The 144,179-nt window shown below is 36.8% G+C and overlaps 2 protein-coding genes and 1 long non-coding RNA gene across 17 annotated transcripts; 1 reads left to right on the forward strand and 2 right to left on the reverse strand.

The window, feature by feature from the left end:
- Positions 1 to 26,078: 26,078 nt before the first annotated feature.
- On the reverse strand, positions 26,079 to 52,987 carry CEP44 (centrosomal protein 44). Of its 15 annotated transcripts, none has more exons than XM_045462673.1 (13): positions 52,421 to 52,987; positions 51,106 to 51,214; positions 50,163 to 50,194; positions 45,174 to 45,312; positions 41,952 to 42,099; positions 40,657 to 40,803; positions 39,707 to 39,829; positions 37,227 to 37,397; positions 35,979 to 36,185; positions 35,156 to 35,231; positions 29,793 to 29,917; positions 29,502 to 29,539; positions 26,079 to 28,741 (listed from the first exon to the last, which is right to left on the reverse strand). In XM_045462673.1, exons 4-13 carry the CDS (start codon positions 45,260 to 45,262, stop codon positions 28,699 to 28,701), a joined length of 1,167 nt encoding a protein of 388 aa, XP_045318629.1. In that variant the 5' UTR covers positions 45,263 to 45,312; positions 50,163 to 50,194; positions 51,106 to 51,214; positions 52,421 to 52,987; the 3' UTR covers positions 26,079 to 28,698. The 15 variants fall into 15 exon arrangements, 13 of the variants coding, with proteins under 13 accessions (XP_045318629.1, XP_045318622.1, XP_045318675.1 ...); XM_045462666.1 differs by having other exon boundaries at positions 50,894 to 51,214; XM_045462719.1 differs by lacking the exon at positions 52,421 to 52,987 and adding an exon at positions 52,186 to 52,401 and having other exon boundaries at positions 50,894 to 51,214.
- A 148-nt stretch (positions 52,988 to 53,135) lies between these two features.
- FBXO8 (F-box protein 8) lies at positions 53,136 to 104,616 on the forward strand. The gene is made up of 6 exons (XM_045462775.1): positions 53,136 to 53,245; positions 72,837 to 73,173; positions 76,246 to 76,372; positions 95,019 to 95,137; positions 96,292 to 96,488; positions 97,633 to 104,616. The coding sequence occupies exons 2-6, from the start codon at positions 72,845 to 72,847 to the stop codon at positions 97,818 to 97,820; spliced, it is 960 nt and encodes a 319-aa protein (XP_045318731.1). The 5' UTR covers positions 53,136 to 53,245; positions 72,837 to 72,844; the 3' UTR covers positions 97,821 to 104,616.
- A 14,413-nt stretch (positions 104,617 to 119,029) lies between these two features.
- Positions 119,030 to 126,423, reverse strand: LOC123590027. Its single transcript, XR_006708559.1, has 4 exons — positions 126,200 to 126,423; positions 125,780 to 126,010; positions 119,501 to 119,662; positions 119,030 to 119,220 (listed from the first exon to the last, which is right to left on the reverse strand). It is a non-coding gene; the product is annotated as an uncharacterized LOC123590027 (long non-coding RNA).
- Between the last annotated feature and the right edge of the window lie 17,756 nt (positions 126,424 to 144,179).

Here is a 144,179-nt window from a genome sequence, read left to right on the forward strand (position 1 = left end):
AATGGAGAACTTTATTGGAAAGACATGCAAATCATTGGATTTGGTTTAAGGTGCAAGCTGTCACTAGGGTGTAGCAGTCTGGTAACAGGAAAATAAACTAAGTACTATTAAGTATTCTAATTGAGAGAGAAATGAGAGCTCTCTGGCCGGTAGAAGCTGGAAGGAAGAGGAATGGCTAAGAAATATTTCTTAGGTAGAAGCAACAGGATTTGGCATCTTGGATTTGGGAGTTGAGAAAAAAGGAAATGAGGAATGTCTAAGTCAGTCCCAGCTCAGGAGAATAGGGCCATAATAGGGACATCAACTGAAGCGTCCAGTGGAAAACCCAGGAGCAGGTCTCAAGGAGGGGCAGTGTGACTTTTATTTCTACAAATATTGCTTTATACATACTTTTTTTTTTTAATTTTTTTTTTAATTTTTTTTTTCAACGTTTATTTATTTTTGGGACAGAGAGAGACAGAGCATGAACGGGGGAGGGGCAGAGAGAGAGGGAGACACAGAATCGGAAACAGGCTCCAGGCTCTGAGCCATCAGCCCAGAGCCCGACGCGGGGCTCGAACTCACGGACCGCGAGATCGTGACCTGGCTGAAGTCGGACGCTTAACCGACTGCGCCACCCAGGCGCCCCAGCTTTATACATACTTTTAAAAACATCCCCCTACAGTGCTAGACTAAAATACAAATCCTTTTTAGTGCAGTGAAAACACGATATTATAAAAGATGGTTATATGTCACTTTTTGTCCAACCCGTAGAATGCGCAACACCAAAAGTGAATTCTAAGTGTACTATTCCAGTGAGTGACGTTGATCATGGGGAAGGCTGTGTATGGGTGGGGGCAGGGTGTGTGTGGGAAAACCCTGTACTTCCCTGTCAGTTTTGTCTTAAACTTAAAACTGCCTTTTAAAAAAATCTTAGGGGCACCTGAGTGGCTCAGTCAGTAAGCATCAAGCTCTTGATGTTGGCTCAGGTCAAGATCTCATGGTTCATGGGATCGAGCCCCACATCGGGCTCTGCACTGACAGCCTGCTTGAAATTCTCTCTTTCTCTCTGCTCCTCCCCCCACTCTCAAAATAAATGTATAAGGATTATTTTTAAGTCTTAAAAAAATCAAAAAGTTTTTACATATGGGAGTGACGTACCGTGACAAATGCTACTCAGAGGTTAAATAGGACACAGAACAAAAAGACTTTGGATTTGGCCTGCCAGAGGCCACTGTCTTCCCATAAAAAGTAGTTTTCCTCAATGAAGAGAAAATAAGCCAACTGTCCATCCCTTGGGGAGTGTATAGGAGCGGGCACATCAAGTGTGACTGCACTCCTGCACTCTTAAGAAATATGACAACGGGGGCGCCTGGGTGGCGCAGTCGGTTAAGCGTCCGACTTCAGCCAAGTCACGATCTCGCGGTCCGTGAGTTCGAGCCCCGCGTCGGGCTCTGGGCTGATGGCTCAGAGCCTGGAGCCTGTTTCCGATTCTGTGTCTCCCTCTCTCTCTGCCCCTCCCCCGTTCATGCTCTGTCTCTCTCTGTCCCAAAAATAAATAAACGTTGAAAAAAAAAAAAAAAATTAAAAAAAAAAAAAAAAAAAAAGAAATATGACAACAAAGAAACGGGAGGATAGAGAAACTTGATGGAATGATCGGATCAGGAGAAATTGTGGGTAGTTGTTTGAGGGTAAGAAAGGGATTTTCGCACATTTGGAGGCAGATGCCAGTGGAAAGAAAAGATCCAAAATTCTTGAAATTAGATATAACTGATCAAGCAAGGCCCCTAAGTAGGCAGGAAGTATTAAGAGATGTCAGCCAAAGAATGTTCTTTTTTCTACTTTCTTCCATGTTGGTAACAGCTAAATAATTATCGTTAATGACACATTCTGAGTAAGTGTTGGATGTGAATCTTGGTCTACAAGTTAAGTTGCACCTGATCTCTTCATTGTTTATAAATCAATTTAATTTCAGTTTCCCGGCCTTATTCCATTGGGCTGCTGTGAAACTTAGTCCCTCGAGAATTTGTCCCTGTGCAACCCAGAGTTACGCTCTGGTTCTGGGGTCACATGAAATGATATCAGGGCTTCTGGTCATCTGCAACCATCCTTGCTCTTACCAGAGTTATCCTTTGACCTTGGCTGTGTGGCTCCTTCAGCTTTGCTAGATCTTAGCCATTCTTACACCTCCTCAGAAACTTACAGTAAGCCTGCTTCAGCTCCCGCCACTCCCCACCACCTGCCAGAAGGCTCTACAGTGCCCACCCCTTTGGGGAGTCTTGCCAGCTTTCCAAGTGCTGGCACGAAGAAGGCTATAGACCCTTCTGCTCTCAGAACCCACAAGCCCCCTCCTATTCTCCCTCAGCTTTGGGGACCCTCTGTGTATTCTGGAGGAACATTCACTCCTGCATATTTTTTCAAGGCACTCTATCTCTGTCTTCAAATGACATCCCACCCTTCTCCTGCAAAACCTAATTCCTCTGAAAGTTTGAGGCTTTGAAGACATAAATGACAGAATGATTTGCAAACCAGTTTTGCTTTCTGTCCTGCCCCTAAACTGCATGAAAGGTTGGGATGAGGGGTGGGAGACAGAAAGAAAGCAGAAAGTATGGAGAGGGGGAATACTCTCTCTCTCTCTCTCTCTCTCTCTCTCTCACACACACACACACACACACACACACACACACACACACATCATGGGCCAACATGTATACCACATTTACATTTATTGGCTCATTTAATCCTTATACAACCACACAAGAAAGACAATATTATCTCCATTTTGGAAGTGAGAAAATTGAGGCTTAGGGAGATTATTTGTCCAGCTTTTAAAAAGTAGTGCATGGTAGAGATAAGAATCCAGCTAAATAAAATGTCATCCCCAGATCCATCCAACGAATAACTCCGCTAAACTTCTGTCTTTATTTTCTAAAGATAAAATAATGTGGACTTTTATACACATCTACTGAAACAGCAAGGGCCTCAGAAAGGTTTGCCTTTTATTTATAGTTATGTAGATTTTAAAGGCATGGATTAATGGGGGCACCCGGGTGGCTCAGTCAGTTGAGCATCCGGCTTCGGCTCAGGTCATGATCTCATGGTTGGTGAGTTTGAGCCCTGTGTTGGGTTCTGTGCTGACAGCTCAGAGCCTGCAGCCTGCTTTGGATTCTGTGTCTCCCTCTCTCTCTGCCCTTCTCCACTCTCTCTCTCTTTCTCTTTCTCTCTCTCTCAAAAATAAACTTTTAAAAAATTAAAGGTACGGATTAACTGCATTTCCCAGCGAAATACACAAAAATGAACTTTACCATGAATATAATATCAAGTATTTGTTTGAAAATTATGGTTTGGGGGCATCTGGGTGGCTCAGTTGGTTGAGTATCTGACTTTTAGGCTCAGGTCATGATCTCACAATTCGTGAGTTCGAGCCCCACGAGGGACTCAACTGCTATAAGTGCAAAGCTGGCTTCAGATCCTCTATTCCTCTCTCTCTGCCCCTCCCCCAGGTTGCACACTCCCAAGAATTAAAAAAAAAAAAAAATTACTGTCATTAGGCTTTTTGAGGTTAGGCTTAATACTTATATCTCCCCCCAAATGCCTAACACATTTCCTGCAAAGAGTAAATAATATGTAGTAATTTATATTCCCACCTATAACTGTTTCTTGGCCGTTACTCACTAAGGCTCATACAGAGCTCAGGGAGCTACAGGTTGACATGGAGAAGACAGACAAAATGTCCTGGGAAAGCAGGGTTCTTAATTACTTACTGCAAGGAAATGATGTGTTTGTCTTGAGACACTGTACTTTTTTATTTTAGGGGCACTCCCAAGAGTGTTACTGATTCATAGTGTGGTAGGGTAGGCAATCTCGTACCTATCCCCGCAAAAGGCAGGGATAGAGTGGGAAAACAGAAAAATCGTGATGACCCCTTCAAAAAGGAATTTGTATCCCTGTATGTATATGTATATGTATATGTATATGTATATGTATATGTATATGTATATGTATATACATATACATATATATTTTTATTTCATACCCTTTTACTCAGTAATTCTACTTTTGAAAATTTAACCCTGATGATCTTTTGAGGTATCAGCTTGGCAAAGCTCCAGTTCCCAGTTAGCATCTCTTCTAATCTAGGTGTTGCTGTAAAGGGATTTTGTTTAGATGTGATTATAGTCCCTAATCAATTGAATGTAAGTGAAAAAGATTATCCTAGATAATTTGATTGGGCCTTATTCGGTCAAAAGGTCTGAAAACAGCTGAGGCTTCCCAGATGAAGAAATTTTGCTTGCGGACTGGCAGTTTCAGTCCATTCCAGAGAGTTCCAGTCTGCCTTTCCTGATAGCCGGCCAGCTACAGATTCCACACTTGCCTGGAGCCTTCCACAATCACGTGAGCCAGTTTCTTACAGAAAGTCTCTTAACGTGATATCTCCTCCTGGTACTGTTTCTCTGGTTGGACCCTGACTGATACTCTAAAAAGAAATAATCTGAAATTTGTGAAAGTTTCATGTAGTAAGATGTTCACTGGGCCATTTTTATAATAGCAAATTTAAATGTGCAATATGATGAGATTATCTACAGTAATTATGGTACAGTCAGTGGATGGGTTTTAAGTTATATACATGAAATTTTGGTAACATTGTGGTAGGGTACCCTCCCTAAGGAGAGAAAAAAAAGAGAGAGAAACTTCAAGTTAACCTGGCTATGCACTTAGATGACAACATCCCTCATGACCTTGTAAACTGAGACTAAATCAGACTACATGTTTGTGCGTGTTACCATATATGGGACAAATAGAAAATGTATTAAAAAACTATGCCACGTGGTGTTCAGTGCCGTTTTTTGGGTACGAACCCAACTGAGCGGTGCCGGCATGAATAAAGTTGCTTCCTGGAAAATAAAAAGCCTCGGTGTCACGACCCTCTGTGCAAGAATACTGTTGCAACATTGTAGGAAAAACATTAAAGTTTGAATGCAGGATATAAAGTGAATATAGAGGACGGTCACACTTATGTAAAAATGCATCCAAAAAGAGCCTAATAGAAGGCTTGTATTAGAAGTTGTCTCTGGGAGGTGGAATTATTTATTATATTTTAAACTGGAAAGAAAAGTAAATGTTAATTGTTAAAAAAAAAAAAAAAGCTAGCAGTTTGTATTAATGCTGCATCTTCCTTCAGAATTAAGGACACTTCCAAATATTCATAATTTTAAAACTACTGCTTTTAAATTCCCTGGTGGTCTTTCTAAGAAATCTTGCGCCTTAATCAATTAAAACAATGAATCAGGCTGTGCATGGCTGGCTCATTCCATGGAGCGTGCAACTCCCGATGTTGGGGTTGTGAGTTTGAGCCCTGCGTCAGGTGTGGAGATTATTTAAAAATAAAATATTTAGGGGCACCTGGGTGGCTCAGCTGGTTGAGCATCTGAGAGCTCAGGTAATGATCCCAGGGTTGTGGGATCAAGCCCTGCATTGGGCTCCATGCTGAGCATGGAGCCCACTTAAGATTCTCTCTCTCCCTCTGCTCCTCTCCCCGACTCGTGCTCTCTAAAAATAAAAATAAAAATAATTAATTTAATTTAAAAATCTTAAAAAAAAAGAACAATCAGAAAAGTAAGTACACAAAAAGCACAGGTAAGATAGTTATGATTCTGCTTAGTAAAAAGTTGTCTGGAATTAGATTTTGAGCTGGACATATTTCTATTGAAACGAACCATAATTTTAGCAGTTGTTATAAGGGGCATATGTTTTCACACTCACATTTGTTTCTATTCAGTAATAATATTACTGATGTGTCTCACAGCCCCATCTGTGTGTGCTCCAACAGCTCTCTGCATATATATCTGAATCTATCTTCCTCTCTTAAGCCGTCTTTGAAAATCAACAGTTTTTGTCAGAAAAGGAGTCGGGAAAAGGGAAAAAGATATAGGTGGGATCAGAGCTATAGACCCATGAGATTATTAAAGTAGTTAAACCCACCTGATATGTGTGTGTAGAACAAGGTATAAAATGAATTTTCTGTGTTCTAGGATTTGTCCAATGAGGATAACAACTCAGTGACATACCTTAGTCCTAGCTGCCACATTTAGTTGTTTACCTTCTAACTCATTATCACTTCTTAAACATATTTCATACATACATTTAAACAGACATTAAATGTAAAGGAGAGACCTATAAAACAAAAACCATTGTTTTGTTATTTTATGTGTGTTTTGTGTTGTATAAGTACCCATCTTTTCTTATATATCAGAAATACATTTATTGCAAACATATTTATTGGGCAAGTATGTGCTTATAAGAAGAAGAATATCTATATTTCAATAGGTCAAATTTAAATGTAAATTTTTACATTGGGGTGACTTGGTGGCTCAGTCAGTTAAGCAGCTGACGTTGGCTCAGGTCGTGATCTCATGAGTTCTCTGGGGTTTGTGAGTTCGAACCTCGGATTAGGCTCTGCACTGACAGTGTGGAGCCTGCTTGGGATTTTCTCTCTTTCTCTCTCCCTCTCTTCCCCAACCCCACATGTGATCTCTCTCTCAAACTATATAAACTTTAAGCCGTCAAATACACATATACATTAAAGGCATGAGGATGTGGATTCCAAATACAGGATCGGTGGGTGCCCTTTTTTGGCTTGCCTTGTGTCTCTAGACCATGGAGTGCCTCCAGATTTCCAGATTTGATGGGAGTCAAACTTTGGAAGCTTCTGAGATCATACAGCAGGGTTGAGGCTAGTGAGGTCCTCAAATGCATCTGCGTGTCTCCCTCCCCCAGCACCGCTGGAGGCACCAGCTCCTTTGAAAAAATATCCTGGGGAGATGTGCTCTTTCGCCAGCAACCCTGAACTCTATGAGATCATAATCATACAGAAATTTTGGAAGAAGTCAATAAACTTTGGCAATGTGCTGTGGGCATATGAGCTTGTTGGAGAAAACATGTAGTGATCGTGAAGAGGTGATGACAATTTGGGGTCCTCTTCTGAGGCATCTGTTTTCATTTATATTCAGTTGTTCATCTGCTAGGCATTCAGGAAGGTTTATTAGTAGCTTAGGCATATTTAAGCAGTTGAATAGTTGAATCTACATAGAAAACTAATAGTTTTTGGTCAGAGATGATTAAGACAGAATACATTGTATATATAATATATATACACACTATATATATACACACTACAGTAATAGTTCTTTTTTAGTTGTAGACTTAGCACTTTTATTTGCACTAGAATACATTATGAATGAAGTTGTGGTTCTAAGGCAAGTAGCCATTCAGTTGTTTGATTCACAGCCTAGAGTCCATTTGCTCTAAAGTTGTGTAGTCCTGTGCCACAGAAAAAATGTAGGCCTTTATCCTGGAACATCAGGTAAACTCATTCACATGTAAGGCATTATTTTTATGTTAAGTCCAGTAAGCTTATTTTATTAAATAGAATTCCAAATTTGTTTGGAAAAAAACACTTGGACCGTGGCACACTATACCTTTCGACCTCTATGACTACACTTTGACTCTTTTAATGGCTTCTCATTCGTTCATCCACTCTTTTTTTTTGTTTGTTTTTTTTGTTTTTTACTTTTGAGAGAGAGAGACGGAGTGTGAGCAGGGGAGGGGCAGAGAGAGAGGGAGACACAGAATCGAAGCAGGGTCCAGGCTCTGAACTGTCGGCACAGAGCCTGACGCGGGGCTTGAACCCACAGACTGTGAGATCATGACCTGAGCCAAAGTCGGACACTTAACCGACTGAGCCGCCCAGACTCCCCTCAGTCATCCATTCTTAAGCAGAACCCCAAATGCCCAAGACATAAAAGAAAATCATTGGTAAATTAGACTTCATTAAAATGGAAAACATTTGCTCTTTAAAAAATGCTATTAAGAAAATGGAAAGGCAAGCCAAAAGCTTGGAGAAAATATTCACAACACAGATGTCAGATGAAAGACATGTATCTAGAATATATACAGGCAAGTAACTTAAAAAAAAAAATGTCAGACTGTTTGCCAAGGTGGTTATATAACACCTGCCAGCAGTGTATGAGTCTAGTTACTTATTAACTGTGTGATCTTTGGCAAGTAATGACAACTCTGACTCAGAAACAATGGTAGAATACAAAAATAATCACAACGAATCTCTTTCCAAGAAGTAGAGTCAGTCTCCCTTTGAACACTCCCCCCTGCCCACACCGCTACCATATTTGAAACCTGGTAGGACTTGTGACTTGCGTTGACCAACAGAACACATGAGAAATGAGGCTGTGCTAGTTCCAAGCCTGGGCCTCAAGAGATCTTACAGCTTCTACTCCGGAGCTTTGGGAACCCTGAGACTACCCCATGAACAAGCCCCAGCTTGTAGGCTGGGGAATGAGAAGCACTATAGAGAGGCTCTGTCTGCTGTCTCAGCTAAGACCCTTATAGACCAGCTCTGACTCACCAATTGATCTCAAGGACCAGCTAGCAAAGCCCCGCCCAAATTGCTATCCACAGAACCAGGAGTTAAATTAAATTCTGGACTGATGTTTTATTTATTTATGTTTTCATTTACTCATTTTTGAGAGTGAGCGAGACAGAGCGTGAGCGGGGGACGGGCAGAGAGAGAGGGGGACACAGAACCTGAAGCAGCCTCCATGCTCTGAGCTGACAGCACAGAGCCTGTCACAGGGCTTGAACTCACCCACTGTGAAATCATGACCTGAGCTGAAATTGGACGATTAACCGACTGAGCCACCCAGGCTCCCCCTGGGTTGATGTTTTAAACCATTAGCTTTGGAGATAGATGCTTAATCACAATGGGTAACTGATATGGACTTCTCATCATTAAGGTGGGACAACACAAATATCTCCCTGTTTGGATTATTGCGATTTAAATGAGATTCAGTCTATCAGAGTAAGTACTGGAGTATGTTAGCAATGATTAGTGTTATTGTAATTTTAGATAAAGATGGTTTTGTGGGGAGCAGGCTTGTTCAAAAGGCTGCCACTGCACAGCAGCCTATTGTATTATCTGATAGCCTATAAAAGCTCCCATTTTGAAAAAATACATTATGAGCTAACTGGCTGAGAATGACTCTTCCTGACAAGAAGGGTGGAGATGCTTCTCTTCCAGATTATGGCTGTTACGTGTAAATACATGGTTGGCGCAGAGAGGAAGACACTTTATGGTTCTTCTTCCTACTGACCTACCAGCTCATAATCTTCTATCAAATCAAGCTTTTTGTCTTGTGTGGCATCAAGTTGAATCAAAGAGATGTCAGGGAACGATGTGGGAAAGGACAACTTGGAATTAATATGGTTAAAAGACAAGAGTTTCCAAGAGGAATACACGGAACAAGCTTGAGCAGAATATCTTGATTGTTGTTTCTATGTTAACTGGGACTTTTAGCTGCATTCCATCAAGTTACTGCAAACAATGATGCTCATCAGAATATAATATTTAGAATTTTATTCCAATGCATCTTTTCATGTCCCCCAGCCCAAAACTATAAAAGATATTTCTTAAATACATATTCTGAAAACTCTGAATGCAGATCAAATGTTTAGTCTTAGCATTTTTAGTTTTCCTTTTTTTTTTTTTTGCATAATTTTTAAATTTTTACCAAGTTTTTCTCAGCAGTGAGTGCATTAACTGTTATACTAACAAGTGTTAATGTAGTTCCTGTCTTTTCCCGAAAGGACTATAAAACTGCAAGGCTTTTAGGATTTAAGGCATAGATATAAATATTCAACCCAGGTGTTTTTAAATCACCTTCCACAATCTCAAACGATGCTATACTTGAATAGCTCTGGCAGAATGTCTTAGAGTGTCTTCTGTTTGTATCTAGTTATGTTATATCCAGAAGAAATGCATACAATAAAGCAAAGCCTGCTGACATATTTATTTTTAGGATAGTTCTGTCATATGAACTTTATAAGCATATTTGAAAATCCAGCTGTGGAAAGGTATGCATACTAGATAAATGGCAGTTGGGCGTTTGCCAGACCACAAAGTTAAACTGTACGAAGCAAAGAAAATTCTAAACCAGTGTTAGAGCAATTCATTCTTTTAAGTTAAAATCTTCAATTAACCACCTAATTTCTGTCAATATCAATATAGCAATCTTTTTTATGCCTATTGAAAGTAAGAAAATATATTACAATGCTTTTCTGAAACACTCCTAAGAGTGATGTCTTTTTTGGCTTTAAAAGTCTTGTCTTATCTAAAGTGTTTCTATAAATATAAATGGCTTTTGTGCCCAGGGTAATCAATTTTCCATTTTCAGTAAATTCCAAAGAACTCAACCCTCCACAAGAAGTGTTGGCTCAACATCCTAGTGGATTGTTTCTATTAGCAAATGCATTATTTAGAGAGGAATGTCTCCATGTGTTCTAGACTTCAATTCTGGGAAGGCAATAGGTCCAATCCTAAGCATTGTTTCCCTCCAATTAGAAACAAAATTGCATTTATTCCCCCCAAATTAGATTCCTTGAGGCAGAATTTACGGATATGTTTAACTTGAATAATTTTCTCTTTAGAATCAGGCACACTATGATTCTAGTCCTGTGTGTGGAACAAACATCTGAACCCGAACAGTAAGTAGTGGTGATTAATGCATACCCTGCCTGGGATCTTTGGTTATTCAAATATGAGGCATATAAAATCTCTGTCACTTTGACACCCAGACCATTTGCGGAGATGTTTTCCGTCTTAAATACGGTCCTAAAAATAAAAGTGAAATTTTTTTTTGATGGGAATGATGTGGAAAAAAATGTATGTTGGCAATTTGAGGAGTCAATAAATGCAATGAGCGGTGCTAAGGCCTACAAGATCCGGCCTGCGGAACTGTGTTTGTAAGATGAGGTGATGCAATTACTGCAGTGAATCGAAAGTGTTGCCCATGTTGCAGGTTCAAAGATTAGCAAATGCTGTCACCATTATTTCCATTGCCACAGGTTTTCCTGCTCCACTGAAATGAATGGCATGTTTTCGGGTGGAATGTATAATCAACACAAGAGTAGCGATGTGTCCTCGATAGGAAGGCCTTATTTTCTCATTTCCTCCGCTTATGTGGAATATTCTGACCTTAGTGGGGCAACCAAACCTGCAAAGAACTGACTTTCCCTGCCCAGCTCTTTTGTCTGCTGCTTCCATTGTTAAGCTATGTTTGAATTCCTACCTTGCTTACCCAATGTTTTTGCCCCTTTTGCTATTCTGGAGATAGAGGTATATATATGAAACGCTTACGTGTAGATCTAATAAACAGTTAATAACACAGTGAGAGGAAACTAAGGATGGGTACTTTGGTACTTCTGTAATGTTCGAATTTTTCTCTAGTATCTTGTACTGACTTTGTAGATTTTTTTCCCTTAAAGTTGATACAAATATTGAAGTTAATGAAGCACGTCTTCCTATTTTAAGAAATGCATTTTTCTAGCCTCCATAGTTCCCATTTACGATGATAGTAAAGAAACATTAAAGCTATTGACCCATATTAAGAGAATGGATGAAGGGTTATCAGCAGAGGTTTCAACAAATGGCTGGCAAATGGAAATCAGGTGAGAGTGCTGCCTGGGCAGGAGGAAGGAAAAAGCCCTAGGCTGGAGTGTACCCACTCAGAAAACTGGAGCTGAGAAGGGAGCCAGCTTTTCAGGCAGAATTCTGGAGAACCTCTAGACTTAGTAAATGAGCTCCAAAAAACTTCAGAGGATGGCAAGGAAAGAAAGACACGGGATCTGAGAGATAAGGATTAAATGCCGGAGGAAGGCCAAGGAAAACTCTAATCAATGGAATGGAGTAAGTCTAGAGAGCAGCCAGCACAGGTTGGAATGAGAGGGGAGAGTACGCCATGTGGGGAGATTCTAGGAAGAAAATGCAAAATGATACATTAATATAGGATATCAACATATGAGTAGGGTAGGTAGATAGTAATTAGCGTGCTCTTGTCCCTCTTCCATAATAAGTAGGCATAAGATAATGTCTAAAGTAGACCAAACGAACAAAAAACATAACTATATTTAGAAATACATAGGCACCAGCAGAAACAGTTAAAATGTTCAGAGATTTTTCCTCTGGGAAAAAGGTGAGGAGCCATGGGGATAAGAAACCTCCGTAAATTATCTTATTTTAATAAAAGAATTAGTATTAAATGTAATGATAATATGATTTATGTACTAATTAGTAGATTTATAAATGAAAATATTTAATTGTGAGTTTACACTTGAACAAAAATTCCTATAGACAAGTATAACTTGTATAGACATAAAGTTGGAAATAGATACCAACCACCCTAATCACCGTTACTCTCAAAATACTTCCTAAAGAAAGAATAATACATATAATCAAAGATTTCCATGTAGAGGTGTTATATCATGGCATAAATTTTTTTAGGAACTTTATAAATCAGCAAAACACACAGTAGAGACAATTATTTAAAGGATTGTGGTGTTGTGCCTGGCATGTTGAAGAAGGTCAAGTATTTGTTGAACTTTTAAAAGACAAAATTTTGTAGCTATTAAAATACAGACGGTGCATTTGGAAACATATTCTATGATGTGGGAAAAGCCAGGGAGTTTCATGAAAAAATAAAAATTATGTCTAAATTATATAACATTTTTTAATAACGCATACAATCCACATAAATACACACATAGAAAAAAGTAAAAAGGAAAAGGTACACGAAAACCTTAACAAAGGTTATTTCTTTGTTATGAATTTAGTACAAATTTGCTTTGTACTTTTAAAATCTGTCCAAATGAAAATGTTATTTTTAACATCTTGAAAAATGAACATGTGGTCTATATTCAGAATAAAAACAAAAGATTGTATATTCTTATATAGTCATTTTATAGGAAGCATGAAAGTTAAGCTATAATAAGTATTATCTAAAAAATTCAAGTTTACATATTCTTTCTGACCTAAGGGTAGAGGAAGTTATTTGTAACTCATCCAAACTCATCTTTAAAAATTTAACAGGATAGTCCAGTAGTCTATTTTTACCATAAATCTATCTTAGGCAAGAATGTTGATAACCTGAAGGTTAACATATATTCATTAGCATTTTTTTTTACAAAGTCAGAACAACATAATCCAAACAGTCTTATCCTTTTTTCAAACCTAAAAAAAAAGAAAGAAAAAAAAAAAACACATGAAATACCTTTTGAACTTTTTCCCTTCAGTTTCTCGTAGCATAACATTTTTAGTTCTCATGAGTAAAGTACATTCTTTAAGCTATAAAGTGTGAGAATGTTATCCTGGAAGCAAAATGTTATTGTTAAACCACCGGATATATTTTAGCATTGACCATTTCATAACTTTGAAGATATACCAAAACAATTAAAAAACATGTGTCCTTCAACTTTAGCTTTCACAACTTAAAAATCAACTAAAACTATACTATGAGGCTAAGAACTTCTGAAAATTCTTATGTTTTCTTATGATTCTTATGATTAACTCTTGTAATTTTTGTGTGTTTTAGCAAAGTGCTTTCCTGTGTATGTTCCCATTCATCCTAATTCACCTTCCTAATGAAATGGGAAAGTATATAATTGCCATTACTTTTTACATTCCAATTTTAGATGGTAATGGTTTGTCATAAATTTTTCTATGTGACTTCAGATTTTAAAAAACCACTTTAATTTATATCGTGAAAGGATATTTCGGTCCAGGAAAATCCAGAGCAATTGATACTGTCTGTGTAAAATTCAAGTAGCTTGAGTTGTATAATATACAGTATAAAATCTTTTACGTGTGTCAAGTGTTATGGTTAAAAATCATAGTTATTGAATAGTTCTTCTTTGCCATGAGAAAAGAATTAAAGAAATAAGTTTGATTTTTCCTAAAAATTACACACGATTTTCTGGATATAACATTGTACTCACACGGCCTCTAATAATCACGACAGTATAATGGTTCACGCAAATTTAAAGTCCACAGATCTGGCTTTCGAAGAAGCTTCCTTCAGCAATTCACATACTGTTTTTAGCATTGTGCCCTTTAAGATACTGTCTTCTTTGGGTTCACATGGCAGCTTATCCTCAGGCGTAAATAAGTATCAGCTCCAGACTCGAATCCTCACACTATGTTGTACAGAGTAAGAGAGAGAGCCTCTGCTGGTAGCTAATATAGAAAATGAAAGGGACGCCTGGGTGGCTGAGTCGGTTAAGTGGCTGACTTCAGCTCAGGTCGTGATCTCACGGTTGGTGGGTTTGAGCCCCGCACCGGGCTCTGTGCTGACAGCTCAGAGCCTGGAGGCTGCTTCGATTCTGTGACTCCCCCTCTCTCTGCCCCTCCTCCACTCACACTCTGTCTTTCTCGGTCTCTCAAAAATAAATAATAAAAATGTAAAAAAAAAAAAAAATTAAAAAAAAAAAGAAAAAGAAAGAGGTTTCTCTTTCTCAAAAAGAACAAACTCTTTGCCCACAGTTGGGTTACCTGTTCATCTGTCAGTTAGTGTCTGAGAATAAGTAAAATGGGTTAAAATGTTAAGTGGGCCCACACCTGGATTCATGTCACTTAAAATTACATGCCTCAGAAAGGGAAGGCATTGTTGCCCATTAGGAAATTTGGGTGAAGTCTCCAAAGGAAGAGAAGTGTGAGAGTGCACGGCAGGTAAGTGTCTACTCTATCCATCACAACTGTATAGATTATTTTGTATTAATAATTGTTATACTTCCTCACTTTTCAGACAAAACAACCAAAATAAAAACCAATTCTATCGTCCTTAACTCCATGACCAAAGTGAACAATGTAACATGTTTTTGACTTGAAAATAGGTCCTGGATTGACGAATTCACAAAGCCTGCTTTTTCGGATCATTGGAAGAACAGAGAAGGCAGGGAGTCCCATGACATATCAGAAACCGCTTTAGGTAGTACTAAGAAAAAGAATTGTATTGGAGTCCCTTAGGATAACTTTATGAAACTTCTGCCAGAAAATTAAGATTTATGCAGAAACTGAATCATTGTTTGCAGTAGACATTGCACTAAATTCATATCAGTCGCATATAAACAAACCCAAACAAATCAACATATGTAATTTTCTAGAATTAGAGGTGGGAGATTATTTATCCTATTGGACCCATTTAAAGACATGGCTCTTCAGTGATTTTTCACAAGAGTACTGTCAACATTCTTTGTCATCCATCTGAGACAGAAACATCGTTTTCCTTATCCAGCCACTCATCAATTCTTTGATTCTATTTCTTCAGTATTTCTCTTTCCCGTCTCCCCTTTGTCTCCAATACTAATTCTTAACCATAAGGCCCTCTCTCTCCTGGACAGTGTGACAGGTCCCTAACAAGTCCTTGTGCTTCTACCTTTGTCATCTTCTAATTCCCTTTCTAAAACTCACTCCCCGCCCCCCACCTTGGGGAATCTTGGTAAAATGAAATTCTAGGCCCCATGACTTGCCATTGTTTCACAAGGTCAAAGCTCCTTAGGATGATACAGTAAATTCTACCTCTCCAGTTTCATTTCTCACTAATGGCTGCTACCATTTTTTTTTTGACAATTTCATGCAATACTACCATGAATACTATGGATATTCTTATATAGACTTTAAGTACCTGTGAGAATTTATTTAAGGTGTATGCCACAGTGTGGTGTTGCTAATTCTCAAGATAACGCACATCTTTACCTCTATGAGATTTTGCCAAAGTATTTGCAAAGCAGTTGTACTGATTTATATTCCTACCAAAAGTGATTAAGACTTCCTGTTGACTATAATCTTATCAAAACTTAATATTGGTTTTTTTCAATTTTATGAACCTAAAGGGTAACTCAGAGTATATCTTCATGTGTGTACTGCTCATTCAGGATTCCTTTTCTCAGTAATTCCTATTGTTTTCTGCACCCTTTTCTATTGGATCTATTCATGTATTTATAGATGTTCTTTGTATAGGCTGAATACTAACCTGTTTGTTATTTCTACTGAAACTTCATCTTTGCTTTATCATCTCACATTTTCATTTGATGGACGAAATATTTTTAAGAGATTCTCGAATTTTTAGTGATGAAATCGCATAGGAATAAATCACACAAAAAATTAAAAATGGAGAATAAAGTATCAGCTGAGATTATGGGGGATAAGTGGTTAGAGGCCCTGGGGTTCCTCTGGGAACTTTCCTGTTTTCTACCAAATCCCTGAAGTAACTTCTGGAATCTCCAAAAAGTACATGGGCCCGGTTTGAGAACGAGGGCCCTGAAGCAAATTTCTCTGTACAGAGAAAGAAACCGAGGCTCAGAGAGCATGAACTAAGTGCCCCAGGAACCCTAATAGTGGCCTTTCAACCAATGCCATCAGGAAGGAAAAGGTGGGGAAAGGAAGGAAGTAGGCTGGAGCAGCAAGGGCATTCAGGTGGTGACCTTGATCTTAGAGGCTTTGTCCTCCACAGGTGTGCAAACTGAGGGCTTCAGGCAGTATTACCTCATCCCTGACCTTGTACCCTTGGCGTCCAGACTGCCAGCTCACTTCTCAGTCTCACTGGCTTCACTGTGGATATAATATCAACAAAGGAATTTGAGCCCTGGAACCATTTTCTAAATGACTCTGTTGGGGAAAACCATGGCTGGCAGAGCAGAAAGGATAGATAAGGACGGTGTAGAAAACGTGGGTGTGGAATGATCCAGCCATTCTCCATGACTGGCAGTTTGAAACCTTTTGCCAGGTGAGGCTGAAAGGTTCCATGTGAAAAAGGACACCATTTCCAGCTCATATAAAGCAACTGAACAGCTTTCGGGAGTTGGAGGTCAGGCTTGACAGCACATGCTCCTTGTTGACCGTGTTTTGTCCCTATGAACATCTAAATCACCTGAGAGACACAAGGAGTGTCGGTTTTAGAGCTGTTAAACCTCTGTAACATTGACATTTTCTCAGGTTCAGGGAGTCGTCTCTCAGTCTACGCACCGCGTCTTTGTGGCCAGGTGTCCAGTGGGTTGGCAGGGTGGATTGTCACTGGCAATCCTGCATTGGCAGGGTGGCTCATTGTCATGAGCCGCACCATGGGGGCACACAGTGGCCTTCGCACCGGTGCCTGATTCTCAAAGAGCGTTCAGGATTGGAATTCCCACATGGCTACAATTTAGCTGTTTTCCTCTCCTTGGTGAGATTTCTGGGCCTCCGCACATCTAAGGTTTCCTTTGCTCATCAAATCAATTACCTTTCATGCTTAAGCCAGTGTATGTCAAGCTACCCGTGCAATAGATACGGGATGCTGAAAATAGCTTCAAGTACCTTCCAGTCTGACATATTTGCAGGGCTAACTGCCGTGTGAGCAACCAGTCCTCCAGGAAGACACCGTCTTTCCTAATTCAAGTATTTAGCATTAATGTCAAATTTGTTTTTTGTCTTTTACGGTTTGTGCATTTGTGTTTTAATCCCTATTTCCCTACCCCAATGTCATAAAGCTGTTGTATATCGGCGCTTCTCCCTAGGCATATTTTTTTAAATGTAGATTTAGCTCAAAGGTGATGTTGATACTGCTGTTTACAGACCTTTCTCTTCTATTTTCATATTTGTCTTTGATCTACTTGAACATGTTTGTGAACGGTGTAAAAACAGGCTGTAAATGCATTTTCCCTTAGATCAGTAGCCGTGTATCCCTACAACTATTTACTCTATAATCCATCCTTTCCCCACCGATGAGTAACACAATATTTGTCATATATCTTATTCTATATAGACAGTCTGTCTGGGGGCTCTCTGCTCTAATAGCCAACTGCCCTACGATTGTTTAAGAATTCTAATTGCTGTTATAATTACTACAGTTTTATAATATTTTCAAATGTCTTACAGGACAAATTGATACCCCATTTTTCCTCAAAATTGTCTTAGTTATCTTTGAGGGCTTTTCTGTCTTAATTTTTACGATCTTAAATTCTGGAGGGAAAAACTGGAGGTTTTGGTTGGAATTGGGATGAAATTGTAAACTGGGGGAGAATGGACAATCTTTATGGAATATTCCTAGCATGATGATGGTAGGTCGCTCCAGTAATTTAGGTTTTCTTTGTTTTTATTTTACATCAGCTTTATAATTTTCTACATGAAGTTCATACACATCTTTATTACATTTGTTACTATGTACTATATTATCCACTCCTTTTCTATGTTTATGTATATATATGTATATATCCATATTTAACAAAAATCTCCATGAAAAAAAATAAATAAAAAAGAAAATCTCCATGGCTCTACAGAAATAAAATTAAGTTTTGCATATAGATGTAATACCCCCAATCCACCAAATGCTATTATTTATAAAAATTTGTCTAATTTTGGGGCGCCTGGGTGGCACGGTCGGTTAAGCGTCCGACTTCAGCCAGGTCACGATCTCGCGGTCCGTGAGTTCGAGCCCCGCGTCGGGCTCTGGGCTGATGGCTCAGAGCCTGGAGCCTGCTTCCGATTCTGTGTCTCCCTCTCTCTCTGCCCCTGCCCCGTTCATGCTCTGTCTCTCTCTGTCCCAAAAAATAAAATAAACGTTGAAAAAAAAAAATTTGTCTAATTTTGTTTTTTTCTACATAGCCCTTCTCATTGCTGAAAATTAGTGGTAAAGAGAAATCTTAAGTAAAAAGTAGAGTAAAAAGGCAGATTTTGTAAAGAACCAAAGATAAAAATGACAGACTTCTCATCAGAAATAATGCAAACCAAACAGTAGAGAGGCATCTTCAAATTGCTGAAAAAACAAACCTATTTACCTAAAACTATATACCTGGAAAAAAACATCTTTTGAAAATGAAAGTGAAAGAAAGTCTTTTTCAGAATCGATCAGTAGCAAACTAGTGAGAAAAGTTAAAGAAACTCATTCAGACAGAAGGAAAATGATATGAGGAGAAAATGTGGCTCTACATAAAAAGCAACCAGAAATGGTAAAAATGTGGACATCTATGACTTTTAAAAATTATTTAAACCTCTTTAAAAAAGAAGGAATTGTCAGAGCCTGGGTGGCTCGGTCCCGTTAAGTGTCCGACTTCGGCTCAGGTCATGATCTTACAACTCATGAGTAGGAGCCCCGCATTGGGCTCTGTGCTGACAGCTCAGAGCCTGGAGCCTGCTTCAGATTCTGTGTCTCGCTCTCTCTCTCTCTGCCCCTTCCCCGCTCACGCTCTGTCTCTCTCTCCTTCAAAAACAAACATTAAAAAAAAAAAAAAAAAAAAAAAAAAAAAAAAAAAGAATGGTCAAAGCAAAATTATTGGCAATGTTTTGTGGAGTTTATGCCACATTTAGAAGTAAAACATAACAAAACCTTGAGAAGGAATGGAAGGATGTTATAATCTTGTTATGACCTACTTGAACTAGTGCATACTTATTAGAAGGTAGCCTGCAACAAGTCAGAGATTTATACTGCCAACCTAAGAGCAATCACACACACACAAAGTATATTTATAAGCCAATGAAAGAGACAAAATGGAAACATAAAAGATTCAATTAGTGCAAAATAATGCTGTAAAAAAGCCAGAACAACAAAAAAGGAACTAAGAACAAATGGGAAACAGAAAACGAATAAAGTGGTAGATTTTAAGCCCAGCCATATCCATCATCCAATTAAATGTAACTGACCCAAACACTCCAGGGATTTTCAGATTGGACAAAAAAAGACCAAACTGTATATTACCTTCAGGGAGCCCACTTTAAATACACCCATAGATACACTAAAAGATGGGAAATAATTACTGTACAACACTTTGTAAAAAAAAAAAAAAGGTGGAGTGGTTATACTGATATCAAAGTAGATTTCAGGAGGATATTCCTAGATAAACAGGGCCAATTTATAATGATAAAGGAGTGAATTTGTCATGAGGAAACAGTGTTTATACATCTAACAACTGACTCCAAATACATGCTAGAACTAAAAAAAAATTTTTTTGTAGCCTCCAACAATTTATAGTTGGAGAGTTCAACCACCCTTCTCTCAATAACTAAAACACATCAATTGGATGTTATTAATGTTCAAAACTTCCGCATTGTGAAGGTAACATCCCTGACATTATGGGGATGGCCCAACAGATGACCCCTAATACAGGGCAGGTGAGATCAACAGCAGTTTTAAGTTACATGTACTCACAGCCTATGGGAGGGGAACACTGCGTGCCATGCAGGGCCACATGGCAGTAACATTTGGAATCAGTGAACAATTAGGGGCTGTGGGAAGTAAGCTTTGTAGCATTATGAGGGGGGTGTGCCTCCCGGTTGCTGCATAAGGATGCGATTAATTCTGTGTCTTCTGTGAATAATTCTGTGTCTGGCACGAAACTGAAACCTGCTGCTCAGGGATAAGCAAGAATTGTGCCTGGTCTCCTGGGGAAGGAGGGCTGTTTGGCTAGGGAATCTATGCGTGGCCGCAGGAGGGGTTGGGTGTGGTTAGGCCATGTGAGGCCCTCCCCATTTTACCAGATGCCACGACAGCACCTAATTTCGGCCTTTCAAGTCTTTCATGGCACACACCCACCAAAAGGTTGACAAAACCAAGTGTTGGTGAGGATGCTGAGAAATGGAACTCCTAAATCACTGGTGCGAAAAGTAACACGGTACAGCTGTTCTGGAAAGCAGTGAAGCAGTTGCTCATCAAGTTAAACATAACTTTCTCGTGACTCAGCTATCGCGCCTAGGTATTTACCCAAGAGAAAATGAAAATGAAAAGAGAAAAGCAAAGACTTGTATTGAAATGTCTGAGCAACTTTGTTCATAATGCCCCCAAACTGGAAATAACCATCAACAGATGACACAATACAGAAATCGTGGTATTTCCACATAATAAAATAATCCACTCAGCAATATGAAGGGAATGGACTACTAATACACACAATATGGATGGATCTCAAAAGCCAAATAGTATAGGATTACATTTACATGAAATTCTAGAAATGGCAGAATTAAAATAACAAAATGCAGATTAGTGGTTGCTAGGGACCAAGGATAGAGGGAGAGGATTAACTAACTACAAAGAGTCATGTTCTGTATCTTGATTAGAGTGATGGCTACAAGAATATACACATTTGTCAAAGCTTAAAATTGGTGAATTTTGTTGTATTTAAATTATTCCATAATAAGACTGATGAAAAAAACATGAGGGAAAAAAACCCTCCAGGCCTTAGGTTTCTACTATCAGCAAATTACCTCAGGGCAGCTGCTATTTTTGGCAAGTTCAAGACTACACTTCTGCTTCCTCTTGTCCCGTTGGAATTTCTTCTAATTTCTTGTGATATTTCTTGTTATTTTCTGTTGACTCTGATTTATTGATTTTTTTAAATATCTTGTCTGCCATATTGCTACAAGCAGAAATCTCATTTTCTTTCAAAATCCACTGGTTTTTATGAGATCTATGTACTTTTTTTGTGCAAAATTTCCTCACTTTTTTAACAGGAGAAACTCCTATTAAGGCTAAAAAATATCAATGCTTAACATGGAGAATGATCTTAAAAGTTCACAGCTTGGAAATTAATGCTACGTGCTATTTCCCATTTTTAAATGCATTATCTATCAGATACAAAAATGTAATATATGTAAATAAAGAGCCGATTTAAATTTTTTTTTTCAACGTTTATTTATTTTTGGGACAGAGAGAGACAGAGCATGAACGGGGGAGGGGCAGAGAGAGAGGGAGACACAGAATCGGAAACAGGTTCCAGGCTCCTAGCCGTCAGCCCAGAGCCCGATGCGGGGCTCCAACTCACGACCGCGAGATCGTGACCTGGCTGAAGTCGGACGCTTAACCGACTGCGCCACCCAGGCGCCCCAATAAAGAGCCGATTTAAAATTGAAATGAAGATGTTGAGCAATCAGTAAAAGTTGACTGCAAAATTTGTATTATCACGTAACACGGGGGCTAGAGGAGATCTGTGTGTTGATCTATCAAACCACAAAATAAACTGAGAGTGTCCTATGTGCCAGGCATTGAGCTAAGTGTGGGAGGGTACATCAGTAAACAAGACTCAGGATGTCTTCTCACATGTAGCTTCCAGTATGGCAGGGAGGACAGACTTTATGCAACAACCGTCAACAATGGTTTTTATAATGTACAAGTTGAAATGAAAAAATCCAGGTGCTTTAATATGTAATGGCAAGCCCAAGCTATGTTAGGCAGCAAGGGAAAGTTAACTGGAGGAAGTCAGGTTTGATCTGAAACCATGGGGTAAGTAGAAGTTGGCTAGATGTGGTACAGAGGGTAAGAAACAATGACTGGGGAATAAGCAGCATTTCAGGTGAATGGAACAGTATAAGGTCATCGTTCAAAACTGAAAAACTGAAGAGGGAAAATGGAACATAACACAGTAATTCAAAACATGTTGCAAAATTGAGAAAAAGATAAATGGACTACTGCGATGCTTTTATTAAAGTCTTCACCTGTGGCGGGTAGTTTAGTTTTCTAGTTTGAATGTCAACAGACTAACCATCAGCACTCGAAAACACAAATCAGATTCTAGACTAGTAAATTCAGGCTTACTGAAATGATGAGGCTGAGGGCGAACATTCTGATTGGGTCAAGTTTATGAATGCCTAATGGTTTCTGCCTTCCTCTCCTTTTGGTCTACTCAGACCTAATCCATCTATTGATACCGTTTCCTAAACATATTTTTTGAAATATAAGATGCATTTTTTCCTCTCTCATTTTAAAACTTCTCAAATTGGGTTGTATGTAACATTTTTTTTTTTAAGTTTGTAAGACCATTTATCCCTGAACTATAATTTAAATGTAAAATATGGATTCCCAAAATCATTTTCCAGGTTTTCCAAAAGGTGACTTTAGGACATAATACTGAAAAGTTAATATGTATGCAGAAGAGGACTGCTTTTTACACTTTGGGCAATATAATTAAGATAAAAAACCAGGAAATTTCTCAGCATACACACAGATATTTCAAGGATAGAAGATATTGTTATGAACTGCGCATGCTTAGTGAAGAATCATTTCTGATGAGACACCAAACATTAATTTGTACAGTTTACACCTAATTTTGGAAAAAGAATGTTTTAACTCCTAGTTATACATAATTCAACTGAATAAAGTAAAAAAAAAAAAAAACTAAATGCATTCAAAACCCTAAACTATCCATTCAAAAGGGAAGAGAGTCCAAGATACAGAACATGGGTTGTAAAAAGTTATATTTAAAGCAATTCAAAAGAATCTGTATTTAAAAGTTTAGACTCAAATGTTTATGATAATAAACCATTATTGGAGTCTAAGCTCTAAGCAAGAGGTATGTAAAGGTAAACTAGTGCTTCTCAAATTTAAGGCACCTAAGAATTACTTTGGGTTCTTGTGCCATATAAATCTGATTCAGCAGATCAGGTAAGTGGCTTCAGATTTTGTATTTTTAGTAAGATTCCAGTCCAGGACCAGCTAGGTAATGTATCAAACCAAACATTAATGTATTAATGTATCTCCCACCATGCAGATACTAAATTGAAGATTACCTTTAAGTAAGATCAATTTAAATCAAATTTAAGATAGTCTTAAATTAGAAGAAATACATTTTCTTTCAATCCCATTGTTTCCCTCCATCTCCAGTCATCATAAACCGAGTCACCCTTATTATGTCTTTCGTAGATGACTGTCATGGCCTCCTAAATGGTTTCTCTGCCTCTAGCCTTGGCACCTTACTCATTCTCCATAATAGAGCACTAAAATGCTCGGAGTCCCATCTGGTTAGATATTCTGCTACTTACCTTTTCACTAAATACAAACTGCCCCTGGGGCCTGTATGAAGAGACCTCTAACCACCATTCCCTCCTCCGACACCTCATGACACACGCTCATTAAGCTAGTTTTGGTGAATTTCCTTCAAATGACCTTCCTCTCAAGACCTTTGTTTATGCCAGCCCTTTTGCTTAAATCATCCCTGGCTACCCCTCATTCATCCCTTAGGACTTAGATCGACAGCATTTTAGAAGCTTTCTCTCCACCCCACATTAGTCAGATACATCATGCTTCTCTTTAGGTACTTACTCTTAGGTACTTACTAGATACTGTCATTACTTATTTTAACTGTCTTTTCCTGCTCAGGCTTTTAGTGTATTGAGAACAGGAACCGTGTTCATCTTGTTCTCTGCTTATGGTCAGCGCCTGGCACACTGACCTACACCCAGTAAACAACTGAATCAGCTTTCATTCTAAATAACTCATTAACATAGAAACAAACTATGATGACCCTTTTCTAGAACACATGCTGATTAGATCCTCCATCGATACGTGTCTTCCACTGTGTGGATATAGCAGGACTGACCAGACTGCAACTTTCAACTTGATAAAATCTTACTTACCTGGAAACCTTGATTATAACTTATAATTTCATTATAATTTGATATTCACTCAGCCAACAAATAATTACTACGTACCACTTAGCTTGTAATAAATAAGCAAACAAATGATCAAATGCTAGGTACTAGGGGGAAATAAACATTGGAAGAAAGACGGAAAACCAAAAGACAGAACGGAGACTAAAGTCATATAAGCAACTAATAACTACAAAATCGGTGTACAAATCAAAATTATAAACATGGCACTAAAGCAACAAAGAGGAGCATGTACTTTGGCTTCTGCAGTTGATAAAAGGCTTTTTAAGGAAGGTACAGTGTCTTAGAAGAGAAGCAGAAATTTGCCAAATGGAAGGAAAGCCATTTTCAGCCAAAGAAACTGTGCAAAAGCACGCGTGAAGAGAGTACTGTGTATATAGACTACAGAATTGGAGGAGAGGACTCTGGAAATGTAGATGAGACCTCAAAGAAAAAGATCTTCGCTGTCCAGGGTAAGAAGGGCTTTGCTCAGTAGGAGGAAGAGAAACTTAAAACATTTTAAGCAGCAGCATAGCATAATCGAAGAACAATTCAGAAAAGCAGTGTGGCTACACTGAGGGAGGAAGGCTGTAAGCGGGGGTCCGTGAAGAGCACCAGCACCAACCAGAAGAGGGAATGCAGTGGCAATGGGAAAAGAGGTACAAGGATTAAGAGGATACAGGACTCCGAGTGGGCGGTTAGGAGTAGTAATCTCCGGCTGAGCGAGATTCTGTTTTGTTTCTTGAGAGCAGCTGTCACTAAAACACACCGAAAACAAGCCACCCGTATTAAAATTTAGAGATGGTAATGTGTGTTTCTTCACCAGAGTGGGGGATGAGGAAAATGGAAAGTGAGCCAGTAGTAATGGGTCTAAAAAATGATCAAATCCTGGCACCGCTCTAATTCAAATGAATTGTTTTCCATTTATAACAATCAGTAACCAGCCCATAGTTTATTTTATCCATTTTTCATAAACATCCTAACAGGCATACATTCTTAGAGAAACTCAGAAGTTTCAGAAACGGCAAAATAGAAAAAGAAGTAGAAATACCATCTAGTAAGGACCCAGAAAGAAAGCACCTCGTTGGGGTAAATTTTACCGATACAGCACGTGAGAAGCTGTACGAGTAGGTGAGGCATGTACGGTCCAATCCATAGGGACAGTCAAAAGAGGTTTCCAAAAAACAGGTATAAAATAACTCTAGTGCATATGTACAAGTGTCTTTCAGGATTTCAACACCAAAGTAACTGAAGAGCTCAACCCAATTTATACGTTCGGGGATACTTACTAAGTTCTCTGTTCTTAACTTTAAAATGTTGAACACTTTGCATTTAAAATCTTCTTTAAAAACTCAAATTAAACTTTTCTCTTAGTGATTTAGGGCTTGAGAGAGAAAAGTAAGACGTGCTATATACATAGTCCCTATTCCTACAAGTATTAGGTATAAATAACAATCATTATCAAACTAACATGAATTGTAGCCACCACCTCCCCAAACAAATTTGTCTCCATGTTGCTCCTGCTGTCAGTTCTGGTTTTCCTGCTTCCTTCACTTGGAACAGTATAAGAAACCTGCCATTTTCACTAGAAACATTAAAAGCCAAGGGACACAACAATTAAACTTTTAATTTTGTAGTTTAACTTTAAAGTTTCACACTACTCCACCTCTTCACCTTCTAAACAACCTGCAGCTGAAAGAAAGGACAGAAGAATCTGGGGACTGTTAAAAAGTAAAAATTAAATCTATCATGTTGTCATTTGAGCTCCGAAAGTATGAGAGTTTGTAAAATTGACAAGGTTCTTTAATTTTTAATGCTTCCCCAAGTGCCTGTCAATTGTATAAAGCCATGAGTAATGAATGGCGTAAAACACAGTTCCAAGTTTTATTTTTTAGTGAGTATATTTATTCCATGTTAAAACATCACACTAAAAATGCTACAATAAAACAAACAAAAAATATAGAACTTTTTCTAACTTATTAATCCTTATCTTTGCCTAGGATTTTTCACACAGCTGATGTTACTTTTCTTTAATCTACTCTGACTAGTACTTTCCCTTACTCATTCTTTATAGTGTTCCTATATAATCTTCATCCAGACCTATTCTCTAGTATAGACAGGGCAGCACAAGCTGCAGATGCCTCTGCTGGTAGTAAAATAAATACTTCTCATCTGGGTTATGGGAGAATTAAGGGGATGGAGTTAGTGAAAATTCCAATTAAGGGTTTAATAACATAGCTCCAAATAATCTCTCCAGGATTCTCCTTTGTCACTTTCTCAAGACCCTCAAATTAATCAAAAGGGGTTTAAGGTTACAAGCTACTAACCAAATTGTTTGAGAGAAAACTTTAATAAGAGTAAAATAATAATTTGGCTATCACTTCAATAACTTCAAAGTCAAATTAGCTTTGTTTTCCACAAAAACTATGTTGTCAGGGTAGTATAAGTGTAAATGTATAGTGTTATTACGAGTTGACTTTTTTAGTTTTTGTTTCACGTTGTTAGACAAAAATATTTTTAAGATTGAATTCCAAATTTCTACTTGATAATATAAAACAACTTTTACTACATTTTCAATAGTTCCTTATACTTATAGTATATTTGCATATACTATATGCAAATTAGGATTAAAGAAGTTTCAAATCATCTAATTGTTATGCACAGTTGACTCTTGAACAACAAGGGTGTTGGGGAGGTCTACCCTCTACACAATCAAAAATCTGCATATAACTTTGGATTCCTCAAAAACTTATCTACTAATAGCCTGCTGTAGACCAGAATTCTTACCAATAACTTAATGCTATGCAACACATTTTTTTTTTATGTTATAGGTATCACACACTGTATTGCAATAAGAAAAGAAAATGTCATTAAGAAAATCATAAGGAAAAGAATATACATTTACTGTACTGTGCTGTAAAAAATCCATGTTAAAATGGATCTGGGCAGTTCCAGGCAGTTCACACCTATGTTGTATAAGTTCACACCTATGTACTGTATATGTATACTATATAAAACAAAAGGACAGGAAGGGAAAAAAGAGACAAAGAGAAAAGGGGACATTTTTTTCTTCTGTTTTAAACAAGAAAACTTGAAAAAGGTTTTTTTTTTTTTTTTTTAATTGGAATTGAGTTTCTCAAAAGAGGAAATATAAAGTACGTTTTATGGGAAATCACTTGTTTTAATAAAAGGTAAAATACTGATATATGAACCACAAGGTGGTGCTATAGTTCCATGTTGGTACTGATATTTTAGAATATAAAAGCAGTATTTTTCCTTTTATGACTGTAATATCTTGAGTTTTATAAACCTTTTATAATTGAAAAAATATAGCTAATTGGATTCATCAATTCTAGAGATATCTACTTAATACTAATTTTTAAAGTTGTAGGCTAACTTTAAAAATTCTTAAAGCCTAATAACTATGTACTAGAATACTAAAAATACTTAAAAGTTATTTCCACACAGAATTTTAACGAAACGTTAATATTTCACGTGACAACTATCAAATTGAACATATAGACTATAAACAGATGAACAAATAAAATCTAATTAGATCATCTAAACAATAATAAAAAAGAAAAAATACTCCTTTTTTCCTTCAAAATAATGTAGTCAATTTTCTTATAGATTACCCAGGGCTATTATTACACTTTTTAATTTATAGAGATAAAAAAAGATAATTTCTCTAGTAATTTCAAGTGAATTTCATTTTTTTCTCTTGGTGTAACTTCATCTAAGACCTTTTCTCTCTCTAGAAAAATATATAACTTCCCATCACCTAAAAAACCCAAAAAGACCTTACTGTGTACCTTGTAATACTGGATGGCCACCATCTGTGTCTGTGCTGCTGGTCTTAAAATGTGTTATGGAATAGAGCACTAAAATACTCAACACATTTCTCATGGTGAACTTTCTGACCTATTTCCAAATACAAAAGGAGAATCATACCCTTACTTTCTCAGTGTTAACTGAAATGTACTGCTGCTTTTTGATTAACATTAAAATTATATTTTTATTTAATTTGCAATGAGCATTTTTGATTTTTCATTACAACATATTAGTTGGTACAGATGGCAAGATGGTATGCACGAGAGCCTCCTGGGTACAATATGCAAGTCCCAGCTGGAGTGTTTCCAACAGGATGTAAACCATGGTCCACAAGCCTCTACTTTAAAAAACATATTACTTAGCACACTGCCAACAAATGTCAACACAAAAATACAGTGCTATAATGACTTCACTCTGTAAAAGACACATACTGGCACATAAGTTTTCCTTAAAAAAGTAAAATACAGTAAAGCAGTGTAATCGTAGCATAAAAATATTTAAGTATTTACTCAATATCGAAAAAAACTCATATACCAAATGGAATTCAAAAATTCTTCATAAAAATATTGCAGTATGTTAAAATTTATAGAAAATCCTTAAAATATACAACATGTACAGTAGCCAAAGTCCTAGAGAAGTTCACGCAGAAAATTCTATAATTAGTGATTTGGACATTTCAGTAACTCTGCAGTTTCTTCAAACCTGAAATATAACAAATAAATAATATGTTAAGTAAAAAAAAAAAGTCATAATGAGGCATAGGATTTAAGTGGCTGAAAATTATGCTTTTGAGCCCAAAATAAATTTCCTACTTTTCTTATTTACAGGTATAAAAAATAAATTAAGTATATACCATGGCCAGAGGGGAGAAATACCACTAAAGTCAATTATGAGTCTTTAATTCTTAGAGCATGAGTTATTTTAGTACTTATGAAATTTCAAAGCAATACAGTCCCCTGAAGTAGGATGCTGCATAATCATCTTACACAAGTTCATTTCATATTTCCTTTCAACTGCTTTTACTACTTCATATTCGTACAAGACACAAGTATCATTTTTAGTATTATTTTACCAATAACTGAAAGACTAGCAATACTTTAACAATACTTAAAATGTCTCCAAACCATCCACCTACATATATTTAATATTTTGATAAATCAGTTATCAAAGGTAGATAATACTTTTGATTAACTTCAACCAGAAATATCTCTGCACTGTTTAATCCTACAATTAATTCCATTAACAATGTTTTACATCACTTGTTGGAAACCAAAATAGTGACTCATCTCACAAACACATAACTGTAGGGGGATTTATTATCCACTGGAGTCCTGAAGGAAATTCCACACCTGATTGAGAGACCTTTAAGGTTTGAAACACATATGCACTTTCTATATATACTGTAATCCAATACAACTCCCTACAGAGAAATGAATTTCTGTTCCCCCTTTCTGTTACTTACATTTTTTTCATCCTTTCCATTTTCTGGATTGTTGTTTCCTTTAATTTAAAAAGCAACAAATTTAGGCGATTTCTCAAAGTAAACCATCATCAAAGATGGACCGTGAACATATAAAACAGTCTAAAACATTGCATTAAGTACTGTTTACTTATCATAAAGAATTTTTACGAGAGATTAAGATTTACAGTTTCACTATTTTTCTTGCCAATGCATCTACAACCAAATCTAGTGCTTGCTTATTCTCCTGCCCTTAGAAAGGAAATCATCTAGGCAGTTGCCAGTTTCTCTTACCTCTGAATTCTCTTTCAGACCACAGTAACAAACCATTGGGGTTCTGGGAATTGAATCTGATGACACTGTACTATAACCAGAGGATAGAGGAACACTCGTTTGCCTCTCCTCTTTGCCTTTTCTATCTGTGGAGAAATTAATATTTAGGTTATCTTCACAGTGCAGTCACATCTAAAAATTTTATTTGTAAATGGAAGAAAAACAGACATTTTAATATAAAATGGCTACTGGTATTGACCCAGGTAAATTGTTATTTTATTCTTTTAAGATTATACCTAGAGATCTAGATGTTAAAAACTGGCCAGTAAAAATTATAAAAGGTACTACTATCTTTATCCTGATAGTCCTGATAGCAAGTAGGCAAGCTCATAATTTATTTTTAAGTATCAGCTACTGACTCATGAATATTCTTTTCTGAAGATGGTTGTAACTATTACTAATGCTGAGTATACTTTTGAAAAATCAATAAAGATTCCCTCCTAAGTTAACCTGTATGGAAAAAACACTGCCTAAAATTCAGGGTTTAAAGATTTTTTTTTTTTTCTAAAGAAGTGAACAACTTTCCACCTCGTACACTGATACCATTCATGCGACAAAATTATGGTAAATCTTTCCTATGACTAAATCAAATATAGAACATCACTTATAAGACATGCTACTATTAAATCAATCCCATTAGCTCTATGTTTTAGTCAAGATACATATGACCGCAAAATCAAGGCCAGAAAAAAAAATAATAAGCACCCATTTAAACTGGTTTATATAAAGAGTTTTATTGTAAGCCTCCACAGACAACCTCAATTAGGGAAAAGGTATTACCACCTGAAGACTGAAACAACTGGAAAGACTTTTACTTTCATTTCACACAGAGCCAGTCTCTTTTGTCTACTTCTCTTACCTATTTACTCCATACATCTGCTTACTTATCAGCATGAACTTGGAAGAAAAAGGCCAGCCTAGCCCAGGCTCAACATCTTGACTGACTTAGTATCCTAATTCTAAATTCCCAAGGGAGAGAAAATGCTCTGGCTCAACACCTTTTGAATTGGCATTCCCTGGATTAGGTGTTTACTCTTGATTCAGTTGGTCAAGCTCAGGGATCAAGATCACATAGTACAATTTTGAAGATTATCTATACCCAGCTCTTTTAACAGGGGCTTTTGGCAATAGGTAATTTCAAGGAATAACCTGAAACTAGGCAGGAACTATATCTACCATTCCTTAATCTTGGATTATTTTCCATAGATAGAGATGAGTGTCCTTGGAAAGAGCTGAACATTTTTTAAGCTGTTCAAAAATAATGAGGTTTTAAGTCCTAGGACAGGAAATAAGAAGTGGGAAGACAGAATGGAAACTGAATGGAAGGTGAAGGAACAGCTTTCTGCTCTGTTCTCTGGGGCCTAGACTTGGAAGTATCTATCTAGCCTTCAAGGGTATATACTTCACAATGGGAAAAAGCTGGTATTAGGCAGGCTATGGAGGCTATTGGGAAAGCCACATAGGGCATTCCAGAGATTACAGAATGGGACATATACAGAACACAAGCCATATTTTAATAGCCAGATCAATGAAGTGTGTATTACTTTCTGTGACGATTTTTCCTATTGCTTTCCTAAGTCTTTAGTATACAGTCTTCGTTGTTTAAACATAATGGCTTTTAACTGTGCTATGGGAAGTTGAGAAAAGATTTGGCAACTAAGTTCAGGTTGGAAAAGATGGGGTGCCTGGGTGGCTCAGTTGGTTGAGCGTCCAACTTCAGCTCAGGTCATGATCTCACAGTTCGTGAGTTCAAGCCCCATGTCGCGCTCTGTGCAGACAGCTCACAGTGGAGCCTACTTCAGATTCTGTGTCTCCCTCTCTCTCTGCTCCTCCTCCACTTGTGCTCTGTCTCTGTCTCTCTCAAAAATAAATAACCTTTAAAAAAAAAATTTAACTTCAGGATGGAAAAGAAAGGGAAGAGTAGTAGTCCCTAGGGCAATTATTGTTTACAGTTTCAGAGTCATTGCCAATAGATCTCTATGAAGAAAGGGGATCTGTAAGATCTAGATTTTCTAGCCAACTTCCCATGACCTTTAATCTTTAACTGACAACTTTGGAGAATTACCCTACTACATTAAGAGAACTAGTTAGGTCCTTTGCCATTTAACTATACAGGTATCTCCCGCTTATCAAAAGTTCACATTATGCCACTTTGCTTTTAAAGAAGATCCACATTAGTACCTGTTTTTGCTAACCAAAAGAAATCAAGGTGGATTTTCACTTTTTTTGAATAAAGGCAAAAAAATGAAAATAGCATTCAGCACTTGTTTCACAGCAAGTTATTTTAGAGGCATCACACACCTGGAGCAGCGAGAGTGGCCCGCAAAGCTCCTTCCCTGGGAGTTACACTCAGCATCTCAGCATCAAGCCGCCATAGCTTTGAACTGTTTCTGTGAGCAACTGCTTTATCGGGACTTATTTTGTGCATCCATTGGCAAGATGTGTCCTAAGGCATCAAAAAAGCCTATAAAAAGTTATTTTTGAGGTGTGGGAATGCTCAAAATATTTTCCCTATAAATTCCTGGTACTACTTTGCTTTATGCATTTAGGCTTATGAAAGGTTTCATGTCAATGCTCCTCTTTCCAATAGCGGGGAAAACTAATTTGTAAACCAGTCCTTCCCAATCAAGGGAAAATATGTCCGACTGATTTTTGGATATTTGGTCTTAAGTATTTCATACATAATTTCATATTTTCAAAAGTGAATCCATTTTTCCCCAACTTTCTCCTTAATTCTCTATTAAAGAGTACCGACTATGTACCCAATCACACAAGCAAATACAAGTGGTCCGTTTTGACTTTTTCTCTCTCTTTCACCACAACTTCTATCAGCAATCAAGAGCTATCAATTCTAACAACTAAGTAATTTTTTTCTTAATCCTTACTATCATAGCCTTAGTAGACACCCTCATTATTCTGAAATAAAGGATCTGAAAGACGCTTCAAATTACCACCCTTTCCTGTGTTACTTTCCTATAATGAATCACTTTTCTGTTTTAAGATGATTTCTCTGAAATATAAATCTGATTGTATTTACTTTGCTAAAAATCTATGACCCCATATAAGCTCCATGATTTTATCTTTCTACTCTTCTGTTTCAACTTCCTTCATATGCCCACATGTACCCTTCCTTCTAGTCATACTGGATCCATACACTTGTGACACTATAACTTTATTAATTTTTTTCTTATGAGGAAAAAGGCACAAAAAAAGCAAAGCAAAAAACAAAGAGCGTTCATGGTCATGGCCTATCCAATAATTAACAACCAGGTCACTGTATCCCCAACTGAACATAATTATTTATGTTCATAGAAAACCATCATATGAGGTCACTTCATTACCTTGATGAAACAAAACAAGACCAACTCTGTCATGTCTGAATACAGACAAGGACACCATGTAAGCAGCAAACACACAAAGGACCAGCTATAGCGCTCTCCCGACTAATATTAAGTACTTCTTTTCCACTGAAAATTTCAGCATTCATTCTTATCATCACTCATCAAAGTGTTCCCGCTTCCTAACAGAACACAAACTACAAGAACGCTCATTTTAAACAGTCTCCAAAATCACCCAGTGTAAGCACAATCCTTATAATAAAAGTCTCTCCTCACTGATTTTTTACCAAACACAGAGACGCCTTACAGCCCCCCATGGAAACACTATTTCTAATAAAGGGAAAACAAATCTGAAACTTCTCGAAAACCATTCCCAACTTAACATAATCCTAAAATGAAATTGGTGAATTATTGCTCTCAACTTCCAAGTGAAATCAAACTCTGGTTCCATGTAGCATGCATATTTAAGGGACAAAGTGTAAGAATTTATAAACTTAACTCTTTTAACTGATCACTGTTAGATTATAAATTTCTTGAGACCATATATTTATCTTGTTCATAATCTACAACCCATTTCAGATGATGGCCTATCTGCCTATCACTTTAAGTCTTAGTACATTGGCTTATATTTGGTTATGTGTTAACTCAATGGCTTAAAGGTAGGTCTGTAAAAATGTTAATAAAATTATAATTGTGAACGTGCAAAACCAAACTTGGAAAAGGCAAGCGTTTGCAAATAGCAGGCATTCAATACTCGTACGCTACATAAAAAACTGAACGCCATTATATACAGATATTGGAGCTAGAAGTACAGACCTAATTTCTGTCTGCTATGCAGATCATAAGGTAAAGATCCTGACCTCAAAGATCTCAGAGTTGAGCTTTGACATTTGCTGAATAAATGAGTGAATGATAAATTTGAAGAGGAAACATTTACCAAACCTGAAATCTGTAGTCTAATAAATTTATTGCCTGAAATAACACTTCAAATCATTATACAGTAACCTAATCATTGAAACTGTCCTGCCATAAAACTGACATGTATACTAAATATGTAGTAGTTAAGAGAAAACTTCAGAGCCAAGTTCCCCAGATTAAAATATGCTCCATTATTCAATTGCTGTGTGGTCTTTGGCGTATTTATTTAATCTCTCTGTACCTCAGTTTCCTCTTCTGTAAAATATGGATAATTACAGTACTTGAATGTTTGAGAATTAAATTTGTTAATACAGCAGTTAAGGACAGTGTCAGGTACATAGTACTATAATGCTGGTGTTGTTATACACAGTAGCTGAAAGATTTAATGATATTAAGCATCCGCAGATTTTAAAATGTTTTTTTGTTATGAATTCTCAGTTGGACAAAATATCTCTTCTGTAAATATGATTTAATTATTAGCATAAGACAAAATCTAGAACTTTGTCTATTCAAAAAGTATAATAAAAAATAAAAGCTATCACCGAAAAAAAGCCCAGAAATATTAGCTTTGCTGCTCAGTCACAATGAAAATGTCAGTAATCTAGTGGAAGTAAGTGATATGGAGAAGACATTATCATCATTTATCTGATTAAATTCAAGAGGCTTGTAATACGTTACAGGTTACTGACAAATGTTTTTTTTTTACTTATGTTATTTACAGAGGTGGAAGCTATCATAAGTTTAAATTAAAAACTCTGGAGTTCCATGGTTATTCTAGAGCATTTAGCAATTAAAAGAGTAAAATAAAATGCCTCTATAAAAGTTTGCAATTTTGTACACGAGACTTTATTCAACCACTACCTCACGTAAGATATGTAAACCGGCTTTATTAAGCAATCCTTGGCTTCAGTAGTCCATAATTTCAATACTATCTTTTTTCCTAGGAGATTTGCAGCTTCTAAAAAATAAGGCTTGGGACTATTAAAATTATCAAATACCTATAAAAATCATCTTCCTGAAAACTCTTTACCTTACTACCAATAACACTGCCATAATATTACAACTTACCAGAATTCAGAATATCCAAGTCATTACTGGATTCATAGTCTTCATTCACTTGACCAAAGTTTATATATTCATCATTCTGGAATAATATAATTTAGTATTTAGAATAAAATGAAAAGTGTTCTCATTTTATATTCTTACTATTCTATACTATATTCTTACTATTACTATTCTTACTATTAAGCATAAAAGATAACAAGATAAATGTTTAAATTTTAATTGTTTGTAAAGCAATACATAAATACCACTATGAATATGAAATAACCTTTCAAATGTGGAAGCAGAGGTAACATTCTTGAATCAACTAACTTTACTGTTAGGAAGGAAAGATAGACTAGAACCAGAAATTGAAATCCTAAGCAAATCAAAACAAATTTCTCAGACTTCATAAGGCAGTGGCAAAGTTGGTAACTGTTTCCAGGAAATTTATAACTTGGTTGAAGTAAATAAGAAAAGGAAGTCATAATTTTAAATGTTCTTGTTCTGTCCACTTTTTTCTTTTCACTATAAAAATAGGACCTTTGTACAATTAAAGAATATAATTTCAAGCTCTTCATAAAAATCAAACATTATCGTACCTTTTTTTAAATGCTTACAGTATCAACAGCTCTAAAAGCTGAACCTACAGAGGCTTGCCAGATTATCTCAGTTGCTAAAGAGAAAAACAATAATCACGATAGCAGCAACAAAACGGGCTACATCTAAATAGGGCCTCATTTCAACTAAACACTTTCCCATTACCTAAATATTCTTTTAGTTTTTCTAAAAGAATACACACTTAACAATGTATCTGAGATATCCCATAAATGTTAAAGATAGGAAATACCTTTTTAGACAAAAGCATTTCTGTTTCAAGAAGAGTGACACGACTTAGAAGATTAGCCCAGGTTTTTTCATTTACCATCACTTTTCCTTTCATTTTTTCTTCCAAAGAGTCTAATCTACTCTCTACCAAAGTCAGTTTCTTAAGTTTTTCTTGGCATTCAGCAAGCATAGTCTGTAGTGCAGTAATCTCATGATTAATTTTAATATCCTAAAATGATTAGAAAGGTTAAAAATTGTATTAGACAGACTGAAATTGTTTTAAAAATCAATGTATTTCCATTTCCAAGGCGTTATTTCAATAGTTGTAACAGGCACACAGCATGAGAGTTAAAAGACTATGATCTATACAGGCAGAATGCTCAGACACTGAAACTACCTCTTCTGAGATGTGTGACCTTGGTGTTTCAATTTATATATAAATGTGTGTGTGTGTTTGTATGTGTGTGTATATATACACATATATACATATATGTGTATATAGACATATATATATCTCCAACAGTTTGTACTTCATATAGCTCATCTGAAGATTAATTCTGCATGAAGCTATTAGAAAAGCACCTGGTAGTATAATAAAACTATCACTAACTAGCTATTTGTAACAGCACCCAGCACAAAGCTAAGAGGAAATGACCAAAATATGACAGTGCTTTGAAACTGTTCAGTTTGCTACTAACAGGAAATCAGCCTAATGACCATGTGGTAGTTTTTACAAATGCCAATTATAAACTGCGGTGTATAGAAGTTACAAGAAATAGAAGATAGAAAAGGAAGTCAGCAGAACAGTATAGATAAGACACTATAAGGTCTGTGGCAATAAAGTAATAGGAAAGGTATTCTAAAAGTAAGAGAAGAAGATAGCAAGGGCCCAAAAAAGAAAATAAAATGGCAGGAGGGAGTGTGCACCAGTTTTTTCCATTCTTTAATGAGAGGGATCGATGATACAGAACCTTCACTGTACAAAGCAGTGTATTTCTGTCTCTAACCAGACTTTAAATTCCTTGAAGCAAAGTACTGTCTCTTATTCATCTTTGCATTACCCATAACACCTGGCCCCGTACCCTAAACATAAGCAGCAAATAGTATCTGTTGAATTATAAACAGTAGACTTACTTATTCTTAAATAAAGTGTTGTGTCATAAGTAATAATGCAAAAAGTCAGAGATACTCCAAAGTTTAGGTGCTGAAGTAATCATGTACATCAAAGTAAGAAATACAGGCATCTGTTAAGGAAGTCCAAAATTCTTACTTGTTGTTCAGACTTGATTTCAGGGAACTTTACTTCAGGAACCTTTATTTCAGTAGTCTTTAAGTCACACACATCAAATGCTCCGCTAACATCTGTTACTGTACTTATCGTATCTTCAGGAACGTTAACACCATCTTCATTATACAGGTGACGGATCACTACAGCTTTTGTCTGAATAGAGAAAAATATGTCAGAGCTGCTTCAATGTTCTCCTCATACAATTATTTTCAACATATACATAATTTTGCAGAAGAAATACCTTATCTTCCCTTTAAAATTTATGAAAGTTTAAATTATAACAGTAAGGTATATATCAAACATTGATTAAACTGTTAATATTACTAATATTTTACGATGATGAAATTGCAGTTATTATTTTTGGAGCATTCTTACATAATACAAAAATTGAAGTAACTATTTAATAATGTCTGGGATTTGATTCATACTGTTTCAGAATTGGGGGGAAGATGTTGGAAAAGTGGTTATAATAAAGATGAAACAAGATTAACAAGGGGTCGATAATTTGCTGATAGTGCGAATTGGTACTTTTATAAATGTTTGAAACATTCCATAATAGGTTGCCACATAATTCACATAAATAATCAAGAATTGGCTCTGTGAGTAGGACCCATTACAATTTTTTTCTATTAAACAAACCAGAAAATATCAGCTCTTCAGCTAACAATTCAAAATTAATAATGACAAAAGTCCTGAGAATAAGGCATTAGGTCAAACTATGCATTCAGACAAGACTCTCCTGCCTACCTCCTTTACCTTAGACTGCATATGCACTATAAAAATATAATACAATGTAACACAGAATTCACAAATCATACTCTACAGAAGGAACTGGGAAAAGAGATAATTTGTTTTAGTACTGACTTAATCTCTAACTGTAAACAAAGGAATGTACTTACTGATTCCAACTTTTAATATTAAAATTTCTGATAAAGATCCGATGCAACTGATTAAAATTTGACTAATAACAAACAATACTTTAAGAAAAACAAGTCTAATGCCATGAAATTTTGCATCTTTCCTTTTTAGGACAATATATATTACTACTCAGCCCCAAAACTGAAATAGAAGATTGAAAAATACGTTTAGTTATATCAGCTTATATTTAGTAAGTGCTTATAGTGCCTGTACTAAGAACAGGAAGGTTAAAAAAAAAAAAAAAAAGCAGTATAGGGATGCCAGCGTGGCTCAGTTAAGTGTCCAACTCATGGTTTCGGCGCAGGTGATGATCCCACAATTAGTGAGACTGAGCACTGGGTCAGGGTTTGTGCTGAACATGGAGCCTGCTTGGGATTCTCTTGGTGCCAGCTTGGGATTCTGCCCTCTCCCTCTGCCCCTCCACCACTTGCATGCACTCTTTCAAAATAAATAAAAAAAAACATTTTTAAAAAAGGTGTAAGAAATTTCTTGTTTATATTAATTCTTATATATTGGGGAAAGATACTAGATATAAACCACTTAAAAATTAGAAAATCATATAAAACTAACAAGAGTTAGGTAAGAAAAGTTATTGATAGGAGGCGCCTGGGTGTCTCAGTCAGTTAAGCGTCCGACTTCAGCTCAGGTCATGATCTCACAGTCCATGAGTTCAAGCCCCGCGTCGGGCTCTGTGCTGACAGCTCAGAGCCTGGAGCCTGCTTCAGATTCTGTGTCTCCCTCTCTCTCCCTGCCCCTTCCCTGCTCATGCTCTGTCTCTCTCTGTCTCAAAAATAAATAAAAACATTAAAAAAAAAAAAAAAAGAAAAGTTATTGATATAAGAATGCTTTTCCTACAGTAAAATGTCATTATCTGTCATAGAGGCATAAAAGTAGCTTTTTAATAGATTGTTATAACTCATGTACATTGTACTAGGAAGAAATAATTCTCTGGATTTTACTTCCACCAAAAACTATTCACATCCTTTATCTAATTGCACGTTGATTATTTATCTGATATTCTATGCTTTAATCTCAGAAATGGTTTGCCCCAAAAGGAAGATTGGTAAAAGTATACTGACCATTATAAAGTAATACCTTGAACTCAATTTCTCTTGGAGATAGAAAAGCTATCCCTAAATGCATGAGACTCATTAAGCCACAAATGCTCAGAGGAGACAAGGGTAGGTAAATATTTACTAATGGTATGCTCCTCATACATTTCCATGTTTTAGAAAGACTAGATACATAAATAAGAGTACATGTCATGACCACATTATACAACCTTCCCAAATCATCGCTATTCTATCTGGGAAATGAGGCAGATTTAGGAAATAGAAATGTAAAAACAAACCTTGTTCATTTTACATTTCTATCTTATATGAGGACTGTTCTCCAGGTAATATACAGTATACATTGTCAAAACTCCTTAACCAAATCTGACTAAAAATGTTTTACCAGCTACTAGTCAGAAAAGTGAATCTTGTACATTTGATTAATTAGGTAGATAAATCTTTAACCTACATATTTTCTTAGTATCTTCCTACCTTTCCTGAAGTCATAAATCTGCCAGTGATATCAATGCCAACAGATTCTGTAGATGTCTTCTCAGTGCTTGAAGAAGGTTCTGACTTAACAGAACTGATTTTCTTTCTTTGTTGTGATGGAACCTAAAAAAAAAAAAAAAAAAAAGTACCGAGACTAAATGTACGTGAAAGCTGACATTAAAATTATATTATATTTAAATTACATTATTTGAATTTTCATATATGAAATATGACTGCCAAATAATAAATCTAATGAGATATGTGTTGTGAAAACTAAAAAGTAAGGAAAACGCATTATGTTTGAACTGTTACCTTAGCTAGTAGCTCAAAGTCACAAATTTGTAAAAACAAATGACCAGTATTTAATAAACAGGGCCATCTGACTCCAAAGAATGCTCTCTCTTTCTTTTTTTTTAATTTAAATTCAAGTTACTTAGCATACAGTGTAGTCTTGGCCTCAGGAGTACAACCCAGTGATTCATCTCTTACATATGTCACCCAGAGCTCATCCCAAAAAGTGCCCTCCTTAATGCCCACCATTCATTTAACTTACTGCCTCACAACGTACCTCCCCTCCAGCAACCCTCAGTTGGAGTCTCTCTTTTTCAAAAAAAAGTTTATTTATTCTGAGAGACAGAAAGAGCGAGTGGAGGAGAGGCAGAGAGAGAGAATTCCATACAGGCTCTATTAGTGCAGAGCCTGACGTGGGGTTTGAACTCATGGAACTGTCAGATCATGACCTGCACCAAAGTTAAATGCTTAACCAACTAAGCCACACAGGTGTCTCGGAAATGACTCGTATTTAAAGCAAACATCAGGCATAAGGTTGCCTAAATCTGTGAACAATGCAGTAATTGTACTTACGTGTTAGTTGGCTATCTAGAGTATTGAATTTGTCCGCTAAAATACCAGGCAACTTAGAGTAAGTTAAAATCTATTAATAAAATTACCTTCTCAAAACTACTCAATTCCTTGTGCTTCTTCATCACACAATTCAAAATATCACAAACAATTTGGATTTTCCATTCTGCAAACCCACACTGGAGAAACTGCTTTTTTGTCAAAACTGGTTTATAATTAAATTGATCACGAAGAAGCTGTAAAGAGGAAATAGATAAAAATCCAAAATGATAAACGGTCACCTGGTCAGGAATGTAATACCATCTTCAAGAAGGAGGATCAAGGCATTAGATGGAGGTACTAAAGAGATTTGTAGGCATGGTGGTAGTCAGAACCAGGTAGGAGGTATCCAGGTAGAAAATGGGCAGCTAGGAAGTAGCAGAGAATAGATGCATGTCCAGGGAGATAACAAAATACAGTCAATGATCAAAAGGTTCAAATAGCCTCATAGGTACTAGAAAAACTCCTTAACTTGGTAGAAAATAAAGAATGCCATACCAGATGTTAGAAAACAACAGTTGTTTAGTTGTTATTTGTTTAGTTCTTCCACTATATGATTTCTTAGGTCAGTAGGCTTCTGAGTTCCAATGTTTCATTTGTAAAATGAGAGAAACAGACTAACTAGACCGCCAATTTTCAAAGCCTATGCTCTAGAACCCTAGGATTTCTTAGAAGTGCCTCTTAGTCTTTCAAGGAAGCTGTTGGTGTTAGAGGCAAAGACAGGGAAGATTAAACAGAGACTCTACACATAGAAAAGATCCCATGTCATTAAATGTAAACTCTCAAAAAAAAAAACAAAAACAACTTGATCTGATAAATGGGTTTTATTATTTTAACAACAGTTTGAGATAACCACTGCTTGAGTAAAAATTAATAATGATCAGAAGGAATTTTTTAATCATGAGATTAAGTTCAGTCCCAATATAGTACAAGTATAGATACTAGAATAGATAGAAGATATGGTCCCAGACGTCAAGGAACATGAAATCTCAAAGCTATAGTTCTTTCTTACTAACAACTAAGTTACTCATAATTCTACAAACCACAAAATTTACTCAACAGTCACATTTCTAACTTATGCCAACATGCCAAATTTTACTAAAATTTGATATAAAAAGAGTAAATGGGAACCACAGGCAAATGTTTACCAACTGCAATTTATTAGATTATAAAACATAAAGGGGACTTAAATTATATTTTGATAACAGGAACTGTCTAAATGAGAAATGCATATGAAAATACTGTCAACTGTATGTGCTGTACATATATTTAAGGAGTTATTATAAAACATTAATCTTAAAAAATCATTATGACTTCTGAAATAATGTTTCATACAATCAAGTACCTTGTAGACAGTATCTATAAAGCGTAAGTCATTCTTCGCTATGAGCTCTATATTGGATTCCATCAGAAGTTCTGCTACATAAGGTGAGTATGAGGTAAGGGAATAGCTGATGATGGGCAAAGATGCAGTTGTATCTCCCTTTACCAAACTATTAGGAAGAAAAAGAAAAAGTTTTAAGGAGCATAATTCCACAAAGTTAGATAGAAAGGGAAATGAGATGCCGATAATTTGTAAGTTAACGTTATAGCCAAACAATTAGGAGATACACAAAACTCTTTTGATTCCATCTCCTACTCTAAATCAGTATAGCCAGACTGCTATGAAATAATAGCTTATTTACTTATTAGTTAGCATTTCAGTAATAGTACGGTCTATTCACCACAGTATTTGATGTTCCAAAGCTCAGCCTTATTTGATCAGTCCATTTTCTCTGATTAAACAAATGTACCACCTTATAGTGCTCCAGTACACTTTACAGTTTGGCAAACACTTGTTACATTACCTCATTTGCTCTTTACAATAAACCTGCAAAGGTAAAATATTATGAATTTTAAATTACAGAGAGGAAAATAGGGCTAGAAACTGTAACTGGGCTAATCAGTTTGCATCTTCCATTTATATCAAGCTCATTAGAAATCTGTGCCTTAGATTACGTTAATTCTTCCACTCTAGAAAGGTATCCCATTCTTTTCTACTTGTCTGTTATTCACTATGAATTATTTGTCAAGTTTCAAGCCATCCATAAAGCCATCTTCAACTTTCTGATCCAGACTGATCTCTTCCAGAATGAGTCCCAGGGTATTCAGTGTTTGATGCCTCAGGTTTTGTCTTGTACTGTTTTCTAATTGTCTACACATATGGGCATTATTTTCTCAATGTGAAATACCTTCACTGATTCTGCCACAACAAAGCAAGGAGGTATTTGTTCAATTATCCAGTTACATCTGTTCAACTGAAGTAAAAATGTGCTTTCACAAAACTTGTTTTTCCACAAAATTCAAGACATAAAATTCCCCATCATCACCCAATTTTTTTTAAGAAGGCAGAGAACAAGTACATATTAAAATTACATTTTATTTTTCAGCACAAATATAAATCCTCTTTTATATTTACAGGTATAATAATATTTTACCCAATGATAAAACTGCTGGCAATATTGTCTGTTAGTTCAAAACAGGAAATGAGAACAATACTTTTGAACAGCAAAATCTGTCCATTTTATGCGCGTTATGACTAGAAGACAGCCAGGTATACATTTAATACCTCTTGTTTTTTGGTTGTTTTTGAAGTTCATTTTACTTTGAAAGAGAGAGCAAGGGTGGGGCAGAGAGAGAGAGAGAGAGAGAGAGAGAGAGAGAGAATCCCAAGCAGGCTCCACGCTGTTAGCACAGAGCCTAACATAGTCCTCGATCTCACAAACCATGAGATAATGACCCGAGCTAAGACTAAGCGTCAGACACTTAACTGATTGAGCCACCCAGGTGCCCCTAATACCTCTTGTTTTAACTCAAAAATCTTTGTTATCTAGTTTCTGAGAACTTTGATTAGACATTGTAAGAAAACATATTACAAGTTGGCATACTGGCCCCCCAAAAAATCAGATGCTGAAAGAAAACATTTTCAAAAAATGGGTAAGAAATAGAAAGAATCAAAATATGTGTGGGGGGAGTGTGTATGAGTGTGAGGGGGGCAATCTGAATAAGCAGCAGCAAGCAGTGTTATCAATCTCAATAGACTCTGCAGAGTTACTACGTTGTGAAATAGTCTAAAAGCAATTGTTCTTAATGATACTCCTGAGACAGAAAATCAAATGTTTAAATGCTATACTCAAAAGACAGAAGAATTATCAGTATATTTTAGAAGTATTCCTATCCAAAATGTGTCTTAAAATGATGCTTAAAAGTAGTAGGAAGAAAACTTGGCTACTCAAACTGGTTAAATCCCAGGAAGACTAGATTTCCCTGTTTAAGGAACCAAGACATGATTAGTACATACTATGGAACACCTTCTGTTTCTCACACAGAAGGGCTATAAAAGGTCATCAGAACTCAACTTTCTCCCCACTCTCCTCACTATCCTTTCATTTGTAGCCATCTCTTGGAGTTAACTCTCCCCAGTGTCCAACAGAACATTCATTCTTGTATGTAAAGCACATTACTCCAGGATTCTCTTTTTTATTGTTTTAACCAAGTTTCACTCCACTCCTTGAACATATACCTAATCTGGACTTGTCCACTGACACTAAGTCATTGAATAAATGTCTAATTACCTGCTAATGTGTACCAGGCACAATTCTAGATATGGGGATACTGCAGCAAACAAAACAAAGTACCAGACTTCAGTTGTATCCTAGTGGGGAATATTTTTTTTAATTTTTTTTAATGTTTATTTATTTTTGAGAAAGAGAGCATGGGGGGTGGGGGGTAAAGACAGAGAGGGAGTCACAGAAACCGAGGCAGGCTCCAGGCTCTGAGCTGTCAGCACAGAGCCGGACATGGGGCTCTAACTCACGAATCATGAGATCATGACCAGAGCAGAGGTAGGACACTTAAGTGACTGAGCCACCCAGGCACTCCCAGTGGGGAATATTTTTAATCAATAATCCCAGATAAGAAGAAAAAGGAAATATAGGACAGAAGATGACAAGAGTACCATTAGGTTAGCATGGATATAGAAGGAATGCATGTTGCTACATTTACAAAGGAAAGCAGTCATATTGGAAAAGCAGAAACTAAAGCAAAAGTTTCAAAGTGGGGTCTATTAAATGAGTTAGCTTGGTAACAATCTTTGAGCATGGTTTAAGTTCTCATAAGCAATCTATTAACTAGAATCTTCCAAATCAAAAAGAAATATCATCCAACCCAAAATATGAGAGGATAGAATACTGTATAATTAATGAAATCCATTATATTATTTTTTATGAATTTAAAAGTTCTACAGAAACTATGCCTTACACTGGGGTATATATTGTGGTTCTACTTCTAAGAACATATTTTAAATCTCTTCAGTTAGATACAATTTTTCATTAATTCATACTTAGTAAAAAAAAAAAAAACAAAAAAACCTCCTGTAGTTACTTGCTGTCTAAAATATTTTAAACATTACAGGGAAAATTTTCAATTGACCCAGATAAAACCTGTCTATGTAAATACCCCCCCAATGTCAAATCTTACCTCAAGTCATTGCCAAAAAGAACACAAATAACTTTGATACATAGCTTACCCTACACAATCCACTTCTTTAGGATAATTTAGCGAGCGAAGCACTTGTTCTAAGTTCCGTAAGCTTCTTTTTAAGTCACCAGTTGCCATTATTTAACATCACATTCAGCTCCAGCTTTTGAAATGATCTGATTTTTCACCTAAAATTAAAAATCCATAAAACACTGGTTAGATCTGTTTCTGAATCTTCTATTTTATTTGCATCCCTTATAGGAACTAACCATATTTATCTTAGCTATTTCTCTACTAACTTGACTTCCCTACTGGGCTAGTACTGTCTTCTATTGACAGTATAGTATTCCTGAATCTAAGATATGCTTTTACCCTAAATATTTTTCCTTACAAAAAAATGTTTGCCTTATGTTCATGTTTTTAAAATATGTCCCATGAGGGACACCTGGGGGGCTCAGTTGGTTAAGCGTCCGACTTCGGCTCAGGTCATGATCTCACAGTCCGTGAGTTCGAGCCCCGTGTCGGGCTCTGTGCTGACAGCTCAGAGCCTGGAGCCTGCTTCAGATGCTGTGTCTCCCTCTGTCTCTGCCCCTCCCCTGCTCATGCTCTGTCTCTCTCTGTCTCAAAAATAAATAAAAACATTAAAAAAATAAAATAAAATATGTCCCATGATACTCTACCAAATACTGTATTTTGAACAAAGTGCCATTTGGGAGGAAACATGAACTTGAGATAATCTCCAGCAATGACTATTTTAGATGCTTATAAAGGTTACATTTAAAAAAAAACCATAAAAAATGGAGACAAGGGAATTTAGCACAGATTTAGTCATTATTCCCAGGGCTTTGACCTCACATAGTCACCAATAGGATGCTTTCTTTAAAAAATAAAATGACAAGTTAAAAAAGATTCAGGATTCGGCTGGTAAAATATGGCAGATTAAGCGCGTGTTATCTTCATTTCTTTTCTTTCAACACTACTAAAATGAAAGTAGATGATTAAAAGCCATGTATACTCACCAGGGCAAAATGAACTAGAGGGGATTCCACATGACAGAAGTCCTAACAAAATTTTGAAAGACTGAAAGCAGATGAAGGAGTGATAACCAACCTAGCAGAGCAGAAACAGGCTAATCCTATCTATTTACAAGGAAACCAACAGCAGCAAGACAGTTTTAGAAATAAGGGGCCCTTAAATGCTTAAGAAAGGCTAAGGGATAAGGCCAAGGGGGTTGAAATATGGATGATGATTTGAAAGTCCATGTAAAGAGCTGCTAAAGCTAGAATTTTACTCCCCCTGCCCTCCCATAATTTGTTCAGGTGAGCAACTACCTGTTTCCCTGGGTTTAGCAATGACTTAGATTGTATCAGAGCACAATCAATAAAGTTTTAAAAAATGGTAAGTTGTACTTCATTAAAATTTAAAACTTCTGTTCTACAAAAGACTTTATTAGCAAATGAAAAGATAGTCCACAGACTGGCAGAGAGTATTTACAAAACAAATAATGAATAAAAGAAGTGTTTCCCAAATATACAAAGAACTCTTATAAGAGTAAGAAAACACCCAGTTAAAAAGTAGGCCAAATAGCTGAACATACATATCACCAAAGATTATATACAGATGACAATAAGCATATAAGAAAACACACTCAGTATTACATATCACTAGGTGACTGCACATTAAAAAAAAAAAAAAAAAAAAAAAAAAGATACCAATACACACCTATTATAATGGCTAGAATCCAAAAAACTGGTGATACCAAATGCTTATGAAGAAACAAAAGAGACTCACTTATTGCTATCATTTAGTCATTTTGGAAGACAGTTCAGCAGATACAAAACTAAATGTAGTCTTACCATACAATCAGAAATCATGTTAACAAAGTTTTCACCAAATAGAATTGAAAACACAGGTACATATAACATCCTGCACCTGAATGTTTATGGCAGCTCTATTCATAATCACCAAAAAATGAAAGTAGCCAAGATGTCCATCAATAAGTGAATGGATGAAAAATGTGGTACATCGATACAATGGGATATTTATTCAGCAATAAAAATAAATGAGCCATAAAACCATGTAGCTCTGAAAAAGCTACATACTGTATGAGTTTAATTATATGACATTCTGGAAAAGACAAAACTATACTGAAAATAAAGACTATAGAGATCAGTGGTTTCCAAGGATTCAGAAGGAAGAACACAAGTTTGAATAAGTAAATACAGGGGAATTTTTTAGGATAGTGAAACTATTCTGTATCATACTGTAATGGTAGATACATGACATTATGCATTTGTCAAAACCTATAAAACTTTATAGCACAAAGAGAACCCTAATGTATATGACCTTAAAAAACCATGTAAAAGCTAGGAAACCCCAGGAAAGAATGCAGACTGTGACAAGAAAATCAAACTATATTACCAACGTGTGAAACAACCTCATAGAAGGCATTGGATGGAAAAGGTGCTAACTTTGGAAATGAGTGGAGCTTGAGAGACTAAAGACAAAATCAACTGCATGTAAACACTCTACTCTAGTTTATAAGATGTTTCCCAAGGACTTATGAGGTAATTCTGATACTTCTATGCATATACCCTGGAATTGAAAAATTAAGTAAATAGATGGTAGAATAGGAGTCTGGTTTCTCACTGCTGGAGTGGGAATTTACAGATTAGCAAGGAGAGGAGACTAGAATGAGCCATGCTTACCTAACAGATTAGTTAGAAACATCAGTACGATGAACTCATGTTTAGCTTCACATAGATACAGATAGTTATATATCGAAGTATTTCAAGACAGCTTAGCATACACATTTCGTTTCTCTGCCAGCGGGAAGTGATTGAAAGCAACAACTCTCCAGCAGTAAAGAGCACACCTAGCATTCAGGTCTTGGTGTGTAACATTGTTCTCCAGTAAAAGGAACCAGGACTCCCTGGAGAAATGGTCAATTCTAAGACTGGGACAGAAATTTGTAAGATGAGCCTGAAACTTTATGTAGTTCCAGAAAGTAAGAAAGTATACACAAAACAAATCAATTCCAAATTGGTGGGGTATGTCAAAGGGACACAGGAGACAAATGAAACAGTTCCCAGTGGTCAAAGGTGAAACTCTTTGAAAGACAAAAGTAATTTAATAATACTGGATTAAATGCAAAGTATGAGCAACACAAAAACTGAATTACTATACTTCAATGCATCAACAAATAAAGGAGAAAAGTGTTATTATTTAAATACATGCGGAATAGGCATTTCATAAAATTCAACATTCACTAATGATATAATACTTAGGACATTAAGAATAGAACTGCCTGCATTTGATAAAGGGTATCTACAAAAAAAAATACAAGAAGAAATAAAAGGAATAAAGACTAAAAAGGAAGAAATAAAAATATCACTATTCACAGATGACATAATTGTATATAAAAAAATACAAAAAATAAGTGAATTTAGGATGGTTGCTGGGTACAAGGCCAATATATAAAAACCAGTTGTATTTCTCTATATTCCTCAGTTAAAAAATTTATTTTAAAAGTTATATGTGTAGAAATCAAGTAGCCACAAACATCATAAGCATGTGACTAAGTCTAGAATAGATGTGTAAGACCTCAAAACAAAAAAAACATAAAACTTTATTCAGATATATTAAAGAGGCCCTAAATAGAAAACTATATTCCTTGTTTAAGGATTGGAAGACTCAATAAATTGATCCATAGGTTCAATGCATTCTACCACCCCCGCCCCCACTGAAAAAAAATATCTAAAGGATTTTTTGGTAGACACTGATTTGAAAATGTATATAGAAGTGCATAAGGTAAAGGATAACTAACACAATCTTGAAAAAAATCAAAATTGGAGGACTAACCACTGGATAGCAAGACTCATTGTATAACTTAAATTTGAATTCGTGAAAATATGTACAAATAGAACAATGGAATGGAAGACTCCAGAAAAATGACCATGCATATACTGACACTAGAATTATGACAAAGTTGATTCTTAAGAAGCTATGAAGAAAGGATGGTCCTTTTCCATAAATGGTTCTCTGTCAATATCCTGATAGAGTAAATAAATCTTGACCTCTTAATGTAAATGGTACTTCACATCTTTTACAAATTAATTCCAGGTTTGTTGAAGATCTAAACATAAAATGTAAGACACCTAGGCTTGCTGGAGATCACAGAGGAGAATATCTTTGATCTTCAGATAGAGAAAGATTTCTTATCTTAATGACTATTAAAATGAACCCCATTAAAATTAGCAACTCTGTTCATCAAAAGACATCCTTGAGCGTGGAAAGACAAACTATTGAGAGAAAGTGATGTTGTCGATAATGTAAAACCAACAAAAAGATGTGTATCTAAAATATGTAAAGAATTCCCTTCAGAGCAATAAGAAAAAGAAAGACAACTCAATAGTAAAAAAGGAAGGAGACCTGAACAGGAACTTTACAAAAGAGTAAATGTGAAAAAAACATTCAGTCACATTTATCATTAGGAAATAACCAAAGGAAGCCCAAAATGTGGAGCTCTAGAACATTTGAAACACAGTGCTGGGAAAGGGTAAATTGGTACCACTACCTAGGAAAACTTAATGGTGATATCTACTAAAGTTGACATATACTGGGACAATGAAATAGGAATAAAACTCCAGAAAATATATGTTACAAACAGTATGTGTGTGTGTATATATATATATATATATACGCACCAACAGACTAAAACAATATTTGAGATTTTACATAAAATAGGTCATTTTTGTAAATCTCAAAGAAAATATCATGTAATTATATTTTTAAATGACTCACTGCATACTTGTAGGGCTTTCATTAGATTCTCAAAAAACATTATTCCCAAAAGAGACTCATAAAATAAATAAATGTATTGGTAGGTAAATAAATGCTATGAACCTTTGCTAGAAAGTGCTGAAAGGCTTCTAAACTGTAAGTAGTCAATCAGTAGGCAAAGGTCAATAAGGCACTTAAAAATATCTATTTGTAACTGACCGTGGTCATTTCATAGAAGGAAAATATATAACAATACCTTGAAAAATGAATCCTCTGGAAATGAAGCTCCTTTAAAATGAAGTCATTACATTAAAAACAAAACAGAACAATTTATAAATCAGGCAGAGATAGTATAATCTTCCCCCTCCCCGCCCCCAGTCAACAGTCCAGCAGTTGCCCAGGATACAAATCATCTCCTTACACACTTTCTCTGTTATCTATGCATAACTAGATTTGCAAAATCCTAAATTTAGTAGGTTTTCTATTTTAAGCCCCTAGCCACACAATTCTGTCCCCTTTTCTCCCCTCTTTAGGAACACAGTAACTTCCTGTTGCAAGACTCCTCTCCTTTAGCAACATGGTAAGTAAGATGTTTTTGAATACAATTTTATACACTCATACTTGGATTTCAGTTTGTGTTTTCCAGCCAATCAATTACTTCTAAATATTTCAATTTTTAGGCAGAGGGAATTTCAGGTACCATCAAATGAGAGATAACTAGAAAAAGAGGAAGTGATCCTGAAATCACATTATACAAAATACTGGCCAAAAAAATAAACCTTATTTAACATCTTTTAGGATGACCTGGGGATAAATAGATATAGGGAAGCAGTAAGAGAGATGACTTCCAAAGTCCAGCCTTTACTTTCTTGGGAAAGAGGAAGTGGTAACTAATCTGCTTGTAACGGCAAAAAAAAACAAACAAAAAACCCACATTCTTAGGTACTGTATAGGCCAGAATATTATTGCATTAAGTTCCAGACCCACCTATTTTAATATGATTCTTCTCCTGGTAACTTTTCCTCTAAGACATTCTATAACTTTAATATAAATATATCTCTTTTCAAAAACTTCCTTTAATTCTTCTAGATGTATATCCCATCTTTCTACTGCATGCAACTTTGCTTTATTTAACACTTTGTGGTATCTTTCCTTTCTCTGAAGTCCTGGAACATATCAATGTCTCATATTATTTCTACCTCCGATAATGGAATTTCTGACAACAAAGTATGTCCTTGGAACACATCCTCTTCAGTACCAGCAGAATAAATATTTTGAAGAAGAGTAAGATACAAGTACAGGTTGGATCTGTAGGTGAAGGAGGTAAGTAATAAAACGGGATAGAAAAAATACAGGGATAAAAAATTGTGAGTATTACACACACAAAAAATCACAGCTACTGCTATACATTGTCATGAAAGACTGCTAAATCTATTATAAAAATGAAAAACACTAAAATTAGGGTATTAAAAGAAGCCAATCTACAACTTAACCACAGTTCAGCATAGTACTTTCAGAAATGGAAAATAACTTACTTTTTAAAAAACTGATTAACATTTTAAATTTATAACCCTTAACAAAAGAAATTAACAGAAAGGAACTATTACTCTGCTATTGTAGTATAAATTCAATCATTAAGATGGAATCAACGTTGCTTCCTCCAGAGAGTTTCTCTACAAGTCATATCTGCCCAACAACTAAATTTATCGGGGGGAAGGTGATGAAAACGGCATCGATGGCAGTTTATGATTTTTAATCTAGTTTACTCGCATTGCTCTCACAGGTGTTAAGTGATGCCTCCCAATGGAATGCCATTGAACTCAGTGATTTTTGTTCAGAATGAACAAGTACACTGACTTTAACGATCATGGTTCATGGCTAAGAGTTTGTGACATAGCTTACAACACTAGATAGTATCTAAAACCGTGAATCAAAAATAAAAGGAGGAGTACATGTGAGGAAAAGCTAGGTTTGTGAAATTTTAGCAAAAGATATTAAGGGAAACGCTGCTCTACAACAGGGAGAAAGATCTGGAAAAGGGAAAACACTAAGAAAACAGAGAAAAACAGGCAGTACGGAACAAGAATAGAGCTCTGTAGGACTGCTGTGTTCACAGCTAAAACTGTCAGAACGTTTGTGGGTTATTTTAGCAAAACAGCGTACCCATAATTTCGGAATCAAATGCCAAGACTGATATTTTCACTGAGGGGAAAAAAATCGGAAGTTGCCTAGAAAGATACGGAAACCCAGGGAAATGCGAGCAAAGAAAACTCAACTACCTTCACCTCTTTCTTCTAGCCAGCCCTTCGGAGGAGTCGGATCAGAGTTCGGTGGTTCCGAAAGAACGAATCAGTCTGTAACTTCCCAGCCCAGACCCTAAACTGTAACCTAACCTGAGAGAATTAGCTTCCGCGATTCTTCCAACTTCGCGGTTTATCATAAGGGTATGCCAGTTGAGTATATAAGCAAGGGGTCTCCTCCCTCCGTTTGATTTAAAAGGATGAAAACGCAGACCTGGTCATTCGCTCCCGCCCGTGGTTTCGGTCAAGGCAGCAGGAGAGAGGCTTCCCCTGCTTAACCTGGGGCGCAGCCTCGCCAGCAGCCGCCAAGCAAACAAGTGGGCCCCGAAGGCCTCTGGCCCCGCACAGCAAGGACAGAGGGAGGTAGCATATGCGACCAGTGGTAGCCAGTGGAGCCCAGACTCCAGCAACGCGTCGCTGTGTCCCGACGCCGGCACCGAGGCGCACCCCTCGCGACGACCGTTTGTATTTAAACAGTGGGTCGCGGCGCGCCACGCGCCGGGCCAGCCCTTCAAAGCGGCAGGCTCCTAAGTGCTTCACGATTCCTCGCTGCAGATTCCACACTATTTTTGTCCAGACCCCTGAGGTGACTGACTCTGCAGAGGGGCTTTTCAACGGCCAGTCCGATCCCAAGTTACGGATTAAAAGTTTTTCTAGTGTTCAAGCTCAGAGGGGCTCGGGCTGCTAAGCGAGAAACAGGGAATCTATAGCGAATCATAAACATCGGGGATAAAAATGCTTCTTCTTTAAGGCTCAGAACCCGAACGTCACTTCCGGCAACAATAGGAAACGTCAAAAGTCGGGCAGTCCGCAGCTCTGGCTGCTACAGCTTGAGGCGAGCTGAGTCCAGAGGAATCCTGTGCTGCCTCTCATCTCCTCACTGCTGTCACCACTATCGGCGTGAACAAGTGAAGTTTGAACCGGCTTCTCCATGGCCCGGGCACCGGTTCCCGGCTGAGCCATTTTCTTTGTGACTAAAAAAAGCCCCCGCCCAGAGACCGATTCGTCGCGGCGGCGGTGGGGATCGCAGGTCGTTCAGGTACAAGCATCAGCCTAGATATGTCAGAGCTCTTGCCTCTCTTCTTTGCATACCCTTACTTTTCTTCTCGGAAATAGACAACGGGTGCCTTGCCAGTTGGCAGAAACTTGCCAACCAGCGAGACTTTGGGACCAATAGCTGTGCAGAGTATTTAGAGTGACAGCTGTGATGGCTTATTAAAATGTGGAATCTGTATCAGGAGGCGGGAGTAGGTGTGTTCCTTGTGTTTCTAGGCCACTGGAGTGTAGGTGAACTTGGGACCCCAGGTGATGACCGGCCTCGTTATGAAATAAAGGCAAGAAATGGCAAGGAATCCTCTTTCTAGCCCAAGTGTTGCTTTTCAAACAGTGGTTTCTTGAAGCATAGGTACCATTTTCGGTTCTTTACTTACTTTTCAGTAATAAGAATGCAAACACTTTTTAGTTAAGGTTATGATGGATTTGCCAGTTGCTGCAGCAGTCAAACTTGTATTATAAATCTGGCATATTTTTAATCTATCTCTTGTTCGTGACTGGGGTCTACTCACTTACGGTGAGCGTTCCAATGAAATATTATTAGGTGAAAATACATAAATTAATTCCAATCCTCAATGAAGTTTTTTGTTCTTATTTTTAGGATCTGTATGTATTAGTAATTTAATAACTGAGTCTACTTATTTTTTAAAAATTGAATTTTTATTTTCTTGGATCCTAGATGTTTGTCTCCAATACAATATATCATGATCTTTATTACTGCAAAGCGAAGCTAATTTATGTTTTTCATTTGAGCTTTCCTTTTAATATTTGGAGTTTGGCAACCGTATTTACGAGATAGGAGGTTTTTAAACCCCCCAAGAAAATGGTTTACAAAAGTGAGCAGATCTGAGAATGAAGAAAAAAATTTATTCTGTTTTTCAAGTTGAGTAAGAAACTTGCCATTTTTATTCACTTTAACTTGATATTTTGTCTGATGAGATACTGTATTAGTTATCCATTGCTGAGTGACACATTACTCAAATTCAGCAGCTTAAAACCACAAACATTGATTATCTCACAGTTTTTGTGGGTCAGAAACTTGGTTACAGCTTGGTGGAGAGCCTCTGACTCAAGGTCTTTCAGGAGTTTGTAGTCAGGCTATAGGTGGGGACTGGTCTGATCTGAAAGCTTCTCTCAGGGGTAGAAGGATCCGCTTCCATGCTTCCACGTGCACTCACGTGGTTGTTTACAGACCCAGGTTCTCCACCACATAGAGAGTACAATAGAGAGTACCCAAGACTGTCAGTAGTCTTTTATAACCTAATCTCTGAAGTGGCATTTCATCACCATTGCCACATTGTAATAGAAGTGACTCAGTAAATCCAACCAAAAGTCAATGTAGAGAGGAACATATAAGGGCACCAGTTCCAGGATGCAAGGGTCTTTGGGGGCTATCCTCAAGACTGCCTAACGCAGACAGCCTGGCTGATAACTTTTAAGAGTTAATGGATGGGCGGGGGGCGGGGGGCCTGGGTGGGTCAGTCGGTTAAGCTTCTTCTGACTTTGGCTCAGGTCCTGATCTCGAGGTTTGTGAGTTGGAGCCCCAGGTTAGGCTCCTGGCTGGCTCAGAGCCTGGAGCCTACTTCAGATTCTGTCTCTCACCCTCTCTGCCCCTCTCCTGCTTGTGTTCTGTCTGTCTCTCTCTCAAACGTAAATAAACATTAAAAATGTAAGCGTTGGGGCGCCTGGGTGGCGCAGTCGGTGAAGCGTCCGACTTCAGCCAGGTCACGATCTCGCGGTCCGGGAGTTCGAGCCCCGCGTCAGGCTCTGGGCTGATGGCTCAGAGCCTGGAGCCTGTTTCCGATTCTGTGTCTCCCTCTCTCTCTGCCCCTCCCCCGTTCATGCTCTGTCTCTCTCTGTCCCAAAAATAAATAAACATTGAAAAAAAAAATTAAAAAAAAAAAAGAAAAATGTAAGCGTTAATAGATGGAAATAACTGAGCAAAAATGCATCCAAGTGAAATGCAGTCAGAGAAGGAGAGATGTCAACTTGTAAAGCAATAAATTTGGGCAAGCATTACCTCTCTGAAAAAAGTTGGGCTTTTGTTTGTTTTTTGTCTTTTTGTCCTTCTAATTATCTGAAGAGGGGCCTACTATTTTTCTTGGAAAATTCTGCCTGAGGGACAATGTGTGTGAGAGGAATGTTTGTATTTTTAGGGTCTACATGAGCAGAGCATATCACAGCTGGAGATTGTGTACTCTTTACCCATTACCATCTTATATAGTTGAAACCGTATCAAAATACATGTGAGCAAAGATAGCTCTCAAGGAGGAAAGAAGTTAGGAAAAGCTAGAGGTGTGCTTTTCTGGTATAGAAAGAATGCAAGTCAGTGGCCCTCTTTATGATGGTGGAAGATCAAGTAAGGATGGGAGAGGTGAATCTGAGAATAGAAGTGTACTTTGCAGGTCTGTTTTTCAGCATTATTAGGTGGCAGGTACCTCCTATCAGCATTTCCCGGCTGTGCACCACCAGCACAGATTTTATCAATGAATCGCATAAGCTTAATAGGAATTAAAGGTGCAGGCTTTCAGGGTTTGTTGTGACACTCTGTTGGCTGTGATCTGCTGTAAAAGTGCCTGTGCTCCTTCCAGGTTTGAGAGATGTTGTAAATCCTTACCCGCTCGTAAAGTGTAATTCAGGTTTATCTTCTATACCTGAAGTGTTTCACAGTAGCCTAAATGTGTCAATTCTCAAATTACAAGTTTGGCTTTTAAATTGGGATTCTCTGTCAGGCTAGTATTTCATTTATAGTAGGTTACAGCCAGTTAACTAATGTGATTTGGGGCCCTTAGATATATGCAAAATTTTAAACAGACGCTTGAGAAAATAATACAGTTGAAACATTTCCACCCACAAAATACGCTATAGTAATAACTGCTAAATAAGCTGAAACAGGCATTATAATTTCTTGTATGTGATCAATTTAATAGGGATTTTTTTATGTGTTTACTGTGCTTTTGTACAGGTTAAAAGATAGTCATTTTCCTTACTTCACAGTGTAAAATAAAACCATTGATTCACCAAGACATTATCTTCTTTGATCGCAGTGCATTGAAATTACTGAAACGTCTGGTTTTATAGTTCAGTACTTAACCAAGTTGTGTACAACTGTCTTTTTTCTGTATTTTGATTCAAATTTGGAAACTGAGGCTAATCCCTTGGCTGGCCTGTGATAATGCATCAAGATCATTAATACTGAAGTCCGAAATACATCTAACTCATATTGCTTTTTCATTGAATTACTTAATAATTTTAAAACAACTTTAATGAAATATAGCTACTTCTAGAAATTTCTATTCCTTATTTTTTTTTCCTCATCACTTTGTTTTTCTGACAAATTTATCCACATAGATTCTATAACAAAATTAAAACATCTCGGCTTGAATAATTTACATCGTACTTGTGGCACATACTTTAGTGACAGAGATGAAAAAAGATTTGTGGTTTCAGGTTTAGGCATTAGGTTTAGGGAGTTTAGCTCTGTGTTCATGTGTTTGTCAGGAATAGATTCCATAAGATTTCATAAGCTCGTTGAATGAAGAAACAAGATTTTAGTTAGTGAGCCGTATTAGGAGAATCCCTATCTGCCCATACTGAGTAGTGATTTGTAGAAGTCATGAACACAGGGGAAAAGAATGGAAAGAACAGATGCTTAGACACACACACTCTCTATCACCTCGTCATTTTATTTTATTTTTTAGGATTTTTTTCTCACTGTCAGAGAAAAAAATTTTTTTCTCATCTCTATGTCTCAGAATCATAGAATTTTATAGCTAAAAGAGACCTTAGGGATCGATCATCAGGTTCAAAACTCTTGTTTTACAGGTGAGGAAACTGAGACCTCGAATTTAAGTGACTTTCCCAATACAGCTAATAAAGAGAAGGAGCCCAAATCAATCTATATTTTCTGTCTGTCTCTTTTCATTACTGGATATTTTCTCACCTCATTTCTGTCTTTCCTTGTATTCTGGCTGCCCTCAATATTTTAATTTCTTGTTTTGTTTGTCTAAAGGCAATTCAGTGAGAATTAGTTTTTGTTTTGTTATTTTAATTCCTCAACTGTCATAGCAATGGACATTTTGGTCCGTGGGCACAGAGCGTGGTGTGCCCCAAGGAGGTGGGTTGAGATATGCTGCTATGGCAGCTGCTGATTTTCAGTGGGCTTGAGTGCGGTTAAGTAAGAACCAGCGTAATTAACAATAATGCTGATGAGGAGTGTAATAATTCTTTTTGCTTAAAAGTTAAAACAGGTGAGGTATGATAAATGTATTTCATTTAAAGGTTAAAATAAAACAGTGGAACATTTCTTACAAAACAAGCCAAAGAAATTAAACAAAGCTAAAATTCTCAGCTTTTTTTTGGTCACATTTAAATGACACATTTTAATTTTTAGATTTGTTTAGATGCCGTTTGGTGGCCCTCATTATAGAATCAAATTAAAGAACTGGAAAAAAGCTTCAGAAACCAAAGTGATATTGTAAATCTTTTTGAATTAAAAAAAAACAACTACAAATGGTATGCCTTTTAGTAACAAAAACTGCTCTTGCAGACCAGATCTTTAAATTTAATGAGTGTGGGTTTTGTTTTTTTTTTTTTTTTTTTTTAATGTGTTTAACGTACCTTGTGACCTCTTAATACTTAGCTATTTCCCTTTTCTTAGAAAGACCTCCTTGTGGACCTACCCTTCTTTCCCTCAATCGTTGCCATTCAGTTTTAGGGATGTGATTTTGGTTATCACATTTTTTTTTTCTTCCCTTTTTTTTCTTTTCTTTTTTTTAAATTTCTCCACCCAGTGTGTTCTGAACTACTTTGGTGGTCTATTCTTTGGGAAGTGGAGAAATAAATGCTGGGCTGCCACTTGGATTCTAAATGTCTTATAGAAAATGTTTTCTCACAGAATTTCTGATGTTCTTATGCCATTGAGTAGTATCACATGATATCATTGAAGGATAAATGATAACATAATCAGAAAACCTAAAATAATCAAATTCTAGTTGTTACTATCTAATTGAAGAATACTGAAAATTTCTAAGAAGATAAAAGTGAATTTCCTCATCTTTAAGTCATAATAAGATTAACATTTTCGGACTAACTTTTCTGGTATACATTTTAAATCTTTATCTGAGATAGGAAATCTCTCATTTCTGAATTCCACTATTCAGATGTTTAGGAATTATTGAAGAAAACTAACTTTCTATAGTGAGTTATTTTAATGAGATTATTTATATGTCAATCATCACAAACCAGTGATTCACAGCGTTTTCTCAGGAAGAAATTTATGGAATTGGTTTGCTTCAAACCAAAGTATTTAAAGAAGTAGGCTTTTTTGATGCCTCCAGACTCATTTCTGTTTTTCCCATCTCCCACCATGTATTTTCTACCTAAATGGTATGTAAGCCATTCTTTATTACGTGGAGTTATCTCCACAGCATGTGGAATGTTTACTGCCATGGAATTACTAAACGTACTAATTCATTTACCTTTTTCTTATAGAACAGTATTTCATTTGATGTTTGTTACATAGGGATGTTTTGATTAAAGCTGCTTAACATTTTACAGATAAGCTGTATATTAGATATAGCAACAGCTATTACTAAAATAAATTCATCTTACTTTTTGTGGAAATACTCTTTTGAAAAGAGAACAAGACATTACAAATACAGTCAGTCAAGAATACTGTCTGTTTTAGAAATGTAGCCATCTACTAGACTAGAAAAGTATTACGGTTCTCATACCCTTTAATAAGTTGGTGACTAATATAGTTGATGATTAATTTATTCTGGCTTCTTGGTGGAAGTGCCATTGTGCTCCGTTTTGACTGAAACTGTATTTCACTTGGTAAAAATGAGAAAATTACATCTAAAATCATGTCAGAAAAGTATTGCTGTTTCTGCAATCTTTGCATTAGAAAAAGGTCAGGATCTACATACTGCTTTACCAATTAAAAGATGCTTTTATGTCATATATATATATATATATATGCATATATATATATATATTTATATATATCTGTCTCATCAATTAAGACTTAAAGCAATCCTGTAAAATAGACAGGAATGATTTCCCGTATTTTATAGGAAACAGAAGCTCACAAACCTTGTTTGAAATATCTAAGGTCATAGGACATATGGCATAATTGGAGCTGTAACTTTAAATTCACTTTCCATTGTAACAGTGTCAAGAAAACTTACACATTTCTCTCAGGCAGACATCATATAGCCTACATTCCTCAATCTCAGCATAATAAAACTAGAAATAAAGTTTAAAACCCAAAGAGGCCTAAACACTTATTTTTTTTAAATAAGCTTTTCCAAATAACCCATCAATACATAATAAAAGTGTGTATTATTATTAATGTCACCATTATTATTTTCTTTTCTTTTTTTTTTTTTTTCTTTTTTTTTTTTCAACGTTTATTTATTTTTGGGACAGAGAGAGACAGAGCATGAACGGGGGAGGGGCAGAGAGAGAGGGAGACACAGAATCGGAAACAGGCTTCAGGCTCTGAGCCATCAGCCCAGAGCCCGACGCGGGGCTCGAACTCACGGACCGCGAGATCGTGACCTGGCTGAAGTTGGACGCTTAACCGACTGCGCCACCCAGGCGCCCCATCACCATTATTATTTTAATAGAAACAAGGATTTTTAAGAATACAAGAGATGTAGGGGCACCTGGGGGGCTCAGTCGGTTGAGCGTCCAACTTCGGCTCAGGTCATGATCTCATGGCTCATGAGTTAGAGCCCCAATGTCAAGCTCTGTACTGACAACTCGGAGCCTGGAGCCTGCTTCAGATTCTGTGTCTACCTCTCTCTCTCTCTCTGCCCCCTCCCACTCACTCTCTCTCAAAAATAAATAAAAATATTTAAATTTTTTTTAAATATAAAAAAAAGAATATAAGAGGTTTAAACAAAACTTACTCTGATTTTTAAAATCATAGTATTTGATACTTATTATTAAAATATTCTTAGTAAATTATCAGTATTTCTATATATTAGAAATAAGCTTATTTGAAGCAATCTGAATTAAGTTTATGTACTTTGATTTTTTTTTTTTAATTTTTTTTTCCACGTTTTTATTTATTTTTGGGACAGAGAGAGACAGAGCATGAACGGGGGAGGGGCAGAGAGAGAGGGAGACACAGAATCGGAAACAGGCTCCAGGCTCTGAGCCATCAGCCCAGAGCCCGACGCGGGGCTCGAACTCACGGACCGTGAGATCGTGACCTGGCTGAAGTCGGATGCTTAACCGACTGCGCCACCCAGGCGCCCCAGTGTACTTTGATTTTTAATAAGTAATTATACCAGTTTTCTCTTTAATATATTTTGCATTTCCATATTTATTAGATCAAAGAGGAGACACACAAATACCAGTTCTTTAGCATTTATACCTTTGCCCAATTATTATTTTTTTATTTTTTTTAATGTTTATTTACTTTTGAGAGAGACAGAGCATGAGCAGGGGGAGGGGCAGAGAGACAGGGAGATATAGAATCCAAAGCAGGCTCCAGGCGCCAAGCTCTCAGAAGCAGAGAGAGCAACACAGGGATCGAACCCACAAACCGCAAGATCATGACCTGAGCCGAAGCAGGACGCTTAACTGACTGGGCCACCCAGGTTCCACTTCCCAATTATGTTCTATCCAATTATTGATGCATCCTATGTAAATAGTCAGAACATAGGATTTATATCTTTCAGGATTTGTATTCCTTGATCATGTCTTCTTTTGACCCATATAGGAAGTTCCATGAAGTCAGAGATGATTCATAGGTTATAGATTTTTAATGATTAGTTGAATTTCCCGAAATTTAACATAGTTACTATTTGTCAAATGACGCTAGACTTGCTGCGTCCTTTGTCATTCTCTTTAGAGCAGGCATTAGAGTTTCTCTCTGATTCTTTTTTTAAACCAGTTTACTGCTTTATCATTCACATATCAAAATTCACCCATTGTAAGTGTACAATTTTACCCTTCCCCTTTTCTGAGGTGATTGTGGATTCACGTGCAGTTGCAGGAAGTATACAGAGAGATCTTTTGTACACCTTGGCAGGTTTCTACGGATGGGGACATTTTGCAAAACTGTAATCTACTATCACAACCCAGACATTGATATGAATACAGTCTGTCAATCTTATTCATATAACCCCAGTTTTATTTTCACTCCCATGTGTAAATAGGTATATGAAATTATTCACAGCTTCGACTATCCAGCACCACAGCCAAGATACTGAACAATTCAAGCACCACAGGGATTCCTCATGCTGCCCTTTTATGGTTAGACCCACTCCCTCCTGGGTAATGGTATATTGAATGTGTCACCATCCGCTTACGTGCCATTTGGTATATCCTCTTTGGCAAAATATCTGTTGCTTCTTTTTAAATTGATTTTTTTTTATTGTTTTGGGAGTTGTTTATGCATTCTAGATAGTGGTCCTTTGTCAGAATGTAGTTTTCAAATATTTTCTCTCAGTCTCTACACAGCTTGTGTTTTCATCTTCTTTACATAGGGCTTCAAAGAGCAAGAGTTCTTGATTATAGAGATATACTTTATCAGTTTTTACTCTTATGGAGTTTTACTCTTATGGATCATCCTTTTGATGTCAAGTATGAGAACTCTGCCTAATCCTAGATCCTTAAGATTTCCTTCTATGAATTTTTCTAAAAGTTTTACAATTGTACACTTTACATTTAAGTCTGTGATCCAATTTGAGTTAATTTTTAAAAGATACGTGAAGTTTAAGTCAAGGTTCATCTAATTCAGTTTTTTATCATTGCATGCCACTCATCCATTTGTTCACTCAAAATATTTACTGAGCACTTTATAGGGATAAGGCACTGTATTTGGTACTGGGTTTATCCATGTAGCCTATTGATTGGAATCAATTCCTCGTCTTAGTACTTAAACTCAGTTCTTACTTTGCATGGTACCATTGTAACTGAAATGTGCATATTAGAGCTTTTCACAGTCCCATGGTCACTGTTAATAGTTAGCACAATGTTGTACAAAGCAAGGACTGCCTATATACAGGCCTACCTTGGAGATATTGAGGGTTTGGCTCTGGACCACAATAAACTGAATACCACAATAAAGCAAATCAAAGGAATTTTTTTTTTGTTTCTCAATGCATATAAAAGTTATGTTTATACTGTACTGTAGTCTATTACAGTGTGCAATAGTATTATGTCTAAAAAATGTGCACACCTTAGCTACAAAATATTTTATTGCTAAAAGACACTAACCATCATGTGAGCTTTCAGTGACTCATATTCACTGATCACAGATCACCACAACAAATACGATAATGAAAAAGTTTGAAGTGTTGCAAGAATTGCTAAAATGTGACACAAAGTGCACAAATGCTGGCGGGGCGGGGGGGCGGGGGTGGAAATGGCGTTGATGCACTTGCTTGATGCAGGTTTGCATCAGTCCTTCAATTTGTAGAAAACTAAGTATCTGCCAAGTGCAGTGAAATAGAGCATGATAAAACAAGGTATGTATACATTTTTAAATATTTATTTCTTTTACTATATATATGATAAATGTGAAAAAAAGCACAGTGTAATAGGTTGTTCCAAAGGTATTGTCTTAACGAACATGTTTGAATAAATATTAGTATTCCGTAATTAAGAAATATGCTTAAAAATATGAATCTCAACAATTGTAACCTTAATTTTAAAGATCTAGTGAATTACCATGCTATTCACAAAGTACTTTAAAATTTAAATTACTGGTGATTGCTGATGTTCTAGAGATCTATAGTAGAAATTTCCTCTTATTAATTGACAGATTTATTTTGTCATGCTACCAGAAGTGACTTTGACATGTTGAATTTTCCTATGGAGTCTTAAAGTTTTCATTTCTAGAAACACTGATGATGATTAAAGATGATGGTAGTGCTTAACTGCCAAAAAGGTATCTCTGTTATCACTGACTGATGACTAAGTACTCGGCCTTAATTGTCAAACTTTGTTTTTATATATAGTGTTTCAATCTAAGCAAAGTTAGAATCTTTTTCTTACTTTATATATTCACCTAGCAAAGGTAAATGGCATCTCTCCCAATTTCTCAGATCCTAAATTAATGAAATTCAGAAGCAGGACTATAACTACTCACTAATAAATCCAAAATAATCAGGTTAATTTGAAATGGAAAAAGCAATGTATGATTATCATTTAAAGAAGTTTGAAAGATGGCCACGAAACTACCTGTTACTCTGAATTAGGTTCTTTAAATGTTATCCCCTGTAAGTCCCATGGGATAAGAATTATCCATTATCTTACTGATGAGGAAACTGAGGACCGCAGTCTATAGGTGAATCAGATTCTGTGTTGGAGTTTTAACCAGATCTGTTTTCTCATCAAAGCCTATGAGAAAAACCGCAGCCGGAAACAACAATGGAGGTAATAAGCAGTAACAGGAAAAAGAGAGGAGAGCCAGCGCCGAAGAAACAGATGGTAGATTGCCTTTGCCATCTGTGGGCTCTAACGGTTCTGGGCATAAGGTTTGGTGGTTGAGAATAAAAGCTTTGGACTCACATAGACCTAAGCTTGAATCCTAAATTTCACATTTGCCAGCTATGAGATCTTGGGCAAAGATGTTTAACCTCTCTGGGTCATAGTTCCTCAGCTACAAAATTAGAATAATAATCTCTACCTGTTGTGGTTGTTGTGAGGATTAAAATGAGGTAACACATAAACACTTTAACAGAGTATTTAGCATAGAGAAAGTACTAAATAAATGTTTTATGGTATAAAAACAATATTATGTTTAATATTTATATTATTGAATATTATCCACATAATGTTATGTACAGAAGGAGAGAACACAGCCATGAATGCCAAGTCTTAAAGATGAACACAAAAAGAGTTAAAAGGGGCGTTTCTTTCTACTTTCTTTCAAACATTTTCTCCATCCTTTAAAATAAAACTTTTTGTCAAAAATGGCACATCCGTTTTGATGTTTTCGTTGACAGGAGTCTCCTACTACTGTTAATCCATAATGCTGGGCATTTATCTCCTGATTAATGGTTTTCAGTCTGTATTACAGTAAACTCTAGAGCAGTAATTTTAAACCGAGTGCATATCAAACCAAGAGTTTTTTTCAAATTCACATGCCTGGATTCCACACCAAATTTCTATTTACGGAGATAGACGTTACTATTTTTCTGAACCATCTGAGACTAGGTTACGTATGAGATGCCTGAAGTGTGTTTCCAAAGAACAATAATATACTGTGACAGAGCCACTGCACAGTTATCAAATTCAGGAACTTTAACAGTGTATGATATTTGATCCAATCTTTAGTCCATGTGTTTAGTCTTTCAGTTATCCGAATAATGTTCCTGAACCGTTCCTCAGCCTTTCTTTGACTTCATAGCATTTTTGAAGGGAAAAGTCCTATCATTTTAGAGATTCCATTTGGTTTCCTCTGATAGTCCTCATGGTTAGCGGCAGTTTATACATACATTTTTGTCAGGAATACTGCACAATTGATTCTGTGTCCTTCTCAGAGTATTGGGGCCAGAGGCACATGATATAATTTGTCTCCTATTGATAAATGTTAATTTGGGTCATTTGGTTATATACTGTCTTCATATTTTTTTTTTTGTAATTTAGGAGTCATATGTGAGGAATCCTGGGAAACACTATAAATATGCCATTCTTTATCAAATTCCAGATACAGCATCCACTCATAATCTTTGCCAGAATTATTTTTCCTATGATGCTTGTGAGATGATTCTTCTAATACCCCTGTATTCCTTTTATCTTTATAACATTTTTCTGTAAAGAAGAGCTTTTTATCTCCTTTATTTATATGTTTATTTATTATCAATGTAAACACATGGATTCTTTTTGTTATGTGATGGATTATAATCCATTAGTGTGCTTATTTTTATTTGGATGCTCAAATTTTCATATGGGTTGGCCAATAGGAGCTTTTTCACATCCACTCCTAATATTTCTTTTGATATTATTCCATTGCATTTGTTTTGTGTTGATTATCTTCTAGCTCACTGGACATTCATAATCTGCATTTAAGAAACACTGCTTTAGGATTTTCTGGGTAGGCCTTGAGGATGTCCCAAGTGGACTGGAAAGGTTAAAGTTGGGAGAAAGATGTACCCTTCTGCCATATTTATACAATGCAGAACTTCAGTGGGTTCCTTCTATAAGCCAACTCTCAAATATGTAATACGTAGAGTTTATGATTTTATTTATTAGATCAAGATTAAAATTAACTTTTAACTCTTGTTGAAGAGTCACTGGGTAAAATAAGGAAAATAAGCCAAGTGGTCATTGTGCAAATGCTTCAGCATTTGAATATGATTCAATGATTAATGATTGAATGTTAGATCTTTGAGACAATAAAAAGTTGATTTGTAGATGTATGCACCTATATAAGGTTGGTGGCCCTTGCTTTGGGATGATTGGTTTGATAGCCATTATGTTGGGCTGCTTCTAAATGTTACAAGGGGAATCTTTTCTCTAGGGTTCAGTTTCTTTAGAAGAAACACTTCTTCATTTAACCCAGATAAGGGAAAGGGGTTGGAGTAGATGCCTAATCATTCAAGACACTTGTTGCATGTGTGTTGAAGGATAGCTTCTGTTGTCTGTTGTTCCATTTTACTTCTTAATAAGATTGTAAAGGGGCTAATTTTTGTCACTATTGTGTAAGGAAGGAAACAGTGACCCAGTGATCCCTTGATTTTTGTTCCTCATTTTACTCTGAATTAATTCCTTACTTATGCTGTGCTTTGGACCCTCAAAAGCCTTTTGAAGATTCTGCAGGATAGATAAGCCTCTGTTTAACCCCATGCACTATTCCATACTATCTTTCTCCTTCCTCTTCATGGCTTCACTAGTAACCACTACTCCTTCCAATGTCATGTTACAGAAATCTGTTCAAATGTTTTGTTCACTCAACAGCCTGTTTTCCTTCTCTTTCAGGTTTTTAAGTTTCTCTTTTTTATTTCCTCTCATTTTAATAGGAAGGAAAAGTGATAAATATATGTATTCATGCTTAAACTTTTAACAAGATGCTAGGAATTGACCATAAAAGATTTTTCCAAAAATGAGTTAGAACATTCTTTCTTTTATCTACTATCCAATTGATATCTCACAAACCATGTTAATGAGATGACACCCTACCATATATATTTATCCTGCTTAAAACCTGTTTCTGAAACCATATTAGCATGCATCAAAATAGTGTTAGAGTTGAGAATACTGAAATCAAGCAATGTAATACCAAAAAAGCTTTTTTTTGGAAGGAAAAGCAACATATATACATAATAACCCTGGATGTAACATGCCTAAAATGTTGTCAGGTAGAGGTGCAACAGATGATTTAGAGGTGATAGTGGCTATTTTCTCTATAAATGGACCTTTGGCTAAGCAAGAAGTTTTATTCATGCTTATTGCTCAATATTTATCAAAGACTATTTTTGAAAAATGCCGGAATCTTCCTAAAGTAATGTTAATTTCCATTTATTTTATTCCAACTACTGTGCCACGGTAGCATAGGACTTTAGGAACACAAAGTTAAATTTGAAGTGTAAGATAATAAACAAAAATAGGAAATTCTTATGCATGCAATTAAATTAATAAAATGGTTGACTCTTTCAGGTAATGTGACATATTTATCCACAGTACCACTGAGTGTTCAAAGCGGCTCAGGTTGGTTACCCATCCCATAACCAGTAGTGCCAGGCTTCTGAGTTTTCTGTCCACCTGAGACATTTGCATGTACATGAACTCATGTACATGAGTACATCTGGAAATAGTGGAGAATTGAACATAAATCTTTGGCCCTTACATGAAAACTGTATGTAATAGCTCTGAGATGTAAGGAGCATTACTTGACCACTGTATTAAAATAATCAAGATTAATTAAATTGATAGCGATGTTTGCATAATTTCAGGAAAAATGAGATTCTTGAATAATATCCATTTGCATGTTTGGCCATGGCTTCATTTGAGAGTCTTCATCCAATTTAAAAAGGAGTTCTGGGATTTATTTTATTTTGCATTGACCATTTTCTGTAAAAGGTAAATTCACACTTACTAAATAGTATCTAAATCTCTGCTTTTAAGTGTCAATTTTATTATCATTCTGAAAAATAAGACACTATAGCATCCGATTTACCTTGATTTTTTCTCCTATAATTTTTTCTCTTTTCTAAAAGGAAGAACTTCAATTTTGAAATCTTGTATGGAATTTTTATCAGTATAATTTCTCCTGTAACCTATATAATTATGGCATTTTTATTTCCATCAGATGGTAAATAATGAAGCACTGTTTCTACCTTTGGAGACCAAGAGAAAATATCTTTGGTTTCATTTTGAAGGTCCTTAGAAAAAATCTTCTAAGTCTCCTGAACATGATAAACTTTAAAGAAAATAAATTCAAATCTGGAGGAAAAGGCATGGGACCTCTTCAACAGTATTACAGTCAATTCCCTAACTTGCAGATTTTGTATTTGTGATTTCTCCTACTCGCTAAAATTTATTTTTTGATCCCCCAAATCAGGACTCCTGGCACTGTCACAGTCATTCTCAGACAGGTACAGGCCTGTAGAAAATTTGCATCTGTGAGGTGCTGTTCCCAGCTAAGGTTAAATTAAGGCAATGCTCTGCTTTCTTATTGTAGCTCTGATATTATAAACAAGTGTCCTTATTGTGATCTGTATAGTGGCACATTTGTACGTTTTTGTCCTTTTGTGTTGATTATTTCACTGTTGAAAATGCCCTCCATGATTGCTACTCACGTGCTGGGTAGTGTTCCTAACTGTAAAAAGGCTGTGATGGTGCTTTATAGAGAAAATGCCTGTGTTAGATGAGCTCTGATCAGGTTTGGTGAATTCAATCTTAGTGAATCAACAATGTATATTAAACAAGGTGTCTTTAAACAGAAACATGCATAAAGCAAGATTATGTATTCATCAGTTGGCAAAAATGCAGCCAGAGGCTGTAGTAACCTAACGGCATATATCTGCTAGGAACAATGGTTTAGTATTTGCTAATTCACTGTATGCAGTGACTTTATCCCACCAAACTACCACAAATTACAAGAATTGACCATATTTCTTTTATTTGTGCATAGAATAGACTAACTAGGCTCTTAAGAGTACTGTTTCCTAGGAGTAAGTATCTATATTTCTCAACCTGTTTTGAGAGAATAAAATTATCAGCAGTGATTTCATCACAAAATCTATATTTATACCCAAACTATTTATTTCAAATACACAGACTTCTTTGGTGGTTTTTTTTTTTTTTTTTCAATTTTAAACTCTTTGTATATTCAGTGATTCCACTGTGCAGCTTGATGTTTTTTAGACTGAATTGGCACAAATGACAGAGTATTATATCTTTTATGATGCTGTTTTTAAATTGTGAAAATCTTTATACTAACATTTATGAAAACTTTAAGACAAATCTGAATATTTTGTACTTTGAAGTCAGTCCAGATAACTATTTTCAGGAATTTGACATCATGTAAGACCCCAGCGTGAAACTGTCATATTTTATATCTCTTTTAGCACCAAATGTTGACAGATTACTGGTAATAACACAAGGACCTGTTTCAGGCCTTGTTAGTGGCACTATCATAAGGCATGCCGAGGTTTGAAATTGTTTAGTGGACACAACACAGTCTTCTTTGTTTTTCAGGTTTGGGTTTACTTGGTTGGTTGGTTGGTTGGTTTGGTCATCAGTATAAACAACTGCATTTATGAGGGAAAGAATAACCATGGCCGAAATATGAAGTAACTAAAAGAGATGAAGAATAGTGTGCATCAGCATGAACAAATGAGTTTATTAAGCAGGCATAACATCTGGACAACTGAAGTGCCATTAAATAAGTTTTGCCAAAGTGCTCATCAATTTCACTGTATGAAAATCTTTTCACAACAAACTGATAGCTGATATTTTCTTGATTATTAGCTGTGGAATGAACTTTATAAGCATTATCTCATTCAATACAATGATCTTTTGAACTATAGATATTACTATTATGTAATATGCAAATGATCACATACATATAAAGAAGCTAAAGCTTAGAATAGTCAAGTATATTCCCCCAAGGTCCTCTGTAAGTAATAACTAGTGGAGTCCAGATTTTAAACTCAGGTCTGTTCAGTTTCAGAGTCCACAACATTGTGTTCCCTCCATGACTCAGTGCACAGCTTCTGCAATGGATATCATGTTGTTTTGAGAGTTTTAGCACTTTTCTGACAGTCCACCCACATTCCACATCTCTGTTATCCTAAGGAAGATGGGGAATGGGCATGGAACTCTATAAACACCCTTTCCTTTCTCCAAAGCATAAATTTATGATATGAATCTTCCCCAAGTGGTTTATCGTTTTATGTTCTTTCCCAGTATCAAGAACTGCCCCTAAAAGAAAGGGACATTCCAAGAGGGCAATTTGTGGCATTATTCAGTAGGAGAATAGAAAATGCAGTTTCCTTTGTCTGAATTATGCTTATATGAGCCTCAAATTTCCACCCCCAACCCAAGAGCCAGCTGCTAGCTTTACCTCTTTCTACCTGCCGGCTGCTTTCTGAATCACATTATCCAGTGCTCAATTTAAGCGATCCCCATTAAAGTCCAGAGCCTAGGGAAATCACCCTGATTCTGTGTTCCCTAGCAACATCCCAGAGACTAACAACAGCTGCTTAACAGCTGCTTAACCAGAAAGATGCTGTAGGGAAAATACACAGAAATTGGTATTAAATGCCTTAAATCTTGAGATTTCAAACATTGTAGTTACCATGTTGTATTATTTATGTTTAGTGGTACAAAAGCAAAAGAGAAAAATAAATGTAAGTAATCATCAAAAAGGATAAGATATGCTAAATGACCTTGGCAGGCAACATGATTTTAGATATTTTCTTGCTAAGATAAACAGAAATAGCCATGATGGAAATAAAATACCTTTCTTTACGATTTTGAATCATTTTGAAACATTTGAACATTTTGAAATGTTATGGTTGTCAAAATTAAGTTATGCTTACGTTGTTGTATGGCATGGTGTACTTAAACATTAACCAAAATTAAAATTCCTTACAAATTTTGTTGGTATTCTTTATTTTTCTGTGTTAATCATATTTATTCTCTGTAGTTTGCCTTTTCCAGAATGTCAAATTATTGGAATCGTACATTATGTAGCCTTTTCAGATCATTTTCTTCCATTTAGTGATATGCATTTAAGTTTCCTCCCTGTCTTTTTATGGCTTCATAGTTCATTTCTTTTAGTCCTAAACATTTCAGTGTATGGATGTACCACAGTTTATGCACTCACCTTGGTTGCTTACAAGTTTTGATAATTATGAGTACAGATGTTATAGACATTTGTGTGAAGGTTTTTATGTGTACATAAATTTTCAACATATTTGGGTGAATACCAAGGATCACAAATGCTGGGTCATATGGTAAAAGCATGTTTTGTAAGAAACTGCCAAAGTGACTGTCCCATTTTGCATTCCCACATCTTTGCCTGCATTTGGTGTTGTCAGTGTTTTGGATTTCAAGTATTCTAATATGTATGGTATTTACTATCTCATTGTTTTGGTTTGAGATTGTAGAATAACATGTGGAGTGTCTTTTTATATGCTTATTTGCTATCTATATATCTTTTTTTTGGTGAGGTATCTGTTGAGATTTTTTGCAAATTTTTACATGGGCTGTTTTCTTATTGTTGACTTTAAAGTTCTTTGTATACCAGTACTTTGTTAGATAACTGTTTTGTAAATATTTTCTGCAGCTCTGGAGCTTGTCTGTTCAATCTCTTAAGAGCCTATATAAAAAATACAAATTTGGGGTGCGTGGATGACTCGGTTGGGTGTCCGACTTCGGCTCAGGTCATGGTCTTGCGGTTTGTGGGTTCAAGCCCCGCGTCGGGCTCTGTGCTGATGGCGGAGCCTGGAGCCTGCTTTGGACTCTGTGTCTCCTTCTCTCTCTGCCCCTCCCCAACCTGTGCTCTGTCTCTCTATGTCTCTCAAAAAATAAGTAAATGTAAAAAAAAAAAAAAAATTTAAAAAAATACAAATTTAATTATTATATTCTAATCACCAACCGTTATTGTCGTATGTGTTATGGGGATAAAAGATTATTTTTTGTGGTTTCTTTGTAAATAAATCTCCCACGTTTGAAAATTATTAATATGTTCCTTCTCTTTGTACCCCTCATTCCTTTATACCTTAAGCTGTTGGGGTTGCAAGCAGTCAACTGTAAGGAGGAAGAGTGAAAAATTATCCTGTACTATTTTTCTGTTTTGATCAATGAGTAACCTATTACAGTGTCCATTATCTAAACAATAGCCAATAACTCAGTAAACATAAATGTGGATCATGCCTCTTTAAATCCTGAAAAAATATCTTTGACATTCTTTGAAATTCTATTCAATTTTCAAATTCCTAAGAATTTTCAAAATTTCTATTCACCCATGGTGTTTTTCTTTCTTTCTTTTTTTGTTAATTCTCATTGTAAACAGCTCATTAAAACTATTTTAAGGTTACATGATGCTATGAAAGTTACTTTAATGACTTTATATGAAAAATAGTTTTTTCTCCCAATTTTTAAATTGCATGCACATACATATATATCAGCAGTCAACTTGGGTTTGTAAAACAAGAATATTTTGGAAAAGAGATCATGGAATATCTGTGTTAGTTAAAAGCTCTTCCTGATTTCATTTTTCTCAATAAACTTATTAGCCTGGGAGAAGTTACTTATTTTAAAGCCAAGATCAAATAGGAAGCCTAGGCCAGTAGTTTCCTAATATTTGTATAGCGGCAGTCCAATATTTCTAACAAATAAATGTAGAGCCGTTCTGGTTTGGAGGTCAAGTGAAGGTAGAGGAGGCCCGGGGCACATCTTCTTCTTCTCCTACCTTTTTCCAGGTGCCTCTGAGGAATCCATGGGTCTGTCTGGAGAAGAACTGGAAAATCAGTTTAAATTCTGATTTTTATTTAAAGAAACAACAAAACCAAATAGTCATTACTAAGCTATTTATCACGGAGTTCTAGGTGTCTAATTTATAAGGTTTCTGAATTAGACTTCAGGGCCTATGTTACATTTTATTACAGTCTACAACTTAAGTGTAGACTGGCAAGAATTAAAAGAAAAGCCTGTTTCACAGCTGTTATGCATCTGGGAGTTTGGTTAAAAGGGGCTAGCTTAGCTTAGCCCGAGTTGTGATAAAAAGCAGGGTCTAGAGGCCTTTTAACTAAAGTCCTGTGCTCTGATCAGAGCTGCATTTAATACTGGCCCATAAGTCCACATAATTATAATTTGTAAGAGTCTTTAGGACATCAGTAACTTTTAAATCTCACCATGTGAAAAATGATTATGTCACCTGTGGACTTTAAAAGCAGCTAGCAAACTGGGATAAAGGTGATTTGATATCAAATCAAATATTTCTGCAACTTTCTCTGTCGAAGTTTTGTACTCAGGAGGTTCCAGCTCTTCTTTGTAATCTACTATTCCTTTTAACATGCGTTAATGAGGAAGGTTAATTCTGGTAAATTAGTGCTTCGGGTCAGAGTTAACCTTCTTAATACATTCTGGCTTTCTCCCAGGCTTGCAGATGGGTCAGGGGCTGTGGAGAGTGGCCAGAAACCAGCAGCTACAGCACGAAGGTTACAGTGAGCAAGGCTACCTCAGCAGAGAGCAGAGCAGGAGGATGGCTGCCAGCAGCATTTCTAACACCAGTCATCGGAAACAGGTCCAAGGAGGCATCGATATATATCACCTCTTGAAGGCACGGAAATCTAAAGAACAGGAAGGATTCATTAATTTGGAAATGTTGCCCCCCGAGCTAAGCTTTACCATCTTGTCCTACCTGAATGCGACTGACCTCTGCTTAGCTTCATGTGTTTGGCAGGACCTTGCAAATGATGAACTTCTCTGGCAAGGGTGAGTTCAACCTGACACATTTGATTCAGGCATCTCTAAACACGACCGTGCTCGCATGTTCTCTTTGCAATGGATGTATATGCATTATGAAGTATTTCTTTTAAACCTGGTTTGTAGTTTGGCCCTTTATTACAATCTGGAAAGACATGGAGTTATCATCACAGTCAGGTTTGGTAGTGGGAAAAGGACAGTTTAAAAGAAAATTTTACAGCGAGAAGTAACCAGTCAGGAGGTGGCAGTTACCGTAAATCAGAAATGACCAGTTTAATCTAAAAATACAAGCTGTTGGGGTGCCCGACTGGCTCAGTCAGTAGCGCATGCCCCGCGTCGGGCTCTGTGCTGACAGCTGGGAGCCTGGAGCCTGCTTCAGAATCTGTGTCTCCCTCTCTCTGCCCCTCCCCTGCTCATGCTCTGTCTCTCTCACTTTCAAAAAGAAACACAAAAAAATTTCTTTTAAAGAAAAAAAACCCCATGGGTAAATAGAAATTTTGAAAATCTCGGGGTTGTAAGTGGATGTAGATTGCCTTAAAAATTAAAAAATCTAAAACTTACAAATTAAGTGAGAATTTATAATCCAAAATTTAGAGTGTTTACGTCCCTGGTATAGTTTGTGCTTCCCGTATGAAGATTGTGTGTTTACTTATTTACGTATTTCCTCTATCATAGGTGCTCGTTAACATGAACTTCAAATGTTTCATCTACTTTTTATTTTTTCTAACCAATATTTCATCAATGAAGTAGTCAGATAGTAGAAGGCAAGGAGATAATCTCCTTGCTGAAGTGAGGGTAGATGATAGAAATTATAGCAGTGATTATATCAGTTTAAATTTAACCTATAAATTTAAGAATGTTTGGAGTAGAATCTGTTTTATGGAACTGACATTACTCCTTACATAGCATCTTATACTTGGGTGTGAAAATGTTACCAAACCTAAAAGAATCATTGGCTATTGAGCTTTCTAGCATTCTTTACTAAGGTTCATTTAAGTCTCATTCTTTTCTTTTTTTCTTTTTTTAAGTCTCACTTTTTAATGGGACTTTAATTATGTAAAACATATCTGAAAGCAAAGGTCTTTTTGTGACTATAAATAATTTCTAAATGAAAACGAAAATCTAATGAGAGAATTAATAAATTATCCAAATAGTCAAACTTTAATAAAATGGCATTACCAACAATGGCATTTCTAATTGAGGCTTTCTCATGCTACAAAATTACAGTATTATATCATTTCTCAGCCTCTACATAGATAAAAATCATCAGCATCATCTTATTCTCTCATCGTCGTGTTATAGTTTAGGTACTGTGGACGTAAGAGGAAATTCTATTAATTCGTAGTGTTTAAATTATAGTTATTAATTCCCTAACTGGCAAAAGAACAAATAAAAATACTTTAAAACTGGCTCATTATTTATTTAAAATTTCTTTTCTGCATTTTAGTATTCCTAGCAAGCTTAATTTGTAATTCTGTATATGAACTTTGAAAAAAAAAAAAAAGCTTATTTCTAAGCTGATCTGAATTCAATCAGAATGTGTTCTTCATCTGGGATTTAAATCTGGTGTTCTTTTCTGGAAGAAGTGCTTCCTTTATTCTTACCACATTGTTATGCCTGTTTTTATGACACTTGGATTTTTGTTTCTTAGTGATAAATTGCTTCAATTTTAAATTAAAGGCTACCTTAATTTTATTTTAACTTTGGATGTGTGGAATACTTAATATTGAAAGGTTCTGTTACATAGATAGCTCAGTAATAAAGGTCAAAAGCTAGAGGATTAAAGAAGCTGCTAAAATATTGATAATCTTCTGAAGTTCCTAAATTCACTATTTTAGAATCAGTGACTACGTTTGGTTGCTAAAAATAATGCAAGGATATAAATGACCTATTAAGAAGTTATTCTCATATTAAATTGCATATTTTACCCACTATCCTCACAATTTTGATGTTACAGGTTGAAACAGTAACTTTTTCTTTTTAACTTGTACATTATATGTGTGTGACAAGAAGTTTGAGCCAAAAATCAATTGAATGTCAGAAAATGAAAGTATTTTAATGTCTGTTACTAAAAGTAGGTGTTTTTGAGCACACAAAATCCGATAATTTTGAGATAGTCATTAAAAGTGCACTAAAATAGAATTTCTGTATTCTGTGTGTCTCTAGAGTAATGCATTTAGATTTCATGATCTATGGCATATATCCAGAATGTCTGGGCATTGTAATTATATAAAACTTTAGCTTTAAAATAACCAGTAGCTAATCTTTGCACAGAGTTGGACACAACTATCCCAGTCCTCAAAAATAGTGTGTTTTGAGATGAACTATTTGCATTTTAGGTTTCAGAGAATTTTTAAACAATCATGTGTTATTGTGATAGTAAAGAAACAGTATTTTGAAGCAGGATCTTAAGCAGCTAAGCTTAATGACACACACAACTATGTCTGTTCTGAAGCTATAGCATTATAATTTCTATGTTTAGTTTGCCTGCTATCACTATATGTATTGTTAAAAAAAAAAAAAAAAAAAAGGTTCTCTCCCTACCTAGCAATCTTTACCCCCACACAATTTTACTTTGTAACGGAGACATAGCAACTTAATCCTGTTTAGTTGTTTTGATTAAGATTGCTAACTCTGGAGTAAAACTCCTTGGATTCAAATCAATTTTTTAATCTATTACTGTGTCTGTGTTTCTTTATCTTTAAAACCAGCATCATAGCATTGTTGTAAAGATTAAGCAAGTTAATACTATTTCAATGTTTTAAATAGTGCCTGGCATCTACTAAGCACTCTGTAAATGTTATAAATAAATATCTGTCATTGCTATTATTAGCAATAGGTTATATTTAACTTCAGATAAAACTCATGAATATTAATCTTTATAACTCAGAATCTTTATCAGAATCGCCACATTGAAGGCATTTGTCAATCATACTCTATAGGCAGACAAACAAGTTACAGAAGTTAACATTTTCAACATTAGAGCTATAAATTACAATTTTATTGTATGTTACTTTTATAGCGTGTATATACATATTTAACTTGTATAGTAATGTTTTCTCATCTGATTTCATCTTATAGGTTGTGTAAATCCACATGGGGTCACTGTTCCATATATAATAAGAACCCACCTCTAGGATTTTCTTTCAGAAAATTGTATATGCAGTTGGATGAAGGCAGCCTCACCTTTAATGCCAACCCAGAGGAGGTAAGTGGAGAACTTGAATATTTATAATAGTTGAACTTGATTACCACCTTGTCTCAGCTTTGCTGCAATATAATATAATACACTTGCAAGTAAAGTAACAGGTCGTTGAATGTTCGAAACTATTTAATTACCTCTTATTGTAATATATTAGAATGATCAAAATGTGAAAACAATGCTTTCACTGATTTTTTCCCCTACTTTCATTTTACTGTCATCCTAGAAAATTTCAAATTCTCAGAAATTTTTTTTTTCTCAGAAATGTTTAAACGTCTATTAGACTTATTCTTAGAAATATAATGGAGGGGCTCCTAGGCCGCTCAGTTGGTTAAGCATCTGACTCTTGATTTCGGCTCAGGTCATCATCTCAACAGTTGTGAGATCGAGCTCCGTGTTGGGCTCTGTACTGACAGTGCAAAGCCTGCTTGGGATTCTCTCTCTCTCCGTCTGTCTCTGCCTCTCCCCATGTTGGCACTCTCCCTCTTTCTCTCAAAATAAATAAACATTAAAAAAAAAAGAAATATAATGGAAATTACACAGCACTCAGAACTACTGCTTCTAGGTGACTTATTTTCTGTGGAATAAAATAAGTGGCAGTGATATTATTTTAAATTTTCAAAAACCAACTTTTTTTCATCTCTTATAGGGGTATTAAGAACTATTTAAATCATGTAGCCAAATACTTTTTATACACTTAAAAAAAATTTTTTTTTTAAGTTTATTTATTTTGAGAGAAGCAGAGACAGCACAAGTGGAGGAGGGCCAGAGAGAGAGGAAATGAGAGAGAATCCCAAGCAGGTGTCATGCTGCCAGTGCAGAGGCTGACACAGGACTCGAACCCATGACACCATGATAACATGACCTGACCTGAATCCGAGTCAGACGCTTAACCAACTGAGCTGCCCAGGTGCCCCACAGCAAAATATTTTTAAAAATATCTTAACTTTTGCTATGTTAGAATTAGAAAAATGTTTCTCCCCCATGCACACTATTTTAATATTGGACAAAAATACTGATTTTATAAATGTGCTTATCATAATACAAATGACATGTTTTTAAAGTTTATTTTGAGAGAGAGAAAGAGAGCAGGGGAGGGGCTGAGAGAGGAGGGGATAGAGAATACCAAGCAGGCTCCGCGCTGTAAGTGCAGAGCCCGACATAGAACTCAATCTCATGAACCAAACTGTGAGATCATGACCTGAAGCAAAATCAAGAATGGGATGCTCAACCGACCAAGCCACTCAGGTGCCCCAATGCAAATGACATTTTTAATATTAAATTGATTTTCACTTATTACAAACGATTTCTTAAATTTTTCTTGTACACAAGTAAAAAATATAACACCATACATACATTATCAGTTATGTCTTAGCACCACAAATATAACAAAACATATGTATTATAAAGCCTGATATAAATATTTAAATTAAGAAATTTGTTCTCACTACTGTTTGTTTCGACTTTCAGTGAATAGAGGACTCTTAATTTAGAAGGCAAATGAATGGATAAACTAAACTATCATAAATTTAGGTTTTGTAACTTGGCCCTTAATTGCAATTTTGTTCTGATGCATTTTATCATAAAATACATGTTTTTACTTTATTTTTGGTCGAATCCAAGTTCTCTTGCATCTAAATGTATAGCAATAGTAAGCCTGTCACTTTTTGATCGTGCTCTATGGCATAGCTACTGTGTACGAGAGATTCTTCCATACTGACATGTTTGAAGAATGTCATAGTTTCAGAGACTTCATTATTCTTGTTTGTTCAAATTAGACATTACTTGTAGCTAACTAAAATCGTTCTTATGATGCACTTTATAATAAGATACACATTTTGCATTAATCTCTTAAGTTTAATCGAATGATGATTGCTGGAGAACTGAGGCAGAATAGTACATAAGGATGACGAAAGGCAGCTAACACCAGCGCCAACCTTTTATGTCCAATTTATCAAGGCATTCTGGTTCCTGTCATGAATTATGCTGATAATGAGTAAAACTGTCATCTCCAATTCATATCACTTGCAAATGTTACATTCTAAGGGAAATATAACTTGGTAAGTACTGAGTTTTAGATTTACAAAGTCAGAAAAGTTGGATGTAACTCTTGATGTTGATTATGGTAAGTAGTCATGCCTTGCTAAAGGAGTATCAATTTTTAAAACAAATTATAAACCATCATTTTTATGCAAAGATTAAACCATAGATAGGCCCTCATATAGTAGAATATGATACCGATAGTTTTAAATATCTAAATTGGAAAAGCTAGATGTCAAAATATGTTTCCATCTTTGCAGCTACATATATCAGACTACAGAGTTCTTGTTACACCTCCTCTACTGTGTTTGGAGGGGTGGGCAGAGAAAATAGGGTAAAATTAAAAGACCTCTTTTTATCTCACAAAACTTAAAAAAATTTTTTTTAAGTCGAATGTTTACTAAGAGAGGGGATTGAAGTTATTAGGTAAAATAAGATTTTAGATCTTCAGATTTTACTTATCCATCCTACCTTCCATTATTATTGAGAGTTGGCTGTATTTTCTTTTTCTTCATTCCCTTGCCTGATATCCTGGAGCATTCCAGAAGTATTGAATTCACTATTCTGAAAGGGGCACATAGTGCCAGGAGGCATAGAGCTGAACCTTTCAGAGTGACTCATGGTTCCAGAATTCTGACTCTATGCTTTTATGAACATCAGTAACTTAGCATGTGTTGCCTGATAGCAAAATAGAATCCCATCTTTATCAGAATGCACCCAGGTTGTAAATAGACAAAGAAGGACATTGAAATATACTTGTAGATACAGAGAAATGAGGGAAAGTATTTTAATGACTGTAATCTTTACTTTATTTCATTGACTAATATACACAATATCAACTTGGTTGTTTATCTGAGTCAAGCCTTCAGAATTGGAATCGTGTAATTCAAAGAGTTATCCTAATAGATATTTTTATATAGAATTATCTGTATGAGTCATACTTTTAGCCAGGTCTTAGAATGACTCTTGCCAAGTTTTTTGAGTGCTAGAAATCAGAAAGTACTTTCTGGATGTTTTTTTCTGCCCTCATTGGAGCACTGTCATGAAATGTGTTATTTTGGGTTCATTTAAGCCTGAGAAGTAAATTAGTTTTGATGATATGTTTAAATATGTGTTGTTTATTGTTAGTACCTGAGATATGATGTGTGTAATTATTCAGTGTTATAAAAACTCTACTTTTCCATAATTTCTAGTTCTGTACTTATCATTTTGATAGCAAGCATCATTAAAATATTATAAAAATAAGAATACTTACAGCCACAGGGAACAAGATTCTCCAAAGGACATCGTTCATGTCACGGATATGGGTAACCAAACTCCACAGCAACTGCTGGCAGTGGCTCATGGGGTGGGGGAGAACATCTGCACAGTTTGTGGTACGATTATCTAGCACGCTGCTGTTATCTGCATGACATTGTGATCTCAGCTGTATGTAAAGTCTTGATCTTGTGCATGAGCTTGTGTACTTTGTGGCAGGTGACCACATTCTAGTAAAGGAATGTGCTGAAAACCATCCATTATGTTAGGCTGTTTTCCCCCTGCATGTACAAGTTACGTGTGTTGATTTTATTCTGCTAGCAGTATTATAATAAAGTAATTTTTTCTTATCCCCCAATTAGCTATATTCCTTGAGCTCCATTTAGGATGAAGCATTTTCTTGACTTAGCAAACATGATTTAATTTCAAGATATTATAGTTTTTATTTTTGCTTGTGCAAGCATGTTTTTAAAAAGTCTTTTATATTCTCATTGGGGTCAGGGAAAAGTAGTCTTTTTTGTAACTATACAAGCACATATTCTTTGTGTTCATAAAGGATGGCCCACAAGCATACAATTTTATGCATAGTTATTAGTGATGTGGGATAGATAGAGTCTATTATGAGAAGAAATATTTTAAATTTGACCTGTGTACACATTTTAGAGGGAAATGCATAAGCAGTTTATTTTAAAGATAATGGTTCTTTTCGTTGTTTGTCCAGCTAAAATATAAACAGGAAATTGTAGTTCTCCATTATAAAAAGGAACTCAGAAGTTTGTACTCAGATGTTAAATCTTAGTTTTTGCTCTAATATACAGCAACAAAATGCTCATTACCATTACTTCATAGCATAGCAACAATGATGAAAACTATTTTTATTCCTAAGGATAGAAAACCCTATCAGAAATTGGTGTCATCAGAATGTACAGATAAGCATTTCCCAAATGTATTCTTTGGAATAATTGTTCCACAGGATAATAGATAATCAAAAGAGTTCCCCAATCTAATAAATGACATGTTATGATTAGCTGGCTTATTTAAAGAATAACTTTTCAGAGACTTTATTATATTTATATACAGTTTGAATATGAAAGAGGAAGTTTTTGTATACAGTATTATTCAAATTTATCTGACATAGTGGCTTTTGGAGTTTTTTGTTGTTGTTTGGTTTTTTGGTAAAATAACATTTGAGGGGACTCGTTCTGTACATCCTAGTATAGATTATCGGTAATCTTACTATGTGTGAATATATATGTGTTCCTAACCGGATAGACACCTAGCTTGAATAATTGAAATGCCCTCTTGTTCACTGACAGTTAATCTGATACCTATTTTATTTGTAATCCTCTCTCTTTTTGAAAGTCTATGAATCTATATCTGTTCTCTTTTGTATGATAGTATTATAAAAAAAAAAAAAAACCTTAAAACTGAGAGTTGTGTCTTGAAAGATTGAGAGATTTATCTATGTTCTGGATTTTGGTTGTCATCTAATATGTTAAAGAAAATGTCACTTTGGAAAATAAGGGCAGGACAACAAACCTGATAGGCATATTGAATTCAAATATTCATATATGATATGAGCAGTTATCCCAGAATTATTTCCATGATACACTGATCATATCATGGACTCTCAAGGTGTGTTTACTTTTGCCTTCTTTTGATAAAAAGTTGTCCACCACCACTCAAAACATAACATGCTCATATGAAAGTATCCTCACCACAAAGAGCACAAAGAAATTCTCTTCAAATTCCTTACACTTATTAGGAAGAAAACTATCCTTTCAGGTGCCTTCAGTGTACTTCTGTTGATTCCTAATGGACATACTGAATCACGGGAACATTCCTAGACCAGTTAGGAACAGAATAGAAGGGATTGCATGATTGGCTTAGAGTTAATCATGACTGAGCAACCGTGGCTGAAATTCTAAAGACAAGGAAAAGACTGAGATTGCTTTGGGCTAGGTCTCCAAGCATCCGCAACATTAGTTTTACTAGTGAGCCACTTGTAAAATTTGTTATTCTGCCTCTCTTATTTCTGGGCTGTACTGGTTGAGAAGTCTTACCCAAAGGAAGAGTATTGATAAGAGGCACAACAATTCAAATTGGTGGCTGAGACGACCTTCTTGCCACTTTAGGTCCTCCTGCCACTGAGCAAAGAAGATACCCTTCCCCCCAAAAAATGAGGATCAGTAATTATTCTGTGGTTGAAGTAATTAAGCCTAATTATCAGTGGGAAATAGTTGCCCCCACAAAGTGGGGAAAACAGAAGGATATAAGTGGAACTCAGGAGATGTCTTCAAATTCCTTCTACTACTGCTATATCCTATTGTAAAAGTAATTTTAAAAAAATCACACTAACCCTATGTGGGGAAGGTTGAAATCACATCACTTAGGCTACTCACTAGGTAAAGAATTTAAACCAGCTGAAAGGATTGATCCATTTTCAGCCTCCGAAGTTGAATACAGATGATTCCAAAACCATCATGTTAATTTTATTTCCCTTGGCTCTCATGGCATCCATGCAATTCAGTTCTGGCCTGTAAATTGGAGGAAATATGTGCAGAGAAAATTTTAAGTTTCAAAAAGAGACAAAAAAAAAGTAGTACTGTGGAGTATCTATGTGTATGTGTACATACCTGTCCATGTGTATACTTCTGGCACTAATATGTGAGCATATAATGATGGGAACGGAAGCAGCCATCTTGCAGCCATGAGGGCTATTAATAACAGTGCTAGTAGCACATTAGGAAGAAAGAATTGGGTCCATGAGGCTAACAACTGTGGAGCCAAAATACTTTACAATTTGTTTGTTACACAAGGCAACAAATCCTTTACGGGTTTGAATTGGGGCTCCTGTTGCTTGCAGTCCAAAGGATTCCACTGCATCGTCATCACCGCCATCATCACCCAGACTCATTAAGAGTTTTATATGTAATCCTGAACAAATTATTTTTTATAAAAATAAACAATACTAATTTTCATTAGCAAATTAATTTTATCCCCATTTTGCTGATGAGAATTTAGTCAGAGCAAAGGAGCTAGTTGACACTGAGAGGCATCCCTCACTGAATATAGCTTAGAAAGCTTTCTCCTCTATTGGAATGATTTACCCAAAACAGCTAAAATACTCAAGCTGATTGGCAAAACCCCTTCCCCTTGATTAGCATTAGAGTCAAAGTGAAAAACTATGCCTCGCAGACGCTAAATATTATCCTCTGGCTAGATAATTATGACTAGTCAGGTTGTACTGAACTGGAAACCATTTACCTTTTTGCGGGCAACGTGGCATGTGTATGGGTGCGTATCAATGTATCTCTTTTTAATCTGATCAATCATGTGTTATGTTTAAGAAGGTAACGTTATCCTATGTCATTCAGGTCAATACCGTGCCCTGACCATAACATATCTTGGCTACCCTCCCATTCCTTTGTCTTCAGGAGTCCTTGGAGTACGTGCTATAGAATCACTCCATGGAATTACATGGACTCAGGGTAAACCTTTTAGAAGCTTCATAGGGAAATAAATTTCCCAGCCCCTTTTGTCTTAATGTAATTGAAAGAGAGATTCAGACCTAGAGTATCCTATAGTTTATTCATCAGGCAAACCACCTGATGCATTTTGCTTTGTTTTCTATAGTTATCACAGGGGATATTGTTATCTCATTTAGTGTGAATTATCTAAGGGAAAAGTAAACAAAAATTAGTGGAAAATGTATTGATCTAGGACCTTTAAACCAGAAGAAAGAATAAAGTTAGAATATTTTAGTACCACAGCACCCATACTACAAACTCTTAAATTTTAAAATGTGCAAAGCTAAAATGAGCAAAAATTTTTCTTTGTTTGAATTTTACTTTTGTTGCCAATTTAGATAAATATACCTGGAAAGTTTACAATATTGTGTTAATATTTTAAGGACATTTCAAAGATAAATCTGTTTACGTCTTACTTCCTTACCATGTCCGGACCACCTTAATAACCTCCATGTTCTTTGTTATTTGATGTGTCCACAGTTTCAATGAAATTTGACAACACTTTCTAGATCTAAGTTCTCAATCTTAATGTCCAAAGTAGTTGTCTCTCCTACACGTCTTATCTGAATTTAGCAATTGCTAATACCAATGTCACTCTACAGTATGAATTCTTTATCTGAAACCTAAAAAACAATATATCCTCAGTTCTTGGATGTCTTCAGTTGTAGAGCATCCTTTGAAATATTGGAGTATAAAAGAAACACTACATTAAATGCAAAAGTTTGAACCAAAACTATAGTATACATTTATTTCTAATGTTATATAACATTTTCATGTCATAAAATTTTTGAAGATGCTTTTATTATAAAAGTGATAAGATCATTGTAACCACTTGTGGCCATTTGTTAGCAGGTAAATATAGAATCATAGTGCCTGTTGCTTTTTATTATTTGTACTGATGACTCTGACTTTTGAGAGTTTACAATGTGAGGCATTTCAAAGTATACTGGAATTTTGATCCAACTCATAGTTTTTTGTGGTGGTTATCTTCTTTTCTTTTTTTAGTTCAGTTTAATTATGTAATCCTTAAAAGTTTATAGCTTCTCTTGAAAGCCAGCTAGAGGCCTTGTACAGATTCATTCATTTTAAAAATATTTATTAAGCATCTCTCCAGTTACTAATTATATGACTTTGACCTCGGCAAATTATTTAATGTCTGCACTCCTGTTTCCCCGTACGTAAAATGGGGACAATAATACTACATATATCATGGTGTTACTGTGAATATTAAATGAAATAATAAACGTTAAATACTTAGTGCCTCTAAGTGCTTCCCAAAATGTAGGTTTCATTTATACTAGAGGTACAACCATAACAACTTACACTGTCAGGAGGCAAGTACTGCTGTAAACTGTGAGGTTCTTCCTCTCTTGGAACTTCTGGATTCTAGTAGATAGATATTTGACACCTGAGTAATGGCCCTTCATAATGCATGTATTGGTCACACCAACATCTCCTAGCTTTAAATGGTAATACCGTTTGCCTTTAATATCATTTCCTAGTATGTGATGAACAATCTTTTGCATATACAGTAACTTTTGTGCCAGTGGTGATACTTAGTGTAATGGTTTTTTTAGGACATTTTAAACAATAATTAGGTGTCCAAAATTATGTTTAAATTAAAACATGTGTCGTGGCTGAATATCGTGATGAATAGATACTTTGCTTACATGAGTAAGTACACACATGTGCTGGCAATAAAACTACCATTTAAATTCCAGCTTGCTTCTCTGCTTGTCTACTCTTAAGATACGAGGTTTTTCTTAATGTGTATTTCAAAATTGTTTCAGAGCCGTCAAAATATATTTATAAATGTACATATGAGAATCTAGGTAATATGAGAAAAGTGCTTCTTATTTACCAAAGTGGAGTTTGTCATTTAAATATATACATATACACACATATATTACTGAGAATGCAGTATTTACATGTAGTTTTTATAAAGTGGGGATTTAAATTAGCCAACGTTAGTATTCAAATGGATCACTTTCTCATTAGTTTGAGTTGTTATTAATTGTACCTTAATCTAATAGAGTTTTATTTCCAGATTTTGATTAGGATGCTTTCTTTTTCTGATTTACAAACAGTTTAGTGAAAGAAGGGGCTTTTCCCAAAAGCTGAAGCTTACGTCAGCTACCAGCAACTTGTTAATAATATTAGCTCTTAGTACTTATTTATCATTTAAGAATTACCTTCATGTTCTTCATCTTATTTACTTATCCCTGTCATGAGAGTGAGACTTTTGGAGACTACTAGAACTCAGTGTGATTCTTTTTCTGTTTGAGTGTATTAGAATTAATTAATAGGAACTTTTAATTGTCATTTAAAACCTAGATAATGACATTTATGTTATCTTGTCTGATGTCATTGCTTTCTCTCCTATGAAAAAGAAGCACAACGATCTGTCTTACATTTCTCCTCCATTTTCCCTGGACTCCATTAGAAGTATTTTCCGTTTTTGTTTTGATTTTCTTTGAACTGCCCCTCCTTTATGTAAGATTTCCTTTTGACATCTTTTGGCTGCAAATAATTTAGGGTATATATATGACTATTCTTAGCAGTTCATCAACATTGTGCACTTCGATGTTTGGAAAAGTCCTCCATAAATTGTTCCAGGAAGCTGAAACCCACGCCAATTTCATTCCATATTCCATACTTAAAAAAATGAATAGTATGATTCTTCATTATTCTCTACAATCTTTTATTCTGAGCAATTTCAGTAAGGAATTGGCTGCAATATATCAGCATTTTCTCTTCACGTCTATCACTTCCTCCACATAAGCATGGAAAATGTGTGCTCTGTTTTTCCTAGGGAAGAGATAAGACAAATCTGCAGTTCAGATTTCAAACTGACAACAAAATTATCTTCACATTTCTTTCCCAGTTGTCATTACCTCCTTTCCTCTTATTTATAGCTAAGTCACACAGAGGCTTTCTGTGAATAGCCTGCTTACAGGCACCTCAGTAAGAGGTAAACTTCATTTATTACTCTTATAATCTTTTCATATAGGACAACTTTAACAACTTGAGCCTAGTTTTTACTTTAGTCTTTGAATCTAGTAACTAGATTAGGAATAATGATTATAATATGTATAAATAGCCTAAATTATAATGAATAAATGAAACACATTACATTTCTAAAGTACATGTGGTAGGTCAGTGTTACAACAGAGGAGAGTGGTGTGGATACTTCCAGAAGAAAACACTGCAAAAGTTAGTGGGTAAAATGAAATGAAATGACACAATAAAAACATTGATACCTAGTCTTAAAATGTGCTCATTAGGTAATCTTCTGCATTTATTTTGCTGCAGCTAAAAAGCACCGTGTTGATTTATTTCTTGAACAGTATATATCGCCAAATGAATCTCACCTGTTCAAGTTCTATGTGGGTTTTTCCCCCTTAACTATAAAGTGAATACATATTCTCTGATTAAATATGGAGAGTGAGAACTGCTGATTGAACAAAAATTAGTAGGTTTTATATTTTGCTTCAGTGATCCTGAAAGTACTGTAAAAAAGAAGAAATAATATCAGAGCAGTCGTCTGAACCATTGTTGCTGTTTTCTAGCAAGACAGTGGGGTACTCCATGTGACCTATGGAGGGCTGCCCCTCTGAACTAATTATTTTTATTATCCAGAAAATAACCATCCATAATAGTTTTTGTATCTCAATTTTTACATTACTTTTAATGCAAAAGGATGACATTTCAGTTGCTCGTTTCACTGAGGTTAAAATGCATATATGAATATTATTATGTCAATTCTTACTGAAAGAAAAAGTAGAAATCTAGATTGAACTCTTCTGTTTTATAAAAATGTATTGTTAAAATTTAAGGATCAGTATTTTAAAAGTCCTCTAATAAAGTCCTCTAAAAAAATTAAATGCAGTGTCCGTTTTGCTTTCCATTATATAATTATATTAGCATTATATAATGCTGTAAGGACAGATTTATTGCCTGAAAAGTAGTAGCCATGGCAAATTTGAGCAAAGGCAAATTTGAGCAAAATTAGCTAGAACCCATCTTTTTCTAAATCTCTTTATTAGGCTGTTCTGAAGGATACAAGGGTACCCCTTACTTTGTCACAATTTTGCTATATACGTGATTGTTTTTATTGATACAGTCTGCTACACGATGTTTCTGCCAAGCATCTATGCAAATAGCCAGTACTGTCGGTACCAGTAGTCAGTGTTTGGTTTTTTAAATTAAGACTTTATAATTTTTTAAGTCAGTTTTAGGTGTGTAACAAGAGTTGCTTCTTTTGCATTTGGCTTTGCATACCTAGTGTTTTAGAATTCACTCTGTTCCTAAATGTATGATTTCTGGCCCCGAACATAAGTATGATAGATTTGGCTTTTGAAGTACACCATGGATAATGACTTTAATCGATAAGTAAGGCTTTATTAAAAGGGGAGAGAAAATGTGGGTATCGATGTAATAGAAGAAATGAAACAAAGTAAAGGTATCTTAAAATGAATTCTGTGAAAAGAGCCATTCTTACAATCGTAACATAGATAAATTATATAAGTGACTAAGCCCCGACACATCGTTTTCTTCATTTTGAATTCCTTCTTAATATTGGCGTAAGCTGTCTATTCATGATTTCTTGAATTGTTTGTTTGCCTCCTAAACAAATTACATCAAAACAGCTCACTACTCTAATTTGTGTAAATCTTGGGGCTGTCATTTGTATAACCATTTTTAGAGACATATTCTGTGCTGTCTACTTTACAAAATTTCTTAATTGTTCTCTCTTGGATTACTGTAAACATGCGTTCTATTAAAGAAAACGTAACATGAATTGACACTCATGTCACCTGGGTTCTCGCTGCCGCCTGGTGCTCCTTTTGTTTATTCCCTGTTGTGCCTGAACCCTTGTAGATAGACATCTTCAGCACTTCACTGGGAGATCCAATTCAGCTCTCTTTTCCAACTCTTTCTAGATGGTTCGTCCACCCGAAGAAGAAAACCAATATGCGCTCTGCTTGTTGCCTTTATCACTTTCTTAACATAACCTGTCTCCTAACCGTTACTACTGCCCTGTCCTCCAGGCTCAGAAAGCATTATCAACTCCCTGCGTCTGCTTTTGGTCCAAGATTTTTCTTTCCTTCTTCTGATCAGCTTCGTTATTTCCCATTATTCTATCTTCTGTCTCACTTTTTTGTTCCTTTGCTTTTTCCATCTTTATGGTCTTTGCCTCCCGTTGGTTTCGAATTTCGGTTACCGTATTTTTTACTTCGGCCTGGTTTTAAGCTCTTTTATCACTGTGGTAAGGGACTCCCCGATGTCTTCTGTGCTTTTCTCAAGGCCAGCCAGCAATCTTATGATTGTTACTTTAAATCCTGGATCAGGCATGTTACTTGGATCTGTTTCGATTAGATCCCTGGCTGTGACCATTTCTTGTTCTTTCTTTTGGGATAAATTCCTCCATCTTGGCATTTTGTCTAGGTCTCTTTCTTCTTCTGTGTGTTAGGAAAGCTGTTATGTTTCCTGCTGCTGAGAGTAATGGTTTTATGAAGAAGACACCGTACAATGTCCAGGGTCTGGCGCTTCAGGAAGTGTCTCTGGAGCATGTTGTGTGTACTCCGCAGCTGTGTTATGTCCGCTCTATCCCTCAGGCCGGTCCTCCTCTGCAGGGATTCTTCTTTCCTCCAGTGGGGAGTGTTTAGACCTCAGCCAGCATGGCGAGTTGTAACTTTTTTCAGTCCTTTCCCCTGCTCCCCTTTTCTCTACCTTGCTACTCCCATTATCTCCTCCTGCTCCTTACGTCAATCTTTTACTCACTCTGCTGGTTCTCTTTCTTTCTTTCTTCCTCAACGTGCATGGGTCAAGATTTTCTTGAAAAACCGTGTTTCCCTTATTGACCTTTAACGTTGCCTTTTATTTTTCCCATCTTTATACTAATACATTTTTCAAGTGAGTGGGCTATCAGTTTCTTTACCTTGAGCTCATTCCTTAGCTTTCTTCTTAGACTTGAGCCCCCATTGCTCTGAGGAAAGAGACCTTGAAAGGTACTACTTTCTCTTTCTTTTCTCCCTGTCACCAAATCCATTACCCTCTTTCCACGTGTTCATCTCTTTGAGCTCCCTAAAAGAAAAAGGAAACCAGCCTTGTTTTATGCCAGACACTTTCCAATCTTCACAATAGCCACTTAAATAAGATTTTTACTGATTAGGAAACCGAGGTTCCAAAAGTTTGCGTAAATTATGTTCACAAGATCATGAAATGGCAGGGCCATGATTTGGTCTCTCTTGGAACAACTAGGCTCTTTCTCTTTCTGTACTATGGAATTGCACTGTATACCCCTTTCTTTACGTTTCAAAGACTTTTACCCCCGGGACATTATTGTATCCCTGCGTTATTCATTACCTACTCCTTTACTGATTCTTCTTATTCAGGATCCTTAATCTGTACCTTCAACCCTCACTTTTTTCATTATCTTATTACATTGCCAACGGCTTCCTCTGCCTTTCTAGTTGTACCTATCATCACCTGAAATTCAACATTTCAAAGTCCACACTCATTACTCTTTCCTTTAACTCAGCACCGTCTATAAACTGTGGAGTTTTTTGTTTTGTTTTTTTACCCCTGTCAGGCATTTCCCTTTTCATCTAAGCCAGAAACATCAGTTACCTTTATCTTTCACTTTTCATTATTCATTGGCGCATGGTTCCATGTGCTCTCACTTCTCATTTTTATATACATATGTAGCACATGGATTTTGTATATATATGTGTATGTGTATGTATATATATATGTGTATATATATGCATATATGTGTGTGTATATATGTGTGTATATATATATGTATATATATACATATGATTATACATATATGTGTATGTGTGTGTATATATATGTGTATATATATGCATATATATGTGTGTATATATGTGTGTATATATATGTATATATATGTGTGTATGTGTATGTATATATATGTGTGTATATATATGCATATATGTGTGTGTGTGTATATACACATATATATGTGCATATATATGTGTGTATATATGTGTGTGTATATATATATGTATATATATATATATATACACATATGATTTTAGAATAGAATATTTCCTTTGCATTTCTGTTGCTTTTTCCACATGTTTAAGCCTGGACAATTGTAGTAGCCTACTGCCTAATTTCCATTTTATTACTTATTTATATTACTGTCAAATTTATATTGCAGGCCATTGCTTCATAATGTTAAAAAGTCTTCAGAGGCTTCCAGTTACATATAGGGTAGAAAATACACTTTATACCCTAAAACTCAGCCCTATTTCTCCTATAGTCTGATTCCAGACTTGCTCTGAAGTCCAAGATAGTTCGCCTGTTTTTTTGAAGATAGTCTGATTTTTTTTTTTTTTAATCTTCTAATGCTTTGGCTCATATGATAGAACATCGACTAAAATATTCCTCTCCAGTGTTCTTCTCATTCTGGGCTATGTAAACCCCTACCATTCCTTCAGAGTAGATATTCCAGGAAACATGATTCAAATACCCTTTCCTACAGTGATTTTTTTTTTTAATTGAACTACTGAAATGCTTATTTTTCATACCAGTTCATTTAGGCCTTAGTTGACTGTCTTGTGTCATTGATTTGTCACACATGCCTAGTGTGGTTATTTGTGTACCTGTCTCATCTTCCCAGATAAACTTTAAATTTGCTTAATGCAAAACTTTCGTACTTTTCAGTGTCTGTCACTGAATACCTTGCATATTTACCATTTGCTTAATACATTGTAAATGAAGATGTAGATGTAAATGAAGATGTAATTTTTTTAATAGGTTTGTTTTGATTCAGTGTTTCAGAAATGCTTTTAAAGAAGATGCATAGCTATCTATATGAATATATACACATACACACAGACATACATATGTCAGTTTTACAAACTAGTCTTTGGGTGTTCATCTTTATATTTAAACTTAAAGTTAAATGGATACTTTAAAAGAAATTACATTACGAAGGAATTCAGGATTTGCGATATGAATATTATTTATGTTTATGATTTTCTGGAGAAATATGAATCCTAATGTCTATATGCAATCTATTTTCATAATAAGAATTTTATTTATCCCACTGTAACTTTCCTTTAAAAAATTTTTTTAACGTTTATTTATTATTGAGAGACAGACAGAGACAGAGCATGATCATGGGAGGGGCAGAAAGAAGGGGAGACACAGAATCTGAAGCAGGCTCCAGGCTCTGAGCTGTTAACACAGAACCTGACGCAGGGCTTGAACCCACAAACTACGAGATCATGATCTGAGCTGAAGTCAGACGCTTAACCAACTGAACCACCCAGGCATCCCACTGTAACTTTCCTTTAATACCATTCATTAAATAAAATCCATTTTGGTCAATAGTTTTCTTCCAGATGACAGAAACTTCCCTTTATGCTATGGAGCCAATTCATGAAAGGACTGACTCCGTCATGATTTATCTTTGAGTTATACAGCAACAAAAATTAAATTAACCAAATGACAAACTATTAGCCTTGAACAGCTATAGCTCAGAAGCACGATCTTCCTTACATGGCACAAGCCTGCCTCCTTATTACTGACATTTAGTAACCATACTCCTACATCATCTAAAATAGGATTTCTAACCTGAAGTTCTTAGATGGGCTTCAGGCATTTCATTAAATATATATATATTTATATATATGTATATGTATATGTATACATATATGTATATGTATATATATATGTATATGTATATATATGTATATATGTATGTATATATGTACATACATACATATATGGGTTTCTGAGTGGCTCAGTGGGTTAGGCATTTGACTTTGGCTCAGGTCATGATCTCACTGTTTGTGAGTTCAAGCCCCACATAGGGCTCTGTGCTGACAGCTCAGAAACTGCTTCTGATCCTCTGTCTTCCTCTCTCTCTGTCCCTGTCCCTTTTTCTCTTTCACGCAAACACACTTTCTCTCTTTTAAAACAAAATGTTTTAAAATGTGTGTGTGCATTATTCTGGGAAGACGTTCTATAACTTTCATCAGCTTAAGATCTTCACTGAAATTACAGGGTCTATCTTTTTTCCTTATGATAAAGCCTTTCAGGTGTCTTAATCTTAAACTTCTTTCCTAAGTATCTTTTTTAGGCCTAATATCCCTAGATGCCTCAACTCTTCATTATCTAACAGGACTTCTAGACCCTTCAACAATCTTATCAGGTCTTGATTTCCTTTATCCAGATAAGTTCTAGTTTATCAATATGGCCCATAAAATGTGACATCCAGAATCAGACACTTTTATAGTGAATTATGTAGACAGTAGTGAGCTACAGACTTCTTTTTTTTTTTTCTGGAAACTATGTTAATATAAACTAACATTAATGTTCATGATTTGCTTTGTGAGACACCACATACATAGCTCACCCTGCTGAGAGCTCTAGTCCTGAAAAGTAACTAACATGCTATGTGGTCTGAAGGGAACTCTCTGTACCATTCTTCTAAAACTGTATTGAAAATAAAAAAAAAAAAATAGTTATACCACTTATTAAACAAATGTACAGTTATTCAACAGGTCTCATACTATGTTTTCTTTTGTAGTTCCATGCTTACATAATAAGATAGGAATTCGAATGGTTGCCAGCTTGCTTATTGAAGAAAATTATAATCTGTCTCATGCCTTTTCCCATTTCACATCCCTTGACCCTTCAGTCTGATAGCCCTTCTAAAGTAATCTTCCTTTCCAGAGGAATCCCAGGCTTGAAAACTGATGCCTCCTTTCCTCATAAAACCAACAGAGTTGGCTTATTTCAGGTTGTGTCCCTAGTTTTCAGGCTTCGGTTTAAAACTGACTGAGTTCATGCCTACTCCTCTGTATATGGTTGATTTTGGAGACTTCAACATTCTTAAAACATGTGTTCCTTAAAAAAGGAAATTGTCAACAGCATATTTTTAGGATCTCACATGAGGTAAATACCAATGTTCATTTATAACTAAGAAGCATTAACTGATGTTAAAATGCACATATCATATAATTAGAGAATTATGTACTATTTAATGGATCATGCAGTGTTTTTTAATATTTTGTATCATTTTAAAAAGAACTAGTTTTACATGTCCTAAATATTGGCTTACAAGTAGGTATAAATAAAGAACCCATTACATAATATTTAGTTGGCATTCCTCTTTGAATCACTTAGATTAAAATTAAGCACTGGTAATACTTCTGAAAAATTGTTATTCTTTTAAGTGGAGGAATTTTGGAAATAAATCAAACCTGGAAACTTTTGCTAAATAGATCATTTAAAACATACAGTCAACTCTCGATTATTCAAACTAATGGAGGAAAGGATGGAACAAGCATTAATATTTCTTTAGTTCCTGCCCCTCAGATAACTGCCGAGAGCTTCATTCCAAATTCTTGGGCTTTCCATCTTGACCATGTTACGTTTCCTAGCCGTGTATCTAGGATGCAGTCTGAAATGTGGCTTACAATTGAGTTGACACGAACATCTCATGTTATATTCTGCTTTTATATACATTTCTTTAAATCAGTGCTTTAGCACTGCCTTTTACTATTAAAATTCACACGAGAAACTGATAACATTGCCATTAGGATATTATCCTGATGGCTCATAAACTTAGTTTTATATGAAAAAATCTTTTGTTTGAATTACAACTTACAGATGATTATAACCTTTCAAAAGCATTACCTCATGGTATCAAATTGCTTTTTAATTTTTTTAATATAAAAATTTTATGAGACTTTTTATTTTGAAGAGTCTTTTATAAAAATTCCTTCAACTTTTTGAATTCTTAATGGGTGCAGTATTTCTGAGTACTATATGTAAGTGTTTGTAAAAGGGAAGAAATGCTGAAGGAATTTATGTGTGAAAACAGTATGTTGTGTGTATATAATACATCATTTTCTCTACTAATTAACTGCACACAGTGTGCTATTATCCAGACATAAGTATTCATGGGAACGCATGTATCTGGATAACTACGAGTTGAAATAAACACACCTGCCTTTTATTTCAATAACTGCACATTCAAATCCACATAAGGTATTTATTTGAATGTGACCTCCACATACATGAGAGAACATTGGCTTCAGTGTTCTATTTTTTTGTTGATGTTTTGTTGTTGTTGATTTAAATCTAAAATAGGTACAGACTGTGGATAATGCTTCTCTGGAAAACTTTGCATGCAGGGAAAAGGAAATTCAAAGATAAATCCTATGAAAAACCATTGAAACTGTTTTGTTTTATTGTATTTTGCCTCACTATGTATTGAAGCTAAATTCTTGTAGAATGTAGCAATGCTTGAAGCCAAAGTATGTGTACAGACCCTAAACCCACCTGGAATTGTGCCTACTTTAAGTTGAATAATGTAATTATTTTTTTTTTTAATTTTTGGTTTTCGGTTTGTAGAATCTTATCTCAAGTTATTCCCTTGAATAGTGTATTAGAGCATGTCTTTAAGAAATCATGTTTTCTGTTAGGCAGTGAAAGTGTTTGTTAAAAGGCTTAAAGTCTATAGCGTAGTTTCCCCTTGCCCCCACCATTTACGCCATATTTCCGTAAAGTTAGTTTTAACTGACATGAGCCAGAAAATTGAATTAGGATTTCTTTGGGAGTCTTAACTTTGAATTTCCTACTTTTCATTGCATGTAAACTATCAACCACAAGTAATAGTTTCAGTTCAAGTTCTAGCTTGTATTTTGCATGTTAAAGCTATAAAAAGTCTATTAATGCTGGAAAGAATTTATGGCTATTGTTCTGCTATCGCCTGATTGTTAGAATTTATAAATAAAGACCGGCTTTATTTATGTAAACGTGTCTTTCTGCCATAGGGAGTGAACTACTTTATGTCCAAGGGTATCCTAGATGATTCACCAAAGGAAATAGCAAAGTTTATCTTCTGTACAAGAACACTAAATTGGAAAAAACTGAGAATCTATCTTGATGAAAGGTAAAAAAAAAAAAAATTACGTCTTCTTTAGAATTAGCTAAGTAATGTTTTTGATGAGTTAAGCTTTTCTTTAAAAACTATGCCACATAGCAGTCATCTAGTTAAGAAATTTCTCTTGCAGCTATTTATAACTACCATTGCAGCCTAAAAGCAGACAAACAGTATGTGAACCAATGATGGCCTTTTTTTAATGTTTTTTTTATTTATTTTTGAGAGAGAGAGAGAGAGGGAGAGAGAGAGAGCACGAGTGGGAAAGGGGCAGAGAGAGAGGGAGACACAGAATCCAAAGCAGGTTCCAGGCTCTGAGCTGTCAGCACAGAGCCTGACGAACATGGCTTTCTTCTAATAAAATTTTGTTTACAAAACAGGTAGTGGGCCCTATTTGGACCACTAGCTATAATTTGCAAATTAAAGATGATGGTCATACAATCATGATTGAGTTCAACAAGAGTTGAAGCATACTATACCAAAGTGTGACTATTAGAATGCCATTGATAAAAAATACTTATAATTATATATGTACACACATATACTTACACAAGTATTTATATAGTTGTAAATAATCTAAATGCTCATAAGTAGAAAGAAGGGTACTGTGGAGCCATTAAAAAGAATGATTTAGATCTGTGTGTAAAGATATAGAAAGATATAGAAAGCTGTTCACAATATACCATATGAACTAGGAAAAGCAAATACTAGAAAAATATATAGTACATGTTGACATTTTTAAGTCCACATAAATAGTTGTCACCTCTGGTGGTGTGGACTGGTATGGAAAGTGAAAACTCTTAATTATTTTCATAGTTAAAAGCATAAAGAATTTTGTTCTTATTTGGATTTAGTCCAGAAGACGCTTGAAAAGACGCTGTCCCTTTTAATGTTGCTAAATTTATTTTTTCTTCATTTTATAATTAGAATTGCTAGCTTCAGTTGCTTTATAATAGCCCATTCACAAAAGATTTTAAAATTAGTGTCTTAAATAATCATAATCGGATTTTTTAATTTTGAGGATTATGTATTACTTTGTAGGATTGGCTGATCTCATAATCAGTAACAAAGTATTTTCATCCAAACAGATGATGATTTATGAGTGCTTACCATTTTCTTAGTAGAGAAATGGTAATTAAAGCTGTATCTTTTTCTTTTTCCACTAGGAGAGATGTCTTGGATGACCTTGTAACATTGCATAATTTTAGAAATCAATTCTTGCCCAATGCACTGAGAGAATTTTTTCGTCATATCCATGCCCCCGAAGAGCGTGGGGAGTATCTTGAAACTCTCATAACAAAGTTCTCACATAGATTCTGTGCTTGCAACCCCGATTTAATGCGAGAACTTGGCCTTAGTCCTGGTAAGAATATATATAGTGAATTCCTTCCATCTCCCTTCCTGCCTCCAGGTAAAAATAGTAGTATATGAGACATTTTTTCTCGCCGTGGGGAAAGATAGTTTGAGTAATTATAAATAACTTCTCTTAGTACTTGTAGCAATCACTAAATATAAGGAAAACTACATTTATGTGAGCTTAGAGGAATAGTTTGTTATAACTGTCCTTCATATGTAGTAAACATACCATTTTATTTTTTTAAGTTTATTTATTTATTTTGAGAGAGAGAGAGCAAGCAAGCAGGGGAGAGGCAGAGAGAGGGGGAGAGAGAGAGAATCTCATGCAGACACCTCGTTGTCAACGCGGAGCCTGAAGCAGGCTTAAACTCACGAACTATGAGATCATGACCTGAGCCGAAACCAAGAGTCGGATGCTTACCTGACTGAGCCACCGAGGCGCCCCTAAACATACAGTTTTAGAAAGAAAATGAGACTTAGGTATAAATTCTTTAAAATGATTCTGGCCTGAGCATTGCATATTATTATTAATTTAACTAAAAACTTGAGAAATCATTTTTAAAGCTTTTCATAGTTCACATATTACATAGGTAACACCTAAAACTTTTCTACTAAAATTTAATTTTAATATAACGAATCTTTATCATTTGTGTCTGAGTATATGTCTGTGTGTGTGTGCAGTATAGGCCAAGTATCCTGCATATTTTTTCATTTGACTGAGCTTTACTTATCTCTTTATATCAACAACTTTATCATGCTTATCTTATTAAGTGGCGATTACAAAACTTTCGCCCATCATGAAATTTGGTGAAAATGCTTTTACAAGACGTACTATTTAACTTAGCTTTCTTAAGATTGCAGGATTCTGTAATAAAAACACTATAGTAGTAGCAAGTACTTGTAGCAAATAATACTAGCAAGTATCTTGAGGCTTGTTACTTTTTTGATAGGAAGCATCAAATGCTGCCTTGGGCATATAAAGTCATTTTGTTATTGTCTCATGCTGCTCAGGTTTAGCCATCTTTTTCCCTAGAAATTTACATTCTAATCTTGATTTCTTTAAACGGTGACAAGTTTTGCATTATAGGGTGCCTTGGGGACCACATTTTCCAAAGCGGCTAATAATTTGAGGTGTTTCTTTTTAATTCCAGATGCTGTCTATGTACTGTGCTACTCTTTGATTCTACTTTCCATTGACCTCACTAGCCCTCACGTGAAGAATAAGATGTCAAAAAGAGAATTTATTCGAAATACCCGTCGTGCTGCTCAAAACATTAGTGAAGATTTTGTAGGGCATCTTTATGACAACATCTACCTTATTGGCCACGTGGCTGCATAAAAGCACAATTGCTAGGACTTCCACTATTAACTTCAAACTAAAGTTACCCAAGGACTTATTTAGCAGCTATGGGGGTTACATTAGTGCTGGTCATCCTGGCCTCTGTATACAATCAAGCTTGAGTATACACCTTTTTTTTTCCTTTTACTCTTTTCTTTTTTAGTAATTTCCTTGGGGAGCTAAAGGATTTTGCAGAATTTTTCTTAATTTTGCTTATCATGTTTTGCACAAAGCAGAGCCATTGTCTGACACAGCTGTTTAAGAATGTTAAACTGACATTATACTCTAAGGGATGGTATATTTGTGCATTAGATTTGCTTGAAAAACTATTCGTTTTCATTCTTTTTAAAAATACCATGTAATGTGTACATATTTAATGAAAGAGATTTATAATCATAATTATTTTATTGTAAAGATTTTAACTAAAGCCTTTCCTTTTCTCTCAAACTGAGTTCTGAAATTTATTTGATTCTGATCTGAGCCTTTTAGTGTCTTCATAAAAGTTGGATCTGACTTGGATGAAAACCAATACCCATTTGTCTTTCCTTTGAACTTTGAAAAGAGTATTTATTGTTTTGTTGCTAGTAACAAGCAAAACAGGCACTTATTTTTATAATATAAATTCATCACTTGACTTTCCATTTTTAAAAGTTTCCTCATTTGTCATGTTTTAGTCTTGTCTCAATAAGTCCTTTAAGCCATTTGAGATAGCAAAATGTATTAAATCTAAGATTTACATACATAGGAACAGAATGTTATTAGAACTTCTATCTGATGTCATTTGTCAAACTTTACCATTCTCTTGACTTGATAATTTGTGTTTAGAACCAGTTGAGTAAGGAATGTTGTGAATGGATAAAGGTTCTTTATTCATTTATTCATTCAATAAATATTTACCAAGGGCCTTCCATGTATTAAACACTGTGCTAGGTAATAGTGATACCTAGACATGGACCCTGCCTTCATAGATGTTACATGACTAGTAACAAAAGGAAAAATACAGTCTCGTGGAGAGCAAATGAAGAATAGCTTAACTAATAATCATTTAATTATGAACCACTTGGCATTGAAATGGTGAAGACTAGTATATTTATATGGTAAGTCAGAAGTTTTCTGGAAATACTAAGTGCTAAGTGAAAAGCACCAGCTTTGAAATGAGACATTATGTGATGGGTCGAACTCTAGTCTGGGGGGGGGAGCTTGGAGGGGCAGAAACTTGGGCTGGAGGTGTACAATCCTGGCTTCTTTAGAGATCTGATCCTAAGTAAATAGCGGTTTGGTAACATCTCAACTACAGTGACGTCCTACAGAATTTTCAGCGACACGACATAAGGTCATCAAACAATGTCAGAAGTCAAAGGGACTTTTAGACTGGGAGTAAACAAGTTCTCAGATCTTGAGGCAAGTATCTACATTTTCACATGTGCATAATTTCAAACTCCATGACAAAATAATCCTTTCTAATTTTAACTTCAAAACTAATGTATGGAAAAGTTTCTAAAGACACTGATGATAACGTTATTGTTTCTATTTTCCAGTGAATGGCAGGCATCTTGCCCTCTGTAGCTCCCCCTATCTTGTCTTTTTTTTTTTTTTTTTCTATCCCCAACTCTCCCTTACCATTAGGTCCTTTCTACATCTCTGTTTTAGCTTTACTCTCTCTTTTCTTTCCTTCTATTTCTTCTTCTTCTTTTTTGTATCTTCCATTTCCCAACTTTTTCCCTTTTTCCTGTTTTATTTTCTCCACCCTGACCTGATTACCTGATTATAAATGTAGGCCGGCAATATTCTTTTTTTTTTTTTTTTTTAACATTTTCTTTGAAATTTTTCGAACGTATAAAAAAGATGCAGAAAATGCCTGTATAACCACTGTGTAGATTCTACAATTACATTGTAATTGTACTCACTTTACCACATATTTGTACATCCCCCTGTCCATCAATCAACCCATCTTATTGTTTCGATACAGGTAATCCCAAATTTCAGACATCAGTACACTTCATTCCTAAAGCCTTCAACTTGTATATTGTTAGCCAGAGAGCTACTTTGTTTAAAGTTTTTTCTTTATAGGTAAAATTTACATTCAATGAAATGCATAAATCTTAGGGACACGAATCCATGAATCTTCATAAATGCATATACATGAGTAAACCAAGCATGTATCAAGATAAGCAACTTTATGCAACCTGTTTATAGGTAATATTTGCACTCTTCACATAAAGTATAAAAACCTTGTAATCACATACAGTGTTTACCCCATTCTTCCATTTGTTGCCTTACAGTTGTCATATGTGTTACATAGAGTGTATGTTATAAACTCCACAATGTGATAGTTTGCTTTGAGTAGTCGTATACATTTTAAACAAACAAACAAAAGAAACCCTCCTTCATATTTACACACATTGTCATTTTGAATGCTTTTATTCCATCCCGAAAATCTAAGTTTCCTTGTAGTATCATTTATGTCAGCCTGAAAATTTTTAGCATCTATTACAGTTCAGATCTCCTGCCAATTTATCATAGTTTTCTTTTACATGAAAATGCCTTTATTTTGTTTTTCTTTTTGAAGAACGCTTTTGCTGACTATAGAATTCTGTGTTGACAGTTTCTTCCTCTGCCCCCTTTGATACTTTAAAGCTATTCCTCTACCGTCTTCTGGTCTCCTCTGTTTCCATTAAGAAGTCAGTGTAGGGGCGCCTGGGTGGCTCAGTTGGGTTAAGCGTCCGACTTGGGCTCAGGACATGATCTCGCGGTTTGTGGGTCCGAGACCCGCGCTGGGCTCTGTGCTGACAGCTTGCACAGAGCCTGGACCCTGCTTCTGATTCTGTGTCTCCCCCTCTCTCTGCCCCCCCCCCCCCCCCAGTGCTCGTGCTCTGTCTCTGTCTCTCAATAATAAATAAACATTAAAAAAAAAAAAAAGTCAATGTGTTCAACATGTTTTCTCCCTGTGTGTATAATAATGCCATTTTCCTCTCACAGTTTTATTTTGTCACATATTTTTCTGCCTCATTTTCTCTTTCCTCTCCTTTACACATGTGCTAGAACTTTTGATATCATCTCACAGATTTTTTATCTTTTTTTTTCCTCTCCAACTGGATTATTTCTCTTGATCTATATTCTAGGTCACTGACTCTTCTGTAATCGTCCTTCTTTGAAGCCCATTCAGTCAACTTTTTTTCTCTTAATCATGATGTTTTTTGGTTCTAGAAATTCCTTCTGGTTTTTTATAATTTACATTTCTGTACCGAGATTTCCTGTCTTCATTTACTACAAGCACATTTTCCCTTACAACCTTGAACATAGTTAAATAGCAGCTTTAAATCTTTATCTGCTCATTTCATCCTTTTGACTGTCTCTTCTTTTGAGAATAGATTGTATTTTCCTGTTTGTTCAATATGTTAGTAATTTAGTTTTTGTCCTGGACACGGTGAATAAAATATGGTGAAACCCTGGATTATGATATATTTCTCCAAATAACTTTTTTTTTTTTTTTAAGCTGGGAGTTAACTGGCAGAGCTCAGTTGCAAGTTCTCACTCCCCTGAAGTTGGTGGCAGCTCAGATATCAGTTTACTTCTTTAACCTGGCATCTTTTTTTGTCTGTACAGACTTCAGAGAGAAGCCAGAGTTTGGGGCACAGTTCCTACACAGAAATCAGGGCCCTCTCTGGTTCTTTTCTTGCCATTATTTCTTTCTTAATTTTCTAGCAACTGCTATTGCCCCAAACTCTGTCCCCTGGTTCTTCAAGTCAGTGAAACCATAGGCTATGATGCAGACTGGGGACTCACCCTCATGCAGAAAGTACAAAAATGGGAAAACTCATCCAATGCCGCCATCTTCCAAGCATTCTCTCCTCTGTAGGATCAGCCTGTATTGGATTGCTTTCCAGAACTTTCAGGTAGTGGATGTCCATATTTTGTCCAGAGTTTGTGGTTGTATCTGTTCAAGGAAGAGCTATTTGGCCATCGTTTGAAGTAGAACCCTCTTTGATTGGGCAGTATTCTTTTCAATACTTTTTAATCCTTTTAAAAACGATGTTTTTATTGATGGAGAACACAAGCAGGGAAGGGGCAGAGGGAGAGGGAGAATCTTAAACAGGCTCCAGGCCCAGCATGAACCGTGAGATCATGACCTGAGCCGAAATCAAAAGTTGGACGCTTAACCAACTGAGCCACCCTGGTGCCTTTTTTCTCCTATACTTACTGAATAGGGATTTATCCCTGGCATTTTATTTTATTTTATTTTATTTTTTAATGTTTATTTATTTTTTTGAGACAGAGACAGAGCATGAACAGGGGAGGGGCAGAGAGAGAGGGAGACACAGAATCTGAAGCAGGCTCCAGGCTCTGAGCTGTCAGCACAGAGCCCGACGCGGGGCTTGAACCCGCGGACCGTGAGATCATGACCTGAGCCGAAGTCGGACACTTAACCGACTGAGCCACCCAGGCACCCCTATCCCTGGCATTTTAAAACATAAGTATGTTTAAATGCTCTAGTAAAGAAAAACTATCATAACAAATGTTTGCTGAATGCTTAACTCAATTAGAAATTCAGTGTTTTCCAGGGGAAGTCCCACTGGCTTTTGGGGAAGGATACTCATTATGGGAGACTGCTCCCTATAGCATAGGAAGGACATCAACATTCCTGGATTTTGCCTGCTAGATGCCAGTAGCATCCCTCAGTAATTGTGACGTACAAATAGTGTTCCCCACGTATTTCCAAGTGCGTGAAGTTGGGAACTGGTGGACCCTCTTTCTGATCAAACAAGTTTACCTTTGTAAAACACAAACTTTTTATGGTACATCTGTTTAAAGTCTTTCAGTGTCTCGGTTTCTACAAAACTTCTGTACAACCTGGCCTCAGCTTATCTTTTTTTAAAGCCTCATCTCCAACATTCCTCAAATGTGGTCTGGTCTGTCTTTGCCTTTTACAAGCTGTTCTGTCTGAGATATCCTTCTCTCCCCTCTATATCTAAAGTTCCCCTACTCATCATCTAAGATCCACCTCAAGTAGAAGTTATTCATCAAAGCTCTCAAATACTACCTTTCTTTTATAAGGCCTGAACTAGGTAAGTGGCAGAGGATTTAGAAAGGATGAAGGAATAAATTTTAAAAAATACTGAAAATTGACAGGATTTAGTGATTTTGGAGGAAGATCTTTGATTTAAGGGTCTGGTGGTCCGCTATCAAAGGTGTAGCTGCTAAGAGAAGCAACCAGTGGAATGAAATGGAACAGATAAGGATCCCAACTTTTGGATATTTTGTATTTGAAAGTATCAATAGAATGTTGATCGCAGCTGGAGAAGAAGACTAGAGTTTCAAAAACTCAGGGCTGGATATGTAAGTTTGGGGGACATATTAGCATGTAAAATGTGTTTGAAGTGAAGTATTGGAGAAAACTCCTCTAAGAAGTTTGAGTAGAGAGAAGTATTTGGAAAAATGGCATTATAGGTTTTGGTAGAGGAAAAGAGGGTTTGTGAAGACGATAGAAGGACCAGAGAAGAATGGTATCCCAAGAGCTAGGGCAGTGGAGCTTCAAGAAGGATGTTGAGCTTGCGTTTGGTGCAGCCCAACCAAGTAGTTTTTTTTTTTTCCCATCTACACTCAAGCCTCTTTGAGTCCACCTTTTCCACTTGAGGCTGAGCTCTTTAGTTAGTAGCAGTGCTAATGGCTTTTATATGGTCTCTGACCAAATATCCTCTTGCCTGGTGTGTAATCTGAGCTCTTCTGAAACCCACAAGAGTACATATGGTCCACTGCAACTCAGGCCTGTCTACACCTTCCATCCCCACTAAGGGCTGTGCTGTTTCAAGCCCGGAACACACCATATCAACGGGGTACTGCTAGTGCATTTTTCCTACACACAATCACCAGTTACGTTTTCTAATATACAGATTTTTTTTTTTTAAGAAAGGAAGGCAAGGAAAAAATGCTTAAAACCTTTGAGTCCTCCAAATTTATCATCAACAGGATTTTTCCTAAGTACATTTTAACACTCTCTAATCTCGATGAACCCTGTATTTTCATCTTTCCATTAATTTTGCTCTGTTTTCTTCTGGAAAGCGTGTAACCTCTCCCTCACATTTACCTGTTGAAATGTTATTTGTCCCTCAAAGTCCTCTTAGACTCTTTCCCCTCCAGAGACAATTCTTGCCAGTGGAAATTTGATTCTTATATCTCCCTCAGTACCTAACACAGACCTTGGCCCAGAACAGTTCCTCAATAAATCCAACTGAATTATCTTAGATCTGGTTTAGTTTCTACATAAGCACATAAAAAGATGGCTTTACTATGCCCATTTAACAAATAGATATTTGGAGTTTTCAGTTGTATGCAATTTATAAATTGGAATATATTAGAGCTCTTCAAAGTATTTAAAACCACAAATTCAACTATGTATTCTAGATATATATTCATTTCTAGAGGGCTTCTAATTTTAAATATTTCAATGAATTGCTATAAGATTGTCTTTTTTTTTTTTTTCAACTTCAAGAGTTTAAGTCATTGAACTTGCCTACACTGAGCTTTGACATTTTTTACAATAGTATAAATATGGTGCTCCATGAGAGTAAGCTTATTCAGAAGTCAACATTTAAAATAATAACTTGTTTATTGTAATTGGAGTCTGTTTTCCTGTGTTTAAAGTGAACTTCTTAAATAACGCTGTTCACTGCCTACTTTCTTTGGAAGCATTCATAATTGAATACGTCCACTGTGGGAAGCCATCCTAAGGAAATAATCCAAAATAGGGAAAGGGCAGTATTTACACCATTAGTTCTGTCGTTGTTTTTAATTTAAGGGAGAAAAAAAAAAAAAAGAGCTAACTGTGGAATGCCCCAAACTTGGGGCTGTTAAAACAAATAACTAGCAGATATTTGAGTGCACAGCATATCTCAGAACCTATGCTAGCCACTGGTCAAGTAGACCAAAATACATCCTTACCATGTATTACTGTGCAGCTATGATGTTTATGAATAATATGTGAAAGCATTATAAATAATGATGAATACCAAAAGGATATGAAATTATAAATATATGTATATGTGTTCCTACATATGTGCGCGCACACACACATTAAGTTACTGTGTAAAACACTGCAAAAATCTATGAATGGAAAAAGACTGGAATAAAATATATCAAAATATGGATGATGCTTTTTTTTTCTTACTTCCTCTTTCAAATAGTATTAAGGATCATATATTTCAGATAGAACTAAAGAAATTCATTGAACTATCCAGAAAATAAAGATAAATGGTGTCCCTAAGTCAACTAGTATAGTTTCCCCTCAGAATGTTTCCACGTATTTTTACTCAAAATTTGTTTTATTTTTAAAAGACACTTGGTTGATCTGTTAAATCATTTCTGGACAAATGTTTTGTTTTCAATCTTAGAAAAGTGGATTGTTTTATATTATTTTTGTCTAATCGAATTAAAGACCAACAAGAGAAAGATACCAAATCTTTACCGGGAAAATTTTCATTTGCTTAAAAAAAAGAAAAGAAAAGAAAAAAAGGCTTTCTTCTCGGCATGGTCGGACAGGAAGGTTGGATTTAATTTAAAATGATTAATGAGATTTTGTCAGGCTCCTTGACTTTACCACCGCTGCAGTTTGTCAGTGAAACAACCTGGGAAGCCCGGACGCCACTCTGTCGCCCAAAACCACTCTCCCGGGAAGAAATTAACTGGCAAACCTAGTGTCAGGTACACGTCAGTGGCGTTGTCTCTTGGGTATTGACAGTTTAAAAGTCTGAATCAGAAATATGTAAGTTCTGGGGACGCACGTCCCTGAGATACGGTTTTCACTCTCTTTGCAAGTGGCTACTCACTTTTTCAATATGTGAGCTGTTGATGCTTTCCAAAGGGAACCTTTTTTTTTTCTAATGTTTCTTTTTTTTTCTTTTTTTTTTCAATATATGAAATTTATTGTCAGATTGGTTTCCATACAACACCCAGTGCTCATCCCAAATGGTGCCCTCCTCAATACCCATCACCCACCCTCCCCTCCCTCCCACCCCCCCATCAACCCAAAGGGAACCTTTTTAAGCCAACCTCTTTACTAATGTCTCTCCTCCTCCGGATCTGTTTTAAAAATGAAGATAAACAAGAATTGTAGGATCTCAGGTTACGTGCTGTTTTCTTCGTTGGTTTGTTGGTTGGTTTTTAAGAATTAAGGTGAAGTGTTTTTTGAAAAATGAAATAATTTTTCACTTTTGGAAAATACTTCTTAGCCATCGGCTTGACCCAATTTTATAATCAAGTTTTTAAATTAAGTTGAAAGGTTGTGATCTGACTTAACCCACCCTTTTATACTTAACTTATGTGCTTATGTTTAAAAATACGATGATCAGCTAAAACCAAGCCACTGAACATGGTTAGTTATTAGATGGTACATGCAATGTGTAGTTTTGCTTTGGTGTTTAACTGCAAAAGAAAGCAATACCAGACTTTACTGTCTTATGTAAAAGCCTGTCTGAAAGAGTTCAGGCAAAAGGAATTTCTTCCAACGAAAGCATAGTGAAGGTTTGAGGGTATGAGAGACACCTGAAGACTACCTTTGTAATAACTGAATATAATGCATACTTGCCAATTTGTATCGAAGCGAAACATGAACAAAGAATGCTTTCACGTTGAACGATTTCAGAGGAGTCATCTCTTCCGAGCTGTGAATTAGGCAGCCTGAGGAGAGAGACACTCTGACCAGCACCAGACTTGCAGTGAATCGGCTTGTGCTTCTGCTGGGGGCAGCCGGAGAAAAAGCACAGAAGAGTGGACACATCTAGAAAAGTTTATCAAGGCCGCTGCTCTTACTAAGAGGATAACAAAAAGGGCAAAACAGAGTAGCTGTGTGGCTATACCTGCACACTCTCATATCACATCGCTCTGCAGTGAGTGTCTCCCAAAGCAAATGTCATTTTCAGTCCTGAGGCCATCAGATCATTTATTGCATCTCTAAAATGCTCAAAAATTATATACACCATTTTTTTTCTCTTTTTTTAAATTTTTTTTTTTTAACGTTTATTTATTTTTGAGACAGAGAGAGACAGAGCATGAACGGGGGAGGGTCAGAGAGAGGGAGACACAGAATCTGAAACAGGCTTCAGGCTCCGAGCTGTCAGCACAGAGCCCGACGCGGGGCTCGAACTCACCGACCGCGAGATCATGACCTGAGCCGAAGTCAGACGCTTAACCGACGGAGCCACCCAGGCGCCCCTATATACACCATTTTTAATATGTGTCCATTTTTTTTTTTAATTTTTTTCTTCCAACGTTTATTTATTTTTGGGACAGAGAGAGACAGAGCATGAACGGGGGAGGGGCAGAGAGAGAGAGGGAGACACAGAATCGGAAACAGGCTCCAGGCTCTGAGCCATCAGCCCAGAGCCCGACGCGGGGCCCGAACTCACGGACCGCGAGATCGTGACCTGGCTGAAGTCGGACGTTTAACCGACTGCGCCACCCAGGCGCCCCAATATGTGTCCATTTTTGTGTTATTGAAATTTAGCAGCTTCATTACGAGTTTCCTCTAAAAATGGACTGCAGTATCCAATGTAGGTAATCATATTTATGAAGAATTCAGTTATTCATTTCATTTCACTTTGGAGAGATTTGTTTTTACTACATACCTCAAAATATATATACGTATTTTCTCCTTCCCTTAATCTTCAACAAAGAAAATAATACACAGTATTTTCCAAAATGCCATTCAAAAAAGATTATGGCCCTTGTCAATAATAAGCCAGAAAAATGAAAAACTCTTGAGTGAGGTCAAGCTCAGATTAGATTAGTTGAAATCCAATGCCTTTGGAACAGTGTTCCCAGGGTAGCATTTATTACCATGATGAATTTGTTGGTTCTGGGTCTGGTTCTCAGCCTCAGAAATGTGGTTTTATCAACAGACCTCAAGCAAATGTATTCTCCACGGCATTGCTTTTTCAATCTAGAACTGAAGGAAATGCTGCAATGATAACTTACTGAATGTGAGTTCTCTTTACCAGCCTACAGAAAGTTGATTGATGATCATGGACTCAGAGCGACAGAAGTTACCAAAATCAAACACTTTATGTATCATATCAAACAGCATAGCCAAATGCATCACTCTCTCGATAGAGATGATTGTTGCACATTTAAAATTTGATAGCTTAAGTCACTTTGCACTAGGTATGGCCGACAGTTGGTTCCATTTTCCTTTTTATTTTATACTGTTCTGGGGAGCAATGTTTTGCCCTAGCCTTCCTCACCAGTTTCCCTTTTCATTGACTCAAAATGTTTCTCATACTTCCTCTTTTTTTCAAGTTTTTATTTAAATTCCAGTTAGTTAACATGCAGTGTAATATTAGTTTCAGATGTACAATTTAGTGTCTAATACTTTCAATGACTATTACATCAATTCATTTAAAACTTTCATATGGCTGATCATGTTACAGGAATGGCCTAAAGTCATTCTGAAGCATTTTGCGCTTTTCTCACCATTTAAGGGAAATCTCATTTCTCACATATTCAAGTTCACTGTACCTTCCCCCTCTTCTCCTCCCCAGTACCTAATTTGGGGCATTATATTACATTACAGTGAAGTTTTAAATATTCAAGTAAGCCTTTAAAGACAGCTCATTTTGTGCAAGGAGGGAATTAACTAGGTGCGAGGAAGGAGAGAAATGAAGAAAACTGTCCCTTATGATCAAAGGCTTCAGTGGAGGAAGGCAATGATAATCCATACGGTTCTGTAATACTTCATATATAACACCACAGTTTGGCAGAGGTCTGGAGAAGTTATGAGACTTTTGGAGGTTCGCGGGAACATTTACAGGGATCAAGAGAGGCTGACCTCCAAGTACATCTTGTATATTATTAATTTTAATGAACAGAAGAAAATGTGTTAAAAGATCTTTTAAAAAAAAAAAGTAGCGGTTTAGAAAGAGTGAACAATTAACACTCACTGGCTGAGTGTGAAGGATGAATATTACTTCAGTAAGTATCATGCTGGGTGGGGGAGGGGGACAGCATGATCAAAGGCATGGAAACATAAACGTGTAGGAGGACACGGAATGGCCACTAATCTGCTGGAACTGATGGCAGGGTGCGAGCAGTGAGTTAGCAGCAAAGAGGACCGGAAAATACAGATTGGAGAAAGTAAGCTAAAATAGAGAGTCGGCACTTTATTTCTGTAGGCAATTGGAAAGTCTCGTGAAGAACGGTGTCATTTCTGATCCCTAATTCAGGAAGATCTTTCGAAAGCCAGTCTAAACTATGAAGTCGAAATGCAACAGAACGCGGTACATTCCAGGCAATCAGTGACGAGGCCACTGTAACCATGCAAGTGAAATATGGTGGATGGCTGACCTTCAGCGTCGTGGGGCTGGGGATGGAGGAAAGATTCAGGAGACCTTTTGAAAGCAAACCACCTTGGCGAGCTACCGGCTGTTGGATGTAAGAGGAAAGAGGTAAAAATTACTCCAAATAGTCTGAAGAAGGTATTGCTGTTACAGATAGATGGACACAAACCAAGGACACGTTTGCTTGAGCTGGGGGTAAAGTGGTGATTAGAGGAAGAGAATGAGTTCCCTTTTGCTCGGATTTAAAGCACATAGAGGACAGTTATGTGAATTATTATTCAGCAGTTAGTTTGGAAATGCAATATAATGCAGAGCTCAGAGATAAAAGCTGAGCTAATATTTTGGGAGAGTCCTCAACATAAAAAATGTAGAAGAGGGGCGCTTGGGTGGCTCAGTCGGTTGAGCATCCGACTTCGGCTCAGGTCACCATCTCACTGTCTCGTGAGTTCAAGCCCCACGTCTGGCTCTGTGCTGGGCTCTGTGCTGGTAGCTCAGAGCCTGGAGCCTGTTTCAGATTCTGTGTCTCCCTCTCTCTGCCCCTCCCCCACTCATGCTCTGTCAAGAACAAATAAACATTAAAAAAATTGTTTGATGTAGAAGAAATAGCAGCATAAATACACATATTGTCATGATCACTTACACAGTGCATGAAAAATTGTAGGATCTAAATAAATAGTTGTCGAAGGAACACTGAGATTGATAAGTATTCTCAAACCACATATCCAAAAACCTCTTAGTACTTTAATAAAATGCCTTGGATATAAAAAAAAAAAAATTCATCCTGTTTCAATTTTAAAAATCTTCCACAGTACAATTTTAGAATTAAATAACTGCCTGTTCAGAAAATCTTCCTCTTACCTGTCAATGTCCTTGCTAGGACATGAGATGTCCTATTTATCAACTATTCTTTGTAAATTGATAGACTGTAATTGGTCCTATAATTGGAATTCTCAAAACTAAAATTATCCTATACCAAATTAAATCTAGTACTGCTGATTAAGACCCATACAAATCCTCCCCATCCCCCTCCTGAATATTTCTCAGAATCCCTAGAAACTCTAGTTCATTGTTTTCACACCTCACTGAGGTTAAGGGCTCCAAGGCATCTTCTAGGTTATGTCTTCTTGCCCTCATTTCTTCACCAGGATGCAGGTCGCTAATACACTTCTGTTTTCAGCAGTTCTCACCGTCTCGGAATAGGTGTCTTTGTAACAGACATGGGGGGAGGAATCCTCTCCCCAAAGTGCTTAGCCACAGTCTTTGAGGCCCTTCTTACTCCTCCACTGATTCTGCCTTTCGCCATCCGTGCCTTAGTTTCCCCCCAAGGCCTTCTCTGTGTGTGACTCGGCCAGACGTCTTGGTGCCACCGGCCTCACCAATTTCCCAAGCAGACGCACACTGGCCTCAGGACCACCCCAGTGCTCCTCAGCCTCTCCAGCCAGGCACCTGCCTCATAACTTGGGGGACTACAGAGTTTATTGTCTACACCAGGACACTTTGGAGAGTGCTAAAATGCTAAACCAGATGGTACTTCAAGACAACAGGCATAAACTAGGAAGTATGGTCACCCTACCCGTGACTATAATACAATGTGATAAATGCAATAATAAAAGTTTAAACACTTTTCAGTGGAAACACTGTGAATGTAATGCACCAAAGGGTCAAAATTTGTTTCCAATAAAGAACATCTCTAAATTATTTTCCACTTGGTATTCATGATAAAAACCACACCATGAAGCTGGGGCTATTTGTACTATGCTGCACTGCAGAGCACTGGCTCTAGAAGGAAATAATCTTGCAGCCTCTTGGAAATGTATTTTGTGACTTAGGATTCTTGCAGAGAAGCTCATTTTGTTTTTTGTTTTTTTTTTTTAATTTTTTTTAACGTTTTTTATTTATTTTTGAGACAGAGAGAGACAGAGCATGAACGGGGGAGGAACAGAGAGAGAGGGAGACACAGAATCGGAAGCAGGCTCCAGGCTCTGAGCCATCAGCCCAGAGCCCGACGCGGGGCTCGAACTCACGGACCGCGAGATCGTGACCTGGCTGAAGTCGGACGCTCAACCGACTGCGCCACCCAGGCGCCCCGAGAAGCTCATTTTGTAGTTTGGTCACACCACAGGCAGCTGAGGCTCAGAAATCTCTGGGACGATTGTGAAAATATTTAATGGACAAGAATGATAATAAAATCAAAATGATGGTTAACATTTGTCTTATGGCTCTATCACAATTAGAGGTAAGGGCTTTGTATTCTTTAACTCATTCAGCGTTAACTCATTTTTTTTAATGTTTATTTATTTTATTTTGAGAGGGAGGAGGGGGCAGAGAGAGAAGGAAAGGAAGAATCCTAAGCAGGTTCCATCCTCAGCAAGGAGCCTGAGGCCAGACTCCATCTCACAACTGTTGAGATCATAACCTGAGTCTAAATCGAGAGTCAGACGCTCAACCAACTGAGCCACGCAAGGCTCCCTGAACTCATTTCGCCTTTACAAGTACACTCCAAGAAGATCAACATGGCTTTAGAAAACACAGGCTGGGGAGTCCTAGGTACACTGGCTATAGCGATAGATAGGTACGTGCATATCTGTATCTATCTAAATATAACTGTCTCCGATAAAGAATATCCCCAAAGCAGAGGGAGAAACAAATGCAAAGACTGTGAGGCGAAAACATTCGTGTACAATCAAATTAAGCTTCAGAAAACAAGGTACTGTTGTATTCATTTCTCTATCTTAAGCACCTTAAAAAGTTATTGAAACTGGGTAGCTCAGTCGGTCAAGGGTTCAACTCTTGATTTTGGCTCAGGTCACGATCTCACAGTTCGTGAGTTTGAGCCCCGCGTGGGGCTCCGTGCTGATGACGCAGAGCCTGCTTGGGATTCTCTCTCTTCTCTGCTCTTCCCCTGCTCATGCTCTCTGTCTCAAAATACATAAGTAAAGTTAATTTTTAAAAGTCATGGAAACATAAGAAAACATCAATAACTATTTTGCATGAATGAATGAATGAATGAATGAACAAATTCATAGAGGAAGATGGGTTTCGAGAAGGCAGAGCTCATGTCTTACATGGCCTGGTAAGTGTTGGTAAGGAATTTGGATCTTATTCAAGTGCCATGGACAGTTACAGAACACTTAAAAAGAAGAGTGATGTGTGATTTATGTTTTTGAGACAATATTTTGATGGCTGTGTGAAAAACGGGTAACTAACTGGCTGGAGCAAGAATGAAGGAGGGAGGCTGGTTTTATCTGGCTTCTGAGTTGTACAGATAAAAGCCAGGGAGGCTCAGGAAAGGACAGTGGCAGGCGGGATATTAAGAACTGGGTGCTTCTAGGTTTTTGGCTTTAAAAATTGGGTAGATTCTCGTGCCATTTGACTGAGATGAGGAAAATTGGGAAGGAGTATGGTTAGAGAAGAAATCCAAAAGAGTTTATCCATTAAAAGAATACAAAAACCAGTTAAGAATCAGGGGAACTGTTTATGATAAAATGTTAAGTAAAAAAACCAAATCACTATTTGTTATGTATACAGTAATTATGGCTCTGAAAACAACATGTTTGTGTATTGAAATAAATGAATAGAAATTATGGTTGAATAAAAACTTGGATTTATTGAGAATTTGGGTTTTCTTTAAATTTTTTTAATTTAAAATTTTACTCTGCTTGTTGTAATATTATAAAATACAAATACAATTCTGTAAAACAAAACAAAACAAAAAAAAACAAAACAGTAAGTCCATGAGAAAAGCTTAAAATGATTGCCATCCAGAACACAAATTCATTACAATAAATTCATTAAAGCATTTTGTAATGGAATTATTTTATTTTATTTTATTTTATTTTATATTATATTATTTTATTTTATTTTATTTTATTTTATTTTATTTTATTTATTTTATTTTATTTTTGAGAGAGAGAAGGTGCAAATGAGTAAGGGGCAGAGAAACAGACAGGGAGAGAGAAGTGGGGCTTGCTACGGGCTCATATTTTATTTATTTATTTATTTATTTATTTATTTATTTTATTTTGTGGGGGAGAGTGCAAGTGGGGGAGGGGCAGAGAGAGGGCTACAGAGGATCCCAAGCAGGCTTCTCACTGACAAGCTGACAGCACCAAGCCGGATGTGGGGCTCGAACTCAGGAACCAGGAGATCATGACCTGAGCTGAGACACCCAGGTGCCCCACCAGGCTCATGTGTTACCCAAAGTGGGGCTCATGCTCACCCAAAATGGGACTGGAACTCATGAACTGTGAAATCATGACCTGAGCCGAAGTCAAATGCTTAAGGACTAAGTCACGCATGCTCCCCTGTAGAATTATTTTAAAACCACTGAAAACCCTATTCTCAGGTCTTAAAATCCAAAGCAGAAGTAATGAGGGTTTGAGGGAGAAGAGAGATAGAGAATAAAAAATAAAATAACATAAAATAAAATAAAATAATAAAACAAAATAAAATAAAATAAAACTCAGGTTATTGATATAACAGTCTACTGGTAAAGACCTCAAGAGAAGGAAATACCATGAACTCCCATTACAATCCATTCCATTACTTATAACTTTAATTTTCTTAAAATTCTTCCACCTTTTTGTAACATAAGGTCCCCAAGTCTCCCTATGCTGAACTTTGAGTTAAGCTGTCAGTACGGGTAACAGCCAGCTGTCATCTTCAGTTTAGAAGCACTTTATATACCCAAACCCTTTTCAAGTGTTCCTTCTTTTGTTCATACAATCTTTTTACAATGAAAATTACATTAGGAATAGATTTTTCACTAGTAATCCCATACTATACCTTGTTTTGACTACATTTTTTTAAATGTTTATTTATTTTTGAGAGAGAGACAGCACATGAGTGGGGGAGGGGCAGAGAGAGAGGGAGACAGAATCCGAAGCAGACATCAGTCTCTGAGCTGTGGGCACAGAGCCTGATGCGGGGCTCGAACTCACGGACCGTGAGATCATAACCTGAGCTGAAGTCACTTAACCGACTTAGCCACCCAGGCACCCCCCCCCCTTGTCTTAACGACATTAAGCGCTACAAATAAACTTTATCCAAATGATTTCTGCATGAAGTAATCATTGTTTTCAATCAATAAATTTATTATAATTCAACTATATCATAGAGCCCCATGTCAAGCGAGCAGATACAAATTGATGCCAGTTGTGCATTGAAAACACTAAGCTTCACATAAATGTTTTCACTTTCCATCACACCATAGTTACCCTAGAATTCAGATTACTCTAAAACAATCACACCTACCAGAAAACTCACTTATATTTCCCATTTCTGTATAAAATATATATATATTTTTGCTTATTTACAACTGTTATCAAACCTCCTGGGTATGATTCATGCATTTCAAATGTATTGAACATTACCATGGCCAAAGGGAAAATGTAAGGAGAAAATTTTTAGTGGTGCATATTAACATGTTAATGTTCTACTAATTATATCCTTAGGAAAAGAACACACAGACTTGTGTGGAGAGAACATCTTCACATAAAGAAATACTTATCTTTAACATCTCACTTTCATATTTAAAGAACACTCATCTGGAAACAAAGATCCTGACTTATTATATAGTAGATAAACACAAGAAAGTCTTCAACTCTATTTTCAAACAAGTCTACAAGTATTGCTACATGTTCTATAAACCATTTTTCTAATAAGAAAATTATTTTTATCTCTTTAGGAGATCTAAAGATGACAAAGATCTAATTTCATTTGGGAATAATGTCTTAATTCTATCCCAAAGAAGAGATCTGATTAAATGAAATAACTTTAAATCTTCACTATTAAGTGTGAGGTCTCATTTAAGGGGTCTCTGAAAACAAAATAAATGCATGATTGCATGTATGTCCATATTGGCATATATGTTTGATTACTCATCAACATGGATGTTATTCCAATATGTTAATGTTTTGGACAATAACTCCCCAAATTTGCAATCATAGTATGATACCTAAGTTTACCTATGTAAATTTGAAAAAACTGACCCAAGGCTTTGTGGGACCCTATGCAAAACCAGATGTTCAGATCCTTAGGCAGATTTCTATAAACCACAAACCTAGGAGTACAGAGAAGTATGGAAAGGGAAATAGCAAAATTTCTTTAGATAAGCTAGGGGATCTTGTAGACAGACTTCTATGGAATGCAGCTGGCTGTATTCTTTCCTTGAAATGACGAGCCCCTAGTAAGGAATGCTTTGTAAACTGAACACAGAATGTTTTTTGACAATTAGCTACTATTTGTAATGCTGAAAAAGAGACGTTTCAAGCAAAATATGGTGGAAATTTTCATAGAAATACTCTATCCTTTGCACCAAAGTTTGCTCCTCCTTGTGGTCAGTTTTGCACATTTTGCCATCTAGTGGACAACGTGACAACTACAGGATTCCTCCCCACTCCCACCCCCCACCCGCCGCTCCCGCCCCCACCCCCAACTATCGATTTCCATACTCACCAGAAAGAATTGCCCAACTACCTAGGGCAATGATTTTGTTTGTTTTGTTCATTGGTGCTCCTAGAACAGTGCCTGGTACTCAGTAGATGATCAAAAAATAATCGGAGGTAACTCCATTTAAAGACTATTCTTATGGAGAATGTAATTTAAAACATAGTTACAGTGTGATATTGGCGACATGAGTTTCCTAACTAAATTGGAAGTTCCAAATTATTTCGAAAGTAAATGATGGATTCTATATTGTCAGGTTAGAGATGTATCTACTCTTCCACCCCAACTGCTCCAAATAAAACTAAATCTACCCTGGAAAATGCCCTTTTGTCTTTGTCTTAAAACCACGACTGGTTTTCTTCTTGCTTTGGGCTGTGATGCTCACTATTCCCTTTTTCTGTTGCCCCAAATTATGAAGCCCTTTCAGCTCTCTTTTTAAAAAAAAGTATATATGCATACATATGAATATGTATCTACTCCACTGGGCCTAAAGTGTTAGTGACTCTTAAACATATTTCTCCTGGCGTAAAGATTGGTGCTTTTAAAAAATACAGTAATGATCATAATTTTTAAATAGAATATTCCTCTAATGTCTTTTTGATTTTGAGACTTTTTTTTGGAGATGTTTTAAAAAGCAAAGCATATGCCTATGTTTCAGCATCTTAAAATTTGAGCCAGAAAAAAATCATTAGGTAATCTACCTCAAATTTCTTTCTCCAGAGGATTATATTCCATTCTAAAATCAGCAAAATATATATACACATAACATATAGCAGTATGCTAGTAGTTCATTAAAAGAACTTATCATTTTGTTTTCAAATCAAGCTGATCTTTGACAATAGTCGAACACAATAATGTATTGTTGAGATACAAATCATTTTTTAGCTGAAATTCTATATTCCTTACATAAAATTCATTTATGTTGCATAGAATTGAAACTCTCTCCAGGGTTCATAGTTTTAAACAACATGCACGCAAATCCAAATAAATATTAAGTCCAAAGCAATGACTTGATTTTGACCCAGTCAATAGGAAATACAACCTTACATACATAACTTGCCAATACATTTAGAATGAATCTTTGAAGAAGCCTACTTTTTTTTTTTTAGAATGATAAAACTATGTTACGAATTAAAATATGCAAGATTCAAAGACTTTGAAAATGGAAGTTGTAATGCAATTGCTTTCTAAGGTATTTTTGCCCTTCTAGGGGGACAAAAGGGGGTTTAAGTAACGTTTTATGGGGACAATTATTTCTTACCTCTCTGTGTAACTGAGTGTAACTAACATTCACATGCACATGTAAAATAACATACACAAGAAAAACAAGTTTAGAATACCATTTTAATTATTTTTTAGTGTATGTGGAATTACTTGCCTTTCTCAGCTATATCCCCAGGTCAAGGTCTATAGCATTTATTTGAACCAGCAATCTATCTTTTATTTTCATACAGGTCCCAGGAGGCAATAGTCATACATTGTTACTCCAGCCTTCACAAAGGCAAAACAGTACAGAGCCCTGTCCTGTAATAGACAGCATGGGACACACACACAATTTCAGTTCCTGTTACGTTGACAAGACTCCTTCAGGTAAAAAATGAAAACATTCTTTTATCATTATAAGGTTAGTGACCATTTTAATAGAATAAAAGGATTATTTCTGCTACATTGAGGATAGAAAGTTTAGGGTGTGAATATGTAGTAAAAATATCTTTTCCTTTTATGCTTGTGCTCATAAGCTCTCTTAGAGCTTATTTACTTGAAATAAAGCTATCTCCATAATTTCGATATTTATGAATAAAGCTAATGAGGACACAGATCATATAGAGAGCCTGTCCAAATAATTCAATGTACATTTTTTGAAACATCAAAAGGAGGTAGGTAGGTGATTTTCACAGGCCGAGAGGTTTTACCTTTGAACATCAACAATATAGCATTATTCATATTTGCTTTACCATGGTGACGAAAGAGAAATTCTACATTTAGTTTACTCACCTTGCAGTAATGATATGTAACATTTTTTAAATAAATAGGAGTTTCAAAATTAATTTTCATGCCTAATATGCACAGTTTATGTGGGGAAAGACCATGAAGGTCACCCAAATATTCACGCTTGTAAATTATGGAAGAGAGACAGAAGAGAAAGTCCAAGAAATATAATCTCTAAAGTTTTCAAAGTGCTTTCAAATAATTAATTACTTTAGATTTTATACTTTGATAACATTTTCTGCTTAAACAAACCATCCCTCTTTTGAGAGGGAGCCTTTTAAAAGATAAAAATAAATCAACATAGGTGATTACAATATTTGTTTAACTAAACAACAACGCTTCCATTCTGCTACAAAATAAATACGGCACAAGTAAACTGTATTTCATAAAAGTGTAAAATGTATACGTGAGTGTTTCATATGGTCAGATATAAAATTTATTTAAGTTATGTTTTACAAGGAAGATTATACAGCATTTTCATATTGATTTTTAATGATTTCTTGCAAATATTCATGTATTGCTTGCCAACCCATGTCTAGGAATTAAGAAGAAAAGATTATTTAACCCAAAGAGTTAGTTGTTCTTTCTTGGCTTAAATGGGATAAATTCTGATTTCATCGAGGGGAATGTATTATGATAATTTCTAAAATATAACCATGCTTTTAGTGTTTTATGTCTGTGCCAGCAGTTAAAACATTTCATTTTAAAATAACTGTGTATGCACTTTGCACACTGTACCTTAGCCAATTTGACAAGAAGTGATATTAAAAAATAAATAAATAAATGAAATAACTGTGTATTTTTAAAAGTCAAATATACTATCTGCTGCCATAGTGTTATAATTTGATAGGGAAGCAATACTTTTTTCTGCAAAGTTTTACAACAAAACGTCATCAATGTAGGAAATCTGTGCAAACGACTAAAATACATTTTATTAAATTGGCAATGTAATTTTTTCATTACAGCTATGCATATAACTCTTCAAAATTAGGTGGACATTTTCTATATGGTTATCTTAAATGTTACGTGTGTCTTTCTAAAAACTTTTAGTTCCTTCTTCTTTTCGCTTTAAGGGTGCTCTGGCATGTGGCTAGCACAAAGCATCCCCCACCTTTTTCTGAATCTCAAGTGTGCCACGGGAGATTCCAAACGGAATTAAAAGATCACTCAAAGTCTTTGACACAATTGGAGTAATATTTATGAATAGGAGAGGGTTGTCTCCTTTCAGGCTTTGTTGAGCAGAACCACTGATAGATCTTAGCATCTTAACAGACTGCCACCAGAACTAGGCATGTCGCGTGGCCTTAGGAGATTCTGAGTGTGTTGCGAGGGGAGGGCGAGGGGATTCGTAGTCTTGGGCAACTTCCTCCCCGGGCCACTGGCTACACGTACAGGTGTGTGTGTGGGGGGGGGGGGGGATAAGGAGGGAGGGGGAGTGGGCGGGAACGGTGTGATAAAAACAAGAGGCGAGTAGAGAACAAGGCTAAATGCCTCCAAGATTCCGGGATTTTACCAACGAGGAACACTTAAGGCATCCTTCATATAAGGTCTTCCTACCGCAGGGCCTGATGCCCAGACACAGGCCGCTTTTCAACGGGGCGGGGGTGGGGGGGGGGGTCGAGATGGTGTTCGGGGACCTAACAATAAAAGGAACGCGAGACACGTGTTGCGTCCCATGCCGTTTCAAGACCATGTCCGCGTAGCTTCCTGGCACCAAGTAATCACAAAGTGGGAAGAAATAGAAACTGCAAAGGGGGTAGTACCCTCCCCCCAACTCTGCCTCCAGGGAAAATCCAAAACACTGGTGCCCGACTTCAGTTTAATTCTTTGCAATCTTTCTAAGTTTTGTGTTTTGTTTGGAGACAGTTTAAAAATAAATGTTTGAACTGCTGGGCTAGGAAACAAACGGGAACGAACCTGAAAAGGTCAAGTCATCTTTCACGGTCCTGGTCAGAGTTTCTCCCTGGCCTGTTACCCGAGGACTGCCAGGAGGAGGCGTTTACTCGGACGCTGCCTGCTCGAGTGAGGCACCCTGCTGAGAACCGTGAAAGGCGAGAGAGGCGCTCTGGGATCTGATTGCTTTAAAAAAAAAAAAAAAGTGTATTTGTAACCGGATGGAACCAGTCTCGCTCCTTCGTGGAGAGCGCAGTTTGGCCGCTTGCCTGGCGCTGGGGCTACGGCCGCAGTCGCTGGTGGGTTGTGGAGAAGTTCACGTCTTAAAATAAATGATCAGGGATCATTCTTTCCCAAGGCAGAAGGCCCGTCCCCCACCCCCGCTAGCAAGGCGATTCACATTGAACTCTAGGGCGCTTTGTTCCCACCGACCGGGTGCGGGTCTCGGATTTGCACGCGCCCTGGCTTCTCGACCGCTGCCCCCCCCCCGACCCCCACCCGGGCTCTGCTGGCGCGCGGCCCCCAGGACCCCCGCCAGCCTCAGCTTAGAGTTCCCGGAGGCCCGCGGACCAGACAGGTCAAAGAACGCATATACTTTTCAATTAACCGAGGGGTTTGAAATTGAATCCAAGCTAGCAGGAAAAGCTGCCATCTCGCTGTGGAGCTGCAGAGCGTCGGGTGCGGAGGTTGCGGCAAGGTGTGCAGGTATCCGTCCCCTGGGCTGAGCAGTCCTGCGTTAACTCTGCCGCAGCTCCCAAATACAGCCTAACCGTCCAGGTTTACGGCCGACTTGTGTCACCAGCGCATAAATTACTGTCAGCCCGGACGGAGGGTGCAGAGCGATCCCGCACGCCCTGGACACGACGGCCGGAGGCAGCTTAACTGCCGGGGGGCTCCACGCGAAATTTCCGGACCCGGAGTATTTGCCCCAAAGAAATCTTTTCAGCCGTGTCACCTTGACCCCAAATACGTGCCTTGTACAGACACGCAAAAGGCGCCAGGGCTTCGAGAAGGCTCTAGCAACAGATCGCGTCTGCTCCAGACGGCCTGATTATCGTCCAAAAATCAGAGAATGCAAAAGCACATCACCAGATCTCATTCTGTGCATGGGAAACCCTGAGCCCATCAACATTAAAGTGACATTCTCAAGGTCACATCAAGCAGTGGTAACACTGCTGCCTGATTTCTTGATTCCCCCTTTCCCCGCCTGACCCCCTCCACCCTCCTGCCTCTCAAATTTATTCCTTTAGAGATGACAGGATCTAAGGCTGCCCGTAAAGAACGAGTCACCATTTGCTGTCATTGCAAATTATCAGGATAATTTTCAGTGTGATATCTCCACTTATCCTCCCAGGAATGAACTTCAGATCTTTTCTCGTGCTACCTCACAATTCAGACAAGAGGAATCTCAGGCAATCTCAGATAAGCGGGGTGCTAGACACCCAGTTCGCCTCCTGGCCTCTTGGGCCTCTGGGCGAGGGATTACCAGCACCCATCTTTGTGAGGGAAAGCGTTCCTGCAAAGCGGGAGGACTAGGAGAGATGAGGGTCAAGGAGGGTGGGCGCGGGCTTGGAGAAATGCTGTAGTGAGCAAGTGGGCAGGCAATCAACTTTCACCTTCTTGTAGCTATTAGAAAAGGGACTGGTTTTCGTCCAGCAAACTGTACCCTCAGGCGTTCAGGGCTTGACGTTATCATGATTATTCCTCACTATTCACATTAATTATTTTAGGAAAATACACACCCCCCCCCTACGCTTTGAGTAAAGGGGAACACGAGCCATTTCAGATTCTTTGTCCAGTTTCCTTTTTGTTGTTGTTGTTTATTTTTTAAAAATCTGGGTTAGATTGTTGGTAGCCCCCAAAGCATTGATTTCTTAGGAGGCCACAAAGTAGTGGTCTCTCCCTTGTTCTTCTCATTCAAATTCTCTTTCTCTGTCTCTGTCTCTGTCTCTCTCCCAGTCCAAGTAGAAAAGTAGAAAAGAGAGAAACCTCAGCCTTCAACTGTCAACTGTTTTCCAAACACCAGATTAATGTTCCCCAGGACTCGGTAGTAACGTGACCTTTCTGTTTTCAGATGTGTTTTTCAACATGTAATCGTTTGTTTGTTATGTCTCTCAGCATGGAATAAGAAAAGCTGGGGGAAGGGGTGCCTGTTGCCAGAGGGGGGAAAAATGGATTTGGAGCCTGTTTTTGTTCCCTGCTCAACACAGGAAAGCTCCAAGGGTTTTTATTTTTATTTTCCAGAAGATAATCCCCAGGAAAAAAAAAAAAATCCACAATACTGAAACTGAAAAGAAATCTGGGCATTTGATGAGCAACAATTTAAAAGCAACATATCCCCAAATAAAAAAATCTAATAAATGGCCTTTTTTTAATGAGGGGGAACTTCTGAGATGTGGGTTAACCCGCCCCCCCATTTTTTTATTTAGATAGTTACATAAGAAGCATTTTTAAAAATTATTTCAAGCTTTTTGCTTATGATTTATGTCCCTTTTTGGATTGCTATAGTTCAATAATTTTTTTTTTAATCTGAGAAATAGGAAACCTTTGAGGTGTGTGTCTATATGTCACTATCTTCTAAAACTTACTCCTAAAAAGTTTTCAAAGCAATATGTTTACCAACAACTTGATTTCAAAGCCATAGGTTCTGAATGAAATTGACAACAACATACTTGAATTCGTTATTTGTCAGCCAGTGTAACTATTGGATCATCGTTCCTAACATATTAAAATATTAAACAAGCAATGAGAGTTTAAGGCTTGTTGTAAGATGTACCTGAAGAAATTTAACAACGACAACAGCCAGACTTCACATTTTAAAACAGTATTTAATTGAGACGGACTCCTATTAGAAAAGGTTTTATCCCAAATGAGAATTTAAAAAGCATATCACCCATCCTCAAAAGTGAATTCCTGCTAGAGAGCGGCCAGTTTTAAGCTTGTTTTCCCTCCATAAAAGATTATTAGGCTGCTTTCATGGTTGGTGATTAAGCATTTCACCAAGAACCTAAGACTAAATGGCTGTCCCCACTTAATCAATAGCTTTTATTGCTGGTATCAACCTCACTAACGACCCACTGTTGTTCCCCTACTCCTTATTTCTTCCTGCCTCTCACCACCCGTTGCCAACGCACCCCAAGCTCCCCCTCCACGCCCTTAAACTTGGAGAACTCGCGGTTCCCAGTCTAGGAAAGTATTTCCCGACAAATGGCTTTATTGCTGACTTTCACCCTCTTCCTTCTCTCTCCTTCCGTAACGGATGCTCTATCACCGGGCACCACTGCTGAACCCTCACTGCCCACACGGAGGCTTCGCCGCCGCACGACTTTATAGGCCCTTCCGCGGTTTTATGATTGGTTGCTGCGGTTGGAATGTTTATAGATAATAAACAACTAATCCATTTCTGGCCTAATGAATTGCCCCACCCGCGTACCACTTTAACACCCGTAACTAGCGCCAGGATCGATCCGAGCAAATGAGTTGCGGGACCGAAACCACCCCTCTCTGGCGATCAGCATCCAAGCGGAATAACCCAAGGTCAGCAGACGCGTTCACCCATTTTCCAATTCCTCTCCCTCGAAAACCCCCCATCAACTCGGGCCCTGCTTCGCCCGCTCCTCTCCCCACAGGTGCCATGGACGGACCTCAATGAGGGGATGCTTCTGTTGGCTCTAAAAAAAAAAAAAAAAAAAGCGACCCCGCAGTTGGGGAGCCTGGGACGCGCTGCGACCTCAGCGCACCCGCACGGACCCGGCGTCCGTCCTGGGGACGCACCAAAGCTGGCGTCCGCAGCAGCTCAGTTTGGCCAGATCAGCCGCTCCGGTGTCAGGCAGCACACAACCTAGGGACGGTGTGAACCGTGCTCGTCCCGAAAGCGGTTCGCCCGCGCGCGGGGAGGAAGAAGCGCGTTTGCCAGAGCGCTCACCCCTGCTCCCCGACGGCTGAAAGGGGAGGCGGACAGGTAGTGTGGGAAGTTCCCAATCCCGTTAACACTTTGGAATCTAGTCCGAAATAAAGAAAGTGTACGTTCAGACTCCCCAGAGACCTGGAAAACGTGGAGGATCTGCCAAAAAGCATTCCAAGAGCGGAGGAAACCAACGTCTGGCTGAGATTCTTTTATACACATTATGGCAGCTGCGCATGGCCCCCGTCAGTAGCCAGGGCAGGGGGTGTGATGACTGTGACGGGGGCCGTGCAGGGGGCGCCGGCACCAATCGCCGGCATCTCCTACGGTGTTGCGGTGGGAGAGGCAGCTGTCTGGTCTGGTCTGGTCTGTGAGCGACCCAGACAACGGGGACGTTCGCCACGGGCCATTCCCTTTCCTTTCCGTAAGCACCCAGCGGAGGGGAGCCGGGTGAGAGTCTCCAGAGGAAGGGCCAAGAGCAACAATCCTCTCGCGAGAGCCGTTTCCAAAGCCCATGCATCAGCTGCATTTTGAATGAATAGATTTCTTTTAGGTAGACGGCAGTTTGAAAGCTCTGCAGCGTGGCGTTTATGAACTTAATTTTTACAAAGCGAATGTCTACGGCGCCTTCCCTCGGCGCCCCCAGTTCGCAGGATCTCTTCTAAGAACCCAAGGAAGGATCCTTAGAAGCGCTCACTGCCCTGCGCACCCCAGGTGTGACTTCGCTCCTCTTTATGAATAAAAGAGTAGGTGAAGGTGTTGTCGAGGCCGAATTTATTTTCCTGGGTGGCCTGATCTTCTTGCTTTCACTGGTCATGATTTGCAAATCCGTTTGTTCCTTCGGGGGGGGAGGGGGGGCTGCCGCGTGCGTGCGTGTTTGTAAGCGGGGAGGACTTCCATCGTTCTATCATTCAGTCGACAACTAGCTCCTGAATGCCCACGGGTCCGGGCACTGGGGACGCAGCAGTTCACAAAGAACAAAAACCTTTCCTGGAGCTTTCACTCTAGCAGGGAAGGTTAGGTGTGCCTTGGAACTCACTTTGGGCTGTACACTGAGAGAATGTGCTTTTAAATAAAAGCATAGGGCACAGTCCCGGCCACCCGGTTGGAACCTCTCTTGTTGTCACCTAAGAGGTTTCTTGATTACGTGTAGTTTAAATCACACTGCCTCCCTTTCCCCAGTCCCTCCACAATGGGACGGAGGCACTAAATAGCAGACAGGACCCTCCATTTCTTTCCCCTCACAGGGCCCATTTCCACATGTGTGGTATTGGGGAGAAGGGCACTCCGTGCCACTGTCGACTAACGTTGGTCATTATTCAAGCCATGAGGTCAACAAGTCAATATTTTTTAGTGTCCCCGAAGGAATCTTGGCCCCGTGAATCTTCAGTGACACGAGGCCAGCTTCAAAACAAAAAGCAGGCCATGTTCCCTGGTGACAGAGGGGATTTTCTGTTTTCATCAGCATCCCTGTTTGGACCGTCCATCTACCTGGGATCTCACTCTCCTCCACCCCTCAGGGGACATAAGTGTTGCCTAGGGAAGAATTAGCAGCTTCTCACGGTCAGCCAGAGCTGGCCAGGTTTCTGCAGACAGTGGCTGATTCTGCTGGAAGGTCTTTCAGTCCCTCTCTCTTTCTCAGCTGAAAGCCTCCCCTTCCGTGGGAAGGAAAGTTGCCCTTTTAACACCAGGACAAGGAAGCTTTCGGGATCCAGGGGTTTGGCCGGGCCTCCTTGCCAGCTTGCACTCTGACTTGCGTGCAAGGATACTCATTTAATTGCCCCTGATGCAAAGAGGATTTAAAAAGATCTGCAAAGAGAAACTCGAATAATAATAATAATAATATTTTTTTAAAAAAGGCAAAAAGCGCACCGTGACCTGTTTGATTATTTTCTCTGACATTGTTGTTTGATTTGAACCCGCCTCATCAGGAATAAAAATAAATAAGAACACAAAACGTTGACTGGTTCTCCGGCACTGAATGTGTGCGCGGTTGGTATAGAGAAAAGAAAATAAAGCCCGGTTAGTTAATGAAAGGAAGAAGTAATTTGCGTAAATAGATCTTGAGAACAAGAAACAGAACGCGCAGGAAAACCCAACCGCCACCGGCAACCACTGAATCACTGTACCTTCGCAGACTCGCGGGGACTTGGAAGGGGGAGTGGGTGAGTCATCGAGGACGCCCCCGGGTTCGCACAGCCCTAAAAGCCTGGATGGAGGCACACATCAAACAGCGGGGAGCTGGGCTTCACTTTATTTGATCATCAAAGGAATGGATAAATCAGCAAGGCGTTGATGCCTGCATTCCAGGTAGCTGAGACCTTTGGAAAGGTGTTTGCACTTCGCTGTGGCTTTTTCTGAAAGTGACCGACAGCAGCCTGCAAAAGAAAGGCTCTTACCTGCTGGCAGGCACAGCTGTTGCTTGTGCCTGGACCGGTAGAGATGGTGGGAGCGCGAACACTCGCACGGGCCTGGCACCTCCAGCCCAGGGGGCGCGCCGGGCGGAGTCCTTTCCCACAGAGGTGGTGGCTGAAGACTGCTGGGGTCAGCAGGGCTCTTTATTCTTCAGCCTCAGAGAGCATCCCGGGTGACTCTCCGATGGGTCCGCGAGAGTGTTCAGGCGTCACAGCCTGCAGAAAAGGGAAATGCCCCCTGAAAGTACCTTTTCAGCTGCCAAGGGATTAGGTTGCAATATTGCTGTGTGCATCTGCAAATTTCATACACAAATGGGGGGACAACTGGTAAGAAAATCTTCTGTAGAGCTCTTATTTCATTTCATTAATATTCTCTGCCACCTCCCGGTTAGCTCCCACGCTCACCTGAAGTTGACATTTACTGAAACTTTACACAGTCTTTATAGTATCCAGTCTTGTTGTCTTCTTCCTTCCTAAAGTTAGGCTGCCTGCAAACTGGGCTTTCTTTGGAGTTAGCCAAGGATCACCATCAATGCCAAAGCACAAAATTACTGTGTGTACAGAGGTATGCTTTAAGGGAATCTTCCGCCAGGGCAGGCCTGGAGATGTGGAATACTAATTTGCACATAGTGAGTCATAGATACAGCTCAATTTTACTTATCACTTGAATGTAATGTAAAAACTAGACCTAACAGGCTTTTTTCTTCTCCCTTCATGTTACAAGTTGTGGAAATGAAGTAAATATTCTGCCTCTACCTTGCTGCAGGGAGAATATCATTAGACAATTTGTGGCATCACATTTTACCTTTTTGTACCCTAGAAGAGCCTTTAGCAACATCTTTCAGTGCAAAAATAGGGGCATAAAATGTCAGTGTGTATTTAAAAAAAAAAATTGGTGCATAGATTTAAGAACGTCCTTACCTGAATTTGGGGAAGAATGGATGTGTTTTATGAAAGAAACAGAACTCAGGGTGAATATATGTTAGGCATTATTTTTGGTATTGGTGACAACAGAAGGCTTTTCGAGTAAAATTCAGTTAAAACAAAATATTTATCATTGACATGATCAGAAGAATACAGTATTCATATCAGAAAAGAAAATTTCTGGTGATCTGCAGGTAGGAGCTCTGCTGACCCAGGGGAGGTTCAGATGAGGGCTGTCCTCCACTCTTCACTAGACATCAGCCCCCCACTCTCTTGACTCACAAATCTCAACTTTTCAGAGCCTGGGTTTCCTATCTCTGTCCTGTTACTCAGGATCCCATTCTTTTTCTTGTTATCCTCTCCACTTGCCAGCCACCGGGGAACTTACAGTTCCCTGAAGGGGTAACTTAGGAAACATTTCTCTATCCCCCCCCCCCCCAAAACTTATCAGGTTTTCTCCAGGCATCATTAGGTCCCAAGGGTTGATAGACAAACTTATTTATACGAAGTGCTAATGGATGGCTTAATGTGTTCTCCTGTCCAATCTATTATAGTTCCTCTCAAGCTGATGTTTCCAATGCCTTCGAAAAAGGTGGAACCAGAAGTGGAAATTCTAGATGGCTTTGTCACAAGGAGAGATATTTTGGGGGAGGTTGCTAATAAAGGGCCTTTCAACTACAATAATGTCTTATCTGTCTATTGGTTCCACTGGCCAGGAGCCACCTTTAGTAGTGAGCGAATTGTTGTCCTCCATATGAGCAAGTGAAACCCCTTCTCCAAAAGGACTTTTACTTGGAAGTCTAATATGTGAAATCAATTTAAAAAGAAATGCCTTGGGTGATAGGATGGTGGTGGACTTATTACCTGAAAATGAAGCTAGTAGCAGCCCAGCATCCTTGTCTCTTTCACTTCTTGGGAGTACAGTTTGAAAATCATTATTTTGCATGAGGCCAATATGGAAGATGTTGACATCACTGTAGACGTAAGAAACAACCGGTTGGAGGTAGGGAGAAATTGTGTAAGAAGCATTATCAGTGACCATGAATGAAAATAATCCCATGTATGTACATAATATGTATAGAATTAATAGGTCGCACATTCATACATAGATTCATAACTACGTTTATAAACAATGATTGCTGGAAAAGGGTTCACTTTTATGTCTTCCTCGAACCAAGGGTCTGGTAATGTCACCATCTGTGTTGAGGAATGTACACTAGAAAATCAAGGTCTGGGAAGAGAGCCACGGGAATGAAATTCTGTGAAAGTCGTGGAGATATTTTTCTCTGTTATCCCCATTTGCAACAGGTCAGACCGTACTGATAACAGCTGCAGAAACAATTGGGGACCTTATTCATAAAATCAAAGGCACAATGCCAGATGGCGACCAACCAAAGGAATTGGGGATGGAGAGGATTACAAAATGCTGGTGAAACAGGGAACAGGTCCTCTGGGGAATAAACATCCCTGTGTTTTTGCTACAACATAGAAATCAAATATTTTTTTTTTTGCGTGGAAAAGTGCAACCAATACAGTATAAATTGAAAACAACAAGTGTTTGTTAATTAGAAAGTTTATTCGTGGAGAAAAACAATTTTCTTAGTAGAGAGTTTGACGGGCTGTTCAGGCTGCTCTGTCATTTTTCTTGTCTCTCTTCATAATCTCTATGTAATCCAGAAACAGCCAGTAAAAAAAGAGAATCTCTGCTTCTTTAATTACTTCCTGTAAATTTGACAAGTACCACCTCAGTCTCATTGGCTAGTCTACGTAGAAATAGACCACTCTTTCAAAGACAACATAATTATTCGGGTACACCTACTTCCCCAGCTATATATCATGCCTATCAAAGCTAAGTGCTTCCAACCTGCCTTAACAGTATCTTAACATCTCACTTGAGCAGTAGCCTTACCCGTTAAATTTTACTTAATTCCTTAGCTGGTAAATGTTCAAGCCACTGATGATAATATAGACCCACGGTCGGAAATGAAACCCAAAACGAAATCTATCAAAATAGAGGATAAAAAATAAAATCGGTCTTTGTGATGAATCAGAATTATTGAAACCTACTTAATCCCACTCAGTCTTGAATATTTTGTAACTTACTACGTTATACTTTATACTTTACAACTTTATACTTATGAGACTCTTCTTGGTGAAAGGCGCATAGGAATAAAAGTAAGCTTATAACAATTTTATATGTGTGTGTTTAGTTGGGAAGGAAATATACCATTAAGAAAAATAACCCAAACCAGAAGTATATTACAATTCTGGTGATTTAATGAGTTACTAAAGTTCTTAATCCTGAAATACTAGTGTTTTCCATAGACTTCTGAGAAGAAAAAAATCAAATATTTTAAAGTGTTAGTGCTGATAGATAAAATAATTTAGATTGACTCTTTAAAACTAGAGTTTTACTTTTTGTAAAGTTTATTTATTTATTTTGAGACACAGACAGTATGAGCAGGGGAGGGGCAGAGAGAGAGGGCGAGAGAGACGATCCCAAGCAGGCTCCCTGAAGTTGACATGGGGCTTGAACCCACCAACCAGGAGATTATGACCTGAGCCAAATCAAGAGTCGGACGCTTAACCGACTGAGCCACCCAGGGTCGCTAGAATTTTAGTTATTGGTTCAAGATCCTATTTCCTTAGAAAAATTAGACCTTTATAATTAATATTGAAACTGTGAGCATTATTTTCAATGCAAGGCTAGTTAGAAATATCCCAACTGAAGGGACATGTGTGCCATGTACATTAAAGTTCTGTTTTGTATTCTGTGAACTCAGGGAAATAGCTGGCACCTATGTAACCAGTTTGATCCACCCAATGTGATAGTTAAGACTCTTTACTGGATTTTGAAGGATTCTAGCTTATCTCCTTTGGCTCTCTATTGACCCTGTAAAGCATTTGATGACAAACATGTACTTGATTATGTACTGCGTTTAGGTTAGTATTGCGAGGCATAGTGCTGGGTTATGGATTCCAGCGCTTGACCCCTGAGTATTACTTTATAGCTTTATGTAAAAAAATATTTGGGTTTTTTTTTTTTTTTTTTTTTTTTGTTTCACAGTTTGGTATATACATTGAAAATAAGAAGAAGAAGCTGGGGGGTATCAGGAAGCAATAACAAGGTGGGTGGGCTCTAATGTCATGTCTAATACGTGCTACGTGAAGCGGAGACGAACACAGTTACGAAACGAAAGTTTCGCAAACATGCCTTCAGTGGATTGGGAATGCTGCAGAAATGGGAGATTTCTAAAAGGAAACAGAATCGTCCATTACAAATCCGTGATTCTGTTAATCTTTGTATCAGCAGATGTATCCGAACCAAAGGAAATATGGTAATATGTGCTCGTATCTGGAACACATTAAACTATTGCAGTAAAACAATGCACATCTGCATATGTGATTAGTCATGCTTTAATTTTCCTTTAGTGGCCGTGGATGGGGAGGAAGTGTTTGAAAAAAAACCTACCGCTTACTTTTTTATCCTTCTTAATTGAGGAGGAAGGTGGTGGAGAGCCAGTCTTACCATTGAATAGTCTATCCCAAACTTGAAAGAAAGAATGGCACAATCAATCAAGGAATATTTGTGTGACAGATATTTCTATAAGGAAGCGAAGGCACAGAGTCTCCATAAGTGGGAAGATAATATGTAAGTACTCGAAATGTTAAATAACTATAAAGGAGATAAATAGATACATCTTTGCTTGGTACAAAATGCTGAACATATCAAAAGTCAGTAAACTTTATTTGCTTCTAATAAAATATCTCTAGAAGGATACACAAGAAGCTGATAGTGTTGGTTGCTTCCAAGAGGAACTTAACTGGTTGAAGGATGGGGTTGGAAGAGAGACACTTTTCTTTTTTTTTTTTTAATTTAAAAAAATTTTTTTTTTCAACGTTTATTTATTTTTGGGACAGAGAGAGACAGAGCATGAACGGGGGAGGGGCAGAGAGAGAGGGAGACACAGAATCGGAAACAGGCTCCAGGCTCTGAGCCATCAGCCCAGAGCCTGACTCGGGGCTCGAACTCACGGACCGTGAGATCGTGACCTGGCTGAAGTCAGACGCTTAACCGACTGCGCCACCCAGGCGCCCCGAGACACTTTTCTTTATATACATTTTTGCACCCCTTGCATTTTGAATACCAAGCATGTATTACGAAGCTGTATCAAAACTAACCAAATAAAATGAATACGTTCTGAAATAATGTTCAGATGGACACCATATACTTGGAATTCTTTGTTGGGTCTTAATGAAGAAATAGCATTCGGACTTAATATTAAAAGATAGATATTTGAATGGGCTGAAATGAGGGGGTAGCATTCCAGGCAGGGCAATTATGCAAAGGTCCTAGGAACGTAAATATAAGACCGTTGTGGTCTCAGTAAGTAGATCAGGCAGACTATAAATAATTTGGGAGGTATGGCAAGAGATTAAGGTGCAGATTATGAAGGGCTTTGAATGCCAGGATAAGGCATTAATAATACAAACAGCAAGAAGCTTTTTTAGTGTGAATTGAGATGGGAAATATTGGAGCCAATGTAACAATCCAGGCAAGGAAGTTGGGGTGTAGGCGTTGGGGTCAGTTTGTAAAGCTCAGAGCAAAGAGATGGAGACAAAGTCATGGTGACTGGAGCCTGAGGAGAGGGGGAGGCTGAATGCTGGAGGCTTCCCAGAGAAAAGTGTCCTCATCAGTATCTGATTCTTTTTTTTTTTTTTTTTTTAATTTTTTTTTTCAACGTTTATTTATTTTTGGGACAGAGAGAGACAGAGCATGAACGGGGGAGGGGCAGAGAGGGAGGGAGACCAGAACCGGAAACAGGCTCCAGGCTCTGAGCCATCAGCCCAGAGCCTGACGCGGGGCTCGAACTCACGGACCGCGAGATCGTGACCTGGCTGAAGTCGGACGCTTAACCGACTGCGCCACCCAGGCGCCCCAGTATCTGATTCTTAAGGATCAAAAAAAAAAAAAAAAAATGAGGGTTGAGAAAATGTTATCTTATTTATTGATTTGTAAGTAGTTATTGAGAAAGTATAAACCATGTATTTTTTGAGTGTACATTTTCATGAGAATGGAGGGGTGGGAGTGGTGGTCAAAGTGGTAAGAAAACAAACGAAGCACTCATTAAAATGAAATAATCCAATACAAGCAGTATTTTTTGAATGTTTACTATGTGCCAGAAAATGTATTAGGCACTGAGGGCACAGCCTGAAACAAGATGACCTAATCTCCAACTTTATGGAGTTTAGGGATCTCTCGTGAATATAGACATGAAACAGGTAATTAAGATGAGTGGCTCATGTGTCACAGAAGGAGAAGACTGGGTGTTCGGGAAGTTTACAGCAATGAAAAGAAGGATAGAAACAGACAAAATAACTGGAAGAAGGTGGCAGGGATATATGAAGTGTTTTTTTGTTTTTGTTTTTCTCTCAACTGGATCCATCTGTCTTTGAAGGTATATTGGAAAGGGTCTGCGGCAGAGGCAGGAGCAGACCGTTGATGATGCAAAGTCCTTGGGAGATGGGATTAAGCGCAGGTAGAGAAGAGGTAGAGAAGTTTATCTGTGGAAAATAAGGACTTTTTTCCCCCCCTAGTAGGAAGGAAGAAAAGAAAACTACAGTGTAGACATAATGCTGCTTAGAGGTTGGGAGAAAGAAAACCAGCAGTCTTCAATTCTGGGTACTTCACCCTTCAAGTATAGTTGGGGCCTCAGGAATATGACGAACTGGTTTCCAAGGTTGTAGACTGCACTGTTAACCCCATGTCAACTGGAGGCAGTGGTATGGCGAATGGGTGACGTGCTCCCATAGAGCCTGGGGTGCTGAACCGGTTTGATATACCTCAAGACAAATCTCTTACCACTCACTGAAAATCCTCACAAAATATGCTCTCAATGGAAGCTTTTGAAAGCAGTAGGATTGTATAAAAGGCATTTCATTTCTTTTTCATACTCTGTGAAAATAACTTATATAATTTACTCATGTAGGTAAACCTCTCACACGATAAGCAGTCCTGGTATAGTCAAAAAGAATACTTTTTATTTTCTTACTTTTTAAAAAAACAATTCTTTTTTTAAATTTTTATTTATTTTTGAGACAGAGAGAGACAGAGCATGAACAGGGGAGGGGCAGAGAGAGAGGGAGACACAGAATCGGAAACAGGCTCCAGGCTCTGAGTTGTCAGCACAGAACCCCGCACGGGGCTCGAACTCACGGACCGCGAGATCATGACCTGAGCCGAAGTAGGACGCTTAACCGACTGAGCCACCGAGGAGCCCCAAAAGAATAATTTTTAAAAAGTAGGGGTTGACCTGAGGCATCTGGGTGGCTCAGTCCATCGAGCCTCTGACTTCAGCTCAGGTCATGATCTCGAGGTTGGTGAGTTCGAGCCGCACATCCGGCCTCCTCTTGTCAGCCTGTCAGTGCAGAGCCCCTTTGGATCCTCTGTCCCCCTCTCTCTACCCCTCCCTACTTGCATTCTCCCAAAAATAAACAAATATTTTTTTTTAATTTAAAAAAAAGGATGGACTGAGTCAATACAGAGATGTTCAGCTAGCTTGGGAATCTCCCTAAACGTGTGTTATCAGAGTACAGGGGCAACGGACCTCTCAATGAAAGGATATACTTAAGAGGGCGTTAGGTGGCTTTTGCCTGAGGTGTCTTGGAAGGGTAAGAACTCAGGAGACGGAGGACTTTGGGAGCCTGAGTCAGGGGGCTGAGTCCACAGGTTTCTATTCCCAGCCCCAGTTTCAGATAAAAGCAATTGTGAAATGGGAAAAAAAACAAAAACAAAAACAAAAAACCCTTTGTGACTGGTGTTCCCCAGGGATAGACAAGACCGAAGTATCTGGAAGGGCCGCACTAGTGTGTGCTGGGGGGCAGCCCTGGAAGGAAAAGGACAGACCAGCGGCCAGGTGACTGGCCATCTGCTGCCCGTGGGTCCCTCCCTCACATCTGCTCTCCTGACCAGGGGACCCCTTCTTCCTCTTTACTTCAGCCAAAGAAGAAAGCCCTGCTCTCAACAGGCCAGGAAAGATGAAGGATAGGGATCCAAAGCTGTGTAGATGATAATCAGGATTTATACTAGTACATTTAACACATTTAATAGTTTGGGGAGTGTAATCCAGATTTGAGTATCCAGAAAAAGGAAAACTTCTGGCTAGAGATTGGACGGTATAAATCAAGTGTTTCCCTGGAAATACAGTGTTGATGGGGCCACTGTAGTTCATGCATAGAACTTTTAATGAGAAAAAGCTACATATTATGTTGTCATACACTCCCTGGAAAATCTTTCTTTGCCATTTAGTTGTGAATGCATTTCCATTTTATTAAACCATGTTGCCTATCATTTTATATCATGTGATAAACTGCAGCTAAATATAAAAAGTTACTGCAATTTAAAAATGGATATAATTCCATTAGTGCCACATTTTACAGGGCATCAGAAGTCAATCTGTCCTCATTATTATTTTTTTTTTTAATTAAATCTATCAGATAACCTAAGCCTTTAAAGCCATATATCCTATTTTAATTAAAAAAAAATTCTGGTTGTGATCATTGTATAGAATTAAAATCCCACGTAAAATATGGGAAGAAGGGAGGTAAGAGGAGGTCATCTAGTGTTACCTGATAAAAGGAGACAGTAATATTTAAAATGAGGTAAGTGTTGCACCGATTTATGATGTATTTTATCTTCAGGAGAAACCATAGTTTATCGTGGTGCTGTTCAGCTTGAATCGTCAGCTGTATATCTTTGACTTTTTGAATGTAACTGTTGAAAGGAAAAGACTTTCAGAGATGTGAGCTATGAGGCAGATCAAAAGCTTAAAGCAATTTTGCTTTGCTAGCTCGAATATATTTTTATTGAAACATATTTTGTTGTCATGTGTGCATAAATATTATATAGCATCAGTTAAAGAGGGTGAGGGTCCCAGAGTTGCCGGGTGTTGTTAGGAGAAAGGCAAGTAAGAATTAAAATATCTTTATAGCTTCTATTATCTCAAACACTTGGCTCTATTTTTCTTTTTTTAACATCTAACTTTGCAGTAGCCACTCTTTTCCGTAGGTGATTCCTATTGTAGAAAATAAAATAAATTCCTGATGTTAGAGTCACAGACTAAATTTAACATTACATTTAAGGAACATAAATCCTTATGAGATAATGGTAAACATTAATTGGAGACTTTTAAGAAGTGTATTATAGTCCCACATTCTACAGGAACCATACACATAATCTATACTGTTCGTTTTTGGTTTTCAACTTCTTTTTTCTTCTGTCATTTTGTGTGTATTTCTTTGTTGTTTCCAGCTGTTAACACTGTAACCGGTCATTAAACAATTAAAGCTTGTTAACAATCAATAATCTGACAGCGCCTTGTGGATTGGAGTTAGATCATTTATTTATTTATTTACTTCAGCTTCAGATTTTCTCGCGATATTAACATTTTCCTTCTCTTTAAATATCCTTAGAAACCAAGAAAAATATTTTTTTCTTTAACTATTGGAATTAATTTCTATGATTTTTAACATTTCCCTTTTCGGGAGTTGGTTTGTTTAGAAAGGAATAGTAAAAATAAGCTATTAAAAGTCAGGAGGGTCACCAGGAATAGGATTGAACTAGCAATGCTATAGTCTGAAGACAGGAAGGAATTTAAGTTATTTAAACAGTCTGTGGAAATTAATCACAAAGGATTTAAATTATTGGGTTCAAAAATATTTATTAGAAAAGACAAGGGAGAACATGAGGAGATATTCTACTGTCTGTTCTATGCTTTTAAAATCTATTTTTTTTTTTCATTTCAGTTTTTAAAGACTACAGTTGATAAACTGATCAGAGGTTAATTGGCTTTTCTGTGCCCCCCCTCACTGATGTCTTTTTAAAGAATAAATGCCTAGAATGTGCTCTTGCTAATGTCATCCTTGGTACCCTCAATAGAGCTAATGGTTTGAGGTTTTAGGGGGGAAAACAAAATCAGGGCTCATAAAGTAAATGTTCTGGCTCCGTCCTCCAAAAAGCATGGACATCTTATAAAATATAGATTCTTCACTGCTGTGTTCTCACCTCTCTGTGAAACAGAAGAGTAACACAGGTTTTCATAAAAGGATTTAAAAAATGGTACAGCAGCTTAGTGTTTTCAGTTGGTGTAGCAATTTATACAAGGACCTTGGAGACTCTCATACAATTCTTAGTATTATTTAGAGAACAGCAGCTTGAAGGGTTCTGATGTCTTGTATATCTTACCCAGACTTTATTAGAATGTTTACAAAAGGACTCACTTCATAACTCACATCCTTTCTTAAAGCAGTAACTATAAAGCAGCAAACATATGACAGATGTGTGTCTGTGGGTCTTTTCTGTCTTGTTTAGGCTTTATAGAGAGTTTCTTTTTTTTTCCTTTTAAGAAAATCATTAGTGGAGGATCAGTTCACATTAACATGGATTCTTTTGTTTGTACTCTTTTTTTTTTTTTTTTTTTTTTTGGCTTGTTTGAAAATGTATTTTCCTTAGGTCCATCAGAGAAAATATCGTGTAAGTTTCTGTATTTAATGTAGGTCACTCCAGGCTAAATTCACATTCACTACACTTTATGGTAACAGAATACCTTTTAATATTTTCCCCTTATTTTATCCTTTGCTCATTCAGAGACTTTTTTTTTTAAGTCTTTCCCCTCCTACCCCCCCCCTTTTTTTTTTTTTGGTACTTCAGCAAGGTGAACATCTGATTGAATAGGTTTTAAAAATCAAAAAACATCTTATGAAAACATTTGAGAAAAATGAGTCCTAGAATTTCTTACAGTTAAACAGGCAATTATTATAACTGATGTATATACAATTATTATAATATATAAATACCCCAATATATATACTGAATGAAAACAATGCATGAGGATAGGTTAACTAGTGAAACGAATACTGAATACTAGAATTGTAAACAAAAATAAATCCATTTATTGGGAAAAAATTTATTCATGATATTTTGTAAATATGTTATTGGCAGATATTGCATTAAATATTTTAATTTTACAACCTAACCAACACTATCAACTATTTTAATTTCTCATTTTTCAGAAAGGACTTGAATATACCATATATGATAAAATAGCACTAATCCATATTCCACTCATTTATCCTTTTGTTTAAATGGCAATAAATTAGTTCCACTAGTGAACACTATTCGTGGAATTAAAAACAACTTAGAGAAAAATAAGTTTATTAAAATGATTACAGTAAAAACATTATTTTCTGAAAATATTTGAGTCCCAAGTGCAAAAGGAAAAAAAGAAAAATTTAAAATGAGCTGTTTTTACAGTGTGTCCTCAATGTTGAAATACAGCACATTCTTTCCCTGTAAAATATTTCTGTTAATTATAGTTCATGTGTTAAATTCTAATGGGCAAAAATGTTTCGTTATAGTATAGTTATAGTATCATAATATTTTATTACATATTTAATATTTTGATCTATTTAGACTTGTTATCAATTCTTAACATAGTACATTTCAATGTATCCTGTATTTTGGAATCATAAACCACCATTTCTTAAAACATGGTATAATTTTGACTGCACATGATTGAACTGATGTCTTTACTCTGCCTCCTTTCCCCCCAGTTTTCTCTTGTTTCTCATTTTCTGGGAAAGACATTTTCCATCATGTTTATCATTGTGGTCTCATTTATTAGGCTTTTGCTTTTCAGATACATTTTAAGGTTTTTTTCTCTCAGTAAATTCTTCTTTGACATTACATAAAGTGTCAGTTTATATTGTTTTAGGAGCTGCTTGATGGTTTAGGAGGGACTTTTTCTAAATTCTTCCTAACAAGTTCATTAACTGCCTTCCAATTAACTGACCCCTTCAGACTTTTGATAACCCTTTACTACAAGGGAATAGCATTCAGAGCTCATTATTTTTTTTTTTTAAATAGTGAGTTGGTTAATAAAAAATAATAAGGGGGTTGTAATGATTTTAATGATCATATTAATGTATTTCATTACTAATTTATAATCATCTTTTAAAGTGTTTTTCTTAGAAATTTCATATCTTTCTGTCACCTCCCTTGCTAGCTATCAAAGTCAATCATTTGCTATTATGAAAAAACTATTCAAGTCTTCCAATGTCCTGAAATCTGACTTTATTATTTGCATTTTACTGTAGTAGTGCTATATTTGAGAAAAATGTCACTATACCCTTATAATTCAGGGTAAAGCATTCAGGGTAAAAATTCTTTTATTTTAAGTCATATTAAAATTATTAGTTAAGTTTTTTAATAACCAGTATAAAAATATTTGCAATAACTAAGCATGGTTCCCATTAAATTATTATTAAATTTATGATTAGTACCGGATGTCAAAGTAAAGCTTCAAGTCTAAATGGCACAAAACGAAAAGTTACCTGAAGCTAACCAGTTATTATGGGACTTACTGTCTTTTCCTAGAAGCCAAAAGCCATCGTGTTGACCGTATTATTTCATTATCATGTATATTTTTCTGATCATTAAACATACATACTTTATAAAGAATGGCATTTTATGAATTGAAGTAAGTCACTGGTAAAAAGTAGAAGGCGTTGTCAACTTTCGGTCTATTTAATAGTTAAGAGCGATTGTAAAAGTGCATTATCATTTTGAATTCTGATCATGTGCCTTTTTATTGCTCGACAAAAATCAAGCCTTTCTGCCTGTTACATTGCTACAATTCTTCCGTCAGAAGACAGGACTGTGAAAATCTGCAATAGCCTTCAATGTGACTTGATGAATAGCGAGAGAGCTTAGTGGAAATGTTGAACTCCTTCATGATTAAAAAGCAAACCTTTAATGTAGTTTTTGTTTACCATGTCATAAGTGCAGCGTTGGAAGTTACTGCCAGAGAGTCATTGGAACAGGCATCAGTAAGGCAATGTCAGCCAGCCAATGCTTTGAAAATGATTCAGTTCCTCTAGCCTTATGACTAAAATAATATCCAGTGGCTCCAGCCCCAAGCCTGGTTAATGCATCTGTCCAGAACACATAATTACTCGGTCATAACATTCCCCCGGCCACCAGCCAACAAACCAATCAGCATTTCTTCCTAACCTACCAGAATTTTTGCTGTGTCAAACTGTTTGATCTCTAGGTAGTAAAAATGCAAAAAATGGAAGGACACTGCACTGGAAGGTTTTAATTTAGAATAGTTTCTCATGGAAATTAAATTTGAAGAGAAACATGTTTTTGTTGTCTTGACTGAAGTTGAAATTTTAATTTGGTATCCCTTTGCATATCGTGTAGTTTATTTTTTTTCTTTATAAACTCACGTATTTCAGTCATTTCAGTGAGGAAATCGTGTAACGACAAAATAATGGTAACTATATCTCCAGTTACTGCTAAAAATGATCTTGTTTCCAAAACATTACAAATATAGTGGCAAAATTTGCTTTTTCGTTAACATAAATATCGTATGTGCACGTATTTGTGTATACAGAATGCCTCGTATCATCTTCCTTTGGCAATTGCAAAAGTATGTATCTATTCACATACATGTATGGGAGCATATACTCGAAGTTTCTACATAATCATTACATGTGAATAATTGTTCATGAAATCCTTAAAATTGCTCTAGATTAAGTTATGTTGTTTCCCATGGTTTTCACAGACTAGTCTAAAAATGTTTCAAAATGGATTTCAAAAATCAGTTTTTATGAGGTGAAGGTTCACGGAGGTGTGAAATATAAACTTAGCCGTAAAGAACCAATAGATTTAAGCAACCAGAGGGAGTGAGGAAGAACACTCCAGATAGAAGTCAAAGCATGTGGGAAGAAGTGTGGAAGAAAACGGCGTGTGCAGGACAGTATAAGAAAGTTGGTCTTTCTGGAGTGCAAAGGCCACGCGTGAGGGTAATGGGACATGAAGTTGGAATGGTTGGCACGAGCGAGGTTGTGAATGACCTTATATACAAAATAGAAGCGTAAATATTAGGGCCGATAATTTGAAGAAATGGCGCTGGGATACGGCCAGGGGTTAATTCATGGGCACATTTGAAATTATTTTCTCAAGTATCTGTCCCCTCTTGACTTCATCCTGTACCAGGTGGAGATGGCAATGTGCCAATTGGATCATATTCTTGGCTTCATGTTTGGTAGAAGTAGAAAGAAGGGTAGAACTACTTTGTTCTCACGAATAGTTGGTACATTTCCTATAGTACCACTTCTTTATCTCGGGCACCTCACCCACAAGAGAACAAGAACGAGACCCGAACATAAAAGATCATGTCACAGAAAAAATATTGTCTCCTGGATACGTGCTTACTGAACGTTCTGGAGGAAGAGCACAGTAAATGTCCCTTTGGGGTTGAGAGGGGAGAATTATCATATGCATATTATATATACCCACATACAGGCGCATAATGCTTTTTGCCTCGTGTCTTTGTGTCCTCTGTGGTGCCATCATGGATGTGTGTGTGTGGACATCCACATTTGTAGTTTATGGGCCGGTCTTCATGGATCATTTCATGTCCCATGTACTGTTCACAGTGCTGTTCGCATGTCAAAACCTTGAAGTATTTGCCAAGATGCTGTAATAAATAACAAACACGAACCATCTCTAAGACATACCTGCCTTCCTTTTTTAGTAATTGAATATTTTATAATTCCAAAGGTGACTTGAGCTTCCACTTGTGCTGATAGGATGAGCTCCTACCAAGAAGGTGATTCCGTGGGGAGAATGTGTAAAGTGCGAAGCTGCTCCTACAATTGAAAATGTGCATTTTTCCATCCAACTACATCCTTAAAAGTAGATCTAGTGTTTTGTGGGGTTTTTTAATTTAAAAAAAAATTTTTTTAACGTTTTATTTATTTTTAAGACAGAGAGAGACAGAGCATGAACGGTGGAGGGGCAGAGAAAGAGGGAGACACCGAATCGGAAGCAGGCTCCAGGCTCTGAGCCATCAGCCCAGAGCCCAACGCGGGGGTCAGACTCACAGACCGTGAAATCATGACTGAAGCCGAAGCCCGAAGCTCAACCGACTGAGGCCCGAAAGTAGATCTAGTTCTTAAAGATCTAGTTTTATGTCGACCCATCTTTTTGATGGGTCGACATAACTCTCAAAACGATAAATAAATTTGAGAAACTACCTTAGAGAGAAAAAGACATAGTGTTCATGAATTACTATGTCTCTACTATTAATAAACTCTATATGATTTTAGTGATTCAGTGATTTCAGAGAGTGGGTATCAAGCATGGAACTTTCCATTTTGAGGTAATGGAATTCATGCTCTAAGGCAGCAGTCCCCAATAAAAATAGAACAAGAACCTTGTATGTAATTTTGAAATTTGTGGTAGTATAATGGCTACATTAGAACAAATTAAAAAAAAAGCAGATGAAATTAATTTTAATAAGATTTTATTTAACCCGATATATCCATAATGTTGAATCAATAAAAGTATTAATAAGATTTTTATATATTAAAAAAAATTAAGTTTCTTAAATCCAATGTGTCCATGAGATTCATAACAAATCTCAATTTAGAATAGCCACATGTGGCTAGTGGCTACCGTATTATATAGCAGAGCTCTAAGGTGAGAGAGCTGAACTCATTATGGGATGCTAGCTTGGAGGCACATTTGAAACTGATGTATACCTTTATGTTTTGGTCCTTGGATAGCAACATCACAAAGACATTCACCGTAGAAGTTTTTCGTTTTTTCAAAAAAAATTTTTTTTAAGTTTACTTATTTATTTATTTTGAGAGAGAAAGAGACAGGGCAAGTGGGGGAGGGGTAGAGAGAGAGAGGGAGACAGAGAATCCCAATCAAGCTCTGTGCTGGCAGCACGGAGCCCAATGCAGGGCTCGAACCCACAAAATCATGAAATCATGAGCTGAAACCAAGAGTTGGAGGCTTAACTGACTGAGCCACTCAAGCGCCCCATTGCAGAAGTTTTTTTATCAGATACTTTATTCATTTAGATTCACCCACATAGTTACCATGTTTGTTTATTATTTCTTGAGTTTTTGAATTTCTTTTTGGATAAATTTTATTCAGCCTGAAAAATATTTTAAATGCAAGTCTGCTAGAGATGAATTTTCTGTTTTTGTTGGTCTGAAAATATCTTAATTTCCTTTCATCTTTATCTTTGGAGGACATTTTGGCTATGCATATAATTCTAACTTGAATCATTATTTTATTTAAATATTATAAGTATAGCTTTAAATATAGCTTTCCGGATCATTTTTTGTTTTTGTTTTTATTTTTGCTTATGTTGTTGTGTTGAGGGCTCAGATGTCAGTCTGTGGTCTTTTTCTGAAAATTGCTGTTATGATTTTTCTCTTTGGATTTTTTTTTTCAGCATTGTTTTCAATGTCAGTTAAACCACAACGTGAGCAGGTGTTGATTTCTTCTTAGTTTTTCTTACTTGTGCTTTGTATGGTTTCTTGAAAATGTGGCTTGATTTTATTTGATCAATTTGGTTACCTTCTCAGCCATTTTCTCCTTAACTATAACTGCTGTTATATATCCATTCTCTTTCTGTTCTTCTGGAATTCTCATTATATTCATCTTAGGCTTTTATACTATATCCTTTTATAATTTATATTTTTTCTTTTCTGTATTTTTCATTCTTTAGTCTCTATGCTTCATTCTGAAAATTTTCTTCTGACCTATACCTCAGTTTGCTAATTTTCTCTTCAATTATCTTAAATTTATTGTCAGGTCTGTTCACTGAGATCTTAATTTTGGTAATCAGTTTTTCAAATGTTCTGGAATTTCTATTTTAAGAAGTAGATTTCAGTTCTTTACTAAAATTTATAATCTTATCTTATGTCCTTGAGCAGAGTAAGTATTAACTCCAAATTTGAAGTTCTTGTGGGTCTGTTTCTATTGTTTGTTTTTGCTGTTTTTCAGTAGCATTGCTTTTCTGTGCCTGCTTTTCCCCAAACCCCTGCCCCAGATAATGTGTTTACAGAGCTCCCTTAAAAATATTCTAGAAAAGAAGATAATGTTTTAGTTTCTAGAGAGGATTTACTTTTCTCTCAACCAGGCATCTGGAAGCATTAGCAAGATGGGGATCATCTTAATCCAACTTCATGTAGTGAGATGATTTTAAGCTGAGCAATAGTCCTGCAAGTCCTATACCCTTCATTCTTATCCTTGTCCTTCACCCCTATTATCTGAACGCCCATTCCTCCAGAGTTCCAAACTAAAGTAAGGCATTGAACCGGAAACTCCCTTTGGGAGTCTCTGGACTGTTTCTCTTCTCTCATTCAAAGGTACTACTCACTCTCTCACTCTTCCTCTTCCAAATTGGGCGAAGTGGGATGAGGGGGGGGAGATGAAAAGTGGTTACAAAGTGGGGCACACTTTTCTGGTTCTCTTTTGTACCTCAGGATCCCGAACTAGTAACTTTTCACTAACATGTTAGCTCCCCCATGCCTTAAAGAAAATATGTCTTGTCCAGCTTTTCTGATACATAGCAGAGAACTACTCCAAATTATCTAGTCTACCATTGTCCTTTTCAATCTTTCTAATTTCTAAAACTGATGTTACTTTCGTCCATTTTATGATCAAACTTACCTTGCTGTAGCAGCAACTTATCTATCTTTGGTTGAAGCTGATCTAACAGATTAAGGCAGAATCCCTCTGGGCTAAGCATCATATTTTAAATACATTAATATTTTTCACCCCAATTTCTTTTTTCCATTCAAAGTGAACCAGAATATACCTCAAATGCTTTCCCATTATGTTATATTTTCTTTGAGATAAAGTAAATATTTTCCAGGTATATGATGTACCCCCAAATAGGTCTGGTCGTATCTTGAGATTGTAGTATCTCAGTAAAATATATGTTAAATATTAACTTGTACAGAAGCCTCAAAGGTACTTCTGTTTACAAATTGTTTAATGTGAACAATTTTTAGCATTGCTTTTGAAGACAATTGATGTGTTTCTTTTCTTCACGTGTAGCATGTTTTCTAACTGCCCTGTTACTGTTTCAGCCACATTTTGGGGTTTGTGTTTGACTTTTTTGCTAATTTACTTGCCAGCGAAGGAAATGGCATTTGAAAAAACAAAAAACAAAAAACAAAAAAAAAAACCCCTAAGGATCAGTTACAGTAGCAGAGTTCTTGGAGTCTAATGGAGATGTTCATATAGAGTTTGTTTGTGAGTGCTTTAGATATTTGGAGAAACTTGATACAGCCCAGGCCCGGCTAATTTAGAAGAGGAAGAGATATGATTTGATTTGTCTAGGAATTCTCAATCCTATTTCCCTTAACTCTGAGCTCCTTTAGCTAGCGTATGTATATCAGAGTCATTTGTGCACTCCAACTCCATATACTTGCCTTGCTGTCTGACAGGAGAGGTCCCTGTTTCTACAGACAAACAGGCTCACTGTGGTAGCCGCTCACTATTTCCTCATGTTGTTCATGGGCATGCCCCTAAAACAGCAGCTCACCATCCTCGCTGAACATCTCTTTCTCTAGCCCTGTGGCTTCC

This window comes from Leopardus geoffroyi, chromosome B1, assembly GCF_018350155.1.
Source record: "Leopardus geoffroyi isolate Oge1 chromosome B1, O.geoffroyi_Oge1_pat1.0, whole genome shotgun sequence".
NCBI classification, from domain to species: Eukaryota; Metazoa; Chordata; class Mammalia; order Carnivora; family Felidae; genus Leopardus; species Leopardus geoffroyi.

Excerpts from the sequence above, each read along its gene's own strand:
- CEP44 (XM_045462657.1), bottom strand. The coding sequence starts at position 45,262 with ATGGCAACTGGTGACTTAAAAAGAAGCTTACGGAACTTAGAACAAGTG. Across the intron at positions 37,398-39,706 it reads GATTTATGACTTCAGGAAAG|ACAAAAGCTGTAGTGATCCG; the intron begins GTAGGAAGATAC and ends TTCTCTATTCAG. Across the intron at positions 29,918-35,155 it reads CTTGGATATTCTGAATTCTG|ATAGAAAAGGCAAAGAGGAG; the intron begins GTAAGTTGTAAT and ends ATTTCTCCACAG.
- FBXO8 (XM_045462775.1), top strand. The coding sequence starts at position 72,845 with ATGGGTCAGGGGCTGTGGAGAGTGGCCAGAAACCAGCAGCTACAGCAC. Across the intron at positions 73,174-76,245 it reads GATGAACTTCTCTGGCAAGG|GTTGTGTAAATCCACATGGG; the intron begins GTGAGTTCAACC and ends TTCATCTTATAG. Across the intron at positions 96,489-97,632 it reads AGAACTTGGCCTTAGTCCTG|ATGCTGTCTATGTACTGTGC; the intron begins GTAAGAATATAT and ends TTTTAATTCCAG.